The sequence below is a fragment of the Macaca nemestrina genome, chromosome 9 (genome assembly GCF_043159975.1).
Source record: "Macaca nemestrina isolate mMacNem1 chromosome 9, mMacNem.hap1, whole genome shotgun sequence".
Classification (NCBI taxonomy): domain Eukaryota; kingdom Metazoa; phylum Chordata; class Mammalia; order Primates; family Cercopithecidae; genus Macaca; species Macaca nemestrina.
The window spans coordinates 87910844-88055022 of NC_092133.1; the positions used below are offsets into that span (position 1 = coordinate 87910844).

A 144179-nucleotide genomic window follows, 5' to 3' on the forward strand; every position below is an offset into this window, starting at 1 on the left:
TGCAGCAAGCCCAACACAAGGAGATTCTGAGCTCAGACACGCCTAACTCTGCCCCCACCTGATGGTCTTTCTCTATCCTCCCTGGTAGCTGAAGACAAAGGACATACTATTTTGGGAGCTCTGTGGCTCCACCTTCCACCTGAGAAACCTGAATATTTATCTAGGTGACCCTAGGGCGGCTTGTATCCTCCCTTTACTGCTGCAGTTGATGCTCTGTTGAAAGTGACATCTCTTGGCTGCAGGCCAAAAAATACAAAACTATAGCACTAAACAAAACTATAACCAAGGTCCCACACAGAGTCCACCCCACTTCCCTGCTGCCTCCACTGGAGCAGGTGCTGGTACCCATGGCTAAGAGACTTGAAGACGATCACATCACAGAACCCTTTGCAGACACACCCCAGTAGGAGTCCAGAACCTGCTAGCCTCGCTGGGTGGCTAGACCCAGAAGATAAATAACAATCACTGGAGTTTGGCTTACAGGAAGTCCCATTCCTAGGGGAAAAGGGAGAGGAGCACATCAAGGGAACACCCTTGTAGGACAAAAGAATCTGAACAGCAGCCCTGTGTCCCAGATCTTCCCTTTGATGTAGTCTACCCAAATGAGAAGGAACCAGATAAACAATTCTGGTAATCTGATAAAATAAGGTTCTTTAACACTACCAAAAGACCACACTAGCTCACCAGCAATGGTTCCAAACCAAGAAAAAAAAATCTCTGAATTGCCAAAAAAGGAATTCAGAAGATCAACCAGGGAAAGACGAATGCCAACATAAACAAATAAAAAACATGTTACAGGGGCCTGGCACGGTGGCTCATGCCTGTAATTCCAGCACTTTGAGAGGTCGAGGTGGGTGGATCACGAGGTCAGGAGATCAAGACCATCCTGGATAACACTGTTAAATCCTGTCTCTACTAAAAATACAAAAAATTAGCTGGGAGAGGTGGTGGGCCACCTATAGTCCCAGCTACTCACGAGGCTGACGCAGGAGAATGGTGTGAACCTGAGAGGCGGTGCTTGAAGTGAGCAGAGATCGTGCCCTTGCACTCCAGCCTGGGAAACAGTGCAAGATTCTGTCACAAACAAACAAACAAACAAACAAACCATGTTACAGGATAGAGACAGAAAAATCTCCAGAGAAATAAAGAGGATAAATAAAAAACAATCACTGCTTCTGGAAATGAAGGACACACTTAGAGAGTGCAACATACACTGGAAAGTCTCAACAATAGAATCAAACAGGTAGAAGAAAGAACTTCAGATCTTGAAGATAAGACTTTCAAATTAACCCATAAAGAAAAAATAATTTTAAAAATGAACAGCATCTCCAGGAAGTTTGGGATTATGTTAAACAATCAAACCTAAGAATGATGTGTGTTCCCAAGGAAGAAGAGAAATCTAAAGTTTGGAAAATATATTTGAGGGAATAATTTAGAGAAATTTCCCTGGCCTTGCTAGAGATCTAGACATCCAAACACAAGAAGCTCAAAGAACACCCGAGAAATTAATTGCAAAAAGACCATCATCTAGGCGCATAGTCAACAGGTATCTAAAGTTAAGACAAAGGAAAGAATCTTAAGAGCTGTGAGGCAAAAGCATCAGGTAACCTATAAAGGAAAACCTATCAGATTAACATCAGATTTCTCAGCAGAAGCCCTACCAACTAAAAGGGATTGATGTCCTATCTTTAGCTTCCTTATACAAGTACCAGCCAAGAATTTTGAATCCAGTGAAACTAAGCTTCATAAATCAAGGAAAGATGTAGTGTTTTTCAGACAAATAAATGCTGAGAGAATTCGCCACTACCAAGCTAGCATTACAAGAATTGCTAAAAGGAACTCTAAGTCTTGAAACAAATCCTTGAAACACACCAAAATAGAACTTCCTTAAGGCATAAATCTCACGGTGAGAGGTGACAATGCACTAGCAGCCCTCACTCTTGATGCCTTCTCTGCCTCGGTGTCCACTCTGGTGGCACTTGAGGAGCCCTTCAGCCTGCCACTGCACCGTGGGAGCCCCTCTCTGGGCTGGCTGAGGCCGGAGCTGCCTCCCTCTGCTTGCCAGGAGGTGTGGAGGGAAAGGCTCCAGGGCCACACACGGAGCAGCAGGCCTGCGCCCCTGTCCCAGGGCAGTGAGGGGCTTAGCACCTGGACCAGCAGCTGCCGAGGTTGTGCGGGGTCCCCCAGCAGTGCTGGCCCGCCAGCGCTGCACTCATGCTGCACTCAAATTCTGGCCGGGCCTTAGCTGCCTCCCCACGGGGCAGGGCTCCGGACTTGCAGCAGGCCATGTCTGAGCTCCCTCACTGGCCCTGGGCTCCCACGTGGCTGAAGCCTCCCTGAGGGGTGCTGCCCCCTGCTCCATGGCACCAGGTTCCACCCACAGCCCAAGGGCTAAGGAGTGCAGGATTAGCTGGGGACTGGCGGGCTGCTCCACCTGCAGCCCTGGTGCAGGATCCACTAGGTGAAGCCAGCTGGGCTCCTGAGCTGGATGGAGACTTGCAGAACTTTTATATCTAGCTGGAGGATTGTATGTGCACCAATCAGCACTCTGTATCTAGCTAATCTGGTGGGGACTTGGAGAACTTTTATGTCTACCTAGAGAATCGTAACTACACCAATCAGCACTCTGTGTCTAGCTCAAGATTTGTAAATACACCAATCAGTACTCTGTGTCTAGCTCAAGGTTTGTAAATACACCAACTGGTACTCTGTATCTAGCTAACTCTGTGTCTAGCTAACCTAGTGGGGACTTGGAGAACTTTTCCGTCTAGCACTCTGTGTCTAGCACAAGGATTGTAAACACACCAATCAGCACTCTGTGTCTAGCTCAGGGTTTGTAAATACATCAATCAGTACTCTGCATCTAGTTCAAGGTTTGTAAATACACCAATCAGTACTCTGTATCTAGCTAACTCTGTGTCTAGCTAACCTCGTGGGGACTTGGAGAACTTGTCTGTCTAGCACTCTGTGTCTAGCTCAAGGATTGTAAATGCACCAATCAGCACTCTGTTAAAACGGACCAATCAGCTCTCTGTAAAATTGACCAATCAACAGGATGTGGGTGGGGTCAGATAAGGGAATAAAAGCAGGCTGCCGAAGCCAACCATGGCAACCCACTGGGTTCCTATTCCAGGCTGTGGAAGCTTTGTTCTTGTTCTTTGTGATAAATCTTGCTGTAGCTCGCTCTTTGGGTCCATGCTGCCTTTATGAGCTGTAACACTCACCGCAAAGGTCTGCAGCTTCACTCCTGAAGCCAACGAGACCATGAACCCACGGGAAGAACGAACAACTCCAGACGTGCTGCCTTTAAGAGCTGTAACACTCACCACGAAGGTCTGTGTCTTCTCTCCTGACAGCGAGATCATGAACCCACCAGAAGGAAGAAGCTCCAGATACATCTGAATGTCTGACGGAACAAACTCCGGACACACCATCTTTAAGAGCTGTAACAAGGCCGGGTGCGGTGGCTCAAGCCTGTAATCCCAGCACTTTGGGAGGCCGAGACGGGTGGATCACGAGGTCAGGAGATCGAGACCATCCTGGCTAACACGGTGAAACCCCGTCTCTACTAAAAAATACAAAAAAAAACTAGCCGGGCGAGGTGGCGGGCGCCTGTAGTCCCAGCTACTCGGGAGGCTGAGGCAGGAGAATGACGTGAACCCGGGAGGCGGAGCTTGCAGTGAGCTGAGATCCGGCCACTGCACTCCAGCCTGGGTGACAGAGCGAGACTCCGTCTCAAAAAAAAAAAAAAAAAAAAAAAAAAAAAAAAAAAAAGAGCTGTAACACTCACCGTGAGGATCCATGGCTTCATTCTTGAAGTCAGTGAGACCAAGAACCCACCAATTCCAGACACAATGGGACCTACAAAACAATAACACAATAATAAACTCACCAAGAACAACAAGGTATTCAGGAAATAACTAGCACAATAAAGGGAATACCTCACTTCTCAATACTAAGGCTGAATGTAAATGGCCTGCATGCTCCACTTAAGAGATACAGAATAGCAGAATGGATAAGAATTTTACAAACCAAGCGTCTACTGTCTTCAAGAGACTTTCCTAACACATAAGGATTTATATAAACTCAAGGTAAAGGGATGGGAAAAGATATTCCATGCAAATGGACACCAAAAGCAAGCAATAGTAGCTATTCTTATATCACATACAAAAAAGCAACAACAGTTAAAAACAACAAAGAGACTGGGCAGTGGCTTATGCCTGTAATCCCAGTACTTTGAGAGGCCGAGGCAGGTGGATCATGAGGTCAGGAGATCGAGACTGTCCTGGCTAACTCAGTGAAACCCCATTTCTACTAAAAATACAAATAATTAGCCAGGAATGGTGGCACGCACCTATAGTCCCAGCTATTTGGGAGGCTGAGGCAGGAGAACCTCTTGAACGCGGGAAGCAGAGGTTGTAGTGAGCCGACACTGGGCCACTACATTCCAGCCTGGGTGACAAAGTGAGACTCCATCTCAAAAACAAAACAAAAAACAAATGAAAAAACAACAAACAACAACAAAGAGGGACCTTATATAGTGAATAGTCCAGCAGGAAAATATATGTGCACCTAACACCAGAGCTCCCAAATTTATAAAACAGTTACTATTAGACCTAAGAAATTAGCAATACAATAATAGTAGGGGACTTCAATACTCCACTGACAGCACTAGACAGGTCATCAAGACAGAAGTAAACAAAGAAACAATGGACTTAAACTATAATCTAGAACAAATGAACTTAACAGATATTTATAGAATATTCTACTCAACAGCTGCAGACTATACATTCTATTCATCAGGACAAGGAACATTCTCCAAGACAGACCATATGATAGGTCACAAAACAAGTCTCAATAAACTTAAGAAAGTTGAAATTATATCAAGTACTCTCTCAGACTGCAGTGTAATAAAATTGGAAATCAACTCCAAAGGAAACCCTCAAAACCATGCAAATACATGGTAATTAAGTAACCTGCTCCTGAATGATCATTGGGTCAACAATGAAATCAAGATGAAAATTAAAAAAATTCTTTGAACTGAATGGTAATAGTGACACAACCTACCAAAACTTCTGGGGTACAGCAAAAGTAGGGTTAAGAGGAAAGTTCATAGCATTGAATGCCTAGGTCAAAAAGTCTGACAGAGCACAAATAGACAATCTAAGGTCACACCTTAAGGAACAAGAGAAACGAGAACAAATGAAACCCAAACCCAGCAGAAGGAAAGAAATAACAAAGATTAGAGCAGAACTAAATGAAATTGAAACAAAAAATTTACAAAAGAAAAATGAAACAAAAAGCTGATTATCTGAAAAAAACAACAAACCAAAATTGATAGATCATTAGCAAGATTTACCAAGAAAAGAGAGAACATCCACATAACCTCAATTAAAAACTACACGACATATTACAATCGATACCATAGAAATACAAAAGATCACTCAAGGCTACTATGAACACCTTTGTGTGCACCAACTAAAAAACCTAGAGGAGATGGATAAATTCCTGGAAATATAAAACACCCCTAAATTAAACCAGGAAGAAATAGAAACTCTGAACAGACCAATAACAAGTAGCGAGATTTAAATGGTAATTTAAAAATTGCCAACAAAAAGAAAACCCAGAAGCAGAGAGATTCACAGCTGAGTTCTATCAGATATTCAAAGAAGAATTGGTACCAATCCTATTGACACTATTCTAAAAGATAGAGAAAGAAGAAATTCTCCCTAAATCATTCTATGAAGCCAGTATCACCCTAATACCAAAATCAAGAAGGGACATAACAAGAAAAGAAAACTACAGACCAATATCCTTGATGAACATAGATGAAAAATCATCAACAAAATACTAGCTAATAAAATCCAACAGCCTATCGAAAAAATAATCCACCATGGTCCAGTGGGTTTCATACCAGGGATGCAGGGCTGACTTAACATATGCAAGTCAATAAATGTGATACACTACATAAAGAGGATTAGAAACAAAAATTGCATGATCATCTCAATAGATGCAGAAAAAAAAAATTGACAAAACCCAGTATCCTTTCATAATTAAAACCTTCAGCAAAATTGACATAGAAGGGACATACCTTTGGTAATAAAAGCCATCTATGACAAACCCACAACCAACATTATACTGAATGGAGGAAAGTTGAAAGCATTCTCCCTAAGAACTGGAACAAGACAAGGATGCCCACTCTCACCATTTCTATTCAACATTGTACTCCAGTCCTAGCCAGAGCAATCAGAAAAGAGAAGGAAATAAAGGACATTCAAATTGGTAAAGAGGAAGTTAAACTGTTGCTGTTTGCTGATGATATGATTGTATATCTAGAAAATCCTAAAGACTTATCCAAAAAGCTTTGAGAACTGATAAATGAAATCGGTAAAGTTTCAGAATATAAAATTAATGTACACATATCAGTAGCATTGCTATACACCAACAGCAACCAGGTGGATAAGCAAATCAAGAAGTAAACTCCTTTTACAGTAGCTGTGAAAAAAATAAAATACTTAGGAATATACCTAACCAAGGAGGTGAAAAACCTCTACAAGGATAACTACGAAGCACTGCTAAAAGAAATCACAGATGACACAAACAGATGGAAACACATCCCATGCTCATGGATGGGTAGAATTAATATTGCCAAAATGACCACACTGCCAAAAGCAATCTACAAATTCAATGCAATTCCCATCACGATAACACCATCATCCTTCACAGAACTAGAAAAAGCAATCCTGAAATTCATATGGAACGAAAAAACAGCCCATATAGCCAAAGCAAGACTAAGCAAAAAGAACAAATCTGGAGGCATTGCATTACCTGACTTCAAACTATACTATAAGGCCATAGTCACCCAAACAGCTTGGTACTGGTATAAAAACAGGCACATAGACCAATGGAACAGAATAGAGAACACAGAAATAAAGCCAAATAATTACAGCCAAGTAATCGTCTACAAAACAAACAAAAACATAAAGTGGGGAAAGAACACTCTATTCAACAAACTGTGCTAGGATAATTGGCAAGCCACATGTAGATGAATGAAACTGGATCCTCATCTCTCACCTTATACAAATATCAACTCAAAATGGATCAAAGACTTAAATTTAAGATCTGAAACCATAAAAATCCTAGAAGGTAACATCAGAAAAACCCTTCGAGACATTGGCTTAGGCAAACACTTTACGAGCAAGAACTCAAAAGCAAATGCAACAAAAACAAAGATAAATTGATGGGACTTAAACTAAAAAGCTTCTGCACAGCAAAAGAAATAATCAGTAAAAAGACAACACACAGAGTGGGAGAAAATCTTCACAAACTAAGCATCCAACGAAAGACTAATATCCAGAATCTACAAGCAACTCAATCAAATCAACAAGAAAACAAACAAACGATCTCATCAAAAAGTGGGCTAAGGACATGCATAGACAATTCTCAAAAGAAGATACGCAAATGACCAACAAATATATGAAAAATGCTTGACATCACCAATGATCAGGGAAATGCAAATCAAAACCACCTTACTCCTGCAAGAGTGGCACTAACCAAAAAAATTAAAAAAAAATAGATGCTGGTGTGGATGTGGTGAAAAGGGAACATTTTTATACTGCTGGGGAAATGTAAATTAGTACAACCACTGTGGAAAGCAGTGTGGAGATTCCTTAAAGAACTACAAGTACATCTAGCATTTGATCCAGCAATCCCACTACTGGGTATCTACCCAAAGAAAAAGAAGTCATTGTATGAAAAACACACTTGCATACTCATGTTGATAGCAGCACAATTCGTAACTGCAAAAATATAGAATCTGCCCAAATGCCCATCAATCAGCAAGTGAATAAAAAGATGTGTTACATATATACCATGGGATACTGCTCAGCCATAAAAAGCTAATGAAATAATGGCATTCCCAGCTACCTGGGTGTGATTGGAGACCATTATTCTAAGTGAAGTAACTCAGGAATGAAAAACCAAACATTGTATGTTCTCACCCATAGGTGGGAGCTGAGCTATGAGGACACAAAGGCATAAGAATGACACAATGGGCTTTGGGTACTTGGGGGGAAGTGTGAGAGGGGTTGAGGGATAAAAGACTACACACTGGGTAAAATGTACACTGCATGGGTGAGGTGGGTGCATCAAAATCTCAGAAATCACCACTAAGAATCTATCTGTGTAACAAAACACCACCTGTTCCCCCAAAACCTATGGAAATAAAAAATTAAAATAAAAAATACCATTCTTAGGAAATCTCCTTTATATCTATTAAAATATTAAGTAGAAATAAATATCAGCATATGGAAACAATTTTTACTTGTGATTATCTAACTTTAGAGTTTAAATTAAAACAACAACAACAAAATGATATCAATCTTTTTGGAAGTATTTCCTCTGAAGTTAAAACAGATGCATTTCTAACCTGGAAATAGGAGCTAAAGGCACATAATGGTTAAGGATTAAATAATTAAAAAAGTAATCTTTAAAATAGGTTATCAATCAGAAAATAGCCAAGTAGTTGATAACATAAGTCCACCAGAAAAAAATGCTTAATTGTTTATGTTATTTTCATTAACAATAGGAAGTAGGTAAGCAAATAACTTAGATCCTATCTTGATTTTTTGGAAGAAATCACACAAATGTGGTTTGATATCTTCCTCTCCTGATACATTCACCCCTTGCATAGTATATACGGCCCAATATACAATCTTCCATCATTTAATTATTAAATGCATTTTGGTGAATAGTAATTAATTCTGCTGAATCCTTTTTATAGCTAGGGATGAAGTGAAATGAAAAGAGTGTAAATGAATATATTTTGATAAATTCAAGCACATGGGTTTTATCAGGAGAAAGAATAAAAATTCAGTAAGTGATTTTATAATTAAAATAGATTGTTACCAACACATGGGATACTGAGGGAGAAGATAGTTATGCATACCAAACAAAATGTGACCTTGAGAAAACAGAGGTTTCCACCTTGCTGGAGACGTGCAGAGAGGTTAAGTGAGCTCCACTAGAGACTCTCCACTGGAAATTCTGTTGACCGCACACCACTGGACTGGGGAAAAATGGTTCTCTAAAGCCTTCTGTTCCAAGGCTATGCAATGCACTTTTTAAAAGATCATGGTATCCTCATTCTGCACATAGTCTCCCTTGGGTCCTGGTGGACGTGCTTGTTCCACACAGTGGAGATGAGCAGGTTCAGCAGCGGGGTCACCATCGTGTTCACAAGAGCAGCCTCTCTGTTGGAGTCTAACCTGTCCATTTACTTTGGCTTCACATATATGAAGGCATAGCTGCATACACTAGAGAGAGGACAATGAGGTGAGAGGAGCAGGTGGAGAAAGTTTTCTGCCACTCCTTGGCTGATGGGAGCCATACAATTATGTCTACTATGTTACCATATGCAGTGGTGGTTATAATGAGGGAGTAAAAAGAATGAACAAAATGAAGCCAAAGGCCAACATCTCAATAGATCTGGTGTCAGAACAGGAGAGTTGGATCAGAGGGCCGAGGTCACAGAAGAAGTGAGGGATGACATGGGGTCCGCAGAAAGACAACTGGGAAACCTTCACCATGAGACCAGTGATGAGAGTGAAGTCCATGACAAAGCAGGCAGTGAGCAGGAGGAAGCAAGTTCTCAGGCTCATGATGGTGGGGTCATGCAGAGGCTTGCAAATGGTCAGGCACTGATCCAGAGACATCACAGCTATGAGGAGGAAGCCTGTTGCTCCCAGAAGCACAAAAACCAAGGCTTGTATGGAACAGGCAGCAAAGGAAATTGTTTGCCTGACTAAAAGAAAGATGACCAGCAACTTTGGAATAACAGCACTTCTGAAGCAACACTCAAAGAAGAAGAAAATGCTGAAGGACCAGAGGACCTTCCCCTGGTGCTGGACAGCAGGGGACCCAACCTTGGTGAATTCCTGGACAGTTGTCCCATTTCTCACTTGCATGGGCGTCTCTTTCCACAGCAGCAACACCCACTGGTCTTAACCTACAAGAAAGAGATATAGGGAACATGGAGTTTCTAGGGGAGCACAAGATCAAGTCATTTAACTGCCTGAGGAGAAGACTGGAGAGAATAGCAGAGTGGACCAGCAAGTTGGTGCACACATCAGAAAGACCTGAGTTCAACACTAGTTCTACCTCCTGAGAGCTGGGTAATCTTTGGAAAGTTAGCCTGTGTCAACTTCACCCTCTGTAAAATGAAGACAATGATAGGACCTAAATGCTCATATTGCGAGTATTAAAGCATGTAACTATTTGAAAAGTGATATCAACCTTATCTACGTGATCCTCAAAGTCTACTGTAATATTATGATCATTGTCATATTGCTAAGTATAGTGTATTCAGTAGACAGGGTTATCAACATCTGCATAGTTATAAAACATTTTATTGTGTTTACATGCAATCAGTTTGTAAATAAAACATAACAGCAATTTTATTAATATTCTCTTGAACAATACTTTTTAAATTGTACAATAATTCTTTGGTCCAAATCCTTACCAACATGACTTCTTGAAGAGTTTACTAATGTTTAGTACAAAGCTGGTGACCTAAATTCAGTATTTCTATCACTCTCCACCATAATCATGAATGTCAGGTTGCACCTACCCCTTCTTCCACAGAAGTAGAAACTGAGGATTAGAGAGTATAAAAAAAGTTAAGTTACACAGCCAGGAAATACAGAGCTTGGATTTGGCCAAGCCTGCCCACATCCAAAGCCCCTGCTATTTCCAAATGCTATGGCAATTTTTTTTTTTTTCAACAGTGCCCAGGCTGGAGTTCAGTGGCACAATCATGGCTCAATGCAGCCTCAACCTCCTGGGTTCAAGCTGTCCTCCTCCCTCAGCCCCCTGTGTAGCTGAGACTACAGGCACACATCACCATGGCTGGTCAAAATATTTTTAATAGGAACAAATCTATTGTTGACATTCTCTCAAACTTAAATGACAGTTAAACTTAATTTATTTTACTTTTACCCATCCCTCAGACAATTTTATTTATTTATTTATTTTGAGACGGAGTCTCACTCTGTCACCCAGGCTGGAGTGCAGTAGCTGGATCTCAGCTCACTGCAAGTTCCGCCTCCCGGGTTTACACCATTCTCCTGCCTCAGCCTCCTGAGTAGCTGGGATGACAGGTGCAAGCCACTGTGCCTAGTTTAGATAATATTATGGATGAGTTACTGACCTACGAATAACACAGATTTTAGAGATAATCTATTTTAGCACAACCACGTTACAGAAGCAATCTGAGATCATCTGAGACATGGTAGGGGTTCAAGGGAGGTGGGTAGCTCCCTGACATGGTATGAACTGTAAATCTAGGATTAACTGTGTGGAGTTCTGAGGCTGCATGCTGGCATATCAGGGATGGGGAGTTCACAGGATTAGCCCAGTTAGGAAGAACATTCCAGGGAGCTGGCACCACCCCTCTTATACATCAAAGTTCAATGAACCTTCTTCCCTCTTTAGTCCCCTTAATAGAGTGTTCCTTTCATGATGGCTATTGGGAGCAAGCCCCCCAAAATCTGGCCATAAACTGGCCCCAAACTGGCCATAAACAAAATCTCTGCAGCACTGTGACATGTTCATAATGGCCCTAATGCCCAAGCTGGAAGGTTGTGGGTTTACGGGAATGAGGGCAAGGAACACCTGGCCCACCCAGGTTGGAAAACCACTTAAAGGCATTCTTAAGCCACAAACAATAGCATGAGCGATCTGTGCCTTAAGGGTATGTTCCTGCTGCAGTTAACTAGCCCAACCTATTTCTTTAATGCAGCCCATCCCTTCATTTCCCATAAGGGATACTTTAATTTAATATCTATAGAAACAATACTAATGACTGGTTGGCTGTTAATAAATATGTGGGTAAATCTCTGTTCGGGGCTCTCAGTTCTGAAGGCTGTGAGACCCCTGATTTCCCACTTCACACCTCTATATTTCTCTGTGTGTGTCTTTAATTCCTCTAGCACCACTGGGTTAGGGTTTACCCAACCGAGCTGGTCTCAGCAACTGCCTTGGGCTCTAGCACCTCAATACTAAGCTAGGGTCTGCAGTCTGGAATGCAACTCTGCTAACCTGCTTTGGGTAAGCATTCTCTGAATGTGCTGCTCAGGCCACCAAAGCCCTCACCCCCAAGCCACAGGGCCCACAGAGCACCTTGAAGGAGCCTCAGCTTCTGCTCTAGGTGACAGCAGGGCACGATGTTTTCTGCTAAGATCTTTCAAAGAAATTACACAGCTTACTTTCCTGAGGATTTTAAAATTCCAATTTAAATGTTGCTACTGACTTGAGGTAAAATGCAGAGTGAAATTTTTGGCATTTCATATGATTTTTATTATTTCTTAATTAAATGAGACACTGAGATGTACCACCAGAAATAGTCACAACCACTATGGATTCTAAGTAATGGGAGGATAGAAATTGAGGCTACAAAGATTGTCATTTGGTTAAAGGACATATAGTTGTAGCCATGAAGAATGGGGCTAAATGAATGGGAGAGCAGCAGAAGGATGGTCCAACTCAGATACTACATACTAGGTCCTAGAGCTGCTTTGAATCTAGAACCACTCTCCACCTTCAGTGTCCATGAGGACCAGACCTGTTTTGACCCTTGTTTTTGTTTTTACTCGTGTTTCAAGGTTATTATGAATGAGCTACCACCTGTGAAAATAAAACTCCCTCTTGGCCAAGGTTGACTGAACTTCTATTGGCTTCAAAATGAAGAGTCAAACTAAGACAGATGTGAGGAGAAAGCAGAGATGAGCCTTCCCAGCTCCTCTGTGTTTGGCTGGATGTGTCTTTTCTCATCAGTAGACATGTTGTACAGAGGTGAGGCACACTACAAGAAGCAGCCAGCCTCTGCCATCCAGCGAATGCTCACTCTGGCAGTGACTTTCTCAATCAGCCTAAGCAAAGGCTCCTCCACTGTAGCTGCACTGGTCCCTTTCCTTCTCTGTCTTGCAGGTGGCCTCAGTAAGGAAGGCAAGACAGAGAGATATCTCTACCAGAGGTTGAGTAGTCTAATCATATAAGCAGATTGAAAAACTCAAGAATTCAGATAGTCCAGTGTATCTCCTCTGGCTCCTGAAATCCCGCAGAAGTTGACCTTCAGAAGACAGGACAATGTGGGAAAGTTTGAAACTTTCTGGAGACTTGTTACATGGCTTTGACCAAAAGGCTGATAGTGATATGGACAATAAAGTCCAGGCTGAGGTGGTCTCAGATGGAGATGAGGAAATTCTTGGAAACTGAAGCAAAAGTGACTCTTGTTATGCTTTAGCAAAGGGACCGATGGCAGTTTGCCCCTGCCCTAGAGATCTGTGAAACTTTGAACTTGAAAGAGATAATTTAGAGTATCTGGTAGAAGAAATTTCTAAGCAGCAAAGCATTCAAGAGAAAGCAGAGCATAAAAGTTTGGCAAATGTGCAGCCTGATGATGCAATTGAAAAAAAAAAAAACATTTTCTGGGGAGAAATTCAGGCCTGCTGGAGAAACTTGCACAAGCAATGAGGTGCTGAATGTCAATCACCAAGACAATAGGGAAAATGTTTCCAGAGTACATCAGAGACTTTCATAGCAGACCCTCCCATCACAAGCATGGAGGCCTAGGAGGGAAAATGCTTTCCTGTGCCAGGTTCAGGCCCCCACTGCTATGTGCAGCTTATGGGCTCAATGCCCTGTATCCCAGCTGCTCCAGTTGTGGCTAAAGAGGGCCAAGGTATAGCTCGGGCCATGGCTTCAGAGGGTGCAAGCCCAAAGTCTTGGCAGCTTCCATGTGGTGTTGAGCCTGCGGGTGCACAGAAGCCAAGAATTGAGGTTTGGGAACCTCTGCCTAGATTTCAGAGGATGTATGGAAAGAGCTGGTTGTCTAGGCAGAAGTTTGCTGCAGGGGTGCGGCCCTCATGGAGAATCTCTGCTAGGGCAGTGTGGAAGGGAAATTTGGGGTGGAAGCCCCCACACAGAGTCCCCACTGGCATACTGCCTAGTGGAGCTATGAGAAGAGGGCCACCATCCTCCAGACCCCAGAATGATAGATCCACATACAGCTTGTAGCATGCACCTGGAAAAGCTGCAGATACTCAATGCCAGCCCATAAAAGCAGCCAGGACGGTTGATTTTATGCAGATTTTATGGAGCCTGATTTCCTAAAAAAGCTCACTAATTCAGTGATTACCAATTCATTGGCCACAGATTCCCAGGTACCTCAGAAATCACTGAAAGGGTCTCTGTAAGTCCATGGGGTCTCCAGGCGTCATCTAGAAACAGTCATATCTCACACATACAGATATTGCTATTTTTCAAATGTATGTAGATGAGTTGTCATTTAGGAGTTTTACAGAGTCAACAGGTACTAAAAGTAATACTTCAATCATATTGGAGGTTTATAAAAATGTTTATAATTTTTTATTAAAATGTAGATTAAGTTAGGAAACCACTTCATTAGTCCAGTTGTTATCTAGGTCTGAGTCATCCAGTATGGTAGCCACATGTGACTATTTAGAGTTAGAATGAAATTAATTAAAAATTCACTTTCTTCAGTTTCCTTAAGTACATTTTAAGTAACCACATGAGGCTAATGGCTAAATGACCAAAAAGTGCAGATATATAATATTTCCATCCTTGCAAAAATTCATGCTGTTGATGTTGACACTTAAGATGAATAAAAAGTAACTTAATTATGAAATGTAAATTTAGCAGAAGTAAGTCATCTAATTTATAGCATAACAGAGAGAAAAGAAATTGGGGATGATTAATCAGTTTCTACCCTTGTTCGGTGAACAAATACATCATCTCTTCATAAAGAAATAAATGAGATTTATTGTTTTTTTTTTCTGGGTATTGCCTGGATTGTAAATGCTTCTCCCACCTCCTTATCCCAACCTTCTTCCTTGTAGGTTAGTTACTTGTTATTGGCAAATGGCAACTATGGAGACTAGAAGAAACACAGAAAGAAAAATAGTGGGTCCAAAGCTGAAAAGAAAAAGAAGTGGCATCTGCAGGATCTCCAGGTAGGGGATGAAGAAGATGCTGCGAAGAGAAATCCCAAAGCTGTTGCAGTTCAGTCCGCTGTGCAGATGGCTCAATCCTTTCACAGGTGTGTTTAGCTGCAGTCTGGTGCTTCTTCCATTGATTCTTTTTAAATAGTAGGAGCCTTTCACAGGTTACATTTGTATTCACAAGTCTAGTCCAGCTCCAAAGGACAAGGAGATGCATGGTATGTGACTTTTACTAAAATGTGAGAAGCCTTTCCCATAGAAGCTGCCTTGCCTCCAGCATCTGCACACTGCTTGGTGTTTCTTGCCCAGGATAAAAGAATTTACAGAATTTGTTTGTTCCTAAACTTTAAACTGTTTCTATGGTGATAAGTGTGCTTTCCCCCTTGGATATGTTTTATGTAGTTGTAATATAAAATACAAAAATTACAATATTTAATACTAACATAGCTTTATTTAGTGAGTCTTGTGATATTCTTAGCAGTGTACTTTAAACGTTATTCAACTAAATCCTTCCAGCAGCCTCACCGGAGTAGGAATCATTCTTGTCCTCATTTTATGGATAAGAAAACTGAGGTCAAGAAAACGAGTTCCCTCCAATCATATAACCAGTAAGTAGGAGAGCCAAATTTAACTCCAGAGCCTCTGCTCTTGTCTGTTATGATGCACTGCTTTGGTATTTACTTTTTGATTTTTTAAAAATTATTAAAATCACTCATAAAACAGTCAGATTTAAGAAGTGTTTAATTTTCAACTCTCTATACTATTGAAGTCATCTTGTTACATCTTTATTAAACAGTAATTGTTTGGATAGGGGCCAGAAATTAACAAGTTAATAACTGACAAGTTAATTATATTTATATATTGTCTGTTGTACTCTCTACAAAATACACTAAAGTACTCATATCTATAAGTATACTAAAAAAAAGTCTACTTACAAGGTTGATACCTTTTACTCTATTTTGAAAGTGAGTTTACTTTTTTTTTTTTTTTAAATGAATAGGACTCAGGATTTGAAGACAAAAAACATCATATTCCAGTGGTTGATAGAACTCCACTAGAGCCCCCATCAATAGTGGCAGTGGTGACGGGGCCTCCAAAGTTGGAAAGAGCACTTTGATATAATGCCTCATTCTGAACTTCACCTGGTAGAAGTTGACCGAGATCAGAGGCCTTGTGACGATCGTGTCAGGTAAAAGATGCCAGACACAGAGTTGGCGTGGCTGTTGTCATCTGAGGGACATGCGTGTGTTTGTTGTTTACTTGAGTGGAGCATGTTAAATATTGTCATATCATGTTACCTCTCTTACACTTTTACTAAGTTAGCTATAACTTCAGAAAAGGGTAAGTTCCCAGAGGTAAGGATGTGATATGTATCTTATCCTGACTGCTCTATGGCTTTGCCAAGCATGTTCCTTGGAAGGGCCTAGCAGGCCTGGTCACTGTGAACACATCATTTAACAGAGAGCACGTACCTCCTATGTGCCAGGTGCACGTGCTTGCCTTTATGAAGCCACATGCTGGTGGAAATGCGCTTTTTCTCTTTTTCCTGTAAGAATTGTCTGCTTTGGGAGATGGTGACCTTTCCAAGTTTGAGGGAAGATGAAATAAACTTCCAGTGGTAGAATGGCAATGCGCACTCTGAAGTCTCTTGTTATTGCAGTAACACAGTTGGATTGAGGCTTTTCTTTATCTTTGGAGCATCCATATTTTCTTTTCCTTTTTTTTGAGACAGAGTCTTACACTGTGGCACAGACCGGAGTGCAGTGGTGTGATTACAGCTCACTGCAGCCTCAACCTCCCAGGCTCAGGCAATCCTCCTACCTTAGCCTCCTGAGTAGTGTATGCCACCATATCTGACTAATTTTTCTTCACCCCCCTCCTTTTTTTTGAGACAGAATCTTGCTCTGTTGCTCAGGCTGGAGTGCAGTGGCACGATGTCAGCTCACTGCAACCTCTGTCTCCTGGCTTCAAGCAATTCTCCTGCCTCAGCCTCCTGAGTAGCTGGCATTACAGGCATGCACCACCACGCCTGGCTGATGTTTGTACTTTTAGTAGAGATGAGGTTTCACCATGTTGGCTAGGCTGATCCCGAACTCCTGACTTCAAGTGATCCACCTGCCTTGGCCTCCCAAACTGCTGGGATTACAGGCATGACCTGCTGCACTGTGCCCGTCCTCCTTTTTGTTTTTGTTTTTTTTGGGGAGATGGGGTTTCCCCATGTGGCTCAGGCTGGTTTCAAAACTCCTGGGCTCAAGGGATCTGCCTGCCTTGGCCTCCCACTGCGCCCAGCCCATATTTTCTTGACCATTTTCTTATAACCTTAATTTAGAAATGATTATCGTTATGAATATTCTGTTACATTATGTTTGAGGATATTTGTAGCTATAGTGGGAATACGGGAAGTTTTGATAGAGGTGAAGACATTGGCCTGCAGCTGAACAGCAAGATCATGGCTATCATGGAGCCTGTCAAGTCAGAATTTTCCCTGTTTGAGCGCTTTTATTCATCTGGGTAGACTTTTGATATTATTTAAATTTAGAACACAGCAAGGAAAACAGGATAGAATTTATTTTATTTTACCAGTTTTTGCTTATAAAAATGAACTTCTGGTACACTCCTATAAACATATATGGTGTTTTACTGGATGCAATTACAAAAATGAAAATTAGCATTGATGGTTACAGTTTTTTCAGGGTCTTTTTAAAGTAAAGTTTTCATCTTTTCACTTACAGGTAAAAAGTGCAGACTCACCATTATTGAATGTGGGTGTGACATTAACGTGATAGTTGATCTGGCTAAAGCAGCAGATCTGGTAAGTCAGCAGGGGCATCCTGGGGTGCTGATGGAGACTTACAGCACTGTGATAGGTTATTTACCCTGTGATGAAGGGAAGAGAGTTTTATGATTATTAAAGGAAACATAATCATCATCAGGGATACAGTAGATGTGATTGAATTGATGATAATAATAGTAATAAATGTTATTATATTAATAATAAACATGAATGTGCACAATGACATGTATTCCAAAATCTTAGAGCACATCACAGGATGGAGAAAACCTTTAATGAACACAGCTAATAAGAGCTCATTAATATGTGTACATAGATATGTAAAAATATATCATAGTAATTGTCATTTCTTCTTGGACCCTTCCTGTCACCGTGCTGACTGCTTTCTACAAACTTGGCTTACATAGACCCTTGATACACCCTTCAGGTGAGTAGGCATTATCTGTAGCTTACAAAAGATGAAATAGAGGCTCCCAGCAGTTAAGTAACTTGTGTGAAGATGGGACCTTTCTTCTCGATGGTTCCAGAACCTTCATCCTTAATGATAATGCTAGAGTACATGAATTGCCTGAAGAAGTGGTCAGAATTTATCAATAGAAAATACAGTACTCAGTGTACGGAAAATGTACACGCTCTTGCATTTATGGAAATGATAATGTTCACTATTTCTGATATTCTATTAACTACTTAGTTTAATCAAAGATGGGCATTTCTGTTTCCATATTTTGTTATTTTTAGTTTATCTATGGAAAGATAAGAACAAAAGTGTATTTAATATTAAAATTACAAGTTTCCAGGAATCAATTCTGAAATTATTTTGCATCTTTGAAGTGTCTTAAATTTTAAAAATTGGTCTTATCTGTTTATATTTTCTTATAGACTACCATTCATTATAATCTTACGGTTTTTTGACTTAATTTTAAACTGGTACCTATTTAAAAAATACTTCTGAGCAATTGAGTTATACAAGTTAACATGCAAGATAGAGGTTTCCACTGCATGCTTCTCAAAAAAAAAAAAAGACTGTTTTTTTTTCTATGAGGATATTGAAACAAGAAGTTGGTTTTCTGTACATATTTAATATATTTCATTGATTATCACTTGCCTCCCATTCTTTGGGTGTCAAAGACCTGTTATTTGGCTTAAAAGTACATTACAGAAAACTTCATTTCTTTAAATTAGGATTTCTTAGGTAAGGGCCAGGTTAGACCCAGCCTTTTCTGAGTTACTTCTCATGCATTAAAATTCTTAAAATGGAAGTTTATATCCTAGTGGACATTGTCTTATGGTTGCCTTTTAGATCAAGTAAGAGGGTGGTGGTTTCTCTGTCTGGGTGATGCCTGTGTAGTCATTTGACTTAGTCTGGAGTGCGACTTTTCTGTCAAGGACCAGATAGTAAATATTTTCAGCTTTGTGGATCATATCTCTTGCAGCTACTTAGCTCTGCAGTTGTAGTGCACAGGCAGCCACAGACAATATGTAAATGAATTAATGTGGCTGTGTTCCAATAAAACTTTAGTTACAAACACAGGTGATGGACTGGATTTGGCCTGTGGCCAGTTGCCAACCCTTAGTGTAAGTGGTCTGTTTTGGTAGTTTCTTTGAGAAATGATGTATTCTCTTTGTAGGTACTGATGCTTACAGATGGCAGCTTTGGGTTTGAAATGGAAATGTTTGAGTTTCTAAACATCTGTCAAGTATATGGTTTTCCTAAAATTATGGGAGTCCTCACCCACCTTGACTCCTTCAAGCATAATAAACAACTGAACAAGACAAAGAAGCAATTAAAACACAGGTTCTGGATAGAAGTTTACCCTGTAGGAATAGAAATAATTGTTGGATACTAAAGTATAATCCTACTAAAACAGACTGAAGAGGCCCGATGCAGTGGTTTATGCCTGTAATCCCAGCACTGTGGTAAGCAGAGGCAGGTGGATCACTTGAGGCCAGGAGTTTTGAGCTCAGCGCAAAATGACCAAACCCTGTCTCTACTGAAAATGCAAAAATTAATCAGGTGTGGTGGCATGCACCTGTAATCCCAGCTACTCAGGAGGCTGAGACATGGAATTGCTTGAACCTGGGAGGGAGAACGTGCAGTGAGCTGAGATCGTGCCACTGCACTCCAGCATGGGTGACAGAGTGAGACTCCATCTCACAAAAAAAAAAAAAAAAAAAAAAAAGACTAAAGAGGCATTGCTAAGTCTCTCTAGGATTTGGATTCGGCTCCTGAATTCCCTTTGTGTATGTGTTCACATTCTCTGGAAGGTTTCCCTCAAGCGGGTGCTTATTCTGGGTCTCTTGGTGTATCTCACTGCTGCACCAGGCAGTGTCTGGCTGTTTTGGGGTCGGGACTTAATAGAGTACATCAGAAGTTTCTGCCAGTTACAGGACCAGGCACTGCCCCTTCCTTTCCATGCTGCTTTGGTCCATCAGCCACAGAAACATTTCTGTGCTCAGATGCCTCACCTCGCTCTTCTCACCATACTTAGACAGATGAACCTGCTCAGCTGCAGAGCATTCTGCCTCTGTGGGGTTCTAATAAGTCCTGAAAGAAGCCAGCAAGGCTCTGGAAGCCTCAGAACAGTGGCTTTGCTACAGCTGCAAATCTCCCTTCTTAGGATTGCTTCTTGTAAACAAGAAGAGCTTTTATTTTGTTGCAGTATTGATGAGAATTTAATTGGAATTTAATTTTTAATTTTCCTTTAATGTTTAGGGTGCCAAGCTGTTCTCCCTTTCTGGAATGCTGCATGGAGAATATCAAAACCAAGAAATCCACAATCTGGGCCATTTTACGACAGTTGTGAAGTTTAGGCCTCTCACATGGCAAACTTCTCACCCTTATATCCTGGCAGACAGGTAAAAAGTGATTGTAAACTTTTTCTTCCTGGGCCATATATTTCAAAGCTAAACAGTCTGGAAAAAGAAGAGTGGTAGGATTTATTTTGTGCCTATTTGAATAGTGGGGGTAGAAGTGTAGTTGATGGAAAATGTCTACTTATATCATTGCTCAAAGATGCTGTGCCTTTGGGAGTAAATTAATTATGAGATGTTTAGGAGAATGGGAGGACTTGAAAGCATTTAAGGCTACAGGATGTGGCCCCATCCTGCGTTCATCCTCAGTTTTCAGTGATGCTGCCTTCGTGCCCGGGTGCTTGAGTCCTCGTGTGTGCCTTGGGTTTCCTTCCTTTGTGCTCTTCTTTGTGCTGTGATTTTTCTCAGCCTGGGATATCCTTTCTCCACCTGCCAGAATCCAAGCCACAGCAAAAATCCCAGAGCACAGGCTCACCCTCTTCCAGAAAGGGATTTTCTGAATGTGTTCTTCACTCTTCCCTGACCCCAGGTGGACGTCATCTCCCTGTCTGGTGTCTTCTGGAATGAATGTCACTTTCAGCCTAGAGACACAGTTGTGTGCCTGCCCCTTTTCCTCTGCTGGATGGTGAACGGTGCTTCCTTATTTCTTCATTTTCTAGTTTTCTAAATGACGTGCTTAGTGGACAAGAGTGTGATGAGTCACTGACACATGAAAGGAGGTATACGAACTTTTGGCATTCATTTCTACTGTATGATTGAGTTTATTTTTCTAGGATGGAAGATTTGACAAACCCAGAGGATATCCAAACAAACATCAAATGTGACCGGCAGGTGTCACTTTATGGTTATTTAAGAGGAGCACACTTGAAAAATAAAAGCCAAATTCATATGCCAGGTATTCTCTTGTTGTAGAACATACTAGAATTACACATAGGATTCTTGGGATGGCGTTATTTCTCAGAAAAACTGAAAAGTGACCAAACAAGGGAAGATGGCCTTGCTGGAGGTTTTAAAAGTAACCCAGCTGTGTGTAGGCCTGCAAAGGTGTTATCGAATCCCCTCTTCTCTGACCTCTTGTCTTGTAACTAGAGGGCCACTGTTTCAGTGTGGCACAATGCCCTTCTTTAGTGTCATGGGTTAAGCCCTTGGACTATGGCTCGTTTTTAACCCCCCAGTCAACAGTGGATACTTCTGACTTCTTGTCAGCTGAAGCTGGCTTTTTGGATCCTGTCTTCCAGGGGTAGAAGATTTTGCCATGAGTGACATCGGTTTCCTCTCAGACCCTTTTGCTCTTCCTGAACAACAAAAGAAGCGCTGTTTAAATGAGAAGGAGAAGCTGGTTTATGTGCCTCTTTCTGGGATTGGGGTGTGCTGTATGACAAAGACGCTGTCTATGTTGCCCTGGTGGCAGCCACGGTTTTCAGGCTTCAGTGAGACGGGAGTCATTGTTCTGAACTCTCATTACTCTTTCTGAATCTGTTTTTTAATCACAAAAAGTAAGATACTCAACTTTTACTTATTGAAGATTTTTCTCTTGTACTTATAATAAAGGCCCAAATGCATATTGTAAATATATAGGATAAAAATAATACCTTTTTTTTTTTTTCATTTTACCAAACAGAAGAGTCCTGTCCTCCAGGCCTCCTTGATCCATGGCCCCAGTGCGGGCCCTGCTGCCATGTGACGCCTGCACAGCCCATCCCCGTTTCTACAAAATCAGTGTGCTTGCCAGCTCTCATTGGTCCGTTCTCATTCACAATGGTCTCCTCATTCTGTATTTTAAAGTGGATTTTAAATGTTGATTTCTTAGTTCTGTAGTTGAATTTTATTGAGTTAAAATCAGGGTTATATAAAGATGTTAGAAAAGCTAGCACTGTTGTAGCACTGGAACTGAGATTTTTCTAGCTAGGTGTTTAGGTTATCAGGTTACATACTCACTGAAGTTTGGAAAAGTTTAATGGAGATGGGGATCCATTTCAAGCTTTGCTCTAAGGATTTTCTTCTCTGCTTTTTGAGGCATTAAGAAAGGTTCTCAGGAAATGTGTCTAAGATAATTTTGAGAAACTGAGTGAAACCAGTGTCTCTCCAGGATCTTTGTGCTTTCCTCACGTGCCTTTTCTTGGTGGCCTTGACAGGACGAGGTGGGGCCCATCCATGAGCTGGTCCAGAGTCTCATCTCCACCATCTCCACCATTGATGCCAAGATGGCTTCAAGTCGGGTGACGCTGTTTGCTGGTTCCAAGCCACTTGGGTCAGAGGATATAGATAATCAAGGAGAAGTCTGCTTTTTTTCTATTTTTAATAAAAAGATACATTATAGAAGATGTGTAATTCTGCTATCATAACACATTTTGGTGGAATTCATTCTAGGTTGTTTTGGTTTTGTGGGTGTGTGTGTATGTGTCTCTGAGGGCTTTTCACTTACCTGACATTACGAGGGAGTATTTTCTTGAAATAAAATACAGGATGCATTTTTCAACAGACCCCAAATATTCTTCGAATACCACACCATCTTCCATAGGTTACTTTTTGTTTTTTTTTTTAAGAGACCTAAGGGCACTCCGCTTTCTTTTGGTGGCCAAAACACTAGAACGTCAGGGAGTTTGTGGCTGTCCAGAAGCCACATGCCTTGTCTCTGAAAGTTTTATGTTGTATTATCTCCCATGGGTAGGTTTCCATGGATGTGTGGCTTATGTGAATTATTTCTCAGTCTGGGTTGGGAATTTATATACCTTTATACATAGTGGATGTTTGCAAAACATTGGTTTTGTTGGATTGATTGATGATTCCCAGTAAAATTTATCTGAAAATTTTGAGATTACCTAGTATGTAATTTGTTACAGTGTGCATAAGCTACCTAGCACGATGCCTGACGGATACGAAGTGTTCGCCGAAAGATCACTCTTTTATAATGAGTGTTGTTATCTACTTTCATTTTTCCATATCCTTTTAGTCATCCTTGTCTACAAGAATACTCTCTTCTAATACAGTTATAGTTAAAATACATAATTTTATTTCTATATTCTGAGCACTTCCTTTTTCTATACAGTCTTCATGTAGTCATCATGTTGTTATTATTGGGGTATTCTTTTTTTTTTTTGAGACAAAGTCTCACTTTGTCTCCCAGGCTGGAGTGCAGTGGCGTGATCTTGGCTCACTGCAGCCTTGAACTCTCAGGCTCAAGTGATCCTCCCATTCCAGCTCCACAAGTAGCTGGGTCTATAGGAGTGTGCCACCACACACGGCTAATTTTTTACTTTTTTTCTAGAGACGAGGTCTCACTATGTTGCCCAGGCTGGTCTTGAACTCCTGGGCTCAAGCAATCCTCCCACCTTGGCCTCCCAAAGTCCTGGGATTACAGATGTGAGCCACTATGCCTGGCCTATTATTTCTGTATCCTGCCACTATACCTGGCTTATTATTGCTGTATTCTAACTTATCCATCTCTTATGGTATGATTTTTAGTTTTTTTCTAATTTGTGTTTTCATAATTTTACATATCTTGCTATGTTAATTAGCTTTATACAGTTTTCTTTCATCCAGTGATTTTAGCCTCCTGATGATTCTTGTCTGTCAGTTATGGCACTGGTGACTTAAAATGGATGTTCTTCCTCTGTCATTCCTCCTACATTTTTTAGCCGGCATTTTTAACAAAGAGCTTTCACTTCTCCCCTTTATGTTGGTATCACTGCTGACTAATGTACTTCCATTTTGTTCCATGGTTTATCTTCCATCACTATCATTATTCTTCCTGATGCCTATGCTGTCCCAGATTTGGCCACGGGAGCCTTCAGCCTGTCTCCTGTGTCCTTTCAACTGTCTCTGTTAGTCTTTGAGCATTTCTTACTTTCTGACAGAACAAGAGGATCCAGGCTCATTTTGCCCTTTTCCTGCCTTGGGCCTGGACTCGGCCATTTCTCTTAAGGATCATGTGTTTTTAGCTTAGAAATAAATCAGCTTTCCAAAAGATCTACAAAACACTAACTTCCTTGTTAAGCAATTTTTTTCTAAAATTAGATTTTTTTTTAAAGGCTTATTTCTTTATTCTCCCTATAAGTTCTTTTGAAGTATGGTGTTAGGGAACCATGCCTGAGTTTGTTTATTAAGTGTTCCAATTTTTATCAGATCATTTTTTCCTTATGCTATGTCATCTTAAACAATTCCTTGACATTTTCTATTTCTTTATATTTTCGTTGACTACATTGCCATTTCTAGATTAACTGATTAATGTACAAGTTAAATTATTTTGCATTTCCTTGGCAACATAGGCTGTTGATGTCAAAGGAGGGAAAACAAACGGACTTAAAAACTGGGCGAATGCGTCGGAAAGCCGTTTTTGGAGATGAAGATGAATCTGGAGATAGTGATAATGAAGAAGATGATGAAATATCTGAAGATGATGGGTTGGAAAATGGCTCTAGTGATGAGGAAGCAGAAGAGGAGGAAAATGCTGAGATGACTGATCAGTATATGGCTGGTAAGGGCGTCAAACGATGGAAACTTGAAGAGTTGGAAGAAGACAGTGAAATGGATTTGCCAGCATTTGCTGACAGTGACGATGACCTTGAGAGGAGCTCAGCGGAAGAAGGGGAAGCAGAGGAAGCTGATGAAAGCAGTGAAGAAGAGGACTGCACTGCAGGAGAGGGGGGCATTTCAGGATCAAAGGCTGTTGGAGAAGGTAGTAAAGCAGGGCTGTTGCCAGCTAATCGCCAGAGTGACCATGTGAATCTGGAGAAGTCTTTGCCGATGAAGAAAGCAGCCCTCATGACTTCCGATTCTGGGCATTACACAGCTGAATGGGCGTTTGCATTGGAAGATAAATCTAAAGAAAGCTCCTCGTTCAGTGCAGAGGAAGAGGACTCAGAAAATGACGAGGCTATTAGAAAAAAGTTTTCAAAGCCTTCTCAAGTGAGAAGTGGTCAGAAACTGGGGCCAAGGAACTTAATTGATGAGACCAGTGATATAGAAGATTTACTCAAAGAGGAAGAAGATTACAAGGCAGAAAATAATGATTCCAAAGAAACCTCAGATAAGCTTAAATTTAGTTGGTTGCTGCTATGAACTTGGCTCTCGAAGTGGTACCCAGTGAAATGTCTCCATTTGGGGGTCTGCTGATTTTGAGATTAACTGTTGAAATGCTGCATTGTGGATGGATCTCAAGGGAGGGGAGACACGTGAACAAGCCTAACTGGAGGTTGGCTTTGGTCATTTCAGGTGCCCTCAAGTGGAAGGAAGACCTTTCCAGAAGGGCAGCTGAGGCCTTTCTGAGGCAGCAGCAAGCAGCTCCCAACCTCCGAAAGCTTGTTTACGGGACAGGTAAAGAATTCTGGTTCAGAGCTGGAAACGTTTTAGTTTCTCTGATTGTTTTCTGAAAAGGAGATGAGGGAATTGGTTGATTGGGCTGGTATTGTTGACATCCATAATTGCTGGCCATCACATTTCATATTTGGCAGATTAATCATCAACTTATGAGGACCACACTTTGGTCTTATGAAGTAGACTTATGGGTTTGTTGTAAAACTTGATGCAAATACTGTCCATTGCATCATGTTATGTCCCCAATTTAAAAGTCCTTCTTGAGAAACTTTTTGAGAATTTGGTGCTAGAAAAATACTTCTGACCATAAAAATATTTATTTTTTCCTTTCTGAGAATGAGAACCCTGTATAACACAGTTTGTTCTCCCTTTTGCCCTTCTCTTCTGATTTCATGCTTTATTAAACTTACCTATATGTACTTTCTGGTAGAATTAATGCAAAAGTAAATAGATAGTGGTGAACTTTACATTGTGCTCCCTGGTTACTGCACGATGAGATCAAGGCCACATGGTGAGACATTTGGGCTCAGCACACTGAATTGGGAGGGTTGCTGTGAACTGATTTTCATTTAGGTTTTGTCTAAGTACGCTTAGTGATGAGAGGCTCAACACTCTTTAGAGCTCTTCTTTAATCATCTAAAGCTCTGCTTTTAAATGTCCCTTCCCTCCCTTGAGCCCTAATAGTCTCGTTCCTCAGCCTCTTAGCTGCTGCCGTGCAGGAGCGCAGGAGGCCCACACATGTAGAGCAATAGCTTCCTGGCTCTCTTAACCTGTGACTGCCCTGCCCTCTTAGTGCCTAACTCATATGTGGCCATTGCTATACCCACCACAGACAGGGGCCCTCAGTTCTTGAGTTCGAAGACTCATGGCCTAACTTGTCGAAAACAATGAGTCCTCCAGGGCTGTAGTTTTTGTTCTCACTTTTCTGCCATGGCGTCCTCTTTAGTGGCAGAAGATAATGAAGAAGAAGATCATGATACCCAAGAAGAGCTTACAGGATTGTTTCACGTCAACCAGCCTGACAGAGAGTGGAAGCACAAGGCTGACTCTTTGGACCACTCCAGATTTCTTGTGGAGGCCCCCCATGACTGGGATTTAGAGGAAGTAAGGCTCGGTAGTACATTTGATTTATTAGAGGATTGTTCTAGAATAAGATTATCTGATGTCAATATTGCTTACCTGTTGTTGGCTTCTTATTTTTACAGGATTACAGGTCATTCTCCCAGATATTACAGTGGGCACTTCATGCACCCTAAGCAGTAACATGTTCTGAGTTTAGTTAGACCATGTACATGGCCCACGGGGGACAGGTTCAGCTTCCAGTGTGGACAGTAGTGTGCATTTTCATTTTGAAGTGGCGCACGTAAGTTTTTATACATCAGATGTATTTTGTGTCTTATCACTAGGATATACGTAACACTCCTGAGTTAACATTTATAGTTTTTGCTATTTGTAAGCATAGAGAAATCTGTGATACCTGTAAATGTTCTTCCTGCAGCTCACCACTTTGTAATCACACTGGAATTCATTCAGTACTCAAACTCACCACAGCTCACCCTCCTCTTAGACGTCTTCTCTTTCTCTCTCTCTCTCTCTTTTTTTTTTTTTTTTTTTTTTTTTTTTAGATGAAGTCTCACTCTGTTGCCCAGGCTGGAGTGCAGTGGTGCCATCTCGGCTCACTGCAACCTCCACGTCCCGGGTCCCGGTTCAAGCAATTCTCCTGCCTCAGCCTCAGGAGTAGCTGGGATTATAGGCATGTGCCACCATGCCCGGCTAATTTTTGTATTTTTAGTAGAGATGGGGTTTCACCATGTTGGCCAGGCTGGTCTTGAACTCCTGACCTCATGATCCATCTGCCTCAGCCTCTCAAATTCTCTTTTTTTTTTTTTTTTTGAGACATCGTCTTGCTCTGCATCTTGGACTGGAGTGCAGTGGCATGAGCGTAAGGCTCAATGCAGACTCGACCTCTTGGGGTCAAGGGATCTTCCCACCTCAGCCTTCAGAGTAGCTGGGACTATAGGCATGAGCCACCAGGCCTGGCTAATTTTTGCATTTTTTGTAGAGAAAATGTTTCACCATATTGAGCTAGTCTCAATCTCTGGGCTCGAGTGATCTTCCTGCCTTGGCGTCCCAGCCTGCTGGGATTGCAGGAGTGAGCCATCGTGCCAGCCCCTTTCTCTATATTCTTTTCTGCAATGTTCTGATCTTCCAAAGGCTGCCTTCTTTTTTGTCAATTCTGTTTGGCTTAGATGTCCCTTCTCACAGAGGCCCAATTGCTATCATACTGCCTATTGTAATTCACCAGGTACCACATAATGAACTTTATGAGATTTTATTTAACCGTTCTTTATGGTGAAATTTAATACAGATGTAGAAAACCACATGAAAACAATTGTTTAACTCAATGGGTTGCCAGAAGGTGAAGACCCCAGCACTCAGGCTGGAAAATCAAGCTTTGCTGCTCAATTGCGACACCAGTCACAGTCCCCTTCCTCCCTGTAGAAGGAGGTGTGGTCCAGCTTCTTACGAGGACTCTCCTTTTCTTCCTGGTTTCCTCCTCCATGCTTCCATAAGCATCATAGTTTACTTTTACCTGATTTTCATTACTGTTTTTCACTCTATCTTTTAACACTTTTAGTCAACAATCTTTCCTTCCCATTTCTTTTTTTTTTGGTTACATTTTATTTAAGAAACCAAGTCTTTGGTCTGCAGAATTTCTTGCATTCTGGACTTTGTGGATTGCTTTGCATCCCTCTGCAGTTTCACAGGCCCTCCTGTATTTCCTGTGAGTGGGTACTGAGCAATACTAATAGAACTTCTGTGATGAGTGCAATGTATATCTGAGCTGTGGGTTGTGGCTTCTTGTGGCTACTGAGCTCTTTAAATGTGGCCAGCGAGACTAGAGAACTAAATTTTAAATTTTATTTAATCTTAATTAACTTAAATAGCCACATGTTTCTAGTTACCTTATAGACAAAACATCTAACCGTTGGATAGGATTTAAATTTGATTTTTATTTTTCGGCAAAACTGCTTCCCAGGTGGTGGGTGGTGTTTTCTCATTAGGAGGCGCATAAAGACGATTGTGTCCTTTTAATCATGTTAGATGTTATCAGTTGTTGGTGCTCAATGCCCAGAACCATCCATTTCTTAAGAACATAGAGTGATGATGTTCTGTTCAATAATTTCTCTTTATTTATTAGCTGTAATACTTATTTAAAGAGAAACTTTTTTTCTTCTACTATTCGGTTATCCACTTCTATATATATATAAGGTAAATGCTTGATTTTTTTTTTTTTTTTTTTTTGGAGACAGAGTCTTGCTCTGTCACCCAGCCTGGAGTGTAATGGTGCAATCTCAGCTCACTGCAACCTCTGCCTCATGGGTTCAAGCAATTCTCCTGCCTCAGCCTCCTGAGTAGCTGGGTTTACAGGTGCCCGCCACCGTGCCCGGCTAATTTTTGTATTTTTAGTAGAGATGGTGTTTCACCATGTTGGTCAGGCTGGTCTCAAACTCCTGATCTTGTGATCCGCCCACCTCAGCCTCCCAAAGTGCTGGGATTACAGGAGTGAGCCAACGCATCCAGCCCATACTTGATTTTTTAATGAGTTTTTCCAAAGGACACTTGTTAGTAAGTTTCACTGTGGTGTCATGGATATAAATGTAGTTGATGTGCCTGGTGCTGCTGCACCTGTTATCCTTATTGAAACTCCTCTTTATCCCACCTGTGGCCTGTGGGAGTCTCTGCATGCCAACTCCTGAGTTCTTATGTGACGATCATAGTCATCCTTGATCAATTCTTGCTCTGTGATGTCAGAGAGCTCTTGGAATCAGCCATAAGAAGTCCTGATTTCTTTTAGTAGAAAATGGTATTTCAACATGACAGCCTAGGCATAGGAATGCTTACTGCCATGAGTTGGTCATTACTTCTAGGCCTTCTCAGCTACCCAAATCAGGAGAGTTCTTATAGATATTTCCAGTTCACATTCAGGACTACATCTTATTCATTCTTCCACTGGAGAATTATTCCCTGGTTGAATCAGAAGATGATGAAATTAGAGAATCACATAATTACTCATTTGCTTTATCCCGTATTACACACAAAATAGTGTCAGAATAATATGATTACTGAAAACAGTTAAATAATATTTTCCCTCATATACTCACTCATTTCTCTTTTCAAAAGTGACTGTGCCATTTTACTTACCCACTGGCACTGTATGTGGGTTCCAGTTTCACCACTTCTTCACCAGCACTTGTTATTATCTGTCTTTTTGATTATAGCCATCCTAGAGGGGATGAAGTTGTATCTCATTGCAGTATTGACTTGCATTTCCCTGATAGATAATGATGTTGAACATCTTTTCATGTGTTTATTGACTATTTGTATATATTCTTCATATTGTTTGCCCATTTCAAAAGTTGGATTACTTAGTTGTATGTGTTGTTTATATATCCTGGATATAAGTCCTTTATCAGATACATAATTCTCAAATATCTGCACCCATTTTATAGGAATTAAGTTTTCAAACAGACGGGTTTAGATTAACAAGTATCAAGACCAACTTTGTAAACTACTGTTTCATTGCATCACCTTAGAAACCTTAATAAAATTGAAAATTAGTTGAGTTAGTAATTATCTGTTTGTTTACTTATGAGGTTAGTAGACTAGTAGTATTTAATACTTTCCCTATCTGCTGCTTAACGTGTTTCATCTCTGCAGTTACACTGTCTCCATCAAAGGTAAAGTTATTTCCTAGACTCATTTGGAATGAGAATATCCATGAAAGTGGGAAATATTTAAAGGCAAGTTGTTGCCTACTGCCATTTCTTAGAGTTGTTTTGCTGAGTGATTGGAACATCTCACCTAAGTACTCACTTTTCTGCATAAGGCCATGAACAGCCTCAGAGATTGTTTCGTGACTAGAAAGTGGGAAGACGATAAAGATGCAGCAAAGGTCTTAGCAGAAGATGGTAAGTAAAGAGCTGGGTTCTTCAGGAAGACTGGCTTCTCAAACTTTATTTTCTTCTGAATCTTAGACAATAGTGAAATTGAAAATCATAGTCACTTGTGAATTGCTTTGGGGAGTTCAGACAGGAGTAATGAGCCAGGTAATATTCCGGATTTTCCTTTTATGATGATCTTATTTTCTCAGTTGGCTAACTGATTTACTACATATAGACCTTAAAAGTGAGAAACTTTCCATAAATTTTATCATGTGTTTGTTAAAAATAGATTTTGTGTGATGTGAAAAATATACACAAATAGTATTTATATTTTTCTTTTGATAATAAAGGTAGTATGCATTGTGGAAAATTTAGAATGAAAAATACAGAACATACCGGAATTCTATCAACCTATAAGGAAACCTTTGTTAACTTCTTGAAGTATTTACTTCTAGTCACTTAAAAATCATGTGTATAAACCTTTTTAGTTGTACTTTATATAACTTTTGACAGGAGGATTGCTTAAGTGATGTACATTATATAAATTTTGTCATCAAATTTTTTCAAAGGTTTCATTTTTATTATTTGAATATCATACCATAATTCAAGTCACAATTTTTTCAACATCTAAGTAGTTTTGTACTTTGCTCATTTTATAAAGAACTCCACACTGAACAACTTTGAAATAATTCTTGGCTCACACTTTTTACGCTCTGTTACCCAGGCTGGAGTGCTTTGGTGTGGTCACGGCCCACTGCAGCCTCAGCCTTGCAGACCCAAGTCTCCTGAGTAGCTAGGACCACAGGCTTGCATCACTATACCCAGCTAATTTTTTAATTCTTTTGTACTGACAGTCATTTTCTGTTGCCCAGGTTGGTCTCAAACTCCTAGGCTTAAGAGATCCTCCTGCCTCAGCCTCCCGAGTAGCTTGGACCACAAATGTATACCACCATGCCTGGCTAATTTTTAATTTTTTTGTACAGATGGGGGTCTTGCCATGTTGCCTAGGCTGGTCTTGAATTCCTGGGCTTAAGCAATCCTCCCGCCTTAGCCTTCCAAAGTGCTGGGATTACAGACATGAGCCACTGTGCCTAGTCTGTAGTATTTTAATGTATTCTTTACATATATACAATTTTTTTTCTGGACTTTCTAGTTTATATCATTGATCTCTGTTGGTTCATTTATTATTACTATAATTTAGAACCCTATGTAGCTTTATCACGTTATTAAGACATCAGTTATTAAAACTGTGTCTCAACAGTTTCTTTCTCTTCTTGTTCTGCTGGGGGGCTTTTTAAAGGATTCTCCCGACTATTCTCACTTCCTTAGGGTTTTTTCCGTAGGAACTTAAGAATAGTCTTTTGTTTTCAAAAGAAAGTGTGGTGGGTTTCTTTTTTAATCACTTTAGTGAGGTATAATTGATGGTAAACTACAGTGTTTAAAGTGTACAATTTGATAAACTTTAATATGTGAATATACCGTCGCCACAATCAAAATAATGAACACATTTATCACCCTCACAGTTTTCTTACGCCACTGTGTAACCCTCCATCCTGTCCTCTTCCATCACCAGGTACATTCAGCTGCCTTGTGTCACTATTCAGTAGGTATTCCCTTTGGAATTTAACCAAAATGGGATCCTACAGTATGTACTCTTTTCTGTCTAACTTCTTTTTATCAGCATGATTATTTCAAGATTCATCCATGCTGTTGCATCTTCATTTCTTTTTGTTGGCTAGTGGGTAGTCCGTTGTATGATGTGTAGCAATTTATTTATCTGTTAACCTGTTAAACAATTATTTCCAGGTTTTGGCTATTATGAGTAAGGTTGCTGTGAACATTTTTGTAGAAATCTTTATATGAACCACCACTTTTATTTCTTTTGGGTAAATAAGTAGTTCAGAATGGACTAAATGGGTCATATGATAGGTACACATTTAAGTTTTTAAGAAATTATCCAACTGTTTTCCAAAGTGTTTACACCATTTTTCATTGCCACCATAACTTTATGTGACTTCCGGTTGCTTCACTCTACATCTTTGCCAGTACCTGGTAGTGTCAGTCTTTTTAAATTGTAGAACCTTCTTTTAGGCATAGAGTGGTATCTTGAAGTTTTAGTGACTAATGGTATTGGGCATTTTTTCATGTGCTTATTTGCCATCTGTGTCTTCTTTGATGAAACATCTGTTCAAATCTTTTGCACATTATTTTAATTTGGTTACATTCCAAGAAATTTTATGTATTTTTGATACAAATTCTGTATCACATGTGATATGCGATTATTTGTGCCTAGTGTGTGCCTTGTCTTTTCATATTTTTAATAGATTTTCACAAAGCAAAGTATTTAATTTTGGTGTAGGTCAATTTATCAAAATTTTCTTTTTCTTTTCTTGAGATGGAGTCTTGCTCTGTCTCCCAGAGTGCGATGGGATCTCAGCTCACTGCAACCTCTGCCCCCTGGGTTCAAGCCATTCTCCTGCCTCAGCCTCCCTAGTAGCTGGGATTACAGGCACCCACCACCACACCCAGCTAATTTTTGTATTTTTAGTAGAGATGGGGTTTCACCATGTTGGCTAGGCTGGTCTTGAACTCCTGACTTCAGGTGATCCACATGCCTCGGCCTCCCAAAGTGCTGGGATTACAGGCATGAGTCACTGTGCCCTACCCAAAATTTTCTTTTATGAACTATGCTTTTGATACTGTATGTAAGAAATCTTTGCTTCATCTAATGTCACAAATTGTCTTTTATATTCTATAAGTCTTACAGTTTCAGGTTTTACATTTAGCCCTATAATCCTTTTTGAGTTAATTTTTTTTTATGGTGTTGGGTATGGATTTAGGTTCCTTTTGACATATTGATATCCACTTTTCCCAGCACCATCTGTTGAAAGACCATTTTTTCCCCATTGAATTAGCCTGTATTGGTTGGCCATATATGGATGAATATTTCTGGGCTCTCTGTTCTGTTCCTTTGATATATTTGTTTATTTTTATACCAATACCAACATTGTCTCAGTGACTTACAGCTTTATACTTAGTCTTGGAATTAGGTAGTTTTCAACTTTAGGTAGTTTTGCAAACTTTAGTCTCTTTTTCAAAGTGGTTTTGGTTAATCTAGGTTCTTTGCATTTTCATATAAATTTTAAGATGAGCATGTCAATTGCTACCAAAAAGTCCACTGCAATTTTGATTGGGATTTCATGAAACTTGTAAAACAATTTGGGAAAATTGACATATTAACCACGTTGACTTTTCTGATCTATGAACATAGTAATTCTCCATTTTTCTTGTTCTTTAATTTCTCTCAGCAAGGTTTTCAGGATACAGGTCTTATACAACTCTCAACAATTTATTTTCATATCAACTCGTATTTGTGTATGGCTAACATGTAAGAAATACAGTTTATTTTTTACATTGCTCTGTATCCTGCAATGTTGCTAAATTACTCATTAGTTTGTATTTGTTTGTTTGTTTGTTTGTTTGGGACAGACAACCTGGTGACTTTGTCACCCAGGTTGGAGTGCAGTGGCATGATCTTGGCTCACGGCAGCCTCTGCCTCCCAGGTTCAAGCAATTCTCATGTCTCAGCTTCCCAAGTAGCTGGAATTACAGGCAGCCACCACCATGCCTGGGTAATTTTTGTATTTTTAGTAGAGATGGGGTTTCACCATGTTGGCCAGGCTTGTCTTGAACTCCTGACCTCAAGTGTGTATTTGGAGGGGAGGGGTAAACTTTGACTAAAGAGTGTTGATGGTTTTCTAAGTAAATACTTCTTCCTATCCTAAGGATTGTTTTCTTTTATGCTGCTTTTTCTCCTGTTCTGCACAATAAAGCCTGGGGTTCCAACTTCTGCTTTGACCTTTCACTCTGGTCTAATCTCATATGGTTCTCCCAATTTCTGTGCAGGATGGTTCTGGGAGTCTAGCAGGAGCCCTCTTTCTCTACAGAGAGGCTAAGATAGATGCCAGTGGTTTTACTTTCTTTCTTTCCTATCTGGATGACTTAACTTTTCTTGCCTTACTGCCCTGGCTTAAACTTCCAGGACAGTGTGGATAAGAAGTCAAAGTAAAAATCCTTGCTTTGTCCTGATTTTGCTTATTTTCCAAGTGAACTTAAGAATCACCTTTCCTATTTCCAAAAGAAAACTTTCTGGTATTCTTTTTTCCTAAGAAAACTTAATTTTGAGGTAATTGTAGTTTGACATGCACTTGTAAGAACGAATACAGAGAGATCTCCCGTATCTTGTACTATAGCACTATCTGTGTATATATGTACCATATATACTATGTGTACTGTAGTACAAGGTCACAGCCTGGATGCCAACATTGATACAATCTGCTATGTAGATTTTTCCACTTTTACTTGTGTGTGTGTGTGTGTGTACTTCCGTGCTCTTTTATCACATGTGTAGGTTTGTGTGTCTACCAACAGTTAAGATACAGAGCAGTTCCATCACAAGAATCGCTTGTATTGCTGTTTTATAAACACACCCATGCCCCTGCTGTTCCCCAGCCCCCAGTTCCTTCCCTTATGAACCATAATGTGTTTTCTGTTTCTACAATTTTGTCATCCTCGAGAATGTTAAATAAACAGAATTATACAGTCTATAACCTTTTGGGAGGGGCTTTTTAAAAATTTCCTGGAGATCCACTCATGTTAGTGTATGTACCATAGTTCATTCCTTTTTATTGCTGAATAGTGCTGCATTGTATGGATGTACTGGTTTGTTTAACCATTCATCTGAGATCAAGCTGGGTTGTTTTCAGTTTGTTTTGTTCTGTGTTTTTAAAGAAAGGGTCTTGCTCTGATGCCCAGTCTGGGGTGCAATGGTGCGATCTTGGCTCTCTGCAGCCTCGACCTCCTAGGCTTAAGTGATCTTCCCACATCAGCCCGCCAAGGATCTGGTACCACAGGCATGGACTACTGCACCTGGCTAATATTCATATTTTTTGTAGAGACAGGATCTTGCTGTGTTGCTCAGGCTGGTCTTGAACTCCTGGCCTATTTTCAATTTTTGACTATTAGAATTGAGCTACTATGCACACTTGTATACAAGTTTTTGTGTAAATATGCACTTCCCACTTTTCTGGGAAATAAATGCCCAATAATGCAATTGCTGGGTCATATGATAATTGCACAGTTTCATAGGAGACTGCCAGAGTAGTTGGGCCATTTGATGTTTCTACTAGCAATTATGTGAGTGATCCAGTTTCTTTACATCCTTGCCAATGTGTGGTGTTCTCACTGTTGTTTATTCTAGCTATTCTAATAGGTATGTGATATTTCACTGAGGTTTTAACTTCCCTGATGACTAATAATGGTGAGCATTTTTTCATGTGTTTATTTGCATTTTTATATCTTATATACAGATATAAAATATCTGGGGATGTCTTTGGGTTTTTTTTTGCACTTTTAAAAATTGAGTTGGGTTGGGTACTGCGAGTTCATTATATATTTAACTCCATTGTCAGATGTGTGATTTGCAGATATTTTCTCCTAGTCTGTAGTTTTCACTTTCTTAACAGGGCCTTTCACAGAGCAAAAGTTTTTATTTTTGATGAAATCCAATTTACTAGTTTTTGTTTGTTTGTTATAGGGAATATCAAATTTGTTTCAAGTGGAGGAACTATTTCCTATTCTTTGATCCTGAAGCTTTTCTCCTATGTTGTTTTCTAAAAGTTTTTTTTTTTTTTTTTTGAGATGGAGTCTTGCTCTATTGCCCAGGCTGAAGTACAGTGGCGTCATCTCAGCCCACTGCAACCTCTGCCTCCTGGGTTCAAGGGATTCTCCTGCCTTGGCCTCCTGAGTAGCTGGGACTACAGGCGCGTGCCACCACATCTGGCTAATTTTTTGTATTTTTAGTGGAGATGGGGTTTCACCGTGTTAGCCAGGATGGTCTCGATCTCCTGACCTTGTGATCTGCCCACCTCTGCCTCCCAAAGTGCTGAGATTACAGGCGTGAGCCACCGCACCTGACCCTAAAAGTTTTGTAGTATTTTTTGTTTTCTCTTTACACCCATGATCTATTTTGATTTTATGAGAGATAAGGCTTAGGTCAAGGTTTATATTTTTGCATGTGGGTGTATAATTTTTCTAGCACCATATGTTCCATTGAATTGTTTTTGACTTTTGTAAAAAAATAGTTGAGGATCTTTGTGTGGATCTGTTTCTGGGTTATCTTGTGTTCCATTGACTTCATGTGTCAATCCCTTGGCCAGTACCACCCTTGCCGTGTAGGTTCCTGTAGCTTTATAGTGAGTGTTAATGTTGAGTTAGAGTGTCTACTCTTACTTTATTCTTCTTTTTCAAAATTGGTTAAGCTATCCCAGGGCTTGTGACTTTCCATATAAATTTTAGAATAAACTTGTTTATGTCTACAGCAACTTAGCTGAGATTTTGATAGGAATTGCATTAAACCTATAGATCAGTTTGGCGGAGAATATTTTTCTAGTTTGAGTATTAAAATATATGAACACCGTATACTTATTTATTTTAGCTTTTTTATTTCTTTCGTCAGTATTATGATTTTCAGCACACTGGTTGGAAATATGTTTTGATAAATTTAGCCCTAAGTATTTCATTTTGATTGATTTTCATTTGTCTTTTATCCTGCTAAACTCGCTTATTAGTTGTAGGAGGGTTTCGTTTTGTTGTGTTTTTGTAGATTGCCTGGGATCATCTGCACAGAAAATTGCATAGAAAACATAGGGACAGTGTTATTTCTTTCTTTTCAACCTGTATGGCTTTTCCTTCTTCTTCTTTTTTTTTTTTTTTTTTTGTTAATTAAATTGGGAATAGAGATGGGGTCTTGCTATGTTACCCAGGCTGGTCTCAAATTCCTGAGCTGCAGTGATCTGCCTGCCTCAGCCTCCCAGAGTGATGAGATTACAGGTGTGAGCGACCTCTCCTGGCCTTCTTTCTGTTTTAAAATTTTCTGCCTTAATTCAGTGACTGGACTTTTAGTACAATGTGGAGTAGGAGTGCTGAGAGTGGACTTCCTATGTTGTTCCCAATCTTTTCACTGCTTTCTGTTTACTATCATGATAGGGTGTAGAATTTTGTCTAATGCCTTTTGGTGTCAGTTGCTACAGTCATCTGGATATGGGTTTCACTCTTTACTCTTTTGATATAAATTACGTTGATCTTTTCAATTTTATTTTTTGAGACACAGTCTTCCTCCATCACCCAGGCTGGAGTGCAGTGGTGCGATCATGGCTCACTGCAACTTCGACCTTCTAGGCTCCAGTGATCCTCCTGCCTCAGCCTCCCAGTAGTTGGGACTACAAGTGTGTGCCATCATACCTGGCTAATTTGTTGTTGTTGTTGTTTGTTTGTTTTGTAGAGCCAGGTCGTACTGTGTTGCGCAGGCTGGTCTCCAACTCCTGGCTTCAAGCTATCCTCCCACTTCGGCCTCCCAGTGTTCGGTTTATAGGCAGGAGTCACTGCATCTGGCCCGATTCATTTTTTGAATGCTGAACCAGATTTGCATTCCTGGAATAACTCTCACTTGGTCATAAATAAAAATAAAAATACAACATATGGAAATGTGTGTGTTTTTTTGTTTTTTCTTTTCATGTCAGATGGTTAATGTGCTAATGTTGTAACAAGGGTCAAGGGTGGCATATCCCACATACATGCATGAATACCCACTCATCACACTTATGAACTATGAAAAGATCGCCATGTGAAAATTTTTATACAAATCTTTTTTTGTGTTGTTGGATTCCATTTGATAGTATTTTGTTGAGGACTTTTTGCATTCATGAGGAATATTGGTCCGTGGGGTTTTTTTTTTGTTGTTTGTTTTCTTTTTGTGGTGTTCTGTCTTCATCTGGTTTTGGCATCGGGATAATACTAGCCTCATAAAATGAGTTGCAAACTGTTCCTTATTCTGTTTTCTGGAAGAGTTTGCATGGAATTGGTATGAATTCTTAAATATTTGGTGTAATTCTCCAGTGAAACCATCTGGGCCTGGAGATTTCTCATTCAGAAGCTCTTAATTACAAATTTTGTTTCTTTAATGGTGTAGGATGATTCAGGTTATCTATTTCATCTTGCCTGAATTTTGGTAGTTTATTATTTTCAAGGTATTTCAAGGCCCGTTAGGGAAGTGGAAGTTGCACTGAGTGCCTTCTCGAAGAGACCAGCTTGAGTAGTCTGAGGGTGATGTTTAGAGTATCTGCCTAATACTCTTTAACGGCTGCGGGAGCCTTTTTGGTAACCCCTGTTTTATTTGTGATGTTGTTGGTTTGTGTCTTCTCTGTTTTTATCTTTGTCATAAAATTTATTAGTTTTGTTGATTCTATTCAAATAACCAGCTTTTTCTTCCATTGATTTTTTTTCTGGTTTTTTGTTTTCAATTTTATTGATTTCTGCCCTTTATTATTTCTGTTCTTCTGCTTCTTTGGGGTTTATTTTGTTCCTTTTGAAATTTCTTAGATTATTGGTTTATCTTTTATCATTTCTAAAGTGAGCATTTAGTGCTTAAATTTCCTTCTCAGCACTGCTGAGCTGCACCCCACAAATGTTCAAATGTTGTGTTTTCATTCATATTTCCTTTACCACTTCTTTTTGGCCCATGCATTAGTTATAAATATGTTGTTTTAATTATCAAGTGTTTAGAGAGTTTCCTGTCTTTCTGTTATAGATTTCTAGCTTGATTACATTATGTTCTGAGAACATATTCTTATGATTTGAATTCTTTTAGATTTGCTGTGATTTCTTTTACTGCCCCAAATGTACTTTTTCTTAGTAGATGTTCTGTTGTCCTTAAAAATGTGTGTATTTTGCTGTTGGGGAGTGGAGTGTGGTACGGATGTCAGATTTTGCTGGTTGACTGTTCAGATCTCTTATAAATCTTTGCTCCTTTTCTGCCTAGTTTCATTCTGTCACTTATGCTAGATAGAGTGTAGTGGCATGAATATGGCTCTTTGAAGCCTTGACCTCCTCGGCTCAAGCAGTTCCCCTGGCTTAACCTCCTGAGTAGCTGGGACTACAGGTGTGTGCCGCCACACCTGGCTAAATTTAAAATGCTTTGGAGAAACGAAGCCTTGCTATGTTGCCCAGGCTTGAACTCCTGGCCTCAAGCGATCCTTTGTCTTGGCCTCCCAGAGTGCTGGGATTACAGGCATGACCCACTGCGCCCGGCCTCTGCCTAGTTTTAACAGTTGCTGAGAGGAGGATGTTGAAGTAGATGTCTTCTTGGTGGGTTAATCCTTTTGTCATTAAGCAGTTGTTATGGTCACTTCCTTTTCACGCCATTGGTGAAGGAGGGGTCCCTGCCCTAAAGTGTAGGAGATGGCTGAACACAACACCTGGTGTGGATGGATGAGATTGACAGCAGTGTTTTAGTCACACATACCCACAGCTCAGAGGAGGACACTGAATGCCACACAGGGTCAGATGGGCACCGTACTCTGTAGCGGAGTGAGGGCTGGGGTCTGAGGAGGCAGGCAGGCTTGGTAGTAACAAGAGCGCACAATGACTAATGGTTCCTGAGGGGGAATGCAATTGGCTTGTTTGAATAAATTCATGGGCTGGCAGACAGGTGAAGTGAAACTTCTTAGGCTGAGGTGCAGCTGCTCTGGCTGATAAAAGAACTAGCCAGGTGGGGAGCCTTTCCTGCTGGGTGGCAGGGTAGGAGCTGTCTGTCAGAAATAGGAAAACCCATGGCTAGGCCTTTGGGGCCCTGTAAGGCTCAAAGATGTCAAGGCAGCATAGGAAATTTTAGATCTTAAAATTCAGCGAAGACCCTCTCTCCAGCTCTGGTAAATTATTTTGCTTGAAGTCTACTTCATGAGATATTAATATATTCATTCCTGCTTCCTTAAAAAATTAATGATTATATAAGATATCTTTCTCCATTCTTTTACTTTCAACCTACTTAGGTCCTTAAGTGAATTTGAAGTTTCTTATGAACAGTATCTAATTGGGCCATGTGTTTATTTTAGGCTCTCCATCAATCCATCTTTTGGTTTATTTAGACCATTTACATTTAAGGTGCTTATTGTTATGTAATTGCTTAAGTCTGATGTTTTTATTATTTTCTTTGTTTCCTTTTTCTTTCCTTCCATCTTCATCTATTTCTGTATAATGTAGTTGCATGTATCTCTTTGTATAGTCTTACAGTGTTTGTTCTGGATGTTACAATATGCGTATTGTAATATAGTAGTCCACTGGTACCAGTATTTACTACTTCAAACTGTGGAAACCTTCCTTCCATTTAGGCCTCTTTACTTTTCTACTTTTGTAAATCACTGGCTTGAGTATCAGGTGGTGGTATCGTTTTTGTTTCAGTTATCAAATGTGATTTTAAGAACTGTGAATTGGCTAGTGTATGTATCCACATTTCTGGTCCCTCCCGTGATCCCATGTTCATCCCTTCTGCATAAGAACATTTTGTAGCCGTTTTTTTATTTTGATTTTTTTGTTTTAATATTTTGTATTGTAGAAATGACAGAACATATCTCTGTAGCCCTTTTCTTTAACATTTCTAAATTTACCAGTGACATATTCCTGTATTCTCTTCCTCTGAGAATGTCTTTATTTCTCTCTTCATTTCTGAAGGGTAGTTTCATGGGATATAGAATTTGTAGCCAACAGTTTTTTTTTTTTTTTGTTTGTTTGTTTTTGTTTGTTTGTCTGTCTGTTTTTTGGCAATTGAAAATGTTGTGCCACTTCTTTCTGGCCTCCATGATTTTAGAGGAGAAATACAATGGCATTTGAGTTGGCGTGTCCCTACAGGCATTCTGCCTCTTTTGGTCTTTGTTTTTAGTTTTGAAAGTTTAATCAGTGTTGCTTTCTTTTGGTATACTTTGAGGTTTGCCCAGCTTCTTGAATCTGTAAGTTTATATCTTTCGCCAAATGTGGGAAGCATCAGGAATCAATTATTTGCATGCTTTCACAGCTCTGGTCTCCTGTAGGACTCAGATAACATAAATGCGGGGTCTTTTGTTATTGTCTCACAGGTCCGTGCAGCTCTGTTCATTTGTTTTCAGGTTATTTTCTCTCTATTGTTCAGACTGGGTGAATTCTGTTGATCAGGTTTCAGCTTCTCCCATTCTCTCCTCTGTCATCTCCACTTTTATTCAATAGAGGCCATCCAGAGAGATTTTTTCAAATTTCTGTTACTGTATTTTATATTTCTGTAATTTCCATTTGATTCTTCTTCAGTTTCTTTGCTGAAGTTTTCAGTTCTTTGTTTGTTGCCATAGGATTTGTAGTTGCTTGTTGAAGCATTTTTATACTGGCTGTTATAAGTGATGAGTCAGATGATTCCAACATCTGACTCATTTCAGTGTTGATGTCTTCACTTGTCCTTTCACATTAAAATTATGATTTTCTCAGTGGTATGACAGGCCATATTTTGGTTATTCTGTTAGGAGGCCTATGTAAATTTTTTATTTTTGCAGGCAGTCCTCCTGTTTAAGTTTAGTCTGTAGGTCCTGGTCTACATTGTGGGCTGTAATTCCATTGACAATTTAATTTCAGAGCCTTCATGGTGTTATTTTGGTCTGTTTGGCATATCTGGTATCACTGGGGTTCTCTCCCACCAGTCCCTGCTGATGCCCACCTGAGGGAACAGGGGAGCTGCCCCAGGCTGGGCCACCTGCTGCAGCTAGGTGGGTGGGGAATAGTGGTTGTCTTGGTGTGTGGAGCTGGTTTTCTTGTTGTGGGGAAGATCTCCTTTGATCTGGGGGGATTGAGCCTGCCTGGGTTGCCTTCTATTCTAGGTTGGGAGTTGGGAAACACTGGGTCTGGGTCACCTTCCTGCTGGATGGGATCCAGGGAGACACCTGGCCACTATACATTCCCTAGTCCTAGAGTCCCTCAGCAGCCTTTTTCTTTCCACCTTTAGGAATTCTCCATTGGTCATCTCCTGTCTATTATTTCTAGAGTTTAGGTTACACTTCTTAGTCAAGAGGAAATAATGTGTTGTCTTCTCTAGACCAGAAATCCTTAGTGGTGGTTTTGGGTTGTAACTGTGCTAAAGGGAGAATTGGCATATTTGTGATGTCAAGTCTTTCTTTTCAAATGAGGACATATCATCATTCAGTAGATGATATTTACAACACCTACTTCCTTGGGTTGAAGAATGTGGTTAAGGCAAGGAAAGTACTTAATGCAGTGCCTGGTGTGGAGAACACTTACGAGTGTTGGTGGTGATGCTATTTCTTTTGTCCTTTGGTGGCATATTAAAGCTTTTCTTCTTTTTTAAAAAATAAATTTCCAGTGCATTTCTTGTTAGGTTTATTCCTGTTTTATCCTTTTTTGCTTTTATTACAAATAGGAGCTTCCTATCTATTATAACTTCTACCTGGTTCTTTGGTCCTTATGTGAAAATGTTTTAATAGCCTTCTAAATGTTGCTCTTCCAGGCTGAGGCAGAAGGGTTGCTTGAGCCCAGGAGGTTAAGGCTGTAATGCACTATGATAGCCACTGCCCTCCAACCTGGGCAACAGAGCAAAAACACTACCATCTCTTAAAATAAGAAAAGTAAGTCAGATCATTCCACTGCCTTGCTCAAAATCCTCCTCAACTTCTCATCTCTCTCAAGTAAACCCAAAATTCTTACAATGACCTAGAACTGTGCCATCTAATATGGTGGGCATTAGCCACCTGTAAGTAAATTTAAACCTATTTAAAATAACATAAAATTTTAAATTTTAATTTAAAATTTAATCTTCAGTCTTGCTAGCCACATTTCAAATGCTTAATAGCCACTTGAAATATTGTAATTTGCTATGGAGTTGGGCAAAGCAGATATATAGCATTTCCATCAGCACAAAAGTTCTATTGGAAACCATTGGTCTAACATCTGGAAAGGGTATTAACTGCCTGCCTGTGGGCAAAACACACTTCCCTGATGCATTTGTTTGGTGGTTGGTTGATTGATTTTTAGATAACTGGAATTTGATACCAGCAATTATTTGTGTGATTTAAAATTTTAAAAACTTGTATCTTGAAGAGAATACAGAATATTACAACTAAAAAAAAAAGTTGCTCTCCCAAATGAGTTTTAACTTGTCTATTTCTTTCATTCTTTTTTCTTTTCCTTTTTTTTTTTTTTTTTTTTTTGACACAGGGTCTCACTCTGTCACCCAGGCTAGAGTTCAGTGACGCAATTATGGCTCACTGCAACCTCTGTCTCCCGGGCTCCCAAAGTGCTGAGTTTATAGGCGTGGGCCACTGCACCCAGCCTTACTTATCTATTTCTTTTAAAAATGGGACCTGCCGGGCGCGGTGGCTCACGCCTGTAATCCCAGCACTTTGGGAGGCCGAGGCGGGCGGATCACAAGGTCAGGAGATCGAGACCACGGTGAAACCCCGTCTCTACTAAAAATACAAAAAATTAGCCGGGCGCGGTTGTGGGCGCCTGTAGTCCCAGCTACTCAGGAGGCTGAGGCAGGAGAATGGCGTGAACCCGGGAGGCGGAGCTTGCAATGAGCCGAGATCGCGCCACTGCACTCCAGCCTGGGCGACAGAGCGAGACTCCGTCTCAAAAAAAAAAAAAAAAAAAAAAAAAAATGGGACCTATAATTGAGCCCAGAGCTGCAAAAACAAATGAAGGAATGAATGAGTGAATAAGCTCTTCCCATGGGTTTGGTGCTCTACTCTTAATCTAAATGCTATGTTTTATATAATCTAAGATTTCCCTAGGTGTGTTACATGATAGTGTTGTGTTGAACTTATATTGAGACTCCTTTTAACATGTGCTGGTATCAGCGTGGGGCTTTTCTATTCACTCTTTGAACTATTCGTTTGGGGGACATAGATAGACCTCTATGTCTCTCATAAAGAGTGTCCATTGGCTGGATGTATTGGCTCATGCCTGTAATCCCAGAGCTTTGGGAGACTGCAACAGGAGGATCATGAGGTCAGGAGTTCAAGACCAGCCTGGCCAATATGGTGAAATCCCATCTCTACTAAAAATACAAAAATTAGCCAGGCCTGGTGGTGGGCGCCTATAATCCCAGCTACTCGGGAGGCTGAGGGAGAATTACTTGAACCTGGGATGCGGAGGTTGCAGTGAGCCAAGATCGCGCCGCTGCACTCCAGCCTGAGTGACAGAGTGAGACTCTGTTTCAAAAAAAAAAAAAAGAAAAAGAGTGTCCATTATCTATACTGGAAAAATTGAAACTGATTTTGACATGAAGTTTGACATGAATGTGGATTGGGTCCATTTAGCTTACCTAAACAGATGATGAAATACTAACTGTTTTACGAAGCATTCCCTAGAGCAAAGTTTTGCCTGTGTCTGTGTGTGTAGTGACGGGAATGATGTGAATGAGGCTTGGAACGCGGAGCACACTGTGGGCCTGTGGTGGGTGAGGCCAGCAGCACATGCATGCCTGGCTCACAGAGCAGCCTTTGGGTGTGCTTTTCCCAGAGGAGTTCTATGGTGGTTTTGAAGACTTGGAAACAGGGGACGTGCACAAGGGAAAATCAGACCCCGATACTCAGGTGTGACTTTATTGTGGCTGGCTGTTCTTGGTCATTGTGTTCTGAGAGAGGCCCACATTGAGAAATGCAAATCTTACTTGTGATGTGTGAAGATTGCAGACTGGATGGATAGATTTCTTACTAAAGGGTGGTGGGGATATGGGGGCCAGAGAGAAGCTTCCTTGTTTACTTGTTAAGTTTTGGATGACAATTACTACCGCTTCTTGCCATAGTCATTTGCCAAGTCTGCTGTGAATTTTCATTCACAGAAGTCTTAGCTCCTCGGGCTTACATTCCACTGTTGCCATCATTCTCCTCCTCTTAAATGTAAGTGTCATTTAAAAGAACGAAGTCCCTGTTCTCCCTAATATTTCTTTAGAACAGGGTCTGGGAGCATCTCAGTGAGGGACACATCTGTTATTTTTATTCTAGTTTGTGTTCCCAGCCAGCTTAAGGAATGGCAGCTAATTGTAATGCAGATGTAACCATTCCCTGTAGCAGTACCATGTTATTCAGAGACAAAGGTCGTGTTATGTTTTGTTTTATTGACAATGATAACAGATTTTTGCTAAGATTTTTGTTTAAATAGAACTTTAAAAAGTCTAATGTTTAAAGAAAAGACCTTCATAACTGTACACAAAACTTTTCTTCTGGAAATTTAAGAATGAAGATGTAGAGAAAGAAGTTAAGGAAGAAATTGACCCCAACAAAGTGGAAAGTGCCACGAAAAAGCATTTGGATAAGAAGAGTAAATTGAAGGAGATGTTTGATGCAGACTATGATGAAGCAAAAAGCACGTATTTTGATGATCTTAAAGGAGAAATGCAGAAACAAGCACAGGTGAGAAGCCTCAGTTCCTCTCAGCCCCTTGTCAAGACTATCATAGCACAGGAATCCCTGATTTTGTTTGGGTCCCTGCTTCCTATCCTGCTTCTGTGCCTTTCATTTGGACTCCTGGGTAGAGATGCATGTGAGTGTGTTTATTCATGCAGTGAGCTCATTGTTTCTGCAGTCAGAAGGTCACCAGAAAAAGATTCATACCTATTTTCTAACAAGAATTAGGAAACAGAAATGACTGAGGCATGGTCTCTACTTTTGAGACTTTTACAATGTAGTGATCTGAGACAGTGTGTTCATTTCAGTGCAAGCATTGGCTGCCTATTCCGATCGCTGCTCCCTGATTTGAATGATAGGTGATCAGTGGCCCGTGTGGCTTATGGACACACCAGAGCTCCCAGGAAGAGTGTTCTGAAAACTCATCCTGGTCAGAGTTCACAAGGACATGTGGAGTGTAAGGTCTGATGCAGAGATAAAGGGATATGGTGTGGCCCTCCTGCCTGGGGGTGCTGAGCAGGTTGCTGGAGGCGGTGATCTCACTCTGAAGGAGACAGACACAGAAAAGTGTGTACAGTTGATGGTGAGCATCTGAGTTGCGCCTCGTTAGTGAGGCCAGGAGTGCCTGTGTAAGCTGGAACAGATTAGGTATATGATTTGTGAAACAGTTTCATCTTAGGTCTTCATTTAGTCAAAGAACTATCTCCTCATTAGACATTAGCTTAGTGGTTGCAAGTCTGTGTTGACCTTTGACAGGCATGACTAGGTTAACTCTGAAGTTTTTGCTTCACACCATTTACAATTTAAAATTACCTAGAGCCTTGTGGGCCATTGGAGAAGACTGAATGTTTCACTCTGAAATGGGAGTCCTTGGAGGGTTTTGAGCAGAGGAGAGACATTCAGGTAATCGGATCACTCTGCCAAGAGATCAGTCGGGTGGCACAAACCAGAGAGCTGGCAGTGGAAATGAGACAGAGTCAAACCCGGATAGACTTTATTTAGAAGCTGGGTCAGTAGGATTTCCTGGTGGACTGAATGTGGGGTGTGTAAGAGGAAATGAGGATGGTGACTGGAAGTTCCTGGAAGGATGGGTTGTTGTAAGTTAGACAGGAAACCCTCTGCAGATGCAGCTTTGGGAAGATGATGTTTGAGTCGGCTGAGTGTCATGCAGACAAGCGGAGTGTCAGGTCTAGAGAGAGAGGTCTGGCCAGGGACTTAGATGTACAGCCCTCAATATGTAGATGCTACTTAAAGCTGTGAGGTGGCCGGGGAGTGAGGGTAGAGTGAGTTGGAGGAGCAGCACTGGTGTGGGCAAGATGGGGCGACTGTGGTCGTGAGGCCTGAGCAGTGCCCGGGAGGGAGAAGCAGTGTAAGCATGCACACATGCGGGAGGCCAGCTGTACACGGAGATGACGTGCTGTTCAGACCCTGCTGCCATGTTAACTGCGGTGAAGGCAGAGTTGACCACTGGAGCAGGGGTGTGGAAGCCTTCAGCAATCTTAGCAAGCACCAATTTTCATGGATGTAGGAGAATGGGAACAGAGGAATTGGAGGCTGCGATTGCAGAAAACTTTTGAGGGGTTTTGCTGCAGAGAGAAGCAGAAAAATGGAGCAGTTGGTGGTGGAAGAAGTGGAATCAAAAGGTTTTGAGATAAGAGAGGGAACAGAGGGAAGAGCTGTTGGAATAAAGTCCAGGAAGAGTGGATGGTGTCTAGTGAGCCAGTGATGTGTGGCCCTGAGTAGAGGCCTGGACAAATCATCTGTGCCTGAGCTGCCCGTAGAACTTTCTGTGATCATGGAGATGCACGTGTATTCTTCCCAGTATTGTAACCCTGGCCGCAGGTTGATATGGACCACTTCCAGTGTGGCTAGTGTGATTGAGGAACTGCATTTTAAATATTACCTAATTGTAATTAATTTTAATTTAAATAGCCACACATAGCTCCCCTACGGGCCAGGTTGGAGCTCTAATAAGGCTGGATATGGGAGGAAACCCTGGTAGAGGGTTGACCAGGGAGGTTCTTTTGGTTTTGGAGTGAATCAGGAAACAGCCATCAGCTGAGTGAAGGTGAGGTTGGTGTTGGGTGTTTGAAGACGGGAAAAGTGTGAAAGAATTGTTTGGAGAGGAAGGAAAGAAGGTGTGGACTGGGGACATTTCCAGTGTTCAGGCACGCAGGGCTCCACAGAGTTATCTACATTTGCTGTCCCTTGGAGCAGCAGAGAAGAAAACAGGACATATTCTGAGCAGACTGCAGAGGTAAAATGTGTGGTTTTGTTTGTTTTGTTTTGAGACGGAATCTCACTCTGTCACCCAGGCTGGAGTGCAATGGCATGACCTCAACTCACTGCAACCTCCATTTCCCGGGTTCAGACGATTCTCTCACCTCTGCCTCCTGAGTAGCTGGGACTACAGGCATGCACCACCATGCCCAGCTAATTTTTGTATTTTTATTAGAGACAGGGTTTCACCACGTTGGTCAGGTTGGTCTCAAACTCCTAACCTCATATGATCTGCCGGCCTCAGCCTCCCAAAGTGCTGGGATTACAGGCGTGGGCCACCGTGCCCTGCCAAATGTGTATTTTTAATAGGATAAAGCCTACATAATTCAGTCCACAGTTCCTTTACTTAGAAATTACTCCTTTGTTCATGTTACTCTTATGTTTATTACAGATAACGGCATATGGGTTTGTTTTTTTTTTCCTGTCATGTGTAGCTGAATCGCGCAGAATTTGAAGATCAAGATGATGAAGCCAGAGTTCAGTATGAGGGTTTTCGACCTGGGATGTACGTCCGCGTTGAGATTGAAAATGTTCCCTGTGAATTTGTGCAGAACTTTGACCCCCATTACCCCATTATCCTGGGTGGCTTGGGCAACAGTGAGGGAAATGTTGGATACGTGCAGGTGGGTCCCTTTGCTGGGTATTTGGTGCCTGAGGCTCTGTGGATTTTCCCTCCATCAATCATCTTACCCTCTCGTCCCCTCAGATGCGTCTGAAGAAACATCGCTGGTATAAGAAAATCCTCAAGTCCCGAGATCCAGTCATATTTTCTGTAGGGTGGAGGAGGTTTCAGACCATCCCGCTCTATTGTATCGAAGACCACAATGGAAGACAAAGGCTTCTAAAGTATACCCCACAGCACATGCATTGCGGAGCAGCCTTTTGGGGAAAAATATGATGACAATAACTTGCCTATTGCCAAGATTACACCTTACAGGCTGCATCATTACAGCTTTGTGCTTTTCCTGTCATAAAATTTCACTCCTAAGATTTTTCTCTTTTCTGGGAGCGGGGAGGTGGTTTGGAGTATATATGTAAATCTATATCCAAATGTAAATATCCATATCCAATATTTAAAACTGGAATCTAAAATTTGTGGTTTGCTATATTTCTTTTTTTCCTTTTCCTATAAGGCCCTATCACTCCACAGGGAACTGGTTTCTTGGCAATACAGTCTGTCAGTGGCATAATGGTAACTATCTTGGATGATTTCTTTTACAGATTGGTTTGAGAAATATATCCTGAATGTGGGTTATTATGTACATGAGACTTTAAGTTGAAAATTATTCATTTTTAGTATTATAAAGTAAATTTCCATTTGCTTTTAATCTTCCTACATCCTTTTCAGTAGGGTGTGGGAGTAGAGGAGGTGAGGTGGAAGAATTATAATGGTCCTGAAGACATATTCTACTTTTGTGCATCTTTTGGATTTATTTATCTAAGCAAGTACTTAAAACAGTGTTCACCATGTGATAAGCACTACATGAGGTTGTGAAGAGCCATCAGAGACCAGCCAGACACGAGACTCCCTGCAGCCGTGCTGGGGTAGCAGTCTGTTCACACCATTTTCATTTGACCAGTCAGGCAGGGCAGGGTTTATCGGTCCCATTTAACAGAGAAGAAAGCAGAATAATGAGCAGATGGAACCTGCCCTGGAGGTCCAAATTTTGATTTCCTAAACATTGCAACTGTATTTTTATTTTCCATTTCATTCTAAATAGATCATTATAGTGAATTACGTTCCTCTGAAATCACTCTCGGGAGAGTACTCAAGTTGCCCCCCCACTACCTTTTTTTGAGTCAGAGTCTCACTCTGTTGTCCAGGCTGGAGTGCAATGGTGCTATCTTGGCTCACCACAACCTCCGCCTCCTGGGTTCAAGTGACTGTCCTGCCTCAGCCTCCTGAGTAGCTGGAATTACAGGTTGCACCACCACACCCAGCTAATGTTTGTATTTTTAGTAGAGATGGGGTTTCACTATGTTGGCCAGACTGGTTTCGAACTCCTGACCTCAAGTGATCCACCCGTCTCAGACTCCCAAAGTGCTGGGATTACCTGCGCTCAGCCTCAAGTCACCCTTGTTAGCTTGGCTTACCAATTTTAAAGTTTTGGATTGCTTTTGTCAAACCACTGGGTTGCCAGTTCAAATGGTCTCCCTTATTTTTCTTAGCTAATTGTAAGTAAAATTCACTTTGGTAATGTATTGTGTCACATAGAATTGAAGTTTTTCTCTAGCTGATATTATTACTATTTTCAAATTTTGGGGTTTCCATTATCCTGATTTTCGGATAGCTGCCACAGGAGTTGTCCTTGATCTGGATAAATCCATAAAAAATTGTGAAGAAAGTAAAGCTAACTGGTTTTCCATATAAAATTTTCAAGAACACTTCATTTATTAAGGTCTGTATATCTATATATTCTCATATTTATAAATGTCCATATTGTTTGAGAAAAGGAATGAAATACTTCTAAAATATGGGCCTCAAGTTTTTAGAAAAGTATTTGAAATCTTTTATAAACTTCATATTTTGTTTGTTTGCTCCTTTATATTCTATGTTACTTAAATATGCTCAAAAAAGCTATTTTTTTTTAAAAGTAAACAGCTATTTAGGAATTGAAGCTGTTACTCATGACTTCCATGTGAGACTGCCACAGAACTCATAATGAAAATATATCATTTTATCCACTGGCTTTTGTTTCCTACTTTTTAAATTTGTGTTAAGAAAGGGAAAAAATCACAAGTTTGTCTAACCATTCAGTAGAAAAATAGACAAAGCATTTGCAGACAACTTGGCAAGGGTACAGAGAAACAGATGTACTGTTTTTCAGTATTTGGGGAGGGTGGTTTGAGCAGCATTTATTGACAATTTCATTAGTGGGGATGTTTCCATTAGAAACACAGAGTTAGGAAGATCATAAAATTGTTCTTGCAATATAAGGTAATAATACCACTGGCGTTTATCTTACTGTTTTCATGTTCTAAGTGTATGCACCTGAGTAAAAGGATCTGAGCTGCAGTCCAGTCTGAAAGACGCCAGCAAAGGCTGCCTAGGCCAGTTCAGTCCAGTAAATCCCTCTTCGATCTTCTCTTCCACACAGACAGCGGTGATGAGCATGCCCATGAACCCACATGATTATTTTGGGGGAAATGAAAGGGTTGTATTTTTGAGGTAGTAATTCCACTTTCAGGGGCAAATACATTTTGATTATTGTATCACCCTTCAGTGAGTTGTTTTTTTTCTTTAACCAAGGATATATGTTTGAGGGAAGAAGTAAAGCATAAAGTATATGATTTTGTGTGTGTTTTTATCTTGCTATACCTGTAGGGAATGTTTAATTCTGCCTTGGAAGTAGCCAAATTTGAAGGTGCTGTGATTCGAACTGTCAGTGGGATAAGGGGGCAAATCAAGAAAGCGCTCCGAGCTCCAGAAGGAGCTTTCCGGGCCAGCTTTCAGGATAAGCTGCTGATGAGTGGTGAGTGTCCTGAGTAGTGTTCAGGGCAGGGTGTTACCATTCATGCTTGACTTCTAGCCAGTGTGACGAGAGGCTGGAGTCAGGTCTCTAGAGAGTTGATCAGCTCCAGCCTTAGATCTCCCAGTCTTATGCAGTGTGCCCATTCGCCTTGTGTCTGCAGTCTCCTGGCCACACCCAGTAACAGTTCTGTGATCTATGAGAATAGTTTCCTTAGCGAGCTTTCCCTTCAAATACTTTGCAGCCAGGCAGAGAAGTTTGGAGTGAAAGTTTTGTTCTTTGTTTCTTCACAATATGGATATGAATCTCCTTTTGAAAACGTTAAAGTAAATTACCTCTCTTTTCAGACCTTGTTTTCATGCAAACTTGGTATCCTGTTTCCATCCCAGCCTTCTATAACCCAGTAGCATCTTTGTTGAAACCCAGTGGGTGAGAAAGACACCTGGTCAGGAATGTGGACCACCAGCCAACTCGGGCTTAACCATGGCGTCAGACTAAAGCCGAACAAGGACTCTCTGTGTAAGGTACCGGTCGCGTGTGTGTTCGTGGAGATGCAGTCTGTGCCCTGCAGACAGGGAGTCACACAGACACTTTTCTATAATTTCTTACATGCTTTGAATGTTCAAGTATACAGTCTAATGTTAAATTTGATTGAACAGTTGTATATTCACGGAATATTTTGTAACGGAACACCAAAAAATGGTAATAGTGGTTCTTTCTGGATTGAAGACAAACTTTTCTTTTTTAAAATAAAATTTATTTTATATATTTGAGGTTGACCACATGATCTTAAAGGATACATATAGTAAACTGGTTACGACAGTGAAGCAAATTAATGTATCTACCATTTCACATAGTTTCATTTTTTTGTGTTTGACAGGAACAGCTAAAATCTTATTTAACAAAAATCCCAAAGACAACACATTTTTATTAACTACAGCCCTCATGTTGTACATTAGATCTTTAAGTTTTTCATCCTGCATGTCTGCTACTTTGTATTATTTTAATGTATGTCTCCCCCATTTACTATTGGTCATTTCCTATTTGGCCCATTTTTCAACTGGGTTGTTTTTCTGCTCTTAAGTTGTAAGAGTTCTTTACTGATTTTTGGATATTAACACTTTATCAGATATGTGATTTGCAAATATTTCTTCCAGTCTGTAGGTTCCCTTTTCATTTTATTGGTTGTTTCTTTCGCTGTGCAGAAGCTTTTTAGTTTGATGCAGTCCTCCTTGTTTATATTTGCGTTAGCCTGGCTTCTGGTGCAATATCCAAAAAATTATTGCTAAGGCCAATATCAAGAGGCTTTCCCCCTATGTTCTCTTCTAGGAGTTTTATGGTTTCAGGTCTTCTTTAGGTCTTGCATCTGTCTTGAGTTAAGTTTTGTGTGTGGTGTATGATCAGGGTCCAATTTTATTCTTTAGCATGTGAAAATCCAGTTTTCCCAGCACTATTATTGAAGAGAATATCTTTTTTCCATTGTGTTGTCTTGTTTGCCCTTGTCAAAAATTAGTTGGCAGTATATGACCTTTATTTCAAAGGTTTCTGTTCTGTTCCATTGGTCTATTTTTTGTTTGTTTGTTTTTATGCCAGTACCATACTGTTTTGATTACTATAGTTTTGTAATACAATTTTAAATCAGGAGATGTGATGTCTCCAACTTTTTCTCTAACAGTAATCTGTTGGCTGTTTGGGGTTTGTTGTGGTTCCATATGAGTTTCAGGATTGTTTTTTCTGTTTTTTTTGAGATGAAGTCTCACTCTGTCACCCAAGCTGGAGTGCAGTGGCACGATCTTGGCTCACTGCAACCTCCACCTCCTGGATTCAAGCAATTCTCCTGCCTCCATCCCCCAGGTAGCTGAGACTACAGGCACGTGCCACCATGTCTGGCTAATTTTTGTGGTTTTAGTAGAGACAGGGTTTCACTATGTTGGCCAGGCTGGTCTCCAACTCCTGACATCATGATTCACCTGCCTCGGCCTCCCAAAGTGCTGGGATTACAGGTGTGAACCACCACGTCCGGCCAGAATTGTTTTTTTTCTGTTCTGTGAAGAATGCCATCAGAACTTTGATGAGAATTGTTTTAAATCTGTATATTTGCTTTGGGCAGTGTGAACATTTTAACAATATTAGTTCTTCTGACCATGAACATAGGATATCTTTCCATTTGTTCATGTCTAAATTTCTTTCATCAATGTTTTATGGTTTTCAAGTGTACACATCTTTCACCTTCTTGGTTAAATTTATTCCTAAGTTTTTGTTTTTCTTTGATGCTGTTGTAAATGAGATTATTTTCTTGATTTCTTTGTCAGCTAGGTTATTTGTATATAGAAATGCGACTGATTTTTATATGTTGAGTTTATACCTTGCAGCTTAACTGAATCAATTTAGTAGTTCTCACAGTTTTTTTGTGGAATCCTTGGGGTTTTTTAGATAAAGGATCTTGTCATCTGCAAATAGAGATAATTTTACTTCTTTAATTTAGTTGCCTTTTTTTTTTCCTCATCTGATTGCTCTTGCTAGTACTATGTTGAATACAAGTGACAAGACTGGGCATCTCTATCTTGTACTCAATCTTAGTGGAAAAGCTTTCAGTTGTTCCCCACTAACTATGATTAGACTGTGGGTTTTTCATAAATGATCTTTATTATGTTGAGAAACTTTCCTTCTATACATAAACTATTAAGAGGTTTTATGAAGAAATGTTGCTAAACTTTGTTAAATGCTTTTTCTGCATCAATTGAGGTGACCATGTGGTTTTACATTTTATTTTGTTAATGTGATATATCACATTGATTTGCATATGTTAAACCAGGCTTGCACACCAGGGAAAAATCCCACTTAATCATTATGTATAATCTTTTTGATGTGTTGTTGAATTCTATTTGCTAAAATTTTTTTAGGATTTTTGCATCAGTGTTTAATTTATTGGAGAAGTTGACTTGTAGTTTTTCTTGTGTGTGTATGTGTGTGTTTTGGTTTGGCTTAGGTATTAAGGTGACACTGGCCTGGTGAAATGTGTTTGGAATTATTTCCTCTCGCTCTATTTTTGGGAGGAGTTTAAGAAGTAAACTCCCAGGGGATGGGAGTGACTCTGGACATGGGAGTTACGTGGTAGTGACTCTGGACCCTGGAGTGGTGGAACACAGCAGCATCCCAGTCTCCATGAGGCCAAGTACAGCACCAGCAAGGACCCCAGAATGGTGGAGCACTGCTGTGGCTTGGGCCCTCGGGGGCAGGGACCAGCGCAACAACTACTTCTCTCCCTGGAGAGGCAGGTGCCTGGGCAACTCAGATTCTCCAGGGATAGTCCAGTTTCAAGAAAGCAGGGTTCCACAGTTGTTTGTCCTGAAAGGCAAGGTACCCCAGTTCAGCCAATGCTATTTTCCTGGGATGTGGGGGTGCCATGTTGTCTCATCCCTGTCAGGTGTGGCTGCTCAGCTCAGCCAAGACTGATTCCCTGTGAAGCGGGGCAGTGCTTCAGCTCTCATGCAATGAGAGGTTGTCTGCTCTGGGTAGCCAAGGCACTGATTCCCTGGAAAGCAGGGCACCAAGTCAGCTCAGGGCCCAAGGGGCAGGGCGCAATTGCAGCTGGGAGGGGAGGGGCACAGCAGCCTGGCCCCACAGGGTAGGGTGTATGCTGTGATGTGGACTTCGTTTGTTCCCACCAGCACTCATGTTCAAATTTGATTCCAAATGTGGTGGTGTGGGAGGTGGGGCCTAGTGGGAGGTATTTGGGTCACTGGGGCAGATCCTTTATGAATAGGTTAGGCCTTTTCATGGGACTGGATTAGTTACCGGGGGTGGATTATCAGAGTGAGTTCAGCTTCCTAGACTCTCGTGTTTCCTCTCTTGCCATGTGAGCCCTTTGCATACACCTGTTTCCCCTTCCACTTTCCCCATGAGATGAAGCAGCACAAGACCCTCACCAGATGTGCTGCCCTATCTCAGACTTTTCAGACACAAGCAGGGTGAGCCAAATAAACCTTTTTTATAAAATAAGTTCCCGAGTCTCAGGTATTCTGTTACAGCCATACTAAATGGCCTAAGACAGTGTAACAGCAGCTCAGGGGTGGTGGGCCACTAGGCGGGGGTGATACAGAGCAACAAACCCTGAGGATGGTAGAAGGGTGCGGTGGCTGCTCACCCTGGGCGGGACATGCTCCCGAAGTGGTTCCGGGTCCAGGAGGTCACGTTGCAGCAGCAGCTGGTCCATGGGGGTGGGGCGCAACGTCAGTTCCTTCTCTGAGGGGAGTGCTGGGGCTGCTGGGCCCCTTTTGCTTCCTTATCGCCGCAGGGAGACATCTCCTCTGCTTCAGGCTGATCCCTCTGGGGATGGGTGGTAGGGGACAGATGTTTCCTTCTCTCCTTTATGTGACCGTCCTGGTTTTCTGTGCTCTACCAGATTTCTGCTACTCCTTGATGCACTCTGGGGCTCTCCTTTAGAACCTTCATCAAAATATAGTTGTTTGCTGCTTTGGCTGTCTTTGTCAGAGGACGGACGCAAGGGGCTATTGATTGGCCCCTTGCTGGTGTCCCTCCCTCTTAAACTTTTCACTGGGTACTCTTTTGAACCACTTTTTCCCCCACCATATACATGTATTTTTAAAGCATCAATGTGCTAATTTCTATTGAAGCAATGTGGATTTTTCTGAAAGTTTTAATGTTTTAATAAGCTTTTTATTGAAATGTTAATGTACATACAGAAGAATGCCCAAATCGCAGGTGTGCAGCTAGATGAACTGTAGCACACCAGGCTGCCACACCCTGGACCAAGCAGTAGCCTCGCCCTGTGGCCTCTCCCAGGCACTGCCACCCCAACCCACAAAATAGCTACTTTCCCAGTTCCTGACGTAGATTTGTTCTGCCTGGTTTTGACTTTTATAAAATACAACACATTCTATTTAGCCTGGCTTCTTTGGTTCAGTATTACAGGACACATCCATGTTCTTGTCTATGGCAGACATTGATTTATTGTCATTGTTGAGTTCCATTATATGACTGTGTCACCATTTATCTACTGATGAGTAAAATGATTTCCTATTTTTGACCGTTATCCCACGGCCCTGAACGCTAGGTCTGGATATGGGACTTGCGGGTATGCAGGGGCACACACACTTCTGCTGGAGGATCCCTGGGTGGGGTGGAGACTCCAGGGTACCTGTGCTCTGCCTCAGTGTGGAGGCTTCTGTGTCGTGTTCTGGGAGCACAGTGGCTTGGCCTCCACCAGCAGCAGCAGCTTAAAGAGTTCCTGCTGTTCCACATGCTTGAAGACAATTCAAGTTTTGTTTTGTTTTGTTTTTCTTTTTTTTTTTTTTAGGTTTTCAGTGCCTGTCTGGACTTCTATTTTCATTTAGATTTTTGGTTTCTTAGAAATTTCATTATTCTCTTCATAGCTTAACAACGTATTTGAAAAGATTTGTTTTCATGTGGAGTATTCAGTTTTGTAATAAGAGGGTTGTTCAAGGCATCAGTCTGCCACTCTGCTAGAAACAGAAGTCTCCCAGGCATTTCTTTTTATATAAAGTAGTTAATGAAATTTTGAACCGTCTTACATGAATTTTTGTTAAAATATACTTCAGGATGTGGTGCCCATTATCCATTCTACTCTTCTGTGAGAAGCAGATTTCTCTGAATTCTTGAATTCGAAAACAATTGGGGTTCCTAAACAGAGAATAGGGAATATTATTGGGGATGATGTCTTTAATAATACATTTCAAGACATAGGAGAAACTTTTTCTATATGATTGACTTTAATAAAAGCCTAGGGCAAAACTTTCAATTTATTAATAGTATTTATGAGGCAATTAAGAATTTGTGCCATCTTGATTAAACATAGAATTTAAAATTACCTTGAAAATTCAGTACAGAGTATTTTGCCTTCATCTGTTTTTGAGTCTCCCTTCTTTCAGCCAGCCTTCCATCAGAAATAGCATAAAGTTAAACTTCTTAATTAGAATCAGGAATCAGGACTCTTTGGCTGCTGACTGAAGGAAGAACTGTCCTTAAATCCAGAGTGGGGCAGGCGTGGTGGCTCATGCCTGTAATCCGAGCACTTTGGGAGGCCAAGGCAGGTGGATCACCTGAGGTCAGGAGTTCTAGACCAGCATGACCAACATGATGAAACCCCATCTCTACTGCAAATACAAAAATTAGCTGGGCATGGTGGTGTGTGCCTGTAGTCCCAGATACTTGCGAGGCTGAGACAGGAGAATTGCTTGAACTCGGGAGGTGGAGGTTGTGTGAGCTGAGATTGTGCCACTGCACTCTAGCCTGGGTGACAGGGCGAGACTCCATCTCAAACAAACAAACGAAAAACCCAATATCTAGACTGGTTGATAGTCAAGATGAAAAACTAAATTATTTTTGTTAGGCTGGGAAATAACCACCTCAGTGGCCTAAAGACAAGGCCTAAAATTTCCATGAAAAGAAACTGGGATCTATTCATCTGCTCTGTTGAGACCCCATAGTTCCATACCATAGAAATGGGCACAGAGGGTTTTGGGGGGAGAGTTGTAAGTATAAGCTCTCTGTTCCTCTGTTTACCAAGAATTGTGGGGGTCCACTGAGGCAGTTCATATTTGGCAGATGACTGAGACCTGATTTCTCAGGGCCAGTGTACTCTGGTGTTGCTGATCTTGTGGAAAAGTCAACCCAATGAGAAGATTTTATGCAGAAGTTTTAAATACACATTGGTCATAATTTGAATATGTCACGGTCTTTATTTTTCTTTTTAGCCAGTCCTAAGGCAATCCTGAGGCAAAAATTCACTGCAGATTCCAAAAGCCTCGCAGAAGGCCCTGCCATTTAAGAACAAGCCCAAGACCCAAGCAAAGGCAGGCAAGGTGCCGAAGAACAGGTGGAGACTGGCCGTCATACGCGAGCCTCATGAAAGACAGGTACTGTTGCCCATGCCGTACTGCATGCTGCGTTTAGATAGGAAAAGAACGCTCTCAGCAGCACACTTCCTGTTTCTACTGCAGTCTCAGTTATTCAGGGCACTGGAACTAAAGTCAGAGGAAGAGCCAGAGTCCGTTTCCCTTCCTTTGCCTGGTCCTGCTCTGCCCTGTGCTTTTGATGGGGATAACAGGCACATGGCTGGGGAACTCCTCTGTCTTGGTTAGCTGCACACAGTGTCCACAGAATGATGAACACAGGTGGTAAAGGTAAAATGCGATCACACCTGTGTCTCCATGCCAACAATGACTTCCTAGCGCAGGATGCATTTTCATGCAGTTAATATTCATTTGGATCGTGGGTTGCCTCTAGTCTTAGTGTTTAGGATGCGAGTGTGTCAGGTGGCTGAGAGCATTCTGATACTCACTGGCTTTTGTCCTGGTCAGATCCTCGCACTGCTGGATGCTCTGAGTACGGTGCACAGTCAGAAGATGAAGAAGGCCAAGGAGCAGCAGCACCTGCACAATAAGGAGCACTTCAGAGCCAAGCAGAAGGAGGAGGAGGAGAAGCTGAAGCGGCAGAAGGACCTCAGGAAGAAGCTCTTCCGAATTCAGGGGGAGAAGGAAAGAAGCAACCAGAAGTCCAGTTTGAAGGGGGCTGAGGGCCAGTTGCAGTAAGCCTTTGGACTGGAGGGACTGTCCCTGGATCTGCGGAGGTGGACAGTTTCAAACATCACAGTTTGAATGCCTGTGAATGACAAGTCAGTGGGCAAGAGCCCAAGAGATGTCTCTACCCAAACTGTGCCTGAAAGAGGAGGAACGGAGAAGCCTGGACTGCTGGGACTGGGTTCGTTCTCACCACCTGGGGCTGTCGAGATTTAAGGTGATGTAAGCTGTAGTTATGTGGATTCTCTTACTTTCCTCTGCCTGCCTCAGTTTAATTATTTTGTGCTACAAAACTATCATTACAATTTTTTTTTGTTAGTTTTGGCTTAGTAGTTTTCATTAGGGATGAATGCCTGACAATCCTTTGTGGATAATTATTTATGCTACCACCTTCATGAGGTGTCTTCCAGAAGAGAAAGAAATATTCACTTGAACCCTCAGCTCTCATGGAAAATTTCAGAGAAGGGTGTGTAGTGTTTTTGTTGTCTGTTATTTCCTTTGATCACTGGCCCTTGTGGACATTTTCTATCTTATTTCATATGTTTGCACATTAGTATAGTGACAAGGTAACAGTAAGTACATTTTTAAAGCTTTAGACCAGGAGATTGTCAGGTGCAGAGACCAAGTAAATCGTATATATCAATGACATAGGCTTCCTATATTATGCTCATATGTTATGCCCATATTATGCTCATGCATTATACCTGCCTAGCTGCATTGACTTTTATTTTTTTTTTTTTCCAGACAGAATCTCACTCTATCACCAGGCTGGAGTGCAGTGGTGCAATCTGGGCTCAGTGCAATCTCCGCCTCCCAGGTTTAAGCAATTCTCCTGCCTCAGCCTCCCGAATAGCTGAAATTACAAGCACACGCCACCACATCCAGCTAATTTTTGTATTTTTTGTAGAGACGGGGTTTCACCATGTTGGCCAGGATGGTCTCAAACTCCTGACCTTGTGATCCACCCGCCTCAGCCTCCCAAAGTGCTGGGATTACAGGTGTGAGCCACGGCGCCCAGCTCATTGCCTTTTTAAAAAATTAAACATTATATTGATATAATCATACTATTATAAAGGCGATGAATGTATTTTATGATTATATGTTGATATAATTATATGCAATCTAATCCTATACAATGTAATCATAGAGTCACATATAGTTGTATACTTTGCCCAATTTCTTTCAGCGGTAACATTTCACACATATCACAATCAGGATATTGATATCAATACAACCCACTGATTTTATTCACATTTCCCCAGCTTTACTTTCCCCAACGTATACTCCTCCATGTGTGCATGTGTGTGTAGAAATATGGAATGCAGCTGGGCACAGTGACTCACGCCTGTAATCCCAGCACTTTGGGATGCTAAGGCAGGAGGATCACTTGAGCTCAGGAATTTGAGACCAGCTTGGGCAACATGGTGAAACCTCATCTCTACAAAAAATACAAAAATTTGCCAGATGTGGTGGTGCACACCTGCAGTTCCAGTTGCTTGGGAGGCTGAAGCAGGAGGATCACTTGAGCTCAAGAGGTCGAGGCTGCAGTAAGCCGTGATAGCACCACTGCACTCCAGCCTGGATGACAGAGCAAGACCCAGTTTCCAAAAAAAAATGTATATTTATATATACCTATATAAAAATATATATACACATATATATACGGAGAACATATATATACACACATATATATGTAGAACATATATATACACATATATATATATGTAGAACACTTCATGAATTTGTATGTCATCTGTGCACGGGGCCCATGCTGACCTCTGTGTTGTGCCAGTTATAGTATGTGTGCTGCTGACATGAGTACTGCATTGCCTTTACAACATCATAGGGGCCAAAGAGGGTCAGCAGGATTGTGAGCAGTTGGCCTAGTCTGAGAGGCTGTCTAAAAGCCAAAAGCTGTCAATAGACAGGTGCTCAGCTTTGTGTCTCCATAAGAAGGGAAGGGGATGTGAGGATCCCATCAGGGCTGGGTCCATCTGGGATGTGATAGTTGGAACATGCCCAGACCTTTCTGAGCAACTCTGGGTGTAAATTTTCTTCTATTTCTCAAGAGCTATTATGAATTTCATCATCCAGCATGCTGATAGATCTGGGGACTGACACATAGTAAGTCCATAACAATTATAAAACAATTTAAAACTAATATGTTATATAGCATAATCTGTACATTTTAAAATGCAAAACTATAATTCAATTAAACTATACAAGACACTCTGTCATACCATGTTTTATAATTAAGTAGCTTATAAAGTGATCAACAAGTGGCTTATACAACAAGCAAATTTGTTCAAAGAGAAGCCTTGCAAATAAGTATTTATAATTGTATAGTTTTATATTTCAGCCAGAAGAGTGAACTCCTTTAAGCAATGGGATAAATAAAAGAATGTTTAATTACAGTTGCAGATAATTGTCTTTTCCAAAGGCAATATATGTAGGTAGAAGTCGTACCTGTTAATATGAAAAATCTTGGTTTACCATATTTGGAGAACAAGGGAAATAAAAAGTTTGTATATCCAGATTATTTAAAACTAAAGTTAAGGAATCTCTAATGTCTGAAAGAAATAATAAATAGCATTTTCTATGTAGAATTTTTATTGGTGAAGGTCCCACCTGGCCAGGTTAGTAAAATACAGTCACACATCAATTAAGCATGGGGATACATTCTGAGATATGTATCATTAGGCAATTTTGTCATTGTGCAAACATCATAGAGTGACACGCAAGCCTAGATGGTACAGCCTACTGTGCACCTGGGCTCTATGGTATGGCCTATTGCTTCTAGGCTACAAACCTGGACAGCATGTGACTGTACTGACTACTGTAGCCAGTTGTAATGCAGTGGTAAACATTTATGTATCGAAACATAGAAGAGGCGTAGCAAAAATAGGATATGGTGGAACCACCGCCATATATGTGGTCCGTCATCGACTGAAAGTCATGCGGCATGTGGCTGTATGTATACACATAGTTTTTGCTGTGGGTTTGCATCCATCTCATAGGAAGACATATGTCACAATGAGGACCACACTGGAGAGTGTGTAAATTACTTTTCAATACTAATAGCTTATTCATTTGATATTGTCAGCAAGTATGTTGCAAAAATAAATTCCACCAGAATGTGAGTTCCCTGAGAACTCACAGTGAGTTGAACAACTGGGTTGTTCAACTTGCTGGCACTTGGAGTAAGAGCCACTGAGCTTAGCACTGCATAAAATTGCTTGGAAGAAAGAAGGGAGGGCATTCCAGGTAACTGAAGCATTGCTATGCAAAGTAAGCATTTGCCCTCTAAAATATTTTAACAATTTTTATAGAAACCTTTCTCAATTGCATTGAACTTTATTAATTGTAAAAATTACTCTGTTATACCTTTCTATGCTTTCACTATGCACAGGCAGCCATAGGTGCTGGGTATGTTTTGAAAACATATTGAACCTACAGTGTACATATCATTCCATGCCATTAAATATTCTTATTTAATCATAGATGTGTTCAGGTGTGTTTGGTTTCCTATTTGTGGATGTACTAGATTGTTTCTTTTTTTTAACAAAACCTGTGAACTTGCTTTAAGTATTATCATTTGGTGACATGCTTGCCATTTCACACCTGGCTGACCCCATGTCTATTTAAGAAGATTTAATTAAAAAATTTAAAAAAAAAATTTTAAGGCCGGGTGTGGTGGCTCACGCCTGTAATCCCAGCACTTTGGGAGGCCAAGGCGGGTGGATCACAAGGTCAGGAGATCGAGACCATCCTGGCTAACATGGTGAAACCCCGTCTCTACTAAAAAATACAAAAAATTAGCCGGGCGTCGTGGCGGGTGCCTGTAGTCCCAGCTACTCGGGAGGCTGAGGCAGGAGAATGGCGTGAACCGGGGAGGTGGAGCTTGCAGTAATCCGAGATCATACCACTGTACTCCAGCCTGGGCGATAGAGAGAGACTCCGTCTCAAAAAAAAAAAAAATTTTTTTTTAAGAAAAAAATCTGTATGTAGGTAGACCCATGTAGTTTGGACACTTGTTGTTCAAAGGTCACAACTGTACCTGTGGTGACTGATATGAAACAGAGGACCAAAAATGTTAGTTTTATTTCCCCATCTGGTCCCATTTAAAAGAGCTGTTTAGGTCTGAGAATTTTCACATGTACAAAGTTCCACTCAAGGATGCCGAGGAACTGCACCCCTCTTGCTGGAGTCCAGCCCTCCCCACCCAACCCTGCTGAGTGCTGATGCACCTTCCATCCCTGTCACACTGTTGTCTCGGGAAGGTCACATGAGTGGAGACACGCAGCATGGGATCTCTGTAACTGGCTGCTTTTGCTAAGCATCATGTTTTTGAGATCCACCCCAGTGCTCTGTGTGTCAGTGGCATGTTCCTTTCTATTGTGGAATGGTGTTTGCCTGCACAGGGAGACACGGGTGGTTACCCCTTCATCCATGGGAGGACATGTGGTTGTGTCCAGATTTGGGCGATTATGGATAGAGTTGCTATAAATATTTGTGCAGAGGTTTTCATGTGAACACAATTTTTCCTTATTGCAGGGAAAATCGTTGTGGGACTGCTGGGCTATGTGGTTTAACAGAACTGTCAAAGTGCTTTCCAGTGTCACCGCACTGTGGTTTTGATTTGCATTTTCCTAATGACTAGTGTTGATGGTCTCTCATAGGCTTGCTGTCTTCCACATAGAGCGTCCTCTTCAGTGAGGATCCAAGTATTTTACCCACTTTTGTTTGGATGGTTTTCTAACTGTTGATTTTGAGAGTTCTTTATATATGCCGGACTACTTTCTTTGTTGGATATGTGGTTTGCAAATATTCTCTCCCAGCCTTTAGCTGTCTTTTTAGTGTTTTTTAATAGTGTCTTTTTCCAGGCTATGTTTTTTATTTTGATTACGTCTAATTGATGGATTTTTGCTTTTACATGCATTTGGCGTCATGTCTAAGAACAATTTCCCTAACCTCAAGTGACGAAGATTTCTTCCTATGTTTTCTTCCAAAACTTTAAACACACACTCTCTCCCTCTCTCTCTCTCTGGTACCAAATAAAGAGGAAACACTCATGACAATTGCAGTACTGGTTTCTGTAGCTGGTCACATGGTCCTATAACTACATTCTTCCACTCCCCAGTATGTATTCCCTTTGCTTTCAGGAAGCCTCTGCTGGTTGTGGTTTTTAACCTGGTGGGGAACCCTCATTCCCAAAGGTTCTGGACCATTATTAATCCTGCCTAGCTTGGGTTGTTGTGCTTTTCCATTGATCTTAATCACAGCACATTCCCCAAGAGCCCTCCTATACCCCACACATGCTCTTCCCCAGTCAGTTGTGAAGCAGCAGGGCAGTTTCTCCTTGGTGGTCTGGACCAGCCACCCCCACCAGCGCAGGAACTCCTTCTTTACCTGTTGATCCAGAGGCATGAGGAGCTTGGCGCTGCCGGGTGGCAGCCTAAACTTCCAGTGCAATGGATCATCTCTGTGTCTCCTGGCGGCAGCGTTCCTCCCTCTGGAACTAAGACCTCTAGGCCAGCAGAGCATAAGGTGGTGGGGATGAGGAGCAAAACTTTTGCTAGTAATTTTGTTATTTCACAAATGTTATATACATGGAATCAGATAGTATGTACCTTTTAAAGATTGACTTACTTTTTAAAATTGATAATTTATTTGAGTTTCTTTCAAGTTGTTTCATGTGTCAGTAGATTGTTCTTTGTAATGCTGGGTAGTATTCTATAATATGGATGTACCGCAATGTATCCAACCATTCACCATTAAAGGACATCTGGGTAGTTTTCTGTTTGGGGTTATTACAAATAAAGCTGCTATGAACATTTGTATATAAAATTCTGTCTAAAAACAAGTTTTTGTTTGTGTCCTGGAAATGCCCATGGTTGCATTTTCTTGGTCCTATGATAAGTACATTTTCAGTTTTATAAGGAACTGCCAAATTTTTTCCAGAGTGGCTGTACCATTTTACATTTTCACCAGCAAGTGTGGGTGCTCTGGTGTCTCTGCATCCTTGCCAGGATTTGCTGTTATTCACTATTTTTAAAAAAAATATTATTTAAAGTTTTTTAGCTGCAGTCTCCATCTCCCAGGCTGGAGTTCATTGGTGTGATCTCGACTCACTGCAACCTCCACCTCCTGGGTTCAAGCAATTCTCCTGCCTCAGCCTCCCGAGTAGCTGGTTACAGGCAGGTACCACCACGCCTGGCTAATTTGGAATTTTTAGTAGAGATGGTCTACTATTCTTTTTATGCATTGCTAAATTTGATTTGCTAACACTGTCTTGAGGATTTTTCCATCTAGGCTTATGAGCAAAATCAGCCTGCAGTGTTTTCTTCTGTACCTTCCTCCTCTCTCCCTCCCTCCCTCCCTCCCTCCCTTCTTTCCTTTGTGCTGTCTTTGCTTTGTTTTGATATCAGGATAATGATATCATGTTCCTTTCTATTCTATTTTCTGGAAGAGATTGTGTAAAACTCTCGTTGATTCTTCTTTAAATATTTGGTAAATTCTCCAGTGAAACCATTTGGGTCTGGATATGTTGTGTTCAGGAGATTTTTAGTTACAAATCCAATTTATATAATGGTTATAGGACTATTCAGGTTATATATTTCATCTTTTCTGAGTTATGGTAATTTGTGATTTTCACGGCATTGATCCATTTTTTCCTAGGCTGTCAAATTTGTCAGCATATAATTTTTATAGCATTTTTCATGGATGCAGGCTCTTTTGTGATATTTGTTTCATTCCTGATATTGGTGATTTGTGTGTTATCTCCTTTTATCTTTGTTCATCATGCTAGAGGATTATCAGTTTCATTAATTTTTTGAAGAACCTGTGTTTTGCTTCTTTAATGTTCTGCATTGCTTTCCTGTTTTTAATTTCATTAATTTCTGCTCTTAACTTTCCATCCTATTTGCCTTAACTTTATTTTACTATTCTTCTTTTAGTTTCTTTTCTTTGACTATTGGTTTGAGAACTTTCCCTATTATTAATATAAGGATTTAGTGCTATAAATTTCTCTCTCAGGTCTGCTATAGCTGAATCCCACATTTTTTTTTTTTTTTTTAAGACAGGGTCTCATTCTGTCACTGAGGCTGGAGTGCAGTGGCACAATCTCCATTCACTGCATCCTCAACCTCCTGGGCTCAAGCAGTCCTCCCACCACAGCCTCCCAAGTACCTGGGACTACAGGTGCATGCCACCACACCTGGTTAGTTTTTTGTAGAGATAGGGGTTTCACCATGTTGCCCATGCTAGTCTTGAACTCCTGGGCTCAAGCGATCCACCCGCCTCAGCCTCCCAAAGTCCTGGGATGACAGGCGTAAGCCACTGCATGCAGCTGCATCCACAAATTTTGATATGCTGTATTTTCATTTTGCTATTTGCTTTTTAAAAATTCCCTTTAAGACTTCTTCTTGTCCACATTTTATATAAATGTTTACTGCTTCATTTCCAAGTGTTTGCAGATTTTCCTGTTGTCTTTCTGCAATTTATTTCTAGTTTGATTCCACTGTGGTCAGAGGGCATACTTCGTATGATTTCAGTTTCTAAAAATTTGTTAAGGTTTGTTTTAAGATCTAGGAACCTCACCCAAGCTTTGGTGTCCAGAGTGTTTCCTGGAGCTGCACTGTGCAGCCATAATTGACTGATCTGTTGCAGACTGGTTGGAACTCTGTGGTCACCGCTCCCTTTCCCGGAATCTGGGGCTGACAGCACATTCCTGGGAGGGCCCACCATGGGCCAGCTGGTGGCAGAAACTTCAGTATGGTCTGAGGGGCCCACCATGAATAACAGAGACCCTCCTGTCACATGGCTTCAGGACTACTTACCAGGAGCCAGGACAAAGGCTAGACCTCTCTTTGGGCTAGGCCGAATTCTTTACCACACAGAAATTACATTTAGGACTCAAATGTGCCATTTGTATTTGCTTTCTGTGTGTTTCTTATATTTCCTTTAACCTGTTTCGTTTCACTTGTCATGGATTAGTTGAACCGTTTTTAGCATTTCATTTTGAATTATTTATACTTTTGGGTGCATTGCTTTGTATCGTTTTCTAAGTGGCTGCTCTAGGATTGATTATAATACACACATGTAACTTATCACAGCCTGCTGCCATCAGTGTTTCACCACTTCATGAGAAATATCAAAAAGCTTTCTTTTATTTACCTCCCCTTTGCCTCCCCCACTTAAACATGTAATTATCATAAATATTTCCTCTTCAGATGTAGAGCGCCACAGCAGATGATGTTATTATTTTTTGCTTCAACCATAAAATAAAATTTAAGAAACTCATCGTAGTCAATTATATTTATCATATGATTACCCCTTCTGTTGTTGCTATTTCTGATTTCCTTATTTCCTTTTTGTTAGGAGAGCTTCCTTTAGCCATTTATTAAGGGTAGGTTTTCTGGTAACAAATTATCCTAGTTGTCCTTCCTCTTAGAATATCTTTATTTTCCCCTCATCCCTGAAGGATATGTTCACTGAATAGGGTTCTGGGCAGACAGTTTTTCTCAGCACGTGGCGATCGTGTGCCACCCCCTCTGCCTCGTGGTTTTAGAGAAGCCCACCATCCTCAGAACCAGTGTCCCTTAATGCATCGTTTTTCTCTGGTGGTTCAAAAGATTTTTTTCTTTGTTTTTCCTTTCCTGAAGTCCGTTATGATGTGTTAATCCTATTTGGGGTTTGCTCAGATTCTTGAATCTGCAAGTTTATTTCTTTCACCGAATTTGGGAAGTCTTCAACCATTGTGCCTTTGAATACTTTTTCACTACACATTCCTTCCTCTCCTCCTGGGACTCTGGTGACAGGAACGCTGGGCCTATTGTCACTGCCCGCCCGTCCGCAAGGAGATGTTTATTTCTGAGTCTCCTATCTCTCCATCGTTCCTATGGGTCAGCTCTATTAATCGTCCTTGAATCAACAGACTCTGTTCTCTGTCATCCCCACTCTGCTATTGAACCCAACTGCACATTTTTTTCATTTAGTTATTGCATTTTTCAGTCGTATGATTTTCATTTTGTTCTTGTTTCAAGAAAATTCACCATTGTTTTCTGAAGCATTTTTTTGATGGCTGCTTTAAAGTTCCAACATCTGATTTATCTTGGTTAATCTTATTTTGCTATTTAAGTTGTTTTTTGTTTGTTCTGTTATGTTTTTGAGACAGAGTCTTACTCTGTTGCTCAGACTGGAGTACAGTAGCATGATCTCGGCTCACTGCAGCCTCAAACTGCTGGGCTCAAGCGATCCTCCTGCTTCAGCCTCCTAAGTAGCTGGCACCACAGGTGTGTGCCACCACAGCTGGCTAATTTTTAAATTTTTTGTAGAGACAGGGTCATGCTGTGTTGCCCAGGCTGATCTCAAACTCCTGGGCTCAGGCCATCCTCCTGATTGACCTTCCGAAGTGCTGGGATTACAGGTGTGAGCCCCCTCACCTGGCTTCAAGTTGCTTTTTATGTTTCCTGATATGATAAATAATTTCAAATATATTCTGGAGATTTTGGTTATTATGTAAGGAAACTTTTGATCCTATGTGAACATTCCAGTTCAGTTCATGGTACCCTTAATTTGGTTTACCATATAGGCCCCAGCCTGCTTTGGGGAAATATAGAGTCAATGACAGTGAGGAGATTCCCACTGATCCATGTCACAGGTGAAACAGAACCTACTGGAATGAAGCTGGCCTTCCGTGGAATGAAGCTGGTCTCCTGTCTCCTTGATTTGAAGCAGCTTCTCCACATCGGTTATTATGCCATTTTTCTACCTCTAATGTTTTAAAATTTGTGCCTTTTCTTTCTCTTTTGCTTGACTTCCCAGAGGTTTTTTTATTTTAACGGTCTTTTCAAAGAAGTAGTTTTGGGTTTTATTTATCAAGCCTACTTTTATTATGGCTGCTTTAAAATTAAATACATTGATTTCTTGTTTCCCTTTAAAAAGCTTCTTGTATGTTTACTTAGTTTATATAATTTTATATATCCTTTGTTCAAGCCTATTAATAAACACTTGCAGCTATAACGTTTCCCCTGGGAACTGCTTTGGACATATCCAAAGATTCTGATAGGTCACACACTTATTGTAGTTTGCTTCTGAAGTTTTTCATTTTAGTTTTTTTTCTCTTTTACTCAAATTATCATCAGCTTTCTCCTTTTATCCTGTTTATCACAAATTAATCTGAGGATATAAATTTCTCCCTAAGTGTCAATTTTGTTGAGTTCATAATTTTAATATGTAATACCCTATTGCTATTGAGTTACAGGCATTTTATAATTTTCATTGTGAAAACTTTGTTTCCAAAACACACATTTTCTTTTTTTCTTTTTTTTTTTTTTTTTTGAGACAGAGTCTCATTCTGTCGCTCAGGCTGGAGTGCAGTGGCACAATCTCAGCTCACTGTAACCTCTGCCTCCTAAGTTTAGGTGATTTTGTTGCTTCAGCCTCCCCAGTAGCTGGATTTACAGGTACATGCCACTATGCCTGGCTAATTTTTTGTATTTTTAGTAGAGACAGGTTTCATTATGTTGCCCAGGCTGGCCTTGATCTCCTGACCTTGGGTCATCCACCCGCTTCAGCCTCTCAAAGTGCTGGGATTACAGGCATAAGCCACCACGCCCGGCCCCAAAATGCACTTTTAACATGGTCTTTGTTATTGCATGTTTCTAATTTTGTTGCTCCCTGGTGAGAGAATGTGATTTGTGTAACAGCAGTTCCGGGAAAGGGACTGAGGCTTCCTGCTCCTTTAGCACAGCTAATTTTTCCAAATGCTGTCCATGAGCTTGGAAACAGCATTGTACTCTGTTGGGATGGGCTCAAATCTCTCTGTAAAAATGAGTGTTCTTCTGTTGGTGGTTTTTTTGTTTGTTTGTTTTTTGTCTTACTTGTTTTGTTTGCTCAGCTCTTTCGATGATCCGGTTAATCTTTTAATTTATGCAGGATGTTTCTCTGCTTGCGCAGGCTGGTGGATGGGGGACTGGAGAGAGGACAGGTGTCTGCTTGCCCAGGACTGGCAAACTGTCACTTGCCCTGGTTGTGCCTTGCCGGGAGCTCCCATGCCTCCCTGAGAGTGTCATGAGTGCAGTGGTGGTAGTTGTGTGGTGGATGCATTTCCTCTGGGTTGGAGGGTGGGTGGCAGGTCCTACCTCTGTTTGTTGTTGCAGCTGAGACACCGCCCACTTCTGTTTCCTGATGGACCTTGTGGGTCATTTGGCTTCTTCGTGGCCTGGGCTCCTGAGCTGGCCCTCCACAGTTCAAGCAGGAATGGAGCTGGCTGCTGCAAGAGTTCCTTCACTGGAGGGTATTTCTCCTCTCTCCTCCCACACATAGGAACACGCGGGTGAGTTTTGGAACACACGGGTGAGTTTTCCTCTGCCCACTGTGGTCCGCAGCCCGGTTTTCCCCTCCTCACCCTCTGCTTTCAGACAGACCTGCTTTTCCCTGGTGTCTGTGAGAGGTGACTCTTCATGGTGCCAAGAATGTGGATTTTTTTTAGAGCAGGGACTCTCACAGATATTTGCACACCCATGTTCAAAGCAGCATGATTCACAAGAGTCAAAAGGTAGAAGCATTCTGGGGGTCTATGGGTGAGTGGATGGGCAAGCAAAATGTGGTTATGCATACAGTAGACTGTTACTGAACCTTTACCAGGAAGGAAATTCTTTTTCTCTCTCTTTTTTTTTTCTTACTTTTTGTGGCGAATGGGGTCTCACTATATTGCCCAGGCAGGTCTCGAACTCCTGGGTTCAAGCTATCCTCCCGCCTCTGCCTCCCTAAGAGCTGGGATTATAGGCGTGAGCCACAGTGCCCCACCAGAAAGGAAATTCTGAGAGGCCCACCAACATGCATGAGCCTTGAGGACATTGTGCTAGGTGGAATAAGCCAGCCACAAAAGGGCAAATACGTTGTGATTCCACTTACATGAGGGGCCCAGAATGGACAAATTCACAGAGACAGAAAGTGCAATGGTTACCAAAAGGAGGGAGTTGGTGTTCAACGGGTTCAGTGTACAATAGGTATGGTTTCCTATCGGGAAGATGAAAAAGTTCTTGAGATGGACAGTGATAGGGGATATGCGACAATGTGAGTACACTTAAATGCCAGTTAACCTTACACTAAAAGATGGTACAACTGTGCATTTTATGTTAAGTATATTTTCACCACAATCAAAACATTTGAAAAGAGCATGGATTTTGGAACTGGTCTGCCTGTTTCAGATCCTGCCACGAAGTCCTGCGAGCTTGAGCTGGTTCCTGGGCCTCCTGGTGCCTCAGCCCTGCGTATAACACGGGGAGCGCCTGTGCCTTGGCACACGGCCCTTTGAGTTCTCGTGTAGCACTCAGAGCTCAGCGTGGGCGAGGGCGTCACCTTTCTAGGGGCATCCATGGGGCTTGGAGAACCGAGGCTCTGGGGCGCCAGAGCAGTCCACAGGGAGAGGCCAGGCGGAGCGCTTGATCACCCCCAGCCCTCTTGGGGGGTTTCACATGCTTCTCCCACTAGGCAGGGGCAACCCTCCCCACCCTCCCTTCCCTCCTGGTTCCCTGATCCTCAGTGACCTCGTCCTTAAAGACTCAACTGCAGAGTCCCCACCCGAGGACCCGCAGTGCCCTGCCCCGCGCCCCGAAGCTTCACCGCTCCTGTGTGCCGGGAAGCCTGGCTCCAAGGGACCCTCAAGCGCTGGGTGCGGCTACCGGGGACTCCTGAGGCAGCGGCTTCAGGCCCCGGGGCTGGCCAGGCGTGCGGTGGGCCCGCTGCCCTCACTCCCGCCCAGGCCGCACACAGGAGGCGCGGTCAGCAGACACGTTGGACAGGGTTGGAAACCGGCTGTCTCTTTCCGGCCTCGGTTTTCGCGTCTGAAATAAACGCGCGCATCCTGGTCCTGGCGCCGCCTCTCTGCCGCGGTAATGGTTTCCACCTCTCATGAGCCCAGAGCTTCTTCCAGGCTCGAGGCAGAGGGAGTGTGCGTGCGTGTGAACGGGTCACACTCTTGTGTGAACGCGTCATACGCTTGTGAAAGACGGTGCGTGTGCACACGTGTGTGCGTGCGTGTGAACGCGTCTGGTTGCCCGAGGATGCACACATGCACGTGTGAGCGTGCGCATGTGTGTGCTCAGTGGACAGCTCTCAGCAGGCTGGGGACCTCCTTCCGCTCACCCCTGGGGGTTTCGGGGACCAGCCCCCAGTCTCCGGGTGCTGTGGGATGCCCTGGGCCGAGTGCGCACCGCTGTGCTCCAGCTCCGGCTCTGGGGGGACCCGGCCTTCCCGGCCCGCACCACGGGGAGTTCCACGCAGTGGCCACGGGGTGGCGCCGCAGACACGCGACTGAGAGGCGTGGCGGCTCCTGGCTCCCCGCAGCCTCGCCTCGGGCTGTGGCCAGGGCGGTCAGTCTCAGGCCCAGGTCGCTGCTGCCAGGAAGAGCAGGAACAATCGCTAGTCACGCCTGCTGGTGCCCCTGTAGTGCTTATGCTCCCAGGCATAAACTGACCGCAACATGCATTATCTCCTTTTATGTCCCTACTATTTGGAACCCTGTATTTTTTTTTTTTTTTTTTTTCGTAAATCTGTCACTTAAAAATATCCAGGGTGGAGCTAAAAGTACAGACGCTGCTCAACTTACCCCTGGCTGCGGCCCCATGAGGCCACTGCGAGTGGAAAATGACAGTCCACCTGACTACCGAATAGCACAGTGGGGGCCCACGTTGGCCCGCTGGGAACACTGCCCTGAGCCTGCAGTGGGGAGAAGTATCAATACCAAGCCTGTTTTGTAGTCAAGTGTCAGATACCTCATGTAATCATTGACTACTGTACTGAAAGAGAAAAACCGAGTGGCCGTTTGGGACTTAAACGAGGGTTTCTGCTGACTGTGGATGACTTTTGCATCACTGTAAAGTTGAAAACTGTTAAGTGGAACTGTGGTAAGTCAGGGGCTGTGTGCACTAGAGACCTGAGTTCTGCCGCTCTGTAGCTGTGTGACTTTGGACACGTATTTGAGCCTGAGTGTCTTCTACACAAAATAGGTTTCTTAGCATAACATACACATGTGTACGTGCCCGTGAGTGTGCACGTGTGAGTTTGCATGAACACATCTGTGTATGCACGAGTGTGTGCACATCTGTATGTGTCTGTGTAAGTCTGTATGTGCATTTTTGTGTATGTCTGTGTGTGCATATGTTTGTACGTGTGTGTGCTGTGCATGTGTGTGTTAAGTCCCTGAGGTGGAGTTGAGGAGTTGAGGGGAGATGCTGGGAAGGGAGCCAGCACCATGCCTTTGTTGGCCAGGAGAGAAGCTGCCATCCAGATGCAACCTGGGGCTCCTGCTTCAAGGCCACAAGGCTTTGGGAGTGAGGAAGCTGGGGACTGGAGCAGCGCAGTCCTGCACCTCAGGGGAGGTGCCCAGCCAGGCCAGGAGGATGGAGAGAGTGCTGGAGAATGGGGGGAATCTGAGGCATCAGGAAAGGAAGGCACAGGCCACGGAGAGGGCAGCTGGGCCCTGGGTGAGGCCAGCCCTCGGGAAGGGGGTGCCACAGGCAGGGGAGTGCCCAGATGGACAGCCCAGGGGTACAGACCCATGGGTGCATGCCAGTGGGGGTGCTCCTGAAACAGAGCAGCGTTATCCAGCAAGCAAGATTGGGACAACTAGTTATTCCATTTAAAAAACAGGTCAATGTCAGTCCTCATACTATGCTTTAAAATAAGCTCCAGATGGACTCATGCTTTAAATGTAAAGAAAAAAAGGCAAAAAGAAAATAAAGAAAAGGCTTGTGAACAGGTGGTTATTTGGGAGCAATCATAGGATGCAGGAGAGAGGGGATGGAGCTGCGGCAGGTCTGGGGAAGGGAGAGAAGCCAGCCTGAGACCAGGGCCCGAGGACCCATTCAGGCCAGCAGTGCCTTCTGTGCACTTCCGCAAGCTCACATGTTCTTCCAAAGTTGCCATCATGGAAGTAGGCTTCCATGTGGTCTTGACTCCATTCAATTTGAATCCTTGGGTCGCTTTTCCTGTGATCATACTCAGCCCTGATACAGCCATTGCTGGGGCCTCCCCTGGCTGGACGTTCTGCTTTTGGTCCACATTCTTTCCTCCTACCCCGAGGCCGGCCATGGGCCTCCTGAAGGCTGACTGGGAGGACCTCCCTGCCACAGCCGTGCTCTTGATCTGCCCACGCTGTCACCTCCATCTCCACCTCCCTCTCCATCCTTACCACCAGTGCTCGCATCAATGGGAGCTTTCCACTCACCAAGCCCAGGCAGGTGTGTCACGTGAATTTCTCTTGGGCCTCACACTAGAGGTAGTGGTGCTGTTGTCACCCCACCTGCTGAGGATATGCTGGGGCTGGCAGCAGCTACTCAAGAGCAAGGGTGTCACCATCTCCATCCTGTGCCCACCCAGCCCTGCCCCCTGGGCTCCCTTCAAATCTTTTTTTTTTTTTTGAAATGGAGTCTTGCTCTCTCTCCCAGGCTGGAGTGCAGTGGTGCAGTCTCAGCTCACTGCAACTTCCACTTCCCCGGTTCAAGCGATTCTCCTGCCTCAGCCTCCCAAGTAGCTGGGACTACAGGCGCCTGCCATCACGCCCAGCTAATTTATTTTGTATTTTTAGTAGACACGGGGTTTCACTATGTTGGCCAGGCTGGTCTTGAACTCCTGACCTCGTGATTTCCCTACCGCAGCCTCCCAAAATGCTAGGATTACAGGCATGAGCCACGGCACCCCACCCCTTTCAAATCTTAACAGAGAAGTCCCCGAAGTTTCCTTGGGTCCATTGGATGGATGGGCCTCTTGGACCCCTCAGCCTCTGGGCTTCCCTTGAGGTCCTGGAGCTATGTGGGCTCCAGCTCTGGGAAGGTGGACCCCCATGCATGTGTCCTGCCATCACTGTCTCTATGGAGTCTGGCTCACACTCAGTGAGCCATAAGGGCTTGTTCAAGGTCATCTGTCCCACTGATTTCAGACTCAGGGTGGAGTCTGAAATCATCTGTCCCCCACAGTGCACTCAGAGCCCTGTCTGGACTAGGGCACACACACATGCATGCTCATATGAACACACATATGCATATGCACACACACACATGCAAGGCTGCAAGGCGCATGCACACACACATGTACATGCACACACATGCACGTTCACATGCACAGGCACTCATGCACCTAGAGCCTTCTCATCTCTGCACTTTGAGTGCTCCCTCCCCTTGCCCATCCTTGCCCATCCTTCAAGGCCTCAGTCAAAACCATCTTTTACAAATCGTCTCTGGTTGACTTTCCTTTTTGTTTTCCCTCTTAGAAGAAGCGATGCTGTCCTCAGTCATCCAGCATTCACTGGGTGCTTGGTGTGTGCCAGGCCCCAACGTGGGTCTTGGGCATGTTCCAGTCCTCATGTCCTTAGGGCTCCTCGGTGAGTCGAGGGTGAGGAGGACATGGAGGCAGAGGAGGACACCGAGGCACAGGAGGCCATGGGGCAGGTCTGGGTCCACTCAGGCTCCAGAGCTCAGCCCTCCCTGCCGAGTCAGGGTGAGCAGGACAGATGCCTGCTCCTGGAACTCGGAGGGCGAGATGAACACGCAGGCAGGGAGGCTCCAGGCTCAGGGTCTGTGGAGCAGAGAAAGGAAGCTTCCAGGACAGCAAACAATTCCTGTAGTGCCAGGGCAAGAGGGGAACCTGGGTGGAGGAAAGCATGAACAGGGCAGAGGTTGGAGGTGGATGTGGCCCCCGAGCATGTCGGAGGCGACTGAACTGCTCAGTGACTTTGGGTGTCTTCGTTCATCCCTGCATTTGCACATTTGTTGAATAAACCAACTGAGACACTTGTTTTCTTTCCATGGTCCACGGAACTCTATATTAGGAATATAGAGTTAGCTTCCTGGGGAACTTTTAAAGAAAGTATTCTTAGAGAAGAAACCAGGAGGCATCGTTGTGGGATGTTGGTCCAGGGTCTTGGGTGTGTCCTTTGGTCTTGCGGGTCAGGTTAGCAGGAATTGTGCCCTGAGATGTTGGGACTGCAAAGTGCAGGTTCCCTCCTGCCCGCACTGATGCCTTCGGGGGATGGCCTGTCTGCTCTTCTAAGAAGAACACTTAATTCAGCCTCGGTTGACCTCAGCTACCTGTGCTTTCTCCAGTCAGGCTCTGTGTTTTGTGCTTTCACTCTCAAAACAACCCTGTTATTATCCCTGTCCCACAGACGAGGATGCTGAGCCCCTGAGAGGCTCAGTAGGTACCTGAAGGTCTTCCAGCCAGGAGGTGGCAGAGCCAGGGCCGGCCTGGCCTGAGGACTCCGAAGCTCCCATGGGCACAGCTCCTTCGTGCCAGCTCTGTGTCGGAGTTTTCTGTGGTCCTCACAGCCATCTTCCTGGTCGGCTGAGGTACAGACAGGGTGGAACTAGGACCGCCAAGCTGGAACCAGAGCTCGTTCCTAAGCAGGGCATCCGAGCCCTGCCTACGGTGCTGGGCAGGTTCCTGGTGTGGAGGGTGGGCTCAGATCCTGCTGTCCCTGTAGCCATGGGGCTTTTCTAGGCACCCTCCTGACTGCTAACACCAGGAGGGCCTATGATGGGGGACCGCTGCCCCATGACGTGTGCCAGGTTTCTGCACATGACCGCTGGGAAAGGCTGGCTCTGGGCTGGGTGGACCCGCACTGCCCGCTGGCCCCTGCACCCAGATGGTACAGCCCACACCCCTCTGATGCCCACCTATGCTCAACCCTGGGACTTCCCTCCTTCTGCCATGTCTGACCCTGGTTGCCCTGGTTCTGCCACCGGCTCGTAGCAGCCCTTCCAGAAGCCACGTCCTCCAGGGAGATTTGATTATGTCCTGGTGGTGCGACCTCGCTAATGCAATCAGGAAGTTTTCTCAAGACTTCAGCTGCTTTGTTGGCGGCCAGGCCTGGCTCTCAGCAGCTCTGCAGGCTGGAAGGGCCCAAGAGACCCTCCACCCACCGGGGGTCTCCAGCAGTGGGGAAGGCTCCGGAGCGTTGCTCTTTGCTGCTCTGCTCTCCTCCCTTCTTTGGGTAAGCTCCTTGGCTCTGATTTATTTGGAGTCATCGAGAGCCTGTATTTGTCTAGAAAAAGCACTTAGCAATGAAGAATCAGCACCACGGAGAATACTCCAGAAAGCAGTCATTTTCTATCAAGGTTAGGCTCTTAATTGAAAATTTTAAGAGGAGAGGAAATTAGGGGAGAATCCAGATATTCTCTCCATTATGGTAATCAGCTGTAATCAGAGCCCGAGAGCTGCGCTCACTCCCATGGATTCTCCCAGGATTACCAGAGCTGTCACGGTCACCTTCACCGACCTGCACTGTTGTCAGTGGGAGGGGCTGGTGGGGTCAGGGGATGCTCTGGGAAGTGGATCCAGGAGGGCTGGGCTGGATCCGGGGGTGCTGAGTTCAGAGGGGACTCTGCTTAGCAAGTGTGAAATACCGGACAGGGCCTTCCAGGCAGAGGGAAGATTGAGAACTGCGGCCGAGCAAGTGCGTCTGTGAGGCTTAGTTGAGAGTCTAAGTTTTCCCAGCAGGGCAAGGTTGAGGGTGAGGATGCTGCAGGCCAATTTTCTATGGCCTCAGAGTGAGGACAAGAAGGGGGAGACGGGCCACAGGGATGAGGGTGCCTGCTCCCTGCAGCAGGGTGCACACCACGGCCGTGCAGAGGCACCTGGCGGCAGGTATTGGGAAAATGCCCTTCCTGTGTGTGTCCTAGGGGCTGGGCATGGCCTGATGGGCCCCCTTTGCTCACAGTTGCAGGAGCCCATCCATGTGGGGTCCTGCTGAGCTGACTTCCATAGGGCCAGGAAGGACTGACCCGGCCTCCTTGCTCACTTCGCCTTTTGGACAGTGTCCTGTAGGTTTCTGTGAGCAGAGCACACAGAAAGGAGATGCCCAGTAATTTCACTTAAAAACATTTTTTTAGATAACAGCAAAGATTCTTCAAAGCTCATACTGTTAGATATTTCTGAGGCAACAGCAGAAGGAAATTAATAGCTAGAGAAAGGAGGTCCATACTCATTAATTCCAGTCAATAACATAGTGTGATTTTATAAGAAGGACAAAAGAAATTCACACTTTCTCATGAGTTGTAAACATGTTAAAAAATAAACAAATTTCTTTGTTATGTTGAAGAAGATAGTAAGAAAATTTCAGTCCACTATCACATTATCTTTCTCTCATATTGGAAATGGTTAAAAAAATGGCGCTTCATCTATTCATTTATTCATTAAATCAATCAACAAGTGTGTATTGAGAACTGTGGTGGTAGTAAAATATGCCCAAAGATCCTCTGACACTTCCCCCATGAAAGAGGTTAATTCCCCTGCCTTTGGATAGGGACTGGCATATGACATTGTGAATGAACACGACGCAGTGGAGTCGCTGCTGCTTGACTCCCAGATGCGTTAGAAAGGGGGTGCAGTTCTACAGGGCTCTCTGGGGCATGTGTCTTGGGAGTCCTAAGCTGTCATGCAAAAGACCAGCTACCCTGAAACTGACATGTTAGAGGGACCACATGGAGAGCCCAAATACTGATAGAGAGGCATACCTGAGGAACATCAGCTTTTGCAGCTGTTCAAGTCTTCCCAGCCCAGGAAATAGCCATGGGAGGCCTTTGAGATGAACCCAACCCAGTCACCTTCTGACTGCAATCACATGAGACGTCCCAAGCCAGAACCACCCAGCTGAGCCAACTCAATCCCCAGGACCAAGAGACGTAATAATAAAAAATCACTGTTGGTATTGCATACCATTAAATTTTAGTGACTGGTTACACAGCAGTAAATAACTGGGGAAAGCCCCTAAGGTATGTCAGGCACTGTGTTAGGTATTAGAGACATCCTCCCCTAATGGAGTTTAAAACTTGATGAGTCTAGCCAGGCATGGTGGCTCATGCCTATATTTTCAGTGCTTTGGTAGGCTGAAGTGGGAGGATTGCTTGAGCCCAGGTTCAAGGCTGCAGTGAGTCATGATCACACCACAGTACTCCAGCCTGGGTGACAGAATGAGATCCCAAGTCTAAAAAAATTAAATTTTCCCACGAAGTACTCCACATGAATGCAAGAAACAATGCCCTTGCTTCCCTGATTTTGCAGTCCAAATAGCAAATAGGGAAATATTCATATTAACAGATACATACCAATATAACAAAATGTAGACAAGTGCTGAGTAAATGAACAGCAAACAGAACTGACTAACAGGAGGGTACTCTTGGGAGCTGCAGAATCAGGGAAAGAATCAGCGGGGACAAAGGAGCTGGGCTAAAGTCAAGGATTCATGTGGGAAAAGATGCAGGGTGGGAAAGGCATGTCATCCTGAATATGACGGGGCAGCGTGAGCTGCTTGGGAAGACAACTCCCATGCAGGGAAGAGCGTGAAGGAAAATCAACAAGAGGCAGAAAATCAAGAATCACAGCAAGGCCATAGCACAGCTTTAAAATAACTAGACTTTATTTTCTAGGCAAGAGGAAGGCCCTGAAGGTTGACAAGCCATGGACTTGCCATGATGGAAGTACAGGCAGGTAGCCTGGCAGTGGAAAGAACATGGACTGATGTGTCGAAGTCAGTCTACAGGGAGGGAAACCCATCAGGCGGCTCTTGAAATAATTTTCCAACACTGTAAGAAACGTCTTTCACTCTGCTACGCTCCTCTCCCATGACCTGCCCCAGCTCCTCCAAAATGTCACATAGTGCCTCTCCTGTCTGTTCCAGCACTTTCTGGTCTCTGGAGCCCTGACATTCTCTTAATGACCCACATTGTCTCACGCTGGGGATACAGTTAAGGGGCAAACTTCCTGAATGGATGGGCTCTCTGCTGAATGGATGGGCTCGTTTCATCTCCAAGCCCACTGACAGCTGCTTCCTGGTGATCCAAGGAGTTCTGAGTACTTGTTTGTTTGGACTCTTGGATCCCCCATGTGCTACACAGTATCATTAGTTCACTGATGCCTGACAAGTTTTATCCTAAAGTGAACCATACAAGTGGAGACACATTCAAGTGTTCTCTGAAGTAGAAGCATTTGTGGTTTCTGGAAGCGATGATATATAATAACAATGACATGATGCTTTCATCTTCAAAGCCCTATGCAAACATCACCTAATTAACCCTAACTCCATACCTGAAAGGCAGGGAAGCATCATCAAACCTGGGTTTCAGGAGAGGAGACTGGAAACTACACATTAATCAGCCTTGGTGCCAAAACCAGCAAGGAAGAACTCCTGACCTTTACTGCTAAGCTGAGGCCAAGAAGAAAAATCAACTCTGAAATTTTAAAATTTATCACAAAGGTCATATATGATAGCTCCTTGTAAAGCTTATCAGAGAATAGGAAAATAAATGGTGTTCATACAGGGAGGCAGGATTCTAGGGTGCTGGCTCTGGATGTTTTACTGCCTAACAGTGTGACCTAGCCATACTTTGAATTCCTCATCCGTCAAAGAAGCCCTATTAGTCTGATTCCCAACACATAACAGCCTTAAAACAATTCATGAAAAAAGTGCTCCAAGAATGAACTCTAACGAGGTCCCACACGATACAGATCATTTTAACAGCTGGGAAAAGGCATAAGATAGACGAGTCCTCATCCTCCCTTTTTACATAATTTCCACCTCATTCTGCCACATTTCCACCAGCAGAACTGTCCCTCATTACCACTCCAAGCAGTATGGTCAGGCTCTCTCTCTCTCCCCTCCATCAAACTTCCCCCCAACACAGCCTTAGAGCTCACTGATGCCTTGGCTTCCAAGCAAGTTCAGGTTTCATGGAAGCCTTTCCAGAGGGACTTTGCATCTTAACAGGGGACAAAAGTCCTGTTCAGCCAAACTGAAGTCTTGATTGTGGTGTTCTGGCCACTGGGAACTAACTTGCAGAGGAAGTGTCTTGGGATAGTGGGGCCCATGTATCATACCACCCGACATCGACAACGGCCCCAGTAGCAGTCAATGTTTTTTGCAGGTTTTTGTTTGTTTGTTTGTTTTTGAGACAGAGTCTCACTCTGTCACCCAGGCTGGAGTGCTGTGGTACCATCTCGGCTCACTGCAACCTCCGCCTCCCAGGTTCAAGCGATTCTCCTGCCTCAGCCTCCCGAGTGGCTGGGATTACAGGTGCCCACCACCATGCCTGGTTAATTTTTGTATTTTTAGTAGAGACAGGGTTTCACCACTTTGGCCAGGCTGGTCTTGAACTCCTAACCTCAGCTGATCTGCCCGCCTCGGCTTCACAACCTGCTAGGATTACAGGCATGAGTCACAATGCCTGGCTGCAGCCAACATTTTTTGAATACTTACCGGGAGCCTACCTCTGTTTTAAAAGAAGACTGGTGTTATGATCAAGAAAGCATGGTCCCTGGTCTTCCTGATGCTATGAAATGACGTCATCTCTCTGTGCTTCAGTCTCTTCATCTCTGAAATGGGAAAATAAGGTGTACCTATCCCCTAAGGTTACTGTGATGATTAAATGAATGAATCCCATAAAGTGCAAAGCACAGTGCCAGGTATGTAATAAGCACCAAAAGAGAGTTGCTATCATTATAGACACTGATAATGTACTAACAAGCATGTATTAATGCAACCTTGTGACGTGGGTGCTAGTCTCATTTTATGCAGAGGCTGAGGCATGGAGGTGAACATGTTTGCCTCAGATGAATGGCTAGTCGGTGGTGGGCAGCCTGGCTGCAGAGCCCAGACCTTACCACCGTGTTGAACTGTGGGGCCTCATGGCTTCCAGGCCCTTCTGGGGCAGCGGCACAGGGCTGGCACTTGCCAGCCTGGGTTCAAGTCATAACTTGTCCACATCAAACACACGAATGAAGTTCTCTCTTTTCTCTCTGACTTGGTATCTTCATCTTTATTATAATATCCCCCATAAAAGCTGGCCATGAAGATCAAATGACTTGTGCAAAAAGATTTTGAAAATTCTGAAATGCTCTCCTTTCAAAGGTAAGGAACTATTATTATCTATTGCAGCATAAACTGAAATGAGAGCTAGAGGCAAGAGCTAGAAGAACCCAGGCTCTGAAGGCCTTAGAAGACCACCTGTGCTTCCATGGATCCTCAGGTCATGGAGACAATTGGCCTCCATGATCTATCATCTATTGGCTCCTCCTTGGAGAAACTTGGTCAGATCTTGGTTCAGTGGGCCTGGGAACTGGGTACCAGCACGGCAGGAACCCAGGGGCAGACCCCATGCTGCAAACTCTACTGCAGGCCCTGCCAGGCACCCCTCCCCACTACATCATGAGGTGGTAAACCTCCATCCACCCCACAAACCAGGAAGCCTATCACCAATCAGGTGCTGTGCATGGCTGTCATTCACTCCCTCACTGAAGTTCCTCCTAGGCCAGGCAGCCACAGGAAGGGGCCCTGGGGACTGTGAAATCCAGAGGTCTCTGAGGAAGGTAGGATGAAAGAGGCTTTGCCAGGGACTGCAGGATTCCAGTGTCCTTGGCTCCCATGACAGGTGCTGTGTCCGCCCTCCTGTTTTTTCCATTATTGCCTGAGCCATGCTGGGGTGCCCAGAGCACTGTGGGCCATCTGGGGTCAGTACCCTGCTGATTGGCCTGGGGAGAACAAACACACACACACACACACACACACACACACACACACACAGGCCTTTGGAGAAATTCACCCCAACTCCCTGGGGACTGGCATTCTCAGTGTGTGGCCTTTTAAATCCCCAAGGGCAATGACTCAAACTACTATGCTGGGGATGTTAGAGTATGCAAATATGCATTTTTGAATGACAAACTATTTTCTAATGGTGGCAAGTCTGCTTTCACAGCTAATCAGTGTGATCTATTTTAAAAGTTATTATTTTCCATAGTACAAGACACAATAGCCAAGATTTGGAAGCAAACTAAGTGTCCATGAACAGATGAATGGATAAAGAAAATGTGGTTCGTGTACACAGTGGAGTATATTCAGCCATCAAAAAGAATGAGATCCTGACATTTGCAACAACGTGGACAGAACTGGAGGTCACTATGTTCGGTGAAATAAACCAGGCACAGAAAGACAAATTTTGCATATTCTCACTCTTTTGTGTGAACTAAAAATTAAAAACAACTGAATTCATGGAGACAGAGAATAGAAAGATGGTTACCAGAGCCTAGGAAGGGTAGTGGGGTGGGGGCAGAAGGAATGGCTAATGGGTACAAAATATAGTTTGACATGAGTAAAATCTTTGAAAGCAAAACAAGGTGACTGCAGTCAACAATTTTTTGTGTTTTTAAAAGTAACTAAAAGAGTATAACTGGAATGTTTGTAACATAAAGAGATGATAAATGCTTGAGATGGGTACCCCATTTACCCTGATGTGATTATTATGCATTGTGTGCCTGTATCGAAATATCTCACATACCCCATAAATATATGCTCCTACTGTTGTGGGAAGACAAGGACTCTGAATGGAGGGACCAGCTGGAGCCGTGGCAGAGGAACAGAAATTGTGAAGATTTCATGTACATTTATCAGTTCCCCAAATTAATACTTTTATAATTTCTTACACCTGTCTTTACTTTAATCTCTTAATCCTGTTATCTTCGTAAGCTGAGAATGTATGTCACCTCAGGACCACTATTGCACAAATTGATTGTAAAACGTGTGTGTTTGAACATTATGAAATCAGTGCACCTTGACAAAGAACAGAATACAGTGATTTTCAGGGAACAAGGGAAGACAACCATAAGGTCTGACTGCCTGTGGGATTGGGCAGAATAAAGCCATATTTTTCTTCTTGCAGAGAGCCTATAAACAGATGTGCAAGTAGGAGAGATATCTCTGAATTATTTTCCCAGCAAGGAATATTAATAATTAATAACCTGGGGAAGGAATGCATTCCTTGGGGGAGGTCTATAAACGGTGGCTCTGGGAGAGTCTGTGTTATGTGGTTGAGATAAGGACTGAAACACACCCTGGTCTCCTGCAGTACCCTCAGGCTTATTAGGGTGGGGAAAAAATCCTGCCCTGGTAAATTTGAGGTCAAACCGGTTCCCTGCTCTCAAACCCTGTTTTCTGTTGTTTAAGATATTTATCAAGACAATACGTGCAAGGCTGAACATAGGCCCTCATCAATAATTCCAATTTTGCCCTTTGCCTTGCGATCCTTGCTTTTGTCCTTGCTCTGTTTCCTCAGAAGCATGTGATCTTGTTCTCCTTTTTTTGCCCTTTAAAGCATGTGATCTTTGTGACCTACTCCCTGTTCATACACCTCCTCCCCTTTTAAAATCCTTAATAAAACTTGCTGGTTTTGCAACTCAGGTGGGCATGAGGGACCTACCGATATGTGATGCCACCCCTGGTGGCCCAGCTATAAAACTCCTCTCTTTGTACTCTTTCTCTTTATTTCTCAGACCGGCCAACACTTAGGCAAAATAGAAAGAACCTACACTGAAATATTGGGGGCGAGTTCCCGCAATAACCTACTATGTACCCATAAAAATTAAACATTTTTAAAAATATGATTTACCTATCTTGTGTTTTGGTTCACAAGAACCACTGTCTCTCATTCCAGGATGAGAGCAAAGGAAGCACTCAGGATAGCCCTGGAAAGGTAGTATCCAGTTGGCCAGCTGCATTCCATCCTCCACCTGCAGCCACGGCTCAGGTGCCAAAGTGGCTAAGGTGATGAGGTCCAGAGATAATTATGCTGGCAGTGTCCATGCTGCCCCTGGACTCTATCACTCCCTTAGCCTGCTCATCTGCTGCCACTCTGTCCGCTCGTCTGCATGTGATTTCCTGTCCTTGCAGCTTGATCTCAGTACAATTTGCACATACTTTCCCACTCAGGAAGAATGTCTCCATTCAAATCCCTCGCAGGATACAGTCTATTTTGGAAGCCACTTAGTGGCAAAGGTGAGTGATGTGCCCAAGCTTGTAGATATTTACAGACCCCTCCTTCCCACTGGTTTCTCCAAATGCCACCCGTGGCTCCAGGGCTTTGCCTGATCATCATGGCACTAGCGTTGAACACTATCAAGGCTGCTCTGTGGGTCCAGCACTCCAGCAAATGAATAGAAACATAATGTTCCGGCCAAGCTGATTTGTCTGTCGCTTAACCAGAGTAAGCGAGAGAAGAAACAAACAGTGGGAGAAAATGTCTCACGCAGACTAAGTTTAGACCACCCCAAAACTGAGTCAGACGGCGGCTTTCAGATGCCTCCCGGGGACAGCTGCTTCTCGGAGGAAGAGTATTGCATGGTGAGTTTTAAGGACTTTTTTTTTTCCCTAAAATAATGCTACTACTCAATTTGGGACATCTCCCTAAACACAGTCCTGGTCCTGCTTCCAGCAGCCTACCCACCTGCCACGACCCTGACCCACAGCTTCTCCACTGCCACCTAATCCTGTCATTTAACTGGGACAGAAAGCAGGTTTGGCCAGGCACGGTGGCTCATGCCTATAATTCCAACACTTTGGGAGGCCGAGGCAGGCAGATAATCTGAGGTCAAGAGTTCAAGACCAGCCTGACCAACATGGAGAAACCCTGTCTCTACTAAAAATACAAAATTAGCCAGACGTGGTGGTGCGCATCTGTATCCCAGCTATTAGGGAGGCTGAGGCAGGAGAATCACTTTAACCCAGGAAGTGGAGGTTGCAGTGAGCCGAGATCGTGCCACTGTACTCTAGCCTGGGCAACAAGAGCAAAACTCCGTCTCAAAAAAAAAAAAAAAAAGAAGAAGAAGAAGAAGAAGGCAGGTTTGAGAAGAAGAAGGCAGGTTTGAGAGCTCTGTAGACTCCAATAGGAATATTCATCACACCTTTGTTGTGAGAGCAGACTTTCTGAGTGTCTGGGTTCCTACATCCTAAAGTAAGCCAGTGCTGCCGTCTGGCATTGCTTCACAATCGGGAGTCATTCGCACTCTTAGCTGCACTAACTTTTATTCTAAAGTGAGTAATGATTACAATTTTGAAATAAATCTAAGAATGTGGGGATGGAGGAAGTAAGAAGAGTTTATATCAGGCAACATCACACAAGAATAAGGTCTAAGATAAGCCAGGTTTCAAGATCAGTGTCAGGCAGGAGGATCCCCTAAGGGGTGGAGAGGGGATCCTCCCCAGGAACAGGAGGGGCCGACAGGCACTTCATGCCCCAAAGCCACAAAGAAGACTGTCATCCACAGCATTTTCCCCCGAAAGCAGAGCCAGCTACCGATGTTAGAACAGGAGCCTCAGGACAGGCCTTCCCGGAGCTTATTGGAATTCTGGTTTAAGCCCCTGATAGGTCCAGGACATTGGTTCAAGATTCTCAAGTGGCTCCATAGCAGGACTCACTGACATTTCCTATTCTCATGGCCAAACATCTTAGCAGAACATGAGCAGTGATGACTGAAGAGGCGAGATACAAACTGGGACCAGGGCATCTGCCAATAGGCAGAATGGGTGGCAATAGGTCTCAACTGACCTATTGCCACCCATTCTGTGACTCCAGGGGGCTCTAGGCCCTGGCAGAATTCTCTTTGCTTTGACAGCCTCTCCTCTTGTTCTGCTCCAGGTTGGGGCTGGAGATGTTCTATGCAGAGTTTTTGCAAGGGGAAGCAGTTACTTTATGAGCGATGCTTCAACCTGCTAACTCGATAGCCTTTCCCTTTTGCAGCTGGCGTGGGTGAAGATGTTTAAGCTTGATTCTCCTTGGAAGCTGCAATCAACCCTGCCCAGAACCACCAGTCCCCACTTAGTCTTGGAGAGGAGGCAAGGATGTGTGTTCTCTGTGTGTAGCCTTATGGTCTGTAAATGCTTACAAAAACCTATGAAAGACAGACTACTCATTTTAGAGAAAAAAAAAAACCTGAAGCTTAGAACATTTAAGAAATTTCCCCTAAATCCATCCAGCAAGCAAGAAGTGGGGACAAAATGCAAGTCCACTTGGCTCTCAGATCCAGCCTCAAGCACCTTTTAGAGCCACGGGGGTTGCACAACACGGACTTCCTCTGCCAGAGTAGGAAGACAGTATTTTTTACATGAAAAAATTGGAATAGGCTGGGTGCGGTGGCTCACTGTAATCCCAGCACTTTGGGAGGCCGAGGCAAGTGGATCACCTGAGGTCAGGAGTTCAAGACCAGCCTGGCCAACATGGTGAAACCCTGTCTCTACTAAAAATACAAAAATAGCCAAGAGTGGTGGCATGTGCCTGTAATCCCTGCTATTCAGGAGGCTAAGGCAGAATCACTTGAACCTGGGAGGCAGAGCTTGCAGTGAGCCAAGATCACACCACTGCACTCTAGCCTGGGTGACAGAGCAAGACTCTGTCTCAAAAGGAAAAAAAAAAGGATAATTTTTACGTAATCATTAAGCGTATATTTATTTACATGATATTGTTTGATCATGTTCTTAAATCATCAAGTCTGTTTCACCTCCTTATTCTAAGGTTCTCAAGGATAAGAACCACATTTCCTTTTAAATCATTTTATTCCTTGCTTCCCTTCACTAAGGTAATCTCTGACCTGAATAAAAAGTGTCCCCAGTCGCCACCTGGCAGGGCATAGCTTAGAATGCAATTGCTGGAATTTAGTTCTATACTTTTTTCCATAGCATTTCTATCAAGCCAGCTGAAACATCAGCATGCGATGCATTGCTTCTGAAACCAATGTTTGCTCTTAATGATGTGTATACACTTACTACCAAGAAGACTTAGGTACGTGCTTCGTCCCTTAGACAAAGGCGTGGTTGGGGCACCCTGAATAAGTATTGTTATCAGAGCTCTGTGTCCTCCATACCCCGTCGGTAAAGGGCATGTGTGTTGTGTGTGGTCAAGACTTCATTCTTAACATTCTCCTGTAGTTCCACTGACTAAACCCTCATGAAAGACAGACTTTAATATACCACATATTATCAGAGGAGGGCACACGTGTGTTTATCATGTTAGGGCAGGGTGTCATATTTTCAATATACCATCAATAAATCAAAAGAAATTCAGTCATCCCATGGAGTATTGGTCAAAAGCCTTCTCAAAAGTCACCCGAGAAGTCATTTCACAAGGATTATTTTCATCTGACTTACTTCTTACTCAGAAATAGAAATTCTTGCAGGATACTATTTTAATTGAGAACAAAGGGTATTAATCCCAAAGTTCAAGTAAAAATTTTTTTAAAAGAAAAGTAAAAGTGCACATGGGACTAAAAGTTCATTGTCCCACTTTGAAATAGACTGCCTGCATGCATTCTCATTGTCAGGAACCCAGAAATATCAGCCCTGTTGACCAAAAGGAATGCCCCTTAGCCCAAGTGAATCTCAACATGAGAATACCAAGGTAGTAATGTCCAATTTCACCACAAGTTTCTGGATACTGTCTCCAGGGAAACCTTCAGAGAATTTGCACACCATCTGAATACATAAGAGCAGACAGATCATCAATGAGGGGCAAATAAATCAGTGATAACTTTCATAGAAACAAAAATACTATAGCAGTAGGTCTACATGCTATGAAATGGACAACTGGTTAAGCACTTACTCAGGTGTCATCAGAACAATACTTTTTCCTCACCTGAGTGTAAATTCCTCCAATATAATTTATATTTATTTGAAAACATAGACATTTAATAAGATATTTTATTTATTTTTTATTTTTTAAAGTCAGGTATATTGATATGTAATTTACATAGAGTCAGATTTACCCCTTTTAGGACTACAATTCCATGAGTTTTGAAAATATAAAGTTCTGTATCCACCACCACAAGTACATAGAAGGATTCCATTAGTTCAGAACATTCTCTTAAAGACAGACTTTGATATACCACATGTTATCAGTTCTCCTGTGCCTCACTATAGTCAATCCCCCTTCCCTACCTCCAGCCCAAGGCAATCAATGATCTGTTTCCTGATTCTGTATTATCCAGAATGTTTTTTGGACAATTTTTATTCCACATAAATGGAATAAAAAAATACATAGCACTCTGATGTGGCTTGACTTTGTAAATTTTTTTTTAATCTTTTATTTTAGGTTCACGGGTACATGTGCAGGTGTGTTATACAGGTAAATTCATGTTATGGGGGTTTGGTGCACAGATTATTTCATCACCCACGTACTAAGCATAGTTCCCAATAGGCATTTTTTCTGATCTTCTCTCTCCTCCCAACCTCCACCCTCAAGAAGGCCCCAGTGTCTGTTGTTCCTGTCTCCATTTCCATGTGTTCTCATCATTTAGCTCTCATTTACTAAGTAAGAACATGTCGTATTTGGTTTTCTGTTCCCACATTAGTTTGCTTAGGATAATGGCCTCCAGTTCCGTACATATTCCTGCAAAGGACATGATCTCATTCTTTTCATAGCTGCATAGTATTCCATGGTGTACATGCACCATGTCTTATTTATCCAATGTGCTATTGATCGGCATTTAGGTTGATTCCATGTCTTGTGAATAGTGCTGTAATGAACATTTGTATACATGTGTTTTTATGGTAGAATGATTTATGTTCCTTTGGGTATATACCCAGTAATGGGATTGCTGGGTTGAATGGTGGTTCTGCTTTTAGTTCTTTGAGGATTTGCTACACTGTCTTACACAATGGTTGAACTAATTTATACTCCCACCAGTGTATATAAGTTTTCCCTTTTCTCCACAACCTCACCAGCATCTGTTATTTTTTGCCTGTTTAGTAATAGCCATTCTAACTGGTTTGAGATAACATCTCATTGTGCTCTTGATTTGCATTTCTCTAACGAGCTTTTTATCATATGCTTGCTGGCTGTGTGTATACCTTCTTTTGAAAAGTGTCTGTTCATGTCCTTTGACCACTTCTTAATGGGGTTATTTGTTTTTATCTCATAAGTTTGTTTAAATTCCTTATAGATGCTAGATATTAAGCCTTGGTCAGATGCATAATTTCCAAATATTTTCTCGCATTCTGTACATTTTCTGTTTACTCTGTTGATAGTTTCTTTTGCTGTGCAGAAGCTCTTAGGTCTAATTAGATCCATTTGTCAATTTTTGCTTTTGTTGTGATTCCTTTTGGCATAAAAAGACATTTTAAAGAGTATTCTCCATATAAAAGTCAAAGTCTGCTTTTGAATAACTCAAAAGTCTTGAGTATGATTACATGTAGACTTTTTAAAAATGTGTGCCCCGTAGTTTCTTTCTCTCTTGTCTGGTACCTGGTGTCCTACAACAGCTAAATCCTTGGGATAGAAAGGGTGACATGGCGTTTCTCTTTTTTTTTCTTTTTCTTTCTTTCTTTCTTTCTTTCTTTTTTTTTTTTTTTTTTTTTTTTTTTTTTTTTTTTTTTTTTTTGAGATGCAGTTTTGCTCTTGGTGCCCAGGCTGGAGTGCAGTGGCGCGATCTCTGCTCACCACAACCTCCGCCTCCCAGATTCAAGTGATTCTCCTGCCTCAGCCTCCTGAGTAGCTGGGATTGTAGGCATGTGCCACCATGCCTGGCTAATTTTGTATTTTTAGTAGAGACAGGGTTTCTCCATGTTGGTCAGGCTGGTCTTGAATTCCTGACCTCAGGTGATCCACCCACCTTGGCCACCCAAAGTGCTTTTACGGGTGTGAGCCACCATGCCTGGCCTGACGTGGCTTTTCAAGTGTCTCTGTCTTGCTCTTCTTCACTTGCGGTGTAGTGGAGGTAAAACAGAAACCAACCTGACCTGAATATTCTTGCCACTTGTTCCAAGCGATCCCTTCCCAGAAGGAATGGGAAGGAGGGAGTGGGAGAGGAAGGTGGCAACACTGTTTCCAAGCAAGGAATGTGCTTCCAGAATCCTCTTTTACTTGGCTATTTCCAAAGCAGAGTCTGGTTAATGAGTCAGTTTGGGGTTTGAATGTAACTTTGTTTTATAAGACTTGACATCTCAGTTCAGACAATATTTCATTTTTGAAAACAAGTAAAAGGATGACCACTTATTTGTAGGTTCACATTTCTTCTCTGGAATATATATACATACATATAATTTTTTTAAAAAGACATGCTTCTTAGTTGTGGCTGTAAGTAACTGCTCATTAACTTTATCATCAGCAAGTGCTCGTTAATTCCCAATTGGGCCAGGTGTCTCAATTAGGAAATGGCACCACTGGATTTGAAGTTATAGAAAACTTCTCATTGTACTTGTAATGGAAAGACGTGTGTGTCTGAGAAGAGTTTAACTTCACATACCTGGAAGTAAGTGCAATCCCAAGGGATTTGTTTTGTGTGAGTCTCTAGATAGCAAGATGTAAGATGAGAGGAGAAAGAGGGGGATGGTATATTGTCTTGCTTGCAAACAGACTCTGGTGTCCATCACTAAAATGTAGATATGCACATATCTACATTCCCCTGAAACAAGTCCTGTAATGAAGGCATCTTTCCCTGGAGAGTGGCATATTTAATTAGAATGGATTTATGTGCAGTCGGCTTTCCAGGATAGACTCCAGAGATGAACATCTTGTTATGGGAAAGCCCAAGAGGTGTAGCCGCCAATCTTCCTCCAGCAGACTTGGCATAATATGAACAGTATAGTATAGAATGTTCTGCCTCTTATGAAGATACAAAGCCAGACTCACTGGCTTCTGCTCATTTTTTTAAGAGTTGGCTCTTAGAACCCAAGTGTACCATGTTTTGCTGAAATAAGCAAACTGACCTCTGTGGTCAAAGTTGAAACCCTAAAAACCTATTTCTTGGCCTCATAGCTGCTGTCATTTAACAAGAAGGAAGGGTCTCCCTCCTATCCAAATTCCTATTATATTGGATTTCTAAATATAAGGCATATGCAATAACCAAATAGGTACTCTTTACAATGCACCAACTAGGTCCATTTTTTTCATTAATCTCTTCTAGAAGACAGTTTTCTTTAAAGATTTGACATGGTAGCTTATTGCATAAAGAGAAAACCATAGTGATTTTAAAGAGATAGTATTTTATGTAGTTTCAATGTTTAAAACTAAAACACAAAAAATGAGTAAACATGTTATTAGAATATTAAATAATGGAATGTCAAGATAGCTTATATTTGCATAGCTCCTTTCAGTTTACAACAAATATCTTATAAATCTTTACAACAATTCTTTGGATAAGGCAGGGAAGGTATCACACACAGCCCACCAGCAAATCTTTTCATCCTCTGCTGAGTTCAGAAACTATAAAATAATTAGAGACTGCAGATTCAAATACTGTAATAAAAATTTCAAATTGAATTGGAGATTGTGTTAAATTCAAATGTGACTGAAACTGCTATTGATATATGTATCTATCATCCTAACTGCTCTGGTCACTTTTATTGACTAATTAGAAATTTCTAATCCAAAATTTATCTAATCCTTAGTAGTGTTCATTTATAAGCAACCACAGAGCCATGTGAGAAGTCTGGGGTCACCTCTGTTATCCAGCATGTGCAATCCATAATAACCCAACAATTTAATACAAACATTTTCTGTCAAAGAAAGTTTACCAGAATGATTTCTGTCTTATATTGTGCACATATACCAGGCCATGCTGGTGACCCTTAGCAATTCTGGTAAGGCTTTAGAAAATTGCTTTATCAGGAGGCTTGCCAAATAAACTACAGATTACTTTGCAGAACAGCATCAGAAAGAAACTTTCCAGGGTTTAACAAAAAGATACAGTCAAGGAACACAGGCTGAAATAAGGAATCGGCAGCTCCAGAAGAAGAGCGAGGCAGAGAAGCACACGCCCTGCCAGGGTTCATCCTGCCTCTTGAACTGCTGGTAGTAAAGTTAATCTGTAAATACTTTGAGGCGATTAAGAAGCTGGGCATCCCTCTAAATGTACATAAGTCCTGTTTCCTTTCCTAGAAGCTGGCTCTGATTGGGGCAGTCACCAGCTACTTAGCCTGCTGATAAATTTAAGATCCACAGTCTAGTTCCTAATTAGCCCTGTCTTCTTATGAAGTCAAAGCTTAGCAAACTCATTTGTAAATACAAGCACACTCAGAGACCTCGTTCTCCACAGATTCATGGAGGAGAAGTTGGTTTGTCATACACAGAAAGCCAAAGTCTGAAAGCCTTGCGTTGATGATGGATTGCTTACCAAATATTTGGTAGAAGGTGGTGTCATTTCCTTCAACCAACAAATCTGAAAAGTAATTTGAAAGAACATCCTAACAATTGAATTTTGGTCCTTTTTCTGATAATGAGATTTCTGTCCCTTCAACTTATAGCTTCTGGAAGGAGCACAATGAATTATTTATTTCCCACTCACTTGCTCCCTCTCTCTGCATAGGCTCTGTTCTTTCCTCTATCTTATCGTAATAAGCCAGATCATCACTGAACTGAGTTTAAATCACAACGGTTCGGTGTTGCCTGCTTTATGGGTCTGGATGACCTACTTTATATTGTTTGTTCTTCACTGAAGCTGGTGTGTTGGTGTAAGATTGTATAACTGCTTCACCCTGGGAACCCTCATAAAAATGAGAGGGTTGGCTCATAAAACTATCCCACTGTGCAAAAGTGTAAATAACTTCCTTAGAGGCAGGACAAATTCAAGGCTGCGGAAAGCACATACTTTCAGGGCCAGAGAATGGAACCACCCCCTCTAGAGTTGGTGCCTCTGCAAGCCGGTGGGGTCCTGCTCATCCTGGGAATCACAATGCCAATTGTTCTCTCCATGTTTTGCAACGCAACACCATTTCCTCACTTCTGTTTCCTTTCTGTTTCCGCTTTGCCACTGTTTGCAGACACAGGAAGAGGTCAGTGGGCTCAGATGAGGACAAGACTCCTGCTGGAGCACAGCCATGTTTACGGGCCGAGTGATGATCCATCACCCTCGCTGTGTTTACATGAGGGATTCCATAAACAAAGAGTTCCTGTATAGCTGCTGTTCTTGCTATCTGTTTTCAGGATTCAGAATGGTGTTCTAGAGCAACTGAAGTCTGATGCTGGTGTTTTGAGCAGAAGTGAATGTGCGGATTCTTTACCAGCCTGTATTGTGTTCCACACTTTCATTCCCAGCACCCTGAAACACGCGGAGTAGCTTCTTCTGCCAGTCGCTAAGAGCAACCAGCACCTTGAATCAAAGCGGTTTTCTCCCCAGAGTATTTTCTTAGAACGCTCGAAGGAAGAAGTAGAATCCAAGGTGACTTCTCAATTGCGGATACAGGGCAGGAAAAGGGTAGCATGTGGAGTTCGGGTGGGGAAAGCGGGCTCTTCTGTCTGCAGGTCGCATGAATTTGAGCTGCAAATTAATTGCAGGGTACATTTCACCTTCCCTCAAGCAGATGCACCTGAAGGAGACTGCGTGAGAGGCAGGATAGCATAGAGCAGCGGTCCTCAAAGTCGGGTCCCCATTAACAACATCTGGGAACTTGTTGGAAATGAGAATTATCAAACTTATAAATCACAGACTTTGAGAGCAGGGCCTAGAAATGCATGTTCTTAAAAGTCCCCCAAGCATTTTGATGCAGCTAAAGTTGGAGAACCAGTCCTGGAAAGAGCACAGCATACAGCAAGGTTAGAGTCCATCCTCAAACTGCTGTGTGCCAGCCCTGGCTCTGCTGACCTTGACCAAGTGATTTAATTCTTGAAACCTCAGTCTTCATCTGGAAAAGAGGCAGTAACAATTAAGTTGTTGGGACCATTTTGTGAATGTATTTTGCCGGTTACACACTTAATATAGTGTCTACTGATGGAAAATACTCCACAAACAAAAGTTGTCATTGCTTTTATTCTTTTGGAAACACTAGGACTGGAACAAAGTATACACTCAATAAATGAAATGAACAAAGAAAATAATGAATGAATGTCAGGACTCTAGGTGGTTAGCTTGTGTTGAGAAGGAAGATGCTAATGGCACTATATAACTAGACCTCTACATTTTAGGGAATGATTTATTCTCTGAGATCTTATGAACAGCAAATGCATTTAACAAATAGAAAAGGTAGGAAGAGAGGGAGGAAAGAGAAAAGAAAAGAGAAGGAATTGAAAGGGTAATTTTTCTGCATCTCATGTTACATGCAGACTGTGGCTCAGAGCATTTATTTCTCCAAGTATCTACCCTAGGACTGTGAAATCCATGATGCCTTTAGGGACTTCTTTCTCTTTTCCTCTACCCTTCTCCCTTCAGCTGAGGGCAACTTGTTCCTGATGAAGCGTTACTTTTTGTTCCCCCTAATTCTGATACTTGTTGGGGTGGAGTGCTCAAATGGGGAAATTGGCGAGGGGTTCTGAGAGTGCCAGATAATAGGATGAAGGAGGTGGGGCCCAGGGGCTCTTGAGGGAGCTCCGAGGACACCTGACTGTGGGATCACAGGAAGCATCTGCTCATGGGATTATAGGGATGTCTGCTTATGGGATCATAGAGGGTGTTTGACCATGAAATCACATGGGGTGGGTGTCTGATTATGACTTCAGAAAACAGTCACAACAGCCACCCCAGGTATGAAGTTAGATGAGAAGAGGCAAGGAGATCGCTAGTTGGGAATCTCTGCAAAACCCAGCTGAATCTGATAGTTCTACTGCCTGCACTTTGCCGGGAGAAAAATCTGCAGTGGCTTTGACAAATTGAGACAGGACTTTTTGCCTTGATATGAAGCCATGAACCAAACACAAAATAAGAGTAAGGGAGACTATGTGTTCAGCCTTCACGCCAACACTGAATTTTCTCTGCTGGACTTGACTTTATTTTGAGAGCAGAAGACAGCGATAGTGACAGGAGGCAGGCAAATGCCTGGGCAAATAGGGGCGGGTCCTAGTGAAACCCCCAGCCGAAGACTGTTACAAAGTCTGAAAGTCAAACTACCAGTTAAATCCTCAGACTAGATTGAGAACTTGTCTTCCCATTTGATGTGCTTTCCTCTGACTGGTCCCCACCCTTCACCTATTTTACATATACCTACTCTTCCCTAATTGGTTTTTCTACACTGTCATGCCCACATTTAAGTGGTGTCTTCACTTTAACCTTTTTTGCATACTCACAAAACAATCAGCACACACCCCGCTTCTGAGTCCATAAAATGCCCTGGACCCAGCCACATGTGGAACTTTCTTACCTTTGGATTGGGGTACTACCCCCATGTCCCCTCTCAGCTGAAAACTGTTTTATCACTCAATAAAATTCTTTACCACCCTCCTCAACCTTCAATGTCCAGCCTTCAATATCCTCATTCTTCTTGGATGTGATACAAGAACTCCAGAACCACCGAATGCAGGTACAAGCTGTAACACAGGTGAGCTGGGGCATGCCAGCATAGCCAAGCAGGGCTCATGTGGGGCATCGCCAGCCAGAAGTCCCTGGCTTGCAAAGTGACCAAGAAGAAAAATCCTACATCAAAAGCAGTGGCAGCTGCAGAATGTTAAAAGGTGCATGTCAAAACAAGTTTAGATGAGCATTTCTTCATTTTTCTTACCATATCAGGCCCACAGGAGAAGTCAAAAAACAACAAAAGAAAAGAATCTATATGTATTGTGAGGGAAAGACATTTCTCAAAAGTCAGAAGCATAGTGCTCTGAAGGCTCACCCCAAGACTTGAGGCAACAGAGCCCCCTGCTTTTAATGACATATTTGCACCTGGTTCTTTGTGGCTATGACCCATAACTGCCATTCCACCTTCCCCAGCCCTGCCCTGAGTCCAGTTTCTGCAAATAAAGCACCCCAAAAGCCACGGCCTCTTCTAATGATGCTTCCTTTATAAAAAATGCAACTGTGAGTCAAGACATAAACTCCCTCCAAGTTAGGTTAATTGTAAGCCCACATAGTAGACACAGGATGTTGTTTATCCTCAGTAGAAGGATGTCTTAACTAAATTCCACCCCTCTGGTCACCACAAATTTTGAGCATCTGAATTGAAACTATTTGATCAAACAACTCTTCTCCATGAAAGAGATTTCTGCTCTTCTTCCCTGAAAGTTATTTGTCCTCACCTGGCCCCTGTGAGCAATTTCCATCCTTTTGCCCCTACCCCCACCCCTATCCAAGACCACCTTCCCGCTAGAAATGGAGCTCCAACCAACAGCGTTTGCATCCCTAGTGCTGAGAATGTTGACAGTGCTCAGCCAGTGGCTGGTCGGGTGGCTGATCCTTAGAGCATAAATCACTTCTACGGAATGAAAACCCTTTTCTTCTTTCTGAAGTCATTTTCATTCTTGCCACCAACCCTCCTAATTCTGGTCTTTACTAGTCTCTATGCAGAATCATCAGGTGTGGGCTATATAGAAAATCACTCCTTGCTAACCCGCCAATGCTATCAGACACAGAGTAAGTGCAGGGGGACCAGAAGGGGGAGTGACAAATTTCTCTTCTAACAGTTATTATCCAACAACAAGGAAGTGAATACTCTGAAGCCAACATAAATAAATGAATAAATACATAAATAAGTAACAAGTACCATGCTTAGCTTAGAAAAATTAAGCCCTTTATGACAAAAATCCTTTACCAGAAAGCCTTGCATAATATATTTGTGTTTCCCTTTGCTCTTCTTCTCATTTTCTTAATATAAATGACCAAAGGCAGCAGAGAGGAGATATCATTCACTGTACTAAAGTAGGAATCTAGTGAGAAATTCATTTCCAAAAGCTCTTAACTTATATCCAGAACATATTCACAGGCCAGGCCTGATGGCTCATGCCTCTAATCCCAGCACCTTAGGGAGTTGAGAAGGGAGGATCCCTTGAGGCCAGGAATTTGAGACCAGCCTGGGCTACATTAGAGAGACACCATCTCTACAAAAAAATTTTAAAAATTAGCTGAGCATGGTGGCATGTGCCTGTAATCTCAGCTACTTAGGAGGCTGAGGTGGGAGGATCGTTTGAGCCCAGGAGTTCAAGGCTACAGTGAGCTGTGATTGTGCCACTGCACTCCAGCCCAGGCAACAAAGCAAGACCCTGTCTCTTAAAAAAATTATATTTGATTATCTGACAAGGATGACTCAATAATTGTACTCAAGCAGTAGGGCTAACTTGTGAGGGATGGGATCAATGTCGCCAAGGTCTTCTCCCTTCTCACAGTCTTCTAGGGAGTTACTATTTAACATCTCTTGTGGAAATGCAGTTATGACTGAGGAATACATAGGTGCTCTGTAAATGGAATGTTACCAGGTCAACCATAAGAACTCCCATCTCTGAGAAAATAAAATCCTCTGTGCCCTCATTGTGTCACTGTTATTGGCTGAAACAATAAAAGTAAAATAGTAATCGTGGCTGTGTGGACAGTGATTAAAAAAAGGCTCATCAGTGAAACAAATATGTGATTGAATGTTGGCTCCACTTATCAGAGCCTCAGTTTTCTGAGCTGGAAACTGGGATAATACATTATTTTCCTCAAAGGGTCACTGTGATGATAAAAGAACACATTGTGGCCCAGTGTGGTGGTGCACATCTGCAACGGCAGCTACTCAGGAGGCTGAGGCAGGAGGATCACTTGAGCCCAGGGGTTCGAGACCAACCTGGGAAACATAGCAAGAGCCTGTCTCTTGAAACAAAAAACATACACATAGACACAACAATGGGAAAAACAAACACTGGGGATTCTAAAAAGAGGAAAGAAAAGAGAGGGGCAAGGGTTGAAAAACTACCTATCGGGTATTATGTTCACTGTGTGGGTGATGGGATCAATAGAAGCCCAAACCTCACATTGTACAATATACCCATGTAACAAACCTGCACACATACCCTGTGAATCTAAAATAGAAAATAAAATAATAAAGGTTTTTCAAATAATAACAATAAATATTGTAAATAATAAAGAATACACTGTACACCTAGCACAATTCCTGACACCTAGTGAGTATTTATACATGATTTACTACTTTTGCAGTTTTACAAAGAACTTGCACTTACACTGTTCTAGTTGGGAGACAAATGAGGAAATTATTTTACAAATTAAAATAAAAATGAGATCAGATAGAAGAGCTGACCTACATTTGATCGCACAGGTATCACATGAAACAGGTGAGGTAGACATTATATTTTTGCAATTTGACAAATGAGAAACCAAGTTAGGAAGGGAGGTTTGCTAAGGGAGACACAGCTGGTTAGGGAGCAGCGCAGCACTTTCAGCCAGGCCTGCAGGCTCTTAATCTCATTCTCCTTCCACTAAACCAGCCAACACCTCTGAAAGAAGAAACAAACTCTTCGTTAAACCACATGGAATCAAATATTTTCATTAGTTACCCATGCTCTAAAAATGTTAAAAGATTAACTGTTTCCAATCTGCAAAAGGGTGCTTCCAGCAAATAATTTCAAGGGCAGTCAACCTTCCACAACTTTTTAAAGGACAATTTATAAACAAAGGCAAGGAAAGATAAGCTATCTCATAAAAATGTGTTACGCAAGGTTTCACCTAATCTCTGGCTATCACTTTGCAGACCCTGAAGTTGTGTTGGAGGCGTGGGAGAGGTGTGCACAGACGGTGGCGTGCATTCAGGTGGCCACTTGCTCAGGAGCCACCTGGGTTGGAGGAGCAGCCTGTCCCCAGGCAGGACCCCTGGGGACAGACTACCCACTCAGGTGCCCCCGATAACCATTATCAGAGGTGCGTGATTCAGTGGTGGGTTTTCACTCTGGCTATCAATTTGACTCAGACTGATTCCTTTCCAATATGTGCCTTTAAATATTCTTCCCTGTTTCTACCCTCTTTCTGTCTTTTATTTTCCTTCCTAGATGAAAAAAAATCAGAATTATTTGTAAACACAATGAAGGGAGATACAAGTCACTTTAAGAAAAATAATTATTATCTCTCTTAGGGAAAAATGCACAACAGTATAGAATCTCTCAAAATCATTTTTCCATGCTGGTGCTAATCATTATTCTCTTCATATTCCCTTGTCTCCTGTTGCAGCCTGTGGTGGTGTGTTCTGTTTCTTTTCTGGAATCATCAAGAGTCCTGCCTATTCGTACTCAGACTACCCAAACAATATGCACTGTCTGTATACCATCACCGTTAGTGACGACAAAGTTATCAAGCTCAAGTACGTAAGACAAATTGGCTTTCTTAAGAAAATCCTCTCAGCGTTATTTACAGAAGAGCCATTCCTTTATTGTTGGAGAGCACTGATTCTCATTGGCAGTCTGGACGGAAATCTACACAGAGGAGTGAGGTTCCTAGATGATAGTTCAGCCTGGGAAATGACACTCCCCCTCTCCACACAAGCCTGTAGTAACTAAGGGTGAAAAACAAGCACTCACCAGTTAAAACAGTCATTGTAGTTTCCCAGCACTTGTGAAGGAGCATCATAGAATGGATTGTCGAGGTATAAACCCCTCTTGAAATCAAAGCAGAGAGGAAGGGCAAGAGAAAGCGGTTGCCATTTGTTGAATATTTATCATACACGAAGAACTTTGATTCACACTTGCAATAATTGTCTCATTTTATTCTTAAAACAGTCATATGAGGTATATATAGATTATAGATTGGGAATTGTATAGATTATTCCGATTTCACTGATGAGGAAACTGAGGCTCAGAAGGGTCCAATTGCTTTCCGAAAGTAACACACACATGAAGAGTCAAAATCTGAATTCCTGCCAGGCTTCCTCCGAACACCAGGTCCTCAGTGTTTACCGAAACTGTCCTCAAATGACACATTTTCTTCTTTTTTATTATTTATTTATTTATTTATTTATTTTGAGACAAAGTCTCACTTTGTGACCCAGGCTGGAGTGCATGTTAGTCAGGCTAACATGTCAAGTGATCCTGACTTCAAGTGATCCGCCCGCCTCAGCCTCCCAAAGTGCTAGGATTATAAGCGTGAGCCACCACGCCAGGCCTCCAAGGATACATTTTCTAACTACTTAAGAAATCTATTTTTATTCCTGTATCAGACCACCTCTAAACTGATGCTATAAGAGATGGCTTGCGTCCTTGGTCAATTTTCTCCCCAGTCTTACCCATTCCCAACAAGACTGATGAGGGCAATGCAACCTCCCATTCTCCAGAATGATAAAGTTCAAGACTGTTTTCTCCCGACAGCCTGTTTCAGTGGTGTACGGCATGTGGTGGGAAACTCTGAAAGGTAATATAGTTCATGGCCATATAGGACTTTGCATATAGAAGCCTGATGGGCTAAGACCACACCTACCTACCTCCCCTCTATTTGTCTGTTATCATTTTCTGCCCTAAAGATCCTGTACTCCCTGCAGTTTACTTCCAAAGACCTCATGTATCAGTTGGCTCTCAAACTGAAAGACATCTCTCATCAAGCCTGATTTGGTTCCTGTATCAGGCAGTAAGTGTTCTATAGGCTGGACCTCAAAGAAAACTGCAGCTCCCACCGGGACTATGTGTGGGAAAACAGAGCGTCCTTTAGGTCCTGGGGACAAAAGAACAAAAACTGTCAGATGGCCAGGAGCAGGAGGCCTGTGAAGTACACCTGCCCAGGCGTGGAAGCATAACGGTGAGCTGTTTGCTGCTGTGACTCACTATCTGTTTCCTATATGTGTAGGATTATTGCCTTGTTCTGTTCAGATTGCTTTAACAAAATACCATAAACTGGGTGGCTTATAAACAACAGAAGGCTGCAAAAGTCCAAGGTCAAGACAGATTCGATGCCTGGTGAGCTCCTGTTTTCTGGCTCATAGAAGGCAGTTTCTTGCTGTGTCTTCATGAGATGGAAGGGATAAGGGCTCTCTCTCGGGCCTCTTTTGTAAAGTTCTAATCCCATTTGTGAGGGCTCCTCCCCCATGACCTAATCACCTCCCAAAGCCCCACCTCTTAATACCATTAGCTTAGGGAACATATGAATTTAGGGGAACACAAACATTCCCACCATGGTATACACACCAACTCATACAGGTATGTTATATATTCTCTCTCTTTCTGTCTCTCTCTCTCTCTCTATATGTGTGTGTGTGTGTATATATATATATATAATCTAAATATATTTTTTCAGTTTTCAGCCTGGATCCTAGAGCTCACCATAATCAAATTTATGTCTGCATGTTTATTTTATTTTATTTTACTGATTTATTTATTTGAGACAAGGTCTCACTCTGTCACCCAGGCTGGAGTTCAGTGGCGTGATCTTGCCTCATTGCAACCTCCGCCTCTCGGGTTCAAGCGATCCTCCCACCTTAGCCTCCCGAGTAGCTGGGACTACAGGTGTGTGCCACCAGCCTGGCTGATTTTTTTTGTATACGTATGTTTGGTAGAGATGGGGCTTTGCCATGTTGGCCAGGCTGGTCTTGGACGCCTGACCTCAAGTGATCCACCTGCCTTGGCCTCCCAAAGTGCTGGGATTACGGGTGTGAGCCACTGCACCCAGCCTACATCTGCAGGTTTAGAGAATTATTTATTGTGAACTAAGAGCCTACATTCTATGAAACGAATAAGATTCCAGGTGTGGTAGAAGATGCAGATATTAATAAAAGGCTCTCAAAGATTCTGGCTACACAAATTTTTCTGTCAATGGGCTTTTTCAGATCTCTTCTGTGCTCTCCTAGGAAAATTATGTAAAATAAAAAGCCAAAGCAGATTTAAGTCCTCTCAGAAACTGAGATTTTATCTTTCTTTGTGGATTCTTATTGTGGAAAATAAATATGTTTTCTGTTGAGAATTAAAATGAATGCAGTGTTGTTGGAAATTATCTAGCTATTGTTCTTCTCTAATCTTTTACAATAACATTAAATATTACATGTGGTAAAAGAAAATCAATAATTTTTTCACCTCCTTCCTTATCATCAGTTTGAAAACCTTCAACCAACCAAAACCTTTTAGAAAAAAAATTAACATTTTTTTTTCTCAAGGCTATTAAAAGGAAGCATTTATTATATATTTTCTTTTTAGTGTGTGCTGTTGGTGTGTTTATATGCATTGTGAAAATCCAAGAGGGAATACAGTAGGCTACATTTCTTAAATGTATTTCATTACAGTACTTATGCTTGATCTTATGGACCTAGTGTTTTAAGGAGCACACTTTAGTAATAAACGTAATTGAATGAAACTAAACCAGAAGATGATATGAAGAGAACACATCTGAGAAATAGGCCATCACAAATGAATTTAATCATTATCAATACACAATATTCTATGGTTTACAAAAAGACCCCGCATGGGGGCGATGATTTAGGAAGTTACTGTCCATCTTGTTAAATTTATAAAATGATGAATATTACAAAATAATATGACTAGTTTTTAACTAACATATGAAAACTTCTATATCCAAAAGAGTACTGCCTTTTTTGAAGTTGTCCCTTGTGATGGCTAAATACTCATCATCACTGGTCATCAGAGAAATGCAAATCAAAACCACAATGAGATACTATCTCACATCAGTTAGAATGATGATCATTAAAAAGTCAGGAAACAACAGATACTGGAGAGGATGTGGAGAAATAGGAATACTTTTACACTGTTGGTGGGAGTGTAAACTAGTTCAACCATTGTGGAAGACAGTGTAGTGATTCCTCAAGGATCTAGAACTATTTGACCCAGCGATCCTATTATTGGGTATATACCCAAAGGATTATAAACCATGCTACTATAAAGACACATGCACACGTATGTTTATTGTGGCACTATTCACAATAGCAAAGACTTGGAAACAACCAAATGTCCATCAATAATAGACTGGATTAAGAAAATGTGGCACATATACACCATGGAATACTATGCAGCCATAAAAAAGGATGAGTTCATGTCCTTTGCAGCGACATGGATAAAGCTGGAAACCATCATTCTGAGCAAACTATCACAAGGAGAGAAAACCAGACACTACATATTCTCACTCATAGGTGGGAATTGAACAATGAGATCACTTGGACACAGGCTGGGGAACATCACACACTGGGGCCTGTCATGGGGTGGGGGGATGGGGAAGGAGAGCATTAGGAGAAATACCTAATGCAAATGACGAGTTAATGGGTGCAGCAAACCAACACGGCACATGTATACATATGTAACAATTCTGCATGCCGTGCATATGTACCCTAGAACTTAAAGTATACTACTAATAATAAAAAGTCCAGATATTATTTCCAAGCATATTTTGACCAATTGTAGTATCATTACAATAAGTATTTAGCTATCTCAAGGGACAGCTTATTATATATTTTCAAAATTATTCCATATTATGGAATATTTATTAGAGCTACTGGCAAAAATAAATTGAAAAAGCAGGCTGGGCCTATTGACCCATGCCTGTAATCCCAGCACTTTGGAAGGCAGAGGCAGGCGGATCACTGAGGTCAGGAGTTCAAGACCAGCCTAGCCAACATGGTGGAAACCCCATCTCTAACCAAAAAAAAATACAAAAACTAGCTGAGCGTAGTGGTACACACCTGTCATCCCAGCTGTTTTGGAGGCTGAGGCAAGAGAATTGCTTGAACCTGGGAGGTGAAGGTTGCAGTGAGCCAAGATTGTGCCACTACACTGCGGCCCGGGCAATAGAGTAAGACTCCATCTCAAAAAAAAAAAAAAAAAAAAAAGAGAGAGAGAGAAAAGGAAAAGCAGAAGAACCTACAAAAATGAGGACAAGATCACAAATAATTTAAACAAGTTTAAAAAATAAGCTATAATAAACCCACCATAAAACTCTAAAGTAAAACCATGTAGGAAGCCTTGCTTGTTCAGGAACTCTGGAAATTGTTATTTCAAATGATCAAGAATAAGGCCTAAATTAAACAGTGTATAAGACAGAGAAAAGCATCTGTCAGGATAGGTTATGCATGGTAACAAACAACCCCATGGCACAGCAACTTAACTCAACAAGTTTATTTCTCATTTAAATGAGTATGTTCAGTGTGGCCTGGCATGGAAACTCTGCTCATCATGGTCATTCAACAACCCAGGCTGATGGAAGCTTCATTTTTACATTTGCTTCCATGATCATCACTGCAGTGGGAAGGCAATGTGGAAAAGCAAGTAGTCATTTGTAAAACTTCTTCCATAAAGTAATATGTCTCCCTCCTGCTTACATTTCTGTGGTCAAAGCAACTCCCAGCAGCCATTCCAAACCTCAAAGTGTACACCTAGGGCAATCCTACCGGTGCTGGGGAGGCAGAGAGCTGGAACCATGTGCAGAAGAGTCAGTGACCACCACAGAGATCTTATATGGGAATTTCTTGTTTTTCACCTGACCTTAATAGAAACTCCATTTTAAAAGAGGGAAATGAGACTGTGAGAAGGAGAATGGAGCTATGATTCTAAAACCAGCATTTCTTCTATTATATTAGTATGCTTTCCATAAGTTCTACTTCATCTCATAAAATAAAAAGGGAAGAGTAAATACCATATTTTTAATGAGGCCTAAAAACCTGAAGTGTTGCTGGGATAATAAGTATCAGTTCAACTTTTCAAAACTTGATCTCAGATGGACTTTAATATGCCATAGACTGTGAATTCCTTGAAGTCTTAAGACTGTATCTTACTCACCTTGACATCCCCAGCTGCTATCACAGTTTTTGGTGTATTGTAATTACTAAAAACAAATTTGGCGAAACTTTTGAACTGATCAGTAAGGTACTGTCTGATTTCTAATATTTCCTATCAAGTGAGGCTTGAATGCTCTGCTGTTAGTTTTTTCCTTGTCATTTTTTGCAATAGCTAAAGCTACAATTTAGTAGACGTCCAAATGGAAACATCAGTATTAACAAGGTACATTTCACAGGTTCAGAGATTTTGATGCGGTTCCTTCCACCTCCTGCTCCCATGACTACCTGGCAATTAATGATGGTGCCAATACCAGCGATCCCCTTCTTGGCAAATTATGTGGTTCCAAGCGCCCACCAAATATGAAGAGCCACAATAATAGTATGCTCCTGGTGTTCAAGACAGATTCGTTTCAAACAGCAAGAAGCTGGAAGATACCTTTTCGGCAGTCATTGGGGTAAGAATTCCGGATATGTAAATCTATTTTTCAGGACTGTTACCTTTCTGCTTTATTCATTTTTTCCCCACCTGACTATAATTGCTTTTCACTGAAGCTTAGAAGAATATGCCATGTAAAGGCTTGGTTTTAAAAATTATGTATGACATATTTTACTGTTGTAAAAAATCACTCAATAAAGGTACCTCTCCAGCATACAAAGACGAAGTCTTTCTACACAATCACACTCAGAAAAGACCTGAGACTCATTTTATCACCTATAGAAATGGTATAAGTTGAGCCTAAATGTAGACAAGGGCCAGGTCAAAAAAGAAAGCCCCATTGCCTATGCCAACTTTATCAGCTGGGCACGGTGGCTCACGCCTGTAATCCCAGCACTTTGGGAGGCCAAGGCAGGTAGATCACCTGAGGTCAGGAGTTCAAGACCAGCCTGGCCAACATGGCAAAACCCCTTCTCTGCAAAAATACAAAAAGTAGCTGGGAAGGGTGTTGTGGCCTGTAACAACTGAGGTGGGAGGCTGAGGTGGGAGAATCACTCGAACCCAGGAGGTGGAGGTTGCAGTGAGCCGAGATCGTGCCATTGCACTCCAGCCTAGGGGACAGAGTGAGACTCTGTCTCAAAAAAAAAAAAAAAAAAAAAAGGATAACTTTGGTAGCGTGGTGGAGGAAGGTGTGAAGAACCTATAACCTGGGAAGGAAGAAGCTTATGATAGAAATATTGATGGGAAATGTCAAAGCCTTGAACGAATACAGAGGGAAAACAGATAAAAGAAATGGCAGAAATCTGAGAGACGGAAGGTAGGATACATTGGAAGCACGATGTTTGGACTCTGACGATATTTTAATGAGGATGTGTATTGAGGATGACTTTCTGTAGGTAATTTGTTGGATGGTGGTGCCTTAGGAGACTATGATTTAAGGGAGAAATGTTATATTTAATTTGGGGCATTTTAGGTTGGAAGACCTGTCTAAATAGAGCTGTTTAGTTGGAAGCTGATGCTTGAGAAGGAATTTGGGCTGGAGAGCGTGATGTAGGCGGAACAGGTAAAGTTAGGTGTGAGGATAAACTGAAAATACGCCCCAGATTACTCCCACTGAATATGAAAAATAAATTATGAACATCAAACACTGCATGTGAGAAATAAATTATCAACATCAAACACTGCATGTGAGAAATAATCACCCAGATCAAATTAAGTCAGAACTTGGAATAATTTAAAATCAGTGGCACAGTCTAAGATCATTAATATTCTACTCTGGAAAGTGTTTTGATCCTTTTCCATTTGAATATAGATGTGATTAATGTGCTAAAAATGCATAGCTCTCCAAACAAATCTCATACTCTGTAAAGACTCAGAAAAACCCAGGCAGCTTTCTGTAATAATAACCCTCATTCACTTTTCAAACTCTTTCTCTTTCTCCCATAGTGTGGATAAACTTCATTTCTCTGATGCAAAGCAGAATTTACCTTCAACTTCTTGATATTGGGCATATGAAATTTTTTATGCATTTCTTGAGGAAAGCAATTAGACATTGTGTTTTGAAGGCTTCCCAGTAAACCACACACCTCATGACAAATTGTATCAGGAAATCCCTTTGCCACTTTTCCTACTTAGCTGTCTCAACAGTAACTTGAAAGCAAGTCTCATGGGCAGTCAGAGAGCGTTGCCTTGATAGAATCGTGTAAGTGAAATAGCATACAAAAGACACCAGGCTATTTTGAAAGAAAAATTAATTTTCCTTTGGAGATTTTTTTTTTTTTGCACAAAAAAAGGGATATATTCTTGCCTTTAGCACAGACTTTAGACCAAAGGGCGTATGTCTGCATTTGCTTTGCTACCTTTCAAGTTGTTTTTCTTTTTCCTAATATATTCTCACAAGAAAATGGTAATCACTGTGTTAACACTCTTCTCACTGCTGTCATCTGCATGAAGCTTCTCAAGTGAGCCAGGGTTCCCTAGCTTTATTAAATTACTGTGTCTTTCCGAGCCACAAAGAATACATTTTTAGACTTACTGTTATTTAACAGAAGGAAAAATCTTACACTGTCAGAAGCATTGTCTATGCATGAGTCATTGAACAATTACAGTCACTTACTGTTTTCCTCTGGCCACAGTTAGAGAAAAGGTTTAAGTGAAGAATGCAAAAATGGAACTCCTTGCCAGTGTTGTGTTACCCCTATATTTCATGAATATGATTGTTACCTCTTTTTCATCTGTGTAGATGCCATCAGCCACTTGGAAATACTTAAGAAGTCATTGTAACTACTCTTTGATGGTAATGCTTAAGTGAAAAACCTGAGTATTATCATTTTGCCTTGCAGTGCTCTTACAAAGATTTCGAGATCACATTGACAAGTTTATTGATCATTCCGCATAACTTTTAGATTTTGTTTCATTTTAATTTTTGTTGCTTGTGGTGAGGAAAGGAGGAAGGAACAATAAGAATAGCTTTGATTATAGGGTTTATAGGGTCTTTTAGTTATAGATCTGGATGAAAACACTTAAACTTGGCTAATAAGGTGCCCCTTTCACCTCCAACTCATTTATGTAAAACAACTCTGCCTTTCCCCTAAAGAGAGGGAAAGTAACTTTGTGGACCAGATAGTGAATTTTCATTTACAAGACTGTTCAGCCTGGAAAACAATATCTTCACTTTGTAAATAATTGATGTGAAGAGGAGACCATGTTATTCTATGACGTTTCTGTTTTGATCTTAACTAAAACACTACGTAGGGTTTTGCAGATTTGCTATTTAGATTATACAGCTGACAATGCTTTATGTACATCTGCTTCCATTTTTCAGGAGTTGACAAAGAGACTGGCTTATATAATTATGTGACTATTAGGTTAATTTCATCTTGTGCATTTGTTATATTTGTATTGCTAGTGAGTCACAGCAAATTTGGGAGAACTATCCCTTAGTTGCTAATTACTAAATATGTAGTGAAATTGGGTCTCCTTTTTCCATGGAATTTCTGCCGCTGGAGGCCCATGTGCGTGGGATGTGAGGTAAGGAGAAAGCACATTTGGCAAGCAGGAGCTGATCTCTAACTGCAGTGGAAATGTGCCTGCTTGTTTCTCCCATGTGCTTCAACACGGTATGAATAATTGAATAAATGAATGGCTGACAACAAGCAAAATGATCACACTGGGCTGCAGCAATCTGTGAAACTCTGAAATAATCTGCAAACCTGAGCACTTTTCTTAACCAAGTTCATAGTTTGCATCAGATTGTCAATGGCTTCTATGATCCTATAAAGTTTAAAAAGCTGTTGGTTCTGTGGATTTGGCTAAGTAGGCATGGCCTGTAGGCAGAACAGATACTTTTAAGTGCCTGTTGTTCTGTTAACTTCTGCTAGATTAGTTGCTGCACCTTCCTTTACCAGTAGAGTCAGCTCCAGCCTTGACTCTGCTTATGTGTGTCCCGCACAAAGCACTTCACACTTGCAAACGTGTTTTTAACCATCAGAGACTCCATGTTCTTCTTCCCAAATGGGTCTCTTACCAGAGAGTTGCTCAGTCTATTCGCAATATGCTCATCACACTACACACCAAACTTCTTCTACACGTAGGGTTAGATTAGGGGCTTTCAGTGAACTTATTTATTTACTGTGCAGTACATTCGTTGTCTCACTTTTTTTCTAAAATGATGTATTCTATAACACTTCAGCGAAACTTCAGTGTAAAAATAGAACTTGGCTCTACTAGATGTGAGGTCTGCAGGTATCTCAATTAGTGAGTTGTCAAGAAGGCAGTGAGGAGTGCCCCCTGCAGGACAGCACAGGAGGACAGATGGGGAAGATGCACCCTCAGGGACAAGCCAGGTCAGTGGCTGGACTCAAAGCTCCCAGGCAGTCCCTGTTGCCCAGAGCACATGTGCTGCCGAGGAGGGCCACTGTCTGTCTTCCTCCACCTTGGGTATTTGTCACGTGGAGGATGAGTCAGGTTCCATTAAGGTCGGACTCAGAGACCTTTACTAAGAGTTCAAGGCAAAAATACCCAAGCACATATGTAACAAGGACAGAATGAATTACAGTCCAACAAATGTAGAGATATGGCCAGATAGGCCAGGCACAGTGGCTCATGCCTGTAATGCTGGCACTTTGGGAGGCTGAGGCAGGCAGATCACTTGAGGTCAGGAGTTCGAGACCAGCCTGGCCAACATGGTGAAACTTCGTCTCTACTAAAAATAAATAAAATTAGCTGGGCATGGTGGCGCATGCTTGTAAACTCAGTTACTTGGGAGGCTGAGTCAGGAGAATCACTTGAACCCGGGAGACAGAGGTTGCAGTGACCCGAGGTTGCACCATTGCTCTCTAGCCTGGGGAACAAGAGCGAAACTCTGTCTCAAAAACAAAACAAAACAAAAAAAGTAATATGGCCAGATGGAAAGAGCTGATTGATGTCATTGCCTGGTGATATGGCTTTGGAAAAGATCTATAACACTTTGGAAATCAATTTTTATCCAAAAAACTGATCAATTTGAAATATTACAACCGTTTATCTTTTAAGAATGTGATGGGGATGAAGCAGATAATTTCTGGAAAGCACCTTAGCTGTCAGAGTGAAAGAATCTATGCATTAGAAAGTAATATTGAAGTCCCAAATTTTCAAGCCCCTCCCCCTGACCCTATTGCTAAGGTTAGGGGATGGCTGAGGGTGGGGTGGGCAGGGATCAACATTCTCAACAGGACCACATCATGCTACAATGATTTCTTGTTCATCCCTACCCACTTTGCAGTGACACCTAACCCTCAAATCCTAAAGTACATTTCATAACCTAAATCCGAAATCAAAAGCTACATTCTGATTAAATCCTCAGGCCTTGCAGAGGCCTGGTACATAATTTTTACTCCATCAATATTGTCCATATGAGTGATTTACAGAATAAATGGATAAATTGTGCCTACTTCAAAAATCATATTTTATCATGAGAAATAATAATATACCACATAGTATACATCAGATTTTAATCTAGATTCAGCTCATTCTCAAAATTCAATCCTGGTTTATAAAACTGCTGCTTAAGCTCTGCACAGGGAGGTAAATTGAATCACTTCCATCCTCAGAGAACTAGGAATACCAGATCACATTCAATATTTGGGTCATCTGTGTTTCTCACCTGTGGATTTTTGCCTGTTATCTTAAACATCTGGAAAATGCCTCTCAAACACGTTAAAGGAAGGCAGTGGGAGTGGCAGGAGGAAGTTGAAGGAGTTAAAAAAAAAAGAAGGAAACAGAGAAGAAAGAAAGAAGGAGACAGAGAAAGCTGAAGAGGGTCTAGGGCCACAAAGATGGAAAATATGGTCACAACAAATAGAAAAAACCTAACAAGTACAATTCAGACTTCTGCTTGCAGCTATTTTTAATTTTCCTGGTTTTGATGTTAAATTTAAACTTTGTGAGGCATTCTAAAAATAGCTAACCAATACAAGAATAAACTTTTAAAAATTAAATGGCATTAAAAATATATGTGTATGTGTCTCTAGGTACCTGTCAGCAGCCTGACTGAAGCTGTCAGCTCACATTACTGTTAGAAGTACAAATGTAATAAAGAAGTTGAATTATAACTTGAATAATTCAATAAATCACTGATCAAATAACTCTCAGTTTAGTAATAATGGGGGTATTACTTGAAAGCAACCAAGGCATGTAATTTTTCTGGTTTCCTAATGTCATTTGCTCCCTTGATGAAGTCTGAGAATGAGATGAGCTGAAACTGTAAATCCATTCAAAGAAAAACCCAACTAAGCTTATTTCTGCCCTTTTTAAGCCCTGTACCTTTCACTGGTGATTAGACTTCCCTTGGGGGATGATACCAAAGACAAGGTTATCTTCAGGTTATTCTTTGTGAGTTTTATGGGGAAAGGTTTTTTGCAGAGCTGAGAATGTGGGATCAGGATAAAGAAACCAACAAATACTTAGTTCACCAAAGCTTTACAAAAGCAAGTAGACAGGAGTTAAATACCAAATCAGCAAGAAGAAAGGAAAGGTTCTTAATAAATATATTTCAACACCGGAGTCTGTGCCCCCACCGATGACTAGATTGTCGTTCCTGGTCTTGAAGGGTGGGGCTGTCCTTGTGAAAATAAAACCAGATGGTATTGTGGAGACCAAACTAAGTAATAAAATTGAGTTAATGTTAAATTATAAGATAACATTTTGAAAAACATTGAAGGGAACAAGTGCTGGGAAGAAGCACTTATTTTGTGTAATCTAAAACACAAGAAACGACCTAGTTTTATTGCAGGTAACTGGTTATTTTGGGTTAAATTACCCATAAATTTCCTATAATAATCATCCTTACTCAGATCAGCCTGGTTTTGATACAGTATTCCCAAGAAGGTAAAAGGTAAAAGCAAAATATATACAGTCAGCAATAAAAATTTTAAAAGGTTCTTTTGTTATAAATGAATTGTTAGGAAATAAAATAGTGGGACTGTGTTCTCCTCATACTAATATATGGAAAGTCTGTTAACTTTATGTGGTAGCTGTACATTTTGCTTGCTCGCAAGTAAAGACTTGTCAGGAAATCCCAGGGCATCATGAAAATGACTGCCTGTCCTCAAGACTGTGCCCTACAAGATGTAGCATGAGCTGCTTGATGTATACTACTTCATCTAATCCTCAGAACTACCCCATGAGACAAGAATTACCCCATTTTACAACGGAAGAAATAATAACTTAAGAGATTAAGTAATTTGTCTATGGTCAAAGGGTTTGTAAGAGGTAAAGCCAAGCTTTGAACTAGGTTTGACAGTCCCCCAACTCATGATTTTCTTAATAAGCCTTCATTGCCTCTGTGGGAATTGATGAAAAATGCCCAGGGATGCTTTATTGTTTACTTTTTTGACATGGAGTCTTGCTCTGTTGCCCAGGCTGGAGCGCAATGGTATGATCTCGGCTCACTGCAACCTCCTTCTCCCAGGTTCAAGCAATTCTGCCTCAGCCTCCTGAGTAGCTGGGACTACAGGCGTGCGTCACCACACCTGGCTAATTTTTGTATTTTTAGTAGAGACAGGGTTTCACCATGTTGGTCAGGCTGGTCCGGAACTCCTGACCTTGTGATCCACCTGCCTCAGCCTCCCAAAGTGCTGGGATTACAGGCATGAGCCACTGCACCCAGACCCCAGGGATGCTTTTTAACGGAAGTGTTTGCAAAGGGCACTGGAAGCACAAAAGAAGGGATCTATGGTACTTGGATATTTGGTGGAAAAAAGGACACAAGATTGTTAGAGGATCCACCTCAGAGAATGTGAGTCCTGAATTACGGTGCAATGGGTAAGAAGTTAAACTTGGAGTATCGTATCCCAGATTCATATTCAGTTTGTACATCTCATTGAGGTTGACCTTGGACAATTTACCTATCCACTCAGGGTCTTGATTTTTTTTTTATCTGTAAAAAGAGTGCACTAATAGTAACAACCATATAGAGTTCAGTGATGACTAAATTAGAAAATACTTGTCACTCATTTAGCAAGCAAGAATTTTTAGATATAAATAGTATTATTTTGGAAGGATGATAAGGTATTCATTGGTCAGGCATGGTGGCTCACCCCTGTAATCCCAACACTTGGTGAGGCCGAGGCAGGGAGATCACCTGAGGTCAGGAGTTTGAGACCAGCCTGGCCAACATGGTGAAACCTCATCTCTACCAAAAACGCGTGGTGGCACGCACCTGTAGTCCCAGCTGCTCGGGCAGCTGAAGCCGGGGAATCGCTTGAACCTGGGAGGTGGAGGTTGCAGTGAGCTGAGATCACACCACTGCACTCCAGCCTGGGAGACAGAGTTTCTCTCTGTCAAAAAAAAAAAAAAAAAAAAAAAAAAAAAAAAAAAAAAAAGGTCATTCATTGGGAAAATGGACAATTTATGGGGAAGAAACACATATGTACAAAGTTACAGGTTTATCCCATTTCAAGGGATACTGACTAAACTGCCCATTGTAATGCTTCGGGGCATAAGGTGGAGAACAACAGGTGCTGAGACATGAGAGATAGGCAAAGGCTGGACATGGAGGGCTCTGTATTATGTGCAAAGGTGAGCCCGTAATTGTTTTGAGCTGGAGAGTGCTATGATCTAGTCAGATTTATTTTAGAAAGCACATCCTAGCACCGTGGGCATGATGTTTTGAAGCAGCAGTCCAGGGAAAAAGTTAGGAAAGCACTGCAATAGTTTAGGCATGGGATGTTAAGAGCAGTGGTACTATGAAAAGAAAGAAAGGGACTGAAAGGAGAAATCCTCAAGATATTGAATCAATAACACAGTGTTCCATTTGAAAGAGGTGGCTTGGGAAAAAGAAATAATAATGCTCCTAAAGTTTCTGGACAATATCTTGAGACACCATCATTCAAATAGAAAATTACTAGGAGAGGACAGCGCTTTGCAGAATAAAATAATAAAAGCTTTAGGTTTTGTCTGGAGAATTTGATGCCTTTAGGATATCCAGCTAGTGTTCAGTAGGTAGTCAGATAAGAGAGTTAGAAGATCAGTAGAATCATCTTGGCTAGAGTTTTGCTCTTTTTAATTTTGAAACCAGCGTGGCACATATACATTTGTAATTATCATATCTTTCTGGTAGATTGACTCATACCATTATGTAACAACATTTTTAAATGCTTTTTGCCTTAATTTCTACTTGTTCTGATTTAGTATAACTTCCATAGCTCTCTTTTGGTTCATATTTGCGTGACATATGATTAAACTCTTTTATTTTCAACTTTTCTCTATCCTGAAGAATATATTTGACTTTTGTTTGGCTATGTCTTTCAATTGGAGAATTTAATGTGTTTATATCTGATAAAATTGCTAGCAGTATTAGTTCTAAATAGACCTTTCTACTATTTGTGTTTTGTTTGTCCCACCTCTTTTTATGTTCCTTTAACTATCTTTTCTTTTTAAAATTAATCACTTTTTTATTACTCCCCTTTTAAAATTATTACTTACACATCCTGTTACTCTTATTTCAATATTTACCTTAGAGATTACAGTATTCAACCTTGATATGTTAGAATCTAATTAAAAATCAATACTTTTATCATGTTATAATCAATGCAAGGATCTTGGAACATTTTAAACCCATTTACCCACTTCTTGTCTTTTGTGCTATATATGTTAAGTATTTTAATTCTACATACCTATTAGGTTCACAAAACATTTTTGTTGTTTTACACAATTATTAACAATGTAGAATTACCATTGCTATTATTTTTTCTTTTGTTCCTGAAATTCTATACTTCCATGTGGGATCAATTTATTTCTTTTGGAACACCTCTCTTTTATGTTTCTTTTATTGGAGATCTTCTGGTAAAATGTGTTCTTTGTTTTTGTTTTTCAAAAGTGACTTGATTTTCTTAAATTTTGTTGGATTCTTTCTCTGAATATAGAGTTCCAATTTGGAGTTTATGTTCTTTCAGGACTTTACAATGCTATTCCATCATGCTCTGGCTTGTATTATTTTGATTAGGAAGTCATTGCTTTCTATACCTGGGAACCCCCTATCCCTCCCTCAGTCATCTCATTGTAGAGTACTGTTATTGTTGCTGTTGTTTTTAACAATTTTATTTTAGCCATTTAATTTTATTTATTTTAGTTTAGCCATTTAATTTTATTTAATTTTATTTTAGCCATTCTGGTAGGTATGTATTAACATCTCATGTGGTTTTAATTTGTGTTTCCCTAATGGTGAAGAATTTCATGTGCCTTTTTGTCATCCGTATATCCATTCTCTGGTGAAATATATATTTATATCTTTTGCTCATTTTCTAATTGTGTATTTTTCTACTGCTGGGTTTTGAGAGATTTTTATCTATTCTTAATAATGATCCTTTGTCAGTATGTGGTTTGCAAATGTTATTTCCCAGTCTATGTCTTGCCTTTTCATTTTCTGGCCTCATATTGGCGTTTCACTGAAGAAAAATTTTTAATTTTGACGTCCAATTTATTGACTTTTTCTTTTATAGATTAAGTTTTTGTTGCCAAATGTAATAATTCTTTGCCTACCCCAAGGTCCCAGAGATTTTTCTGCTGTTTTCTTCTAAAAGTTTTATGATTTTACATTTTTCATTTGTTTCTATGATCCATTTTGAGTTCATTTTGGTTTAGATATGAGATTTAGGTGGAAGTCAATTTTTTGCCTCTGGATGTTCAATTGCTCTAGCACCATTGGTTGAAAAGGCTGTCCTTCCTTCATTGAATTGCTTTGGCACCTTTGAAAAAAATCAGTTGGGCATATTTGTGTGGGTCTGTTTCTGGGTTCTCTATTCTATTCCATTATGTGTCTAACTCCTCACCAATATCACACCGTCTTGATTGCTATAGCTACATGGTAAGCCTCAATTTCAGGTGGAGTGATTCCTCCCACTTAATTTTTCTTTGTGAAGATTGTTTCAGCTATTTGAAGGCCTGTGCCTTTCCATACAAACTTTAAAATAAAGGCTGGTGCAGTGTCTCATGCCTGTAATCCCAGAGCTTTGGGAGGTCAAGGTGGGAGGATCCCTTGACACCAGGAGTTTGAGACTAGCTTGGGCAATATAGCAAGACTCTGTCTTCACCAAAAATAACAAAATTAGCTGGGCATGGTGGCGCTCGCCTGTGGTCCTAGTTAACTGGGAGACTGAGGCAAGAGGATCCCTTGAGTCCAGGAGTTCAAAGTTGCAGTGAACTGTGATCACACCACTGCATTCCCGCCTGGGTGACAGAACAAGACCCTATCCTAAAAAATAAAAAATAAAAATAAATTAAGCTATGTTTGCAGAAAAACTTTGCTAAGATTTGTATAGGAATTGCATTAAATCTATGTATCAATTTGGGGAAAATTGATGTCTTTACTATGTTGAGTTTTCCAGTCCATGAGCATGTATGTATCTAGACTTATTTAGGCCTTCTTTTATTTATTTCATTATTTTGTAATTTTCATCACATAAGCCTGTATATGCTTCATTAAGTATATACCTAAATATTTCATTTTTTAGAATGATTATAAATGGTGTTGTTTTTAATTTTGGTCTCTACATGTTAACGGTTAGTATATTAAAATTTGATTGATTTTTGTGTATTGTTCCTTTATCCTGAGTTCTTGCTGAACTCACATATTCGTTCTAAGAATATTTTTGTATCTTCCTTAGGATTTTCTGCAGATAACAGTTAAACTTGCAAAAGTGGCATTTTATTTCTTCCTTTCCGGTCTCTCTCTATATTTTTCCTTGCTTTATTCTGGTAAGAATTCTATTACTATGTTGAGTTAGAGGGGTGTGAAATAAATATCATTGCCTTGCTCTGGATCACAGGGAGAAAGCATTTAGTATTTCACCATTAAGTATGCTGTTAGCTGTAGATTTTTGCAGGTAGTTTTTATCAAGTCAAGAAATTTCTCTTCTATTCCTAGTTTGCCAAGAGTTTTTATCATGATTGTGCGTTGGATTTTGTCAAATCCTTTTTCAGCATCAACTGACATGATCATATCATTTTGCTTAGTAAATTATTTTTTAAATTTCCAAGTTGGAAAGAATGATTCTCATAAAATGCCCTGGGACTAATGATGTATACATAGAGCATTTTCAGTGATATCTAAATAATGCAAGATAAATGAAAGGATAATGATACAATTTTTCTTCTTCTAAGTTCTTTGTACGGTATTGCTCTTTTTCTGTTAACTACAGCTACTAATTAGCTTGCTGAAATTAACTTTCTTTTAGTAAATTACCATTCTTTTAGTTTTATGATCCTAACTATTACCAAACTAAAAACACATTTTAATTTAGGCTAGGTTTCAAATTAGGAGAACTAAAATGAGTCAAATTGAGTGAAGCTACTAAAAACAAACAAAACAATTAAAAATCTCATTACAAAAACTACTAATTTTTCCTGTATAATGTAAATATTATACTTATGTTTCCTGTGTAACATAAATATTATACATAACCAGAGGTTAGGGAGTAAAATAGTAAACACTGTTTACTTTTAGAAAAAAAGACAAAACAGGATCATCTGAAACCTAGTTGAATGTTTTTACATGAATACACTGCTTTGGGGCAATTGTGTATCTGCAGCTTTAAAAACCACAGTAAGGCTGATTCCAAAAAAGGATAATGCTGTTCTAGCCCTGAATCCCTGTGTGATAGAAACGAGGCTGTCTAGGTGTGCTCGCATTTCCCTAAGGCACCAGCTTTAAATACCTTTGGATTCTGCTTCCTGTAGTTTCCAGTAAAACCTCCTTCACCTGCAGCCTAAAGCCACAGATGGCTTGCTGGAAATAGGAAAGTGCCTGTCAAGGCAGTAAGTATCTGCCTGTACAGCTTGCTGTGCACCTTCTCAGCAGTGTTCGTCCAGAGACAGGCAGAGATGCTATCTAGACAACCTCAATAAAATGTCAGCCACATGGAATGTGAGCCACAAAAATGTCAGTTTTCCAAATAACAATTTAAAAATGTATCTAACTCCATGGAAGCCTTCAATATGTTTTACCCTAGAGAATGTAACTATTTGTTCCCTTATCAGATTGATCCTGGCTTGAGCTTCACTCTGAGGTTTAGTCATTGGAAGGTAATACTTCAGGATTCGGTTACTGACTTTTAATTAAGTAGATTTAGACCTGGATCTCACTGCTTATTATGGGGTTATACTTCCAATATTTCTTTAGCCAAAACATTTATTTTCTCTGAAGAAATGGCTCTTTTGTGTGACAGAGATATTTCCAATTTAGGAAAGAAAGTTAGAGTGACGTTTGTTCTTGGACACAGGGTGTATCATCAGAGAGTGACTGACACACCTGCCTGATGAGGCAGGTGCTGATGGATGAGAGCCATCTGGGGGGTTCAAAAATGTGTAGTAATGAGGAAATGATGAATTGATGATGCTAAACATACCAAGGTTAAGATGGCTTATACATTAAAGAAAGGCAATTTCAAAATATCAGTATAGTAAATATATATGACCTTCTAATGCATAGGACTTCATTTCAGAGTCACAGAAGTCGCCCTTGTTTATATTCCTCTACCATTGAAACACAGAAAGAGTAAGGTGGCAATAGCTACTTTTGGGAAAGAACCCTTCTTTTGTTAATATTGATCCTTACATTTAGACATATACACTTACATTTCATTTTACATAGAGCAGTTGTGCTATGTTTAAGCACTAAAGTGGAGGAATTAGAGCAATTGCTATTTCCTGCACTACACAAATACCTGTTCACTCATGTAATATGATATTCACTTCAAATATTTGACTGTTTTGGCCAGGATTATCTGAAGATAATTTTTCTCCATTTTCTTTATTCTGTGTGTATATTTTATGAACTGAGCAATAAGCTCTATTATAATTTCATAGCTCAAACCAGCTATTAATATTAGTGTGTGTATTAGTCTGCTATTACCATGACAGTGCTGCATAACAAACCATCCAAAATTCAGTGTCTTATAATGAACGTTTGTTTTTATCACTTATGGGTCCACGGACTAGCTTGCCTGCCACGGTTCCAGGCTGCAGGTTGGCTGTAATTGGCTGTAAAGTTGAGTCTGGGTTCAAGTCTGCTCCACATGAATCCACTTTTTCTTTGAACCAGCAGTTACTCAGGGCATGATATCTTAGCAGATCACGGGAGCACAAAGTTCTAGACAAAAATAAAAACAAGAACAAAACATAAGCACGTTTAAGGCCTCTACATGCTTCATGACCACTAATACTCACTGTCTAAAGCAAGTCGTACAGCCAAAGCCTAACATCAAGTGCACAGAAAAATATACTGTATCCATTTTAGTGCAGTGCAAAGAGAGAGACTGAAGACAGAGGGACCGAAGAATTAAAAATCAGCCAATTAAGCTGGGCATGGTGGCATGCACCTGTAATCCCAGCTACTCAAGAGGCTGAGGTGGAAGGATTCCTTGACCCCAAGAATATGAGAACAGTCTGAAAAACATAGAAAGTCCTCATCTAGAAGAAAGAAAGAAAGAAAGGAAAAAAAAGAAGAAAGAAAAAAAGAAAGAAAGAGAGAGAGAGAGAAAGCAAGAAAGCAAGAAAGAAATTAAGAAAGAAGGAGAGAAAGGAAGAAAGAGAGAAAGAAAGGAAGGAAAAAAGAAAGAAAGAAAGAAAGAAAGAAAGAAAGAAAGAAAGAAAGAAAGAAAGAAAGAAAGAAAGAAAGAAAGAAAGAAAGAAAGAAAGAAAGAAGAAGAAAAGAAAGAAAAGAAAAAAGAAAGAGAAAGAAGGAAGGAAGGAAAAGAAAGAAAGAGAGAGAAAGAGAGGGAGAAAGAGAGGAAAGGAAAGGAAATGAAGAAAGAAGGAGTGAGGGAGGAAGGGAGGAAGGGAGGAAGGAAGGAAGGAAGGAAGCAAGGAAGGAAGGAAGGAAAGAAGGAAGGAAAGAAGGAAGGAAGGAAGGAAGGAAAGAAGGAAGGAAGGAAGGAGGGAAGGATCAGTCAATCTACCACTCAATCCATGGCAAACACATCAGTGATTCTTGTTCTGGGGTTCCCTGGAATGAGGGTGTGTGCCTTATGGCATTAGTCATAGTAGTAGCACTACATAATAAGTGTGTGTAATGGCATTCACTGTGCCCAAGTACAATTGCCATTTTGCCATTATGAACTTATTAGTAACAATTAATAAACAGGTAGTGATAAAATAACATTTAGTTTTTGAAGCTGATGTATTATTAGAATAATGCCCAGTAATACCATTTTCCTGTCTACCTACCTCCAACTCTTCAGCGCTCCTACTTGCAGCCCTTGCCACAACAATGTCCTTTTACCTGGTCTCATCTCCTTCAGTCCCATTCCCTTACATGTAAAATGCTGGTTCTGGATAAATTTTTAGATCAGACTTGATTAGCAAGTACATCCTGATTCTACCACTTCTCTGATTAAAAATCTTTCAAATGGATCCCATTAGCCACACAACATAGTCTAACAGCCAAACTCTATATAATCCGGCATTTGAGGCCCTCTATAGAGACCTCATCCTGTTTTCCCAAACCTAGTTGTCATTATTCTCCTTCATGTGTCCTATTGTTTTCTCAGAGTTACGCTTGCCCATACATACAATGTAAATTCTTGCCCATTTAAACTTGGATCATGAGATTCCTTCAGGCTGGAATTGCCAATACCAGTTCCATTTTTACATGGTTTTATTCTATTTATGCTTCAAGACCCAGATCCAAGTTACCTCCTCCTTGGAACAGTCGAGATCCTCGTAGCCCAAAGTAATCTTCACCTTTTTCTAAAGCTATAAGAGTTTTCTGCCTCTTTTACTGAACCTATCATTTTCTAAATTGTGTCATCATTGTTTATCTATGCCTTATCACTACTGATGGACTATCATTGATCTTTTTCTACTTAAATACTAAATATACTTCCTTGAATATTAAAACAATATGTAATAAATAAATTTACCAATCCATTCATACCCTCAGTCATTGTTCTTCTGTACTATGAATGCCAATAAGTTTAAGTGGTTTCCTTAAGTAACAATCAGTTCACACTGAAATCAAAGCTATTCAAACTTCACAAATTCCAACTCTCTCTTTAGTTTGCAGGCCTATTTCAGATGAGCAGAATCATTAGCAACATGTGGTTCATCACTGTGTATTGCTTACATTTCAGAATAATTTTGTCCTAGATGCCATCTGTGAATACATCTATCACGGACTGGGCCTTTGGAAGCATTTCAACTTTGGGAAATGTGCAAATACTCTATGGTTTCGCCTGACTTAGAAGCTATGGACAGGGCAAGCCTGACCTACTAAGTAATGTACCTGTAACAAAAATCATCCTGGCCATTTGCTATCCATTGGATTTACAGTCAGAGTTGAGGAGAGCCACCATTGTTTATGTTTCATGCCAGGGTCCAAGTACAAAATCTTAGCACTCCCTGATGTTGAAAGCAGTGCTTTCACTGTGAGCAAAAACTGGAATAAGAAAAATAGACTGAAGGCCAATCCCAGTGAAGTTTAACTTTGGAACTAGCAATGACCTGTATTTGTGTAGAATGCAAGGTTTACAGACATTACTTTCAGTACCTATTTAATTCTTATTCCTACTAGGGCTATTTTGAGCTTATTTTATCCTCACCATTTCTTATAAAATTGTCAATAAATTGTTCATCCCTTTAAGCTCTTCTCAAATCATTTCTGAGCTATCTGCTTAGGCCATGGAGTAGACAAAACGAAATCCTATGTTCTGAGAATTGTTTTTTGTATGTTTTTATGGTAGACCATTTAATTATCTTGAGATAATTATTTATCTCTCCTTTGTATTTTTATTCTGAATTATAAAATTTTGATCTCAAAGAAGGCCTTTTCTTCCATAAAGATTTTTTTCTTTAACTTCTCATGTTTTGGAAAAGAAAAAGTTAAATATAGAATGCGGCTGAATATAAACAGGACTGCAGTGTTAAATGCCACTCAGCCTCTTTCAATCACACTATGTAAATAAAAGATTTGTTGGCAGCAATTTTCTTGGTGTGTTGGGTAAATTCTTCATAAATTCAGTTTTCAGTTTGACAGTGTTCATAAAAGCGGAATATAAAAGTAAAACATATGAACATTTTCCACCAGTTTTATTATGCAAAATACTTGATTTTGTATAAAATTGGATTTTTCAAGGCTAGGAAAATCTTCAATAAATCACATCAGCAGTTCCAAAAACATATATAGAACCCCATGTGTTTTCCCACTCAGCAACTCTATGAGTAAGAAGGAGAACTGAAGACTCTGCTCTCAAAGCAAAGAGCGAGGGAGGGAGGGATAGAGGGAGGGAGGGACGGATAGCGGGGTTGGGGGGAGGAAGGACCAAAAGAAGGGAGAGAGAGAGGGAGGAAAGGAGGGAGCCCAGGAGAGAATGATCTGATCATGTTCTCAGAGTGTGACAGAAAATGGAAACTATGTTCTTTTAAAAACCCTCCATGTGCAGTGTAAGGTCTGTTCTGTTTGGTCTGCATAGTGATGTGTCTTTGTTTTAATGCAGGGCCTCAGCAAGGATGTGGTGGTTATCTGACAGGTCGAATAATATCTTTGCCTTTCCTGATTCTGATTCGAATGGAATATATGACAAGAATTTAAACTGTGTATGGATCATAATTCTACCTGTAAACAAACTAATTCACCTCACCTTCAATACGTTTGCTCTGGAGGCAGCAAGTACTCGGCAAAGATGCCTTTATGATCATGTAAAGGTAAGGCTGTTTTATTTTTTAACTGAGTCTACTCATCCCAGACTCTAATATAGTGTATTCCTGTTTATATCATTACAGGAAGTTCTGAAAATTGTGAGTACAGGTACTACTGCTTTTTTAAATGACCTATTCTTCAATGATGCAACATTTAATATTATAGATGCCCTACCTTCATATCAAATTAATCTTTAATATGGGTGACTAAAATATTTTGTGTGACTGGCTTCTAACGTTAGCATTAAAATCTCCTATTCATCAATGTCTTGCAAGAGACGATCTATGGGAAGGTCAATTTTCTGGAAAGAGATACTCAAAGGAGCTTTGGCAAATCCTAAAATAAACAATGTCAGTGACACAAATAATCACCTCTTAATTTGTCTATTTCTTAGGCTTATAGATTTGCTTATCATATTATGTTTAGATAGTAAAATGGTCCTGAAATCACATTAAAAGTAAATTAAGGCTGGGCGCGATGGCTTATGCCTGTAATCCCCACATTTTGGGAGGCCAAGGTGGGCGAGTCACTTGAGGCCAGGAGTTCAAGACCAGCCTGGCCAACATGGTGAAACCCCGTCTCTACTAAAAATACAAAAAAAATTAGCTGGGTGTGGTGGTGGGCACCCATAATCCTAGCTACTAGGGAGGCTAAGTCAGGAGAATCCCTTGAGCTCGGGAGGCAGAGGTTGCAGTGAGCTGATAGCTTGCCACTGCACTCCAGCCTGGGTGACAGAGCAAGACTCCGTCTCAAAAAATAAAAATAAAACTAAAAAAGTAAATCGAGAAACTTCTGTTCAATTGTTAAGACTCTTTAATATTAAGTTATTATACCTATCAGGTTATATGGGTTCAGATTGCAAGTTAAGTAGCATCAATCAACATTTACTACTGCACTCTCAGGAGAAAAAGTCTGACAAGATTTCCATTTATGAGGAGCTTAAGTCTGATTGGAAAATTATGGGATGACACATGCAAATTAAGAATGTGCAGTTCAGGATAGTAAGCATTTAATCACTAAGGAATGCATTTGATGTAGGCTTGAAGCAATGTGCAAGCTTAAAAGGAAAGAAAGTTCATGAAACTCTGGCATGATCAAGAAAGACATGATAGAGTGAGGGAAAGCTTACTCAAATCAGGAGAGAATTCAAGCAAGGTGAACATTTTCAAAAAGGCGCTGAACTTGATATGTGCGTGTTCTCGAAAGAGTAAAGAGGCCTGTAATCCCAGCACTTTGGGAGGCCGAGACGGGCGGATCACGAGGTCAGGAGATCGAGACCACCCTGGCTAACCCGGTGAAACCCCGTCGCTACTAAAAAAAAATACAAAAAACTAGCCGGGCGAGGTGGCGGGCGCCTGTAGTCCCAGCTACTCGGGAGGCTGAGGCAGGAGAATGGCGTAAACCCGGGAGGCGGTGCTTGCAGTGAGCTGAGATCCGGCCACTGCACTCCAGGCTGGGCGACACAGCGAGACTCCGTCTCAAAAAAAAAAAAAAAAAAAAAGTAAAGAGGCTGGCTGAATTGAAGCAGAATAGTGCTAAAGAGTAGCAAGAAATAAGATGGCATAAGTAGAGAAATACTGAGATTACAAAGGTTCCTGAAAGTCAAACTAATGACTTTAGACTTTGTGTGACTGAAAATAAGGAGTTGTTGAAGGTTTTCCAGTGAGTGATGTGATGAGAGCAGTAGCTAGAGAAGACTAATCTGAAATCAGCAGTGTGGGAACTAGAAGGAGAGGAGGCTGGGAGGGCTCCAGGGAGAGGTCACTCCTAGGTGAGGAGGCCACTCTTAGACCCGGATCAGGGGTGCAGCCATGGTGGAGATGGCAAGAGAGGTGCAAGAGAAACTTAAGTTCTAGGACTGTCATAAACTTAAGAGAAAATTGTTTTAAAAGAAAAGGAAGGAAAATTTGTGGAGGGAATACCCATTTGAGTACTTAAGATATGCTTATGCTCTTACTATGAAAAGGGCTAAGGCTGGGAGACCAGAAAAATAGCAGTGTGGTTTTGGTGAGAGCAAGACAGACAAATGAGACTGCAGTGGGCAGAGAATAGAATGGAGTTCCAGTGGGAAGACAACTCCTTGAATAGAGAGGACGCAGCAAAGAGCCTTCCTTCCAGCAAGAGAAAGGATGCTTTCTTAGAGGAAGTCAGCATGGATTCCAGAGAGTCAGGCTCTCAGCTCCAGGAAAGGTACCCAGGGAGGCAGTTGGAGAGGGCAAAACGGGCAGAAAAAGAAACAGATGCATCATGAAAAAATAAATGTGAAGACCAGGAATAGTGTAGTATCCCTGAAGTCAAGAGGCAGGGGGATTCTTTTACAAAGCAAGAGTGGTCAATATTATTAAATTGTAAAGCAGAGGCCAAGAAAGGTAAATATGAAGAGCAGCCTCGTTCCTTTGGATGACAACCATTTTAAGAAAGTATTGGCACAGAAGCTGGATCAGAGGAGTTCATGAACGACTAAAGGTAACAAGGAATATCAATTCAGGTTAAATTCTCCTTTCTTAAAATGAGATCTGGCCTGCTGGGTGCCGTGACTAACACCTGTAATCCCAGCACTTTGGGAGGCAGAGGTAGGCAGATTGCTTGAGCTCAGAAGTTTGAGACCAGCCCTGGCAACACAGTGAGACCCCGTCTCTATGGAAAATACAAAAAAAAGTATCTGGGTGTGGTGGTTAGCACCCATGGTCCCAGTTTCTCAAGAGACTGAGGTGGGAGGATCCCCTGAACCCAGGAGGTAGAGGCTGCAGTGAGCTGTGATTGTGCCATTACACTCCAGTCTGGGCAACAGAGTGAGACACTTAAAAAAAAAAAAAATGGTGGGGAGAGACCGAAATGACTAGAGCAGGCCTAAAGCTGAATTCAGAGCTGTTCAAGAGCTCCCCTGGTCTAACAGAAAGGTAATAAGGTTTAGAGACAGACAGTATGGGGACTCAAACCCAATTTTGCTGTCAGACTAGTTTCCTAATCTCCCCAATTCCTCATCACTTCATCTATTTTTCTTTAAATCACATAATAGTACCTCCCATGAAAGGCAGCTTTAAGGATTAAAATTATGTGTACTAGAGTGTTTAGCACTGTGCCTGACATAAATTGTAAACAAATTTACCTCCCTTTTTCTACCCCCCTTGGAGTAACTCCAAATAGGCATGGGCACTACGGAATTTCTTTTTCTTAAAAATTAAAAACAATGGATTTGCATATAAAATTACAATTTCAAGAATATTTTGAGGATGGCTTTGCTAGGAGAGTTGATTGGATTTACTCTCAAGATCCATTTTTATGGAGTGTGACTTGATAATGTCATTAAAATAGCTTGTCATTGTCTGAATTTTTGCAATTCATTTAGGCCAGAAACTGCAATATCAAAAACAAGGAGTTATTTTCTTGCTTCAAAATAAATACCTTTTTTTTCAAATAAATTCTGTTCAGAACTATTCTTGTTTTCCCCCTTGGAAAAGCAATTTCCTTCTATTGGCAATGTTTCCAACTACCAGTAAACTGGCAGATCAAAGAACAACCCTTGGAATGTGGAGCTTGAAGGTTTCTTTATTAAAGAGATTTTTCTGTGATAAATGGGACATTTGATGCCTTTTAGATTCTTTTTAGAGATTATAAATCACTTTTTAGAAAAGCTAATTTAACTGAACTCTGTGGTAGATACACAAGTAAAATCATACTAATTCCATTATTCATTCATAATTCTATCATGATTGTTTGTGAAAGGGTTGACTTGGAGAGTAATTACAGTAACTGAATCACCTAGTGAATTGTGCATTTCACTGAGTGGCCTCTATTGAAATCCACATCACATCCATTGCAAAAGGAGTTAGTTGGCAAGGGTATGTGCCAGGCCCTGTACCAGCATCACTGGAGGTATAGAGAGCTAAGGACATATCTTGAGGAGTTCCGGCTTCTTGAGGAGCTGTCAATAAAGGGTAATTTTTGTATTTTTAGTAGAGACGGGGTTTCACCATGTTTGCCAGGCTGGTCTCAAATTCCTGACCTCCTGGTCTCAAACTCCTGATCCACCTACCTCAGACTCCCAAAGTAAGAGGATTACAGACGTCTGTGCCCCTTTTCATAGCCAATATTTTGTAATGTGTCCTTTCCCACCTGAAGTGAACATCATCTATGCTATAACGTACCCATAACGTAATTTCAAAAAATCACTATAATATCCTGAAGGCAATGAAAAGGAAAAGGAAAGTACATAAAATAGTGTATGTTCGCATATGTACATACGCTAACACTGCTACACAAAGTCATGTAATAAAATAGATACTTTTTATATGTGGAATGGTGCTGAATAACAAGTATACATTTAAACAAATATGAGTGGGTTGCTTTTGCAACCCACATGCCAATAGCAGCATCGCCATCTGCAGCATGAATTTCCAAACTGGTGGAAAGACTCAAAACAAATATTTCTAAACCAAACAAAGTGCAGTCTTCCCACAGCTTACACAACAATTACATTTCTGGAAATTTGGTGCAAAATGAAACTGTGCAAAAATATTTTTGTGTTTATATATAAAATGGATTTAGGTTCTGGGATCAAATAATTACAAAAAGTTTTCTTTACACAAATGTCAGACAGGACATCCAAAAGTTATGTGGGACATAACTTTTCACTTTGCAAAACTGTATTGTGAATTACTAAATGCCAGTTATAGCCCCAAATTATAGTGATGACCCAAAAACCACCACACTTGTGCAAAACACTCCCTATGGGGTGGTATTGACCTCATTGAGAAGGTCTGACTTAACACACCAGGCTTAACCATTCAGTCTGTGTCAGACACTGGCGCTGAGGAGGTGCTGTCCATCTCTGGGAAGAGGATCAGCAGTCTATGGAAGGCATCATGTTCCTGTCCCTATGAGGTCGCACCTACTATTCATTTATTCTTTCATTCAATCAGTGTTAATTAGCATACCTACTATATTCTAGACATTGCTCCAACAACTAGAAAAGAACATTGAGATTTTAGAAAATGATACTAGGAAAACTCCTGCACTTGCAGAGCTGATTCTAATCATTGCTTCTTTGTGGCTTTTTTCTGAGGCAATTGGGACTAATATAACTTTTTTTCCCCAGAAGATTCTGAAATGAGTCAGAGTTTAGCCCCAAACCTGAAAAGTCACTCTCTATTCTTCTTCCCATACTAAATTATGCCCTGGCATGTTGCCCGGCAGGCCCCATCAGACGTTCTGCAATAAGATCAAAGAATTCATGAAGATACTCTAAGATGCTCCAAGTAAGAATATCAAAATCCTCCTGTGACCAAATTCTCAGGGAAATATTAAAAGATAAAATCCTAAGGACATTAATGTATAAAATTATTAAATTTGAAAAGAATTACAGTCCAATATCAAAGCCTATTGCCCTTGTGCATTAAAAGTTCATAGAATTAAAATACAAAACTTTTCTTTCCCAGTTTCTCTGACTGCTCAAGTCAACAGCTGGGTGAAGTGTGGGATCTTGCCGTGGTTGTAGCAGAGCCTGCCTGCCACTAATTTATTTGTACAATGCCTTCAGGACCTTTAGCAGATTCTAAAACTATCAGAGTTCTAAAAGTTGAGAAAATATAACATTCTTCTCAGCACTTACCCACATCCACAAGACTTGGAACATAATTCAAGCTCCAGGCCAATGCAGTTGTGCTAGGAAATGCATACTCCCAGAATGCAGCCCGTAGCTGTGTATGATGGTGTAGATCTAAAGACACCATTTATATCCTGGTTTATATATGATTCCCTCTCCTCATCATTGTATAGGGCACCCCCTGCAATGCACTGTAGGGCAACCTGGCAAAAGTCTGTAGTGGAGACTTAGTGTTATCAGAGAACAAGAGAGCAGATAGAGATCTTGGGTTTGACACACAGTCTAGAGCCTCCTATGTCAGTTATCCCGAGGCTACAAGCTATTTCCGCTCACTTAGGAGAAATGTTACTGTGGTAGTGAATGAACTAATCCAACACCAGCTTGGGGCCAGGCACATACGTCATTTCTTTCCATCTAGCCCTGGCTTCTTCCTCATACCTTCTTTCACATTTACCAGTTATCCATTTAAAGCCCAAATCAGAGCTTACATCATGTAGGATCAGATCCAAACTCCTTAGCATGAAATGTATGGAACTTCACAGCTTTGTTTGTTGGACTTCATCACTTCTCCTGTTCTCTCACCCTAGCCTCCAGGCCCAGTGAAGGGGGTCAGAAGTTGTTGACACATGCCATGTGTTTCGCACTTCCATGGCCTGGCACTCATGTCTGGCTGGCTGGGATACCCTTCCTCTTTTGTAGGTCTGGAAGGTCTCTACTTACATTTAAGGGCCAATCCAAATGTCTGTCTCCATCATGTGGGTTCTCATGATACACTTCCATTCTTTTTATTGTAGCACTTATTTTTCTCTATTTGTATATAATTTATATACATACATATATTTATATGTATACATATATAGTGTATGTGCATATACACACAGGTGTATGTATATTTAATTTATAGACCTTTACTCCCTTTTATTCATGAGGAGGTCTATGTCTTGAAGGTCTAGATAGGGCTTTATACATCCTTGTATGCACAGGACCCAGCACTGAGGCCTGGCACACAGGTCCCAGAATAAAGATGCTTGTGGCCGGGAGTGGTGGCTCATGCCTGTAATCCCAGCACTTTGGGAGGCCGAGGTGAGTGGATCACGAGGTGAGGAGTTGGAGACCAGCCTGGCCAACATGGTGAAACCCCGTCTCTACTAAAAATACAAAACTTAAACCTGGGTGTGGTGGTGGGTGCCTGTAATCCTAGCTACTTGGGAGGCTGAGGCTGGAGAATCATTTGAACCCAGGAGGTGGAGGTTGCAGTGAGCCAAGATCACACCATTGTACTCCAGCCTGGGCAACAGGGCAAGACTCCGTGTCAAAAAAAAAAAAATAAAAAAAAGCTTGCTAATATAAACGTGATCATAAAGACAGCAATGATTATCATGAAATTTTAACTTGCTTACCAGAAAAAGTGCATGATCTAAAACTTGGCAAATGTGCTCTTCCGTGAAACAAGGGGGTGAAGATTGGAAAACTCGAGTTTCTTCAGATTCTGAATTAACTAAAATCATGTTTAAGTTGGAAAGATGGTGCCATCTACTGGTGCATTTATTTTTCTTTCAAAATGACTGGTTTTAGCCATTCCTGTCTTATACAATCCTAGCAATTTAGAATAATGTCAGTAGTCATGGTCATGGCTGTTCTGCAGCCTTCAGCACATCATAGCTCTGTTATGAATTTAATATTTGGAGTTAGATACACACAGATACTCATTTAGAAATACAATGAAGATTACTCAGAAAAAAACAAATGTTTTCTAGTTATGTGTTTGAGAGAAATCCAAGCACCCACTCTTTCAAAGGATATTTCTAGAAGGCTACCACGGCTGGGAATTGTTCTGGGTGCTGGCGACACCACAGTAAAGAAGTCAGACAGAGTCTCTGTCTCCCCACCCATGGGACTTACATGCTTGTTGTGAAAGAGACCAGACAAAGCAAATAAACAATAAATAAGATCAGTTTTTATTATAATAGGAAAACAAAACAGGATGTTGCTGAGAGAGGGCAACATTCGCTAGCACGGGCTTCTCTGAGGAGGTGGCATGTGAGGTGAGGGCCCATGACAGGGAGTCCTTAGCTGTGCGGGTTCAGCTTCAGCTGAGGAAAGACGTCTCCCGGCAGCAAGAGCTGCAAGAGCAGGGCCATGGGCAGGAGTCCTCCTGGGATGAAGGAAGTGTAACCAGCAGTGAGGTGCAGGCGACCTGGGAAGGAGGCACAGGTCAGAGCAGCTGGGGCTTGGAGACTGTGGGAAGGAGCTGGAATTTTACTTTAGGTGCAACGGGGACCTGCTGGAGCATTTTCGTCAGAGCAGGAGCATCATCTCATTGGAGTTTGCAGACATGCAGGCAGTTCAGTGGAGAACACTATGGCTGCTCCGGAATTAGGTCTATTAAGAAGATGTTTCAGTGGGAACAGGTGAAGGACAATGGTGGTCACCTGGAGATGGAGCCCTCTGAGATATATTTTGAAGGTAGAGTGGAGTGGATGTGGAGTGAAGAGAGAGAGAGGAATCAGAGATGACTGAAGTTGTAGGCTTGAAACATTGAGCTAAAGAAGCCTCAGGGAGAACAGTTTTGGGAGGGCTTGTGGAAGAGAGGAATCAAAGCACTTGTTTATTTATTTATTAGATATTTATTGAGTGCCTCTCATGTGCAGACACCTAAAAACTGGGAACATGGCAGTGAGCAGAACAGAAATCTGTGCATTCATGGAACTTGTATTCTCTTCAGCTGGAAAGACAATGAAATAAACAAGTTAGCCTGGGCAACATAACAAGACCACATCTCTAAAATTTTTCTTTTATTAGCTATGCATAGTGGCATGCACCTGTAGTCCCAGGTACTTAGGAGGCTGAGGTGGGAGAATCACGTGAGCCCAGAAGTTCAAGGCTGCAGTGAGCTATGAGTGCAGCACTGCACTCCAGCCTGGACAACAGAGTGAGACCTTGTCTCAAAAAAAAGAAAAAAAAAAGTTAAATATGTAGTATATAGTAGAAGGTAATACTTGCTGTGGAGAAAAGTCAAGCAGGAAAGGAGATGGGAATGGGAATGTTAGGAGAGTTTACACAAGGAAGGCCTTATTGAGTTGGGGCTATCTTTTTTTTTATTTTATTTATTTTTTTTTTGAAAGAGTCTTGCTTCATCACTCAGGCTGGAGTGCAGTGGCACAAACTCAGCTCACTGTAACCTCTACCTCCTAGATTTAAGCGATTATCCTGCCTCAGTCTCCTGAGTAGCTGGGATTACAGGCGTGTACCACCACGCTGGCCAAGTTGGGGATATCTGAGACCTGAAGGAATGTAGGAAGACAAACGATGTGGATATACAGGGAAGAGCATTCCAGGCAAAGGCCATACCCAAGAAGCAGAAGCATGCCTGGTTTCACTCAAGAAGCAAAATGAACAAAATGGAGACAATAAGAAATTAGATCAGAAAGGTCAGGGGTGGCAGAGGAGGAGAGACGGCCATTGTGATGGCTTTGGCTGTTCTTTTGAGTGGATGGGAGGCAGTTAGGAGGGTTTCAGCAGAGCAGTGGACCTGGTCTGACTTACATTTTAACAGTATCCTCTTAAAGACATTTTGAGAATAGACTAAAGAGGAACAAGAGCAGAATCAGGGACTTCGTGGGAGGCTCAGTGATCATCTAGGCAAAAGATCAGAGCAGCTGAGGCCAGAGTGTTAGTAGGTGCAGTGGTTAAGGTAGCAGTGGGTGAACGGACTTTCATGACACATTCTTTTTAAAACCACAGATTACTTTCCCAAACAGGAAAAAAATGTTAGGCATCATACCAGGTCTTTACTGAAAGTCATAATATAATCAATCCAATTATAATTCTGTTCCTAAATTAAGACCACCTCAAAAAACATCAATGTAAAAATGTTTAATCGTGACCTATTGCAACTTCGCATCCAATTTAGTGTGAAAGATGCAACTTTTTTGTAAATAATGGAGAAGTAATGAATTGTTTTTCTTCAGTTACATTATGGGGTTAATGAAAATGCCAACTTGGCTGGAATGTTTTGTGGTTCCACCATACCTGCTCCTTTTATCTCTTCTGGTAACTTCCTTCTGGTTCAATTCGTCAGTGACTTAACATTAGAAAGGGAAGGATTTAATGCTACATACACCATCATGGACAGTGAGTAAATAGAAGCATTTTTATATGTTATGAAATAACACATGTATTCATGCACTGAAAAGAATGCCCTGCTTATTATATTGAAATTTCAATGTTAATTACTAAGCTCAATGTCAATTACTATCTAAACTCAATGTCAATTACTAAACACCATATTATTCACTCTATGTTTAATCTGTGGTACGAATCTGATACAATTTTTAGTCAAGGATATAAACTCCCAATTCTTAATGGAATGATAAAAATATAGCTCCCCTGGGGTGGGAGACAGAGAAGACAGAATTTTAAAGATTGCCTGAGATGAGACATGAATAAAATAGCTCCTGTGTTGCTTTTTCTTCCCAGTGCCTTGTGGTGGAACATACAATGCAACTTGGACCCCATAAAATATTTCATCACCCAATTCATCAGACCCAGAGGTCCCATTTTCCATCTGTACTTGGGTCTTTCACACTCCTCCACATCAGCAGGTCAAGCTAACTGTGTGAGCTTGTAAGACTGCATGCAGAATTACTTAGAGCTTCAGGACTCGCCACAGGTAACAATTATAGGATGAATGACAGTCGCATCTAGTGACCTTTTCACCAGCATTTGCAAAACACTTGAAATAATGAGGCCATGATTAAATAATTTTCTTAGTTACTTCCAGTTTAATGTGCTTTTCATCTGTACACAAAGCCCTCCAATCAGGTGTGTCAAGAAACTTGAACTTGGTCCTGTAGGTCCAGAGCTCTCGAAGCTTCACATGCCTAAGAATGCATTAAGATGCATCTTAAAAGTGCATCCTCCCTGGCCCACCCTCAGAGACTGAGTTATAACACCCATTTATCTGAATTTTTGACAAACATCTCTGGTGTTTTGGTACCAATACCAGAGCTCCATGGACCATGCTTGCAGAAATACATATAGTTAGTAGGATTTATTTATAGGCTGAGTTGAAAGGGTCAATACAGAACACAAGAGAATCAGTGAAGAGGCCATTTGGCGCCAGTTTCAGAGGTCTATATTCATGGTAATGTAAGAGAGATAAAAACAAAAGGGCCGGGCGCGGTGGCTCATGCCGTAATCCTAGCACTTTGGGAGGCCGAGGCGGGTGGATTACCTGAGGTCAGGAGTTCAAGACTAGCCTGGCCAATGTGACGAAATCCTGTCTCTACTAAAAATACAAAAAATTAGCCCAGTTCAGTGGTGTGTGCCTATAAGCCCCGCTACTCGGGAGGCTGAGGCAGGAGAATTGCTTGAACCCGGGATGCAGAGGCTGCAGTGAGCCAAGATTGTGCCACTGCACTCCAGCCTGGGTGACAGACCAAGACTTCATCTTAACAATGACAGCAACAAGAAAGAAAAGAAGGAAGGAAGGAAGGAAGGAAGGAAGGAAGGAAGGAAGGAAGGAAGGAAGGAAGGAAGGAAGGAAGGAGAAAGAAAGAAAGAAAGAAAGAAAGAAAGAAAGAAAGAAAGAAAGAAAGAAAGAAAGAAAGAAAGAAAGAAAGAAAGAAAGTCATTTTGAGCTTTAAAAAATGCTGAGTCTAAATTTCCTCTGGAATAAGATGTTGAGGAGATAGTTGGACACAAAGTGGGATGTTGACCAAAGGCCCAAATATTTTTGTGCATCATCATTATCATGATAGGTAATTGAAATAATGAGAAGAATGAGATTATCCAGGGAAAATATGTAAAGGGAGAGGCCATGAACTGTGGATGGATACCAGGGAGAACATGTGAGAATACCTGGATTGTCTTTCTGTAGTTGGGGGAGGAACTAACCCTCACCAGTTCATTCCAAGAATGTCATGTTCAAGCCCCATGTGCTGGAATAGTGGAGTCCCATTTGTTGTCTTCTGAGTTTTCAGGGTCGTCTTCATTATAAATCTGGGATCCCCTGCTTCTCACGTGGTCTTGCTGGGGAGAGAAAAGTCCCGTTTGTCTGACTCCAATGTGGAGAGTTAGAAGATGTGCTGGCAGCTGAATAGGCCCTGGACTTGCTCAGTTTTGTGCAAGGCATAGACACTGAGATGAGCTCCCAAGCTCTCAAGGTGGACAAGATGCTAGATTATCATCATTCTGTTGGTAATGGTTTTCAGGACAAAATCCCCATTACCCAGCGGTACCCTTACTGGAAGGATTTAGAGCCAAGTGGAACAAGGCCCTTTGGATGAAAGCTCTTTCAATTTGCCACTGCTTCATGAAGCTAAGACAATGGGGATCACGGTGGACCACTCCACAGGGCACTGAGTGCCACTTACAGAGCACTGGGTACCAGCTGGAACATAACAGCAGCTGGAGTGGCCGCAAGTAAGACCCAGTGTTTGTCATGACTGAATAATGTTTTCAACTGAATGAATACAGGAAACAATCAAGGGTTTCAGACTGGGTAGGTAGGGAGGAAAGACAAACATTGATGGATGAGCTAGGAGAAACTGGCATTCTCAGAGTATCCAAGAATAGACAAAGCAGGTCTAATTGGAAGATCATGAAAGAATGATGTGTAGGGCTGTTATAGAGGATGTACAGTAGCTAACTGGCATTGGAGATGAACAGAGACACAGAGATGGAAGCCACTGGTGTTAAGAAATACAAAGTGAGGGTGTTTAATGGCTTGTCTGTAAAAACACTGAAACCTCTAAGGGTCCAGAAAGGAAATCAGGGGCAGGAGACTACTATGAGCTGAGTCACCTCAAGTCTTTCATAAATGCAGGGAAGTAACCGGGAGAAAAGTAAGTGAGAGTGATGACAATGGCGAGAATATATTTGGCTAGACGTAGAGACCCTCAAAGGTGAACCAGCTTTGAGGCGAGGATGGAAGCTGCAGTGAGGAACGTGGAGCATCCCTCCCTTCCCCCTAGGCTGGCCCCCCACCCTTCCTACTCAATGAACTGTGGAGCACGGGAAAAGAATGACCTCTACCAGGAGGCTGGTGGAGAACCAGGTTTTGCTAAGGCTACAAAGTGGAAAGGTGGGGGATGTGTACAGAGAATGATTGACAGTGCAGTTAAAGTTCACAAGATACAGTAAAGTTAGACAAGGACCAAGAGCAGGAGACGGTGGGGAGGAGGAGTGGAAGTCCCAAGCACTAAGAGGAGTTTGCAAGCAGAGGTGGGTGGGGTCTTTCAGTAGGTTCTGAAGGACTGCAGATATTAGAGATATACTTGAGACAGGGAGGCTGCAAATACCCTGACTTTGGTACAACTTGTTTTTATGCAAGAACTGATGGGCATTCAACTGCATTTACTCCAGGCTTTTGAGAGGTAATGAGGGCTGCCCAAGTGTTACAAAGGGGAACTGGGACCTCATTATAGGCCCTGGCTGGCTTGGGGATGTACAGTGGAACCAAAGGCTCTGATTAGTTTTGCTAAGGGGTAGCAAGGGCTGGATCAGGGCAATGATGGTTGTTAGTCTCATTGAGCTTAGGAATGGCAAAAGCCCCAGGAGGAGAAATCCAGTGAGCTCTCAAACAGCCTGGTGGCACTCAGAGCAATGGCACAGGCCTCAGCTAGGAAGTCGCATGAGAGGGAAGGGGTCTTGTTTTCAGCAGGGAAGTGTCTGTGGTTTCAGCAGAAACTTTGCCTCCCCTCCACACTCTCCTCTGGGAAGGTGCGCTTGTGTCAGTTCCAAGGCCAACGTGAGTCTTCTTGCAGAGCACTTCCAACAACAGAGCTGATTTCCATGGTTAAATATTTAAACCATACTTTTACATGCAGTTTAATTTCTGTTATGCTGTTCTCTTCTAAAATAAATCTAACATGATTTGGCTTCCATTTCATTTCAGGGTCATGGAAATTCAAGAATTCAGTTGTGTGGCAGAAATGCTTCAGCTGTGCCAGTGTTTTATTCTTCTATGAGTACTGCAATTGTCATTTTAAATCTGGAGTCTTAAACAGAAATTCTAGAATGAGTTTCACCTATCAGATAGCAGGTGAGTCCTGGAACTTCATCATTTATTCAGAAAAGCTGCCATCATTACAATTATTCCTAGAATAGTTGCAATTATTTCTAGAATTGACTCCTGTGAGTAAATTAGGATTTGTTAACAAAAACCATACCTATCTCTTAACTAGAACAAAGGCCCAATTTAGCAAATTACTAAAGTTGGTTTTTAAAGAGGTAAAGAGAATACAACACTAACCAAGATGCTTAGAATGCTAGCATTTTCTTCAACGTCTATGTAGTTGATTTTAAAAATATACCAGTTATTTTGTTAATTTATCCACTTAACCACACTGAATATACATACTTATTTACAAGAAATATATGTATATTTACAAGAGCTTTATCAAAATATAATTCTCATATCATACAATTTACCCATTTGAAGTTTATATTTCAGAGACTTTTAATATTTTCACAAAATTGAAAATCTTAGAAAATTATTTTTGTAAAAATCAAAAAGCCTTGCCCAGTCGCCTCCCCGTCTGGGAAGCGAGGAGGACCTCTGCCCGGCCGCTGTGCAGCCTTCCAAGTGTGAAGTGACAGCCTTATCTGTGATCTTTTCTGTCTTCCCCAAGTTTGCATTTTCGACATTAAAGTTTACTTTTTAATTTAAAAAAAAAAATCAAAAAGCCTTGAAAGAGTTACCTGATTATTATCACTGAGAAGTTTATTTTCACAGAACACTTTATTTAATATTTATTTTGAATTAATTCAAATGAAAGCTGCCTTTGGTTAAACAAACAAAAGTACTTTTGATATTTATTTTACCCAAAAAAAAAAAAAAAAGGTAAAGAACGATTTCCCACAAATAAGTCACCAATGGATTTAAAATCCTTGTGCAAAACTCTGTCTTGGAGGTAGTGTTCTTGTCCTAAAAGAGAGTCTGAATGCTAGCCGCTTCCACCTCAATGTGATCAGAAAAGTTCAAAGGATCCTCGAGTATTCCTCTTTAAAGGAGAAATCTCCTATGTCATGCTTCCCGTAGGGGTGTTTGTGTGAACAGCCGCTGCATTGCATCTGTGTGTGCTGCTTGAAATTCACTTCACTGCTCAGGATCTCAATCATCTCAAAGGTAAACAAAGAAGCTGGATTACTTTTTTCTAAAGTTTGTTCATATGCAATGATCTTTTTGAATTATTCCTGTGAAGTTGAAAGAGCACTGAATATTGGAATGCATACATTAATTATGCATATTTTTCCTCTAAGATTGCAACAGAGACTATCACAAGGCTTTTGGCAACCTGAGGAGTCCTGGATGGCCAGATAACTATGACAATGACATGGATTGCACCATTACTCTCACAGCCCCCCCAGAACCACACCATTTCCCTCTTTTTTCATTTGTTTGGCATTAAGAACTCAATTGAATGCAGAAACGATTTCTTGGAGGTAATACACATTTGAATATCATTTAAATGAATTATTTAAAAGATGATGGATCACTTAAGATTTTACACCTTTTCTCTAGTGCTGCTAATACTCTATGATTCTTATTTGTTTCATTAATTTGTTCATTACCTTTTAATTCCCTAAACATTTACAGAGCACCAGTCCAAACACTGGAAATTGGGAACCTTAGGGCCCTCGGAAGACTCCTAATCTGGTGGGAAGGACAGATGGGGTATAGCCACTTACAGCACAATGTGGAAAGGACTAACTGAGTCCAGCAGGGGTAGGGGTTCCTAACTCAGTCTGGGAACTAGACGGCTTCTTTAAGAGGGCAATATGTAAGCTGAGACCTAAAAGGATCAGAAGAAAGTTTAAGAACAATATGCTGATTCTGTAAAATGAAACTGAATGATACTAAATAGCTCACCTGATTTCCCTGACACCTACGGTAAGTTTGGGGCATCATCAACATCCTCTAAAGACAAGTGTTTCCTTGAATAAGTGCTCCCTGGTCGCAGGAGGTGTGGTCTGTCCTTTCTCCACTACAACTCTAGGGCTCTAATTTGGACACAGAAGTGACTTTGCTGTTTGCCCACCCTCCACCCATCCACCTTCCACTCCCACCCCAGGACACAGTGAGAGAGAAGCCCCCCTTGAGCCTGGAGCAGGCAGAGCCATGCCCCTTGTGGGACTGAACCTTTGGAGTCCTCCAGAGCCCCCGATGAGCTCCCTCTGTGCTCTTTCTGCCCCATCACCTGCATTGGGAATGTGAGATGGAACATGAATATCATCGCTCATAGGCAGGAGATGGTCTGAATAAGCCTCATCTGATGCAGACCCAGTGTGTGGAACTCAGCACCTGCATTTTGCCAGAAAAACCCCAGAGCTCATTGGGTTGTGACCTTTGCAAGCCCTGTTGAAAATGCATTCATCCTTAGGAAATAAACTCAGGTGGAACCTAAGACCCAAAAGGATAAGGATGCTGAGTTCCTCTGAGAGTGGAATTTAAATCTAAACCTCATCCTGATGCTCTCTAAATTGGCTTTGTTTCACCATACAAGAGACTTCAGTAAGGTTTCCAAAAAGTTTGCTTGTTCTGCTACACCTGATCTGGAGTTGTATTTTTTATTATGTTTTTTCTCGCTGCCTCTTTGATCAGGTCTTCATTCAAAATAAGCTGCCCAAGATGATTTGATCTTTGTAGCATATGTAATTGTACCAGTGTATGCAGCAGGCGCCTTTCCTTCTGTGGGAGGATTCTTTCCAGTGGGCTTCTGTTCAGCTGCTAGTTTCTTGGTAGCTGCAGCTTTTGTTTCCAACAAAACATATTTCCTCGCCTGCAACCCACCTCATCTGATTTGGCTTCTAGAGCTGCTGTCACCTTCTGCCCAGCCTGGTGAGGAAGGGTGTTCCAGCACATGGTCTTTGCCTATGGGTTTAGCTTCAGCATGATTCCTGATGCAGAGTTTTATCATCCTGGAAAGCTCTCCCCTTTGGAATTCATCTAAATCCTTTATTAATCAATAGCCTTAACATGTAGTGCCATAAATAATACTCAGAGTAAGCTCATGCCTTTTCTAAAAGAATATTCACATGATAGGAAACCAGAAGATGTATGTAGCAGGGAGGAAACGAAAAGACAAACACAGTATTCTTTGTGCCAGTCAAGTTATTCAACTTGGACCTATGTACCTCTGTCACCATGGAGATTCATATATTTATATGAAGCAGAAAGCAGAAAGAATGAGGGGAGTGGGATCTGGAGGAAAGATGGAATAATCCCGTTAGGTTGGAGTCACAGTTCAACTAACTCTTAACTCACTCCAGCTTGAATGGACCATTATTGATCAGAGTCAACATTTGCCATTTGCCTGATAGATGCTGGGAAGCAAAGCTTTGCTTTCCAGCCATGGAGAGTGAGAACTATTCCTCCTCGCTGTCCTTCCTTACTCCATAGAATGGATCTGAAACTTCCTGTCCCCTAAGCAAAGAAAGGAAACCACAGCTTAGGCCTGTAAAATGTAGCTATGTCTGGCTCTCAGTGGGAAGACTGTGGGCATAGTTTCTTGGCAGCTGGACCAGGAAGCCTCAGCATTCCATTCTTGTGAACTGCAGTGGGAACGGAAATGTCTGACTGAGGATTCTGTGTTACTACCAAGCGAGGGCCGAGCTCTAGACCATGCCTGGAATCTGCGATTGTTTTCATACCTTCACCTCCCCTTTCAGGATCCTCTGATGTCCCAGGGATGCCTGCTGCTCTCGGTGGCCCCATTCCTCCTAGGAGAGGAAAGTGAATAAGACAAGTTATCGGCAGTGTCAGTGGAAATTAGTATCTTGCTGCTCCTCTCAGAGCAACACCATTTTAAAAGAGGACCCCTAGGTGAAAACACCCAAACTCAAGAGTATAGTGCTGGCAGGTCTTAAATATGGCAGTCCTGCCATCTACTAGTGGATAACTGGCTACTCTGTCATGGCAACTCTACTTTGTTTAAACACTAGCAGAATAATCCCTGAAGCACTAGAAAGGCATTATTCTCTCCCATGGGCTACTACATAGACCTAAAAGGAATCTCCCCTGATCAACACAGCCCAGCAAGATTAGACTGTCTTAATTCTGTGACTTAAGATACCAGCAATTAACCAAATTTTAAACCATGGAATTACAAATAGAAGACAGGAACTTCCAATAAACAAATACATAGATCAGTAAAATCAGCATTTCTACGTGTCAGGCTGGTTCCGACATACATTGCCTATGTAACGTTTCCTTAAGAAGCGTCGAGAGCCCTTCTGGAAGCAGGGCTGGTTGTGAATGCAGGGTAGGAGCCAGGCTGGGGGACAGAAAGTGGTTGAATTCACAGTGTGGTTCTCTCTCCTCCCAAAACACCAACTCATTTTCTGTTTTTATATGTCTCTACTCAAAAATGAGGAGTTGAAACAAAAAAGCAACAAGGTCTCGGAATGTGTTTTTAAAACACATTTAATAACAGTCAAAAGTTGTATAGATTTATAATTCTGTCCTTCACCCATGCAGAAATTCCTTTTGTTCTGAACTTTATTATACCTTGCATTGTATTTTTTTCATAGCCCCTTTACAGCCAAGTAATTATCAATGGGAAACCTGTGTGTGCGTGCGCGTGCGCGCGCACACACACACACACACACACAATGAAAAACGTATAATAGTTGACTGGAAACAGGGCAGTCAACATTGTCCCCACCCATCCCCACCCTTTAAAAATTCACTTTACCTACATTCTTCCAAATGTTTCCTCAAAAGCAAAGGTTGCAGGATCGTAGCACAAACTATTGTATAAAAAAGCAGTCTGATGTTTTAATTGCTGTAGGTTAACAGATATTCCTGAATCCAAATACAAATGTTTTTTGATCTACACATGGAACATTTTTCACCTTTGCAAGTGAAGGTGACTTCTGCATGTATTTTCAGAAAACCCTTCATTCTTAGGTATATAAGAAGACAAAGCTTTTCCGAAAGTGTCATCATTCAAACTGTCTCACATTGTAATGTATATACATTGGAGAAGAAAGTGTAAGTTTAATAATGAATGACTCCTTCCTAAGGGTGAGAAATGGAAGTAACAGCAATTCACCATTACTGGGCAAGTGCTGTGGAACTCTGCTGCCAAACCCCGTCTTCTCTTAAAATAATGAACTATACCTACAATTTAAGAGTGATAGTGTAATTTTCAATCGTGGATATGAAATCATCTGGACCTCATCACCCACTGGTAAGACATTTATCTGCATTTTGTACGGGAAAGCAATGTAGGTGAGAAAAACATAAGGTGTCTAATAGAAAAAGGCAAAGTAACCTTGTATTTTTAGCTACCTGTGTACCTGGTTAATTCATGTTAAGAATAGAGATTTTTAACAATGAAGGTACACATTACTTTGTTGTTGTTGTTGTTGAGATGGAGTTTCGCTCTGTCACCCAGGCTGGAGGCAGTGGCACGATCTTAGCTCACTGCAAACTCCACCTCCTGGGTTCAAGTGATTCTCCCACCTCAGCCTCCCGAGTAGCTGAGATTACAGGCGCACGCCACCACGCCCAGCTGATTTTCATATTTTTAGTAGAGATAGGATTCTGCCATGTTGGCCAGGCTGGTCTTGAGCTCCTGACCTCAAATGATGCACCCATGTTGGCCTCCCAAAGAGCTGGGATTACAGGCATGAGCCACCGCACCTGGCCAGATTAATTTAAATTCTACATTTATTCATTACTTCCGTTTATAAAAGAATACATAATCATATATGAAGCACATATAAGGTATGAAGATTTAAAAATCTTCTTTCATAAATTCAATTTTGTTAGACTTTTTGGCTTTTGGTTTCACCATCAAGGAAGTTCTTTGAGAATTTAAGGAACAATATTTACCAGAAATCCAACTGATGAACACATTCTGGCATATATATGAGTGGTTGTGCTTCTCGCAGGCCCTGACATTTGTTGGCAGTCCTGGAGAGAAATTGCTTTTTTAACGTAGTAAGTATCTTCTCACATTTTTGGTTGGCCACTTATCAAACAGCTAAAGAAAATTTAAGTCATGTCAATACATTTAATGCAAGAGAGGAGGAACACCTTTATGAAATGTCCTGAAATACCAAAATACCTTCAAAATAAAAAAGATAAACAGAAATCACTTTAAATATCTTAAGAAAATGGTTCTATTAAGATAATCACGGGTAATGGAATCTTGGCACCCAAAGGAAGATACAGATGACTTCCAATGCTGAAATTTTATCAGCCTTATCAGGAAATAAAACACCACCATTAGGCTGGGCGTGGTGTTGCACACTTGTAATCCCTGGGAGGCCAAGGTGGGTGAATCACCTGAGGTCAGGAGTTCCAGACCAGCTTGGCCCACATGGTGAAACCCTGTCTCCACTAAAAATACAAAATTAACTAGGCACGGTGGCGCATGCCTGTAATCCCAGCTACTTGGGAGGCTGAGACTGGAGAATCACTTGAACCTGGGAGACAGAGGCTATAATAAGCCGAGATCACACCACTGCACTCCAGCCTGGGCGACAGAGCAAGACTCCGTCTCAAAAAAAAAAAAAAAAAAACCCACCAAGATTAATGAGTTGCCCAAAGTGCTCCGCTAGACTGAGGTGGAGGTGGGACTAGACCTCGGTGGTCAGAGGCCCAGCCAGGTGCTCTGTAACTATGCCAGCTTCTTCCTGTCCTGGAGGCGATCTGGATCTCCACAGATATGTAGTCTATATGTAGTCTAAATCATGACAGCCTTCATATACAGATTAACAAATTGAACAAACTAACACCAAAACTGGAAGTAGTCGACCTTAAGTATGTCCATTATTAGGCTGGTAAAGTCACTTTTATAATGAAGTCATTCCTGCCACCACCTACAGTAACACACTCCCTTTGGTTTAGCGCTGAATTTTACCTCGAATTTTACTTCACTCACATCATTAGCATCAACTCAGGGCATGCAAACATCTCTGCCCCATCGAAAGCACAGAGACAACAACTTGATTTTCTCCCACAGTTACTTTATCAAGTTTTTTTTTTTTTCCCCATTCTGCTCTCAACCCCCAATTTTCAAAGTACAGTCCTGGAGGAACTTGTCCCTGGGTCATGATATGCAGTCAAAGGCATGTGTGTTGAGGATGGAAGAGGTGGAGGGCGATGGGAAGAGAGGGGAAGGGAGGAGAATGGGTGTAGCCCAATGAAGAGGAACAGGAAAAGGGGTTTCTGCCTCCATTATTCTTGCAAAGAGTCTCAGCACCTTATGAAAATAAAGTCTTATTACCTAACAAGCCAGACTGAATGGGGGTTTGTACATTGTTGAATCAAACTTCCCGTCCTG

At 41.6% G+C, this 144179-nt stretch overlaps 1 long non-coding RNA gene, 2 other non-coding genes and 1 pseudogene across 4 annotated transcripts in view; 2 read left to right on the top strand and 2 right to left on the bottom strand.

Moving 5' to 3' along the window:
- Positions 1–13752: 13752 nt before the first annotated feature.
- On the top strand, positions 13753–62968 carry LOC105486709 (ribosome biogenesis protein BMS1 homolog; annotated as a pseudogene).
- On the bottom strand, positions 38456–38559 carry LOC139356460 (small nucleolar RNA U13). The gene has a single exon (XR_011608433.1). It is a non-coding gene; the product is annotated as a small nucleolar RNA U13 (small nucleolar RNA).
- On the bottom strand, positions 61187–61290 carry LOC139356454 (U6 spliceosomal RNA). The gene has a single exon (XR_011608426.1). It is a non-coding gene; the product is annotated as a U6 spliceosomal RNA (small nuclear RNA).
- A 69975-nt stretch (positions 62969–132943) lies between the features above and the next one.
- LOC139356090 (uncharacterized) overlaps positions 132944–144179 on the top strand; it is an 11509-nt gene continuing 273 nt past the window's right edge. Inside the window, exons 1-6 of one of the 2 annotated variants that reach the window (XR_011607471.1) lie at positions 132944–133011; positions 133357–133549; positions 136778–136924; positions 137924–138010; positions 138145–138327; positions 141794–142076. This is a non-coding gene — a long non-coding RNA (uncharacterized lncRNA). The remainder of the gene's footprint in view (positions 133012–133356; positions 133550–136777; positions 136925–137923; positions 138011–138144; positions 138328–141793; positions 142077–144179) is intronic. The other variant, XR_011607472.1, reaches the window with a different exon arrangement.